The 121,896-nt window shown below is 44.4% G+C and overlaps 1 protein-coding gene across 10 annotated transcripts; it reads right to left on the reverse strand.

Annotated features, from left to right (window-relative positions):
- Positions 1 to 17,455: 17,455 nt before the first annotated feature.
- Positions 17,456 to 121,046, reverse strand: ST3GAL5 (ST3 beta-galactoside alpha-2,3-sialyltransferase 5). Of its 10 annotated transcripts, none has more exons than XM_084625996.1 (8): positions 120,997 to 121,013; positions 114,936 to 115,763; positions 55,108 to 55,204; positions 41,561 to 41,675; positions 39,479 to 39,822; positions 31,910 to 32,096; positions 27,534 to 27,692; positions 17,456 to 25,149 (listed from the first exon to the last, which is right to left on the reverse strand). In XM_084625996.1, exons 2-8 carry the CDS (start codon positions 115,120 to 115,122, stop codon positions 24,886 to 24,888), a joined length of 1,353 nt encoding a protein of 450 aa, XP_084482122.1. In that variant the 5' UTR covers positions 115,123 to 115,763; positions 120,997 to 121,013; the 3' UTR covers positions 17,456 to 24,885. The 10 variants fall into 10 exon arrangements, with proteins under 10 accessions (XP_084482122.1, XP_084482126.1, XP_084482130.1 ...); XM_084626000.1 differs by lacking the exons at positions 114,936 to 115,763; positions 120,997 to 121,013 and adding exons at positions 55,336 to 55,462; positions 67,846 to 68,041; XM_084626004.1 differs by lacking the exons at positions 114,936 to 115,763; positions 120,997 to 121,013 and adding exons at positions 55,336 to 55,462; positions 67,846 to 68,041 and having other exon boundaries at positions 55,098 to 55,204.
- Positions 121,047 to 121,896: the final 850 nt, after the last annotated feature.

A 121,896-nucleotide genomic window follows, 5' to 3' on the forward strand; every position in this document is an offset into this window, starting at 1 on the left:
GAGGTAAAGTGTGTCAGCCCACGCTGGAGTCCCAGGTTCCTGGCTGCCTGGTGCTGAGAGGTCCGGGCTGCCCCATTGCCCAGCACTGTGGGGTCGGGGGGCCCAGGGCAGCTGCCTGGCCCCGTGAGCTCTGGGGGCTGGGGCAGCCATGCAGTGGGGGACCGGGGCAGAGGTCTGGGGTCAGGACAGGCAGCCGGCCCCGCAGGGTCCAGGGAAGCTGCCTGGCCCTGTGAGCTCCGGGGTCTGGGGCAGCCATGTGGTGGTGGACCGGGACAAGCCGCCGGCCCACCCCGCGGGGTCTGGGGCAGCCGGCCCACCCCACGTGGCCGGGGCCCCAGGGTCCAGGCCGCAGCAGCCGCAGGGCAGGAGTCCTGGGCCAGCAGCCAGCTGGCTCCGCGCCACGGGGGTTGGGTCCAGGGTCAGCCCCGGGCTGCCGCTGCCCTGCCACCTGGCCCCTGCAACCCAGGTTACACAATGAGAACCACTGCTCTACAAGCACCACAAATTCTAAGTAGGCACAGATGCTTTTGCATAAAATTGCGCTCTTCTTTCTTTCCCAGGGTGAGAGCCAGCATCTCTGTGTTACTCTCTAATTGGAAGCACTGTGTTTTAGTTTTTAGAACAACTTTAAAAACTTAGCCGTCTCCCAGATGGCACTGAAGGAGCCTCTCTTTGAGGTTGGTCAACTCATAGCCAATACATAGCCTCCCAGTGAAAACTAATACCCACCTCTGCTCTTAGCTATCATAGAAATGTAGGACTGGAAGGGGCCTTGATAGGTCATCTAGTCCAGTCCCCTGCACTGGGGCAGGACTAAGTATTTTCCATAGGTGCTGACTCCGTGGATGCTCCAGCCCTGGAACAACCATGGAAAAAAATTAGTGGGTGCTTAGCACCCACTGGCAGACACCTTCCTTCTCCCTCTCACCTCCTGCCCGCTGGCAGCCCCACCAATCAACTCCTACCCTCCCAGTGCCTCCCACCTGCTGCCATCAGCTGTTCCTCAGCATGCAGGAAGTGCTGGGGGGGGGCATGCTCAGGGGAGGGGCTGGAACTGGGCGGGAAGAGGAAAGGCAGGGGAGGGGGCTTGAGAGAAGGCGTGGGGTGGGAGTGGGGTCTGGGGTGGATTGGGGGGAATGAGCACCCCAGGGACCCAGAGGAAGCTGGCATCTATGGTATTATCTGCTGGTTCTCCCTCCTTCTATACATCTCTCATCCGATTTCCATCCATTTGGTTTCTGATGTGGTGTTTCACTGAGGAAGCCCATATCCTGCTCAACTTACTTGCTGTATTGTACAAATGGGCAATCCCATAATTATCAATAATGTTTGTTAAGGTACTGCCTCAGGACCAACCAAGAATGGGGCCCCACTGTGCTAGGTGCTGGACAAATACAGAGTAGCAGACAGTTCCTCCCCTCAAGAGCTTGCAACCTAAATAGACAAGACAGACAAGGGTTAGGAAAAGGTTGATAACATGCAAACAGAGTAAACAATGGGATTGTAGCAATATTAGTGTGACCATTTTGCTTTGACTGGCAGGGGTCAGTTAGGAGAAGATCAGCTAAATAGAAAGAAAAGTGACAGGAGAAGGGACGTTGAAGGGAAGGGACACTGGGGGCCGGGCAGGGGAGAACAGCATAGGGGGGACAGGTGTGGAGTGACAGTGAGGTGAAGAGAGTGCAAGGGATGGTGGGGTGGTTTGGAGCAAATAACCAATCAGCACAGGGCTACGAAAGTCCAATTAAAACTGTAGAAATCCTCCAACTATCTCTGCTTTGGCTGCTTCTAACACTGCTCCTTTTTCAAGCCAAGTATCATGTCGGAGTTTGCAAATGTTACCTTTCGCAAACCATTATTTACATCCTTCCGTATTTTACCCCTAAAACTCTAGAGTTTCTTTAGATCCACAAAAACCAGGAAGCAAAAACCTCAAGCTCTCAGTATAAAACAGAGCACGGAGCAATGCAAAAATCATTGCACGTCGTGCACCCTCCTCACTTCAAGTCCTACAGTGACTTTTCCAACTCTCCACTTAATATATCAGTAATATTTGTTAGCTACAGGTAAAGAACAGCAACGCTTTATCTGTTCAAGGCCCATGTAGACATTTTCTTTGCATCACATTATTCAGGGCCAAAACTTAACTTTGGGTATAAAGGATGCACACTCCAACCGCAAACAAGAAAAGATATCTACAATGAACAAGAGCCACTGATTATCTTTAAAGCTGCCAGCCACAGCCACCAGATGAGTTATTTCTGAACTATTTCTTCATGGAGCTGACAAGAAATGACCTAGTTTAACAAATGCTTTATATGCAACCCAAAGTGAGCAACGGCACAGTCCTACTGTTGTGAGCCACATCCCCTCCCCCCCCCACTCCCCCCGCATTAAAGCTATTTGCAATGTAGTCCTAAAGTGGTTCAATGCTGTAATATGGAGACTGGTGCTCAAAGAGGCTTTGGCTTCATAGCAGGTTCTGTGCTGGTATCAGTTATTTTAAACTACATGGCCTTAATGTGCCCAGGATCAAACATCACTGCTCTCTATAATCTTATGGATTCTACTAACGTGCCTTTTTGATTTCTTTAAAACGAACAGTTTTACTTCACTCTTAAAACTGGCCGAAACAAACATTACTCATGTAAAGAGCGTGTTTAAAAATATTTGTAAAGTATTTTTTGGTGTTGAGGGTCCCGTTTGCAAACTTTAGCACCTAAAATCCCATAACTGGCTGTTCAGACCTCCGCTAGGTGCCCTGAAATCTATTTTAGGTTACTTGAAGGCCAGAATGCAGGATTTATAATCCCAAATTTAAAGAAAACACCCACCCAGACAGCCAACTTTCTGCCACAGATTAAAGAGCCAGCATTCGTAGAATCATTTTAATCAATGTTTCCTCCATGGTTTGAGCATGGTAAAGGGCTATGTGAATGTTGGGTATTATTACTGGAAACGACTATCTGAATAGCATAACTGATAAGAGATACCAGTCAGCTGAGCACTGTTACCTTACTTAGGTGGAGTGGCATATTATACTGTAAATAATTTTAAATAATGCAACTGTCCTATATTCATTTGAAAGTATTTTAAACAGTATTTTGTCTTCTTGTTCCTCTATCCTCCATTCCTCACAGACACCAGCTAAAGCAGTACCTTTAATGCGGGATGTGGGAAAGAGTAACAATTTCTAGTTACTATTAAACAGTTACTACAAATAATTATCTTAAACCTTTTAAAAACCAGCCCATAGCCCCTCTAACCCTAATGCTAGCTCCCACCACAGGAACTTCTCTCTACGGGTATTATAGACAGTGTTTATTATCATTTATTCCCTTGTTCCTGAAAGAGATTAAAAGGAACCGTATAGACCAGGTGTCTTTTGTGCTGTCAATGTGTGATGGCATGCGACTGGCCTCTCAACTCACAAGGGTGGACTCAAGCATGTCCTTGATTTAAAGTGTTAGCTCACACAAAATGGAGCTAAGGGTGGACTGAGTACCAACTGTACAGAAGTACCATCAAGTGTCAGACTCGTCAGAAATCTTGGCATTATTACCTGGACACAAAACAAAGTTGTGACATTCCAGGACTTGCTGACAAGATCTCATTTTGAGAGGGAAACAGGTGATATTATATGAGGGATAGACTGGGATCTTCAAAGGACCTAAGTAATTCAGTCATACAACTCCCATTAAATCTCAATGGGAGTTGGGCAGTCTAACTCCCTTTGGCCCCTGTGAAGATCCCACCCCTTGTTTTTATACCAGGGTATCTTCCAGGCTTAAACTCTCACATGAAGTTGAATCATGAGATGCGATATTCTGAAGTATATGAACTGCCTTTATTCAGTTGTGTTTTGTGTCACAGAACACAATAACTGATTATAGTGTACACACGGCTAGATATATACTATATAAACTTGTTCTATAGGTGCCCCATGGTGTCTATCCCAACATTACATCATTAACTTTCCAAATCATTGAAATCTTTCATCTCTCTTCAGTATCACATACATCTATGGCAACATATAAGGAAATAATAATAAATCTATCAAGTAGATAGTAAAGACCGGACTGGCACGAAATTTAAAATGACCAAGTTCCAAAAAGAGTTTTTAAACAGAGGATAAGAAGTAGGGTTCAACGGTTTATTAAGGAGCACAGTTCTCTAAAATACTTATTTTATCCAAGAGAAGGTTAAGAGGTCACTTGATCACAGTCTATAAGTACCCATTGGGAGAGAATATTTCTAATAGAGGAGGGCTGATTAATCTAGCAGATAAAAAGACTGGAGGCTGAAGCTAGATTAGAAGTAAGGTTGAATTAACATTGGACATAAGGTGCAAATTTCTAACAATTAGGGTAATAGACCGCTGGAACAACTTCAAGTGATAATGGCAAAGTCTCTACTTGTGGTTTTTAAAATCAAGGAGGAATGTCTCTCTAAAAGATATGCTGTAGGGTAGCTCAACCAGAAGGTATAGGCTTGATGCAAGAATTATTGGATGAAATTCTATGGTTTATGTTCTGCAGAGAGTCAAACTAGATCATCATACTGGTGCTTTCTGGTCTTAAAAACTATTAATAAAAATTGACCTTCAAAACTGCAATGGCTTATTGTTTTCTGCTTGTTAAAGGGTATATCTACCCAGCATACCCTTTATGGGAGGTGCAATTCTCAGCTCAGGTAGATAGACATTTATGGCACCTCAGCCACTTCGATATTTTTAGCGTGCTCGCTTGAGCATGTTATACCAATAAATTAAAAACCAGCAGGATCTCATTAAAGGGAAAAGGCAAAATACCACATTTATTGTGAATACAGAAAGAATCCTAGTAAGCAGTTAGTTATAGCTATAACATTCCATTCAATTTCATATTTATTCACACATTCATTCATACACACACACAGGTTCTGCACGGTTGTTATCATAGTTACCAGCCTTAGAGTTGCTCATGCCAAGCCACTGGCCAGGTGGCCTGGACATGAGGAGGGTGCAGGGCCTTGTCAGATGCTCATCTGATGCTCCTGGAAGTTGATTTGCAGAATCAGACCCCAAAGTTCTCACTTTCTAGAGTCCATTTTTATAGGAATTTCTTCCTATGCCAGTCTATGGGAATTGCTTCATCATGCTGTTGCTGAATCAATCAGCAGATGGCACATTCCTGACGGCTCCGTGCTGCCAGATGTTATCTTGTTCTTTGGTGCTCCCATTCTTGAGGCTGTTGGGTGGATTCCAGTCTGCCCTCCGGGGGTCCTCTGGTTATTTCCACTTGACGCCTTCTTCAGCCGATGGACACTGGATTCTTAGGCTGGCACCTCCCTGATCATTCCGTTATTATCCCCACCAAGCATCCATCCACATCCATCCTCTATCTCTATTTTAATCACAATTGTTAATACAATAAAAGGGCAGGGAGTCTCTGGGTGCTGTTTCTGTTGTTACAGAGTATTGCTTTGAGTCTCTCTGTGTGAATTGCTTTGAGAACAGACTCTGTCTTAGAATGTACTAACGCAATTAGCAGCTTGCAAGTTTCACACACAGAGGGAGAGAAACAGTACCAAAAACCAAGAGACCTCTTAATTAGTAATACCCTGGAATTTAAACTCTGGGGAATCAAACTCATTTGTGATTTTAATACAGAACTTCTTTCATATGATCCAACAAGCAGAGCTAGTGTATTTCTATCTCTCCTGTTCTTGGAAGCACCCTCCAAGCTGCTAGGTAGGCATACACAAAGATAAATTGTGCCTCTTTACGAGTGTAAGCTTTCCCATTCTCCGGCATTTCTTAAAGGCTTTGCTGTTGTCTGTATGATGGAAGCGCTTGTGAAAAGCGCTATATACTCTCTGCTTGCACTTATGTACTGCAGGAATCATTTTGCAGCAGGCTTGTCTAATGGTGAAGGGATCAGTCTCCCCTATTTAGACCATTTGTGTATTAGAGACTGAAAATATTTGCATGCATCTGAAGAAGTGGGTTTTTTACCCACGAAAGCTTATGTCCAAATAAATCTGTTAGCCTTTAAGGTGCCACCGGACTCCTTGTTGTTTCTGTGGATACAGACTAACACGGCAACCCCCTGATACTTGAAAATATTTGAGCTGTCTTGAAGAATAATCTTCCTTAATTTGTGGGCTTTGACAAATTTACGGAGAATTTTCCATTACAGCATCCCCTGCATGGATTCTAGAACTGATGTGTTACAATAAGAAATGTGTTTATGATCACCAATCTCTTAAAAGGAGGAGCGAGTGAGCATGGTAAAAGATGGAAAGGTGAAAATGGGGGAAGGGGGAGAATGTGGTAAAAACCCATGCTGTCAAAACCCTAAATTTTCCCCACCTTCAAGTGAAAAAGAATTGAATTTCTGCTCTATTGCCAACAAAAGTTGTTCAATAATCACAGATATGGTGAGAGAAAAAGAGTTGCTGTGCTATAAAACAGGGAAGTTTAATCTGAGTGTAGGGTCAAGGTTGCAGAAGATTGGCGAGGAGCTAAGTGGTGGACTGAGTATGTGACTGGATGTAAGCAGAGGATGCAGGCAGTTTCAACTAACTTTGTCCGACAGACGCTGCCAAAAGATATTGTAGCATAGCTCAGCATATTTTTGCCTGTAAACAAGTCAGTTTATGTAATAAGCATAAATCATATATATAAGATTGTAACCAGCTGTTGACCCCCTGTAACCCCGAGATAAGCATGGAGAATATAACGTTGCAGAGGACTCCCCCGCCCCCGGCAGAGTCCTGCCTGGTCAGCTGTCCTGAATGGCCAGAGTCCCCTGCAGCCCCTCCGTGCATCCTAGGGGCTCCCCGCGCAGATCGGAGAGTAAGTTCTTCCTTCCTTCAATAAAGCATAGTTTGCTATTCTTAGGCCTGAGTGTCCTCCTTTCACTGGTATCTCTCCCCCCGCCCCTGCAGGCACACTGAGTTTTCAATTTGATCCAGAAAACGTAGCCCTTTTTTTTCTGTATATTATGTAAATAATCCTAATGAAAATATTACTTACTCCTATAGGTCCAGTTCTTTGACTGCATCCTGTGTTCTTTCTGAGTGCATCCTTGGCAGTTTGCATCAATTTCAGCAGCAGTTCATCCAATGAAAGCCTAAAAACCTATGTTTCAGAGTCAAAAGTCTCATGAATACCTCGTCTAGTCACTTGCTGCACTGCATTGGCCTTCCTGTTTTGCCCAGTATGTTGAATTCATGTACATATTTTTGTGAGCAACATTGGATTAACATTGCGAATATTTATATTCTCAAAGTAGAGTAGGGAGAATGGGCTGGTGGATAGCACACTAAAATAGGACTCAAGGGACCTGGGTTCAATTCCTTGCTTAGCCACAGACTTCCGTGTAACCTTGAGTAAGTCACTTACTGTACCCTGTGCCTCAGTTCCCAAGGGTGCCATTTAGGGAGGGCAGAAGCCTCCCCCTGAGTTTCATATAGGAGGTGTGCAAGCTCCCAAATGAAGGTCTTAACTACAGCATTAGTGTGAAATGTAAGTTCTAAAGAGGACAGGTGCCCCTGGGGCAGGGAGTCAGTATTTTGTTTACAGACAAAGGCAGGGTGATTAAGATAAGAAAGGGTTGCACTGCATTGGATCTGGAAGTCTAGCCTGTAAAACAAAGATTCCTGGGAGGGAGGAAGCAAGGGTTGTTTTAGAGAGAACACCGGGAACTCAGAAAAAATACAGCTCAGACCTCTGAGCCAAGGTTACATTCCGAAAACAGGGAGATTTGGGGGTGAAGGTGAAAAGAAGGGGACAAAAACCAAGGGAAGGACTAGCCGTGGTATAGAGAAGATCCCACTCTACCTGTGGTACTCTTGTGGCCCCATCACCATGGTAGCTGATCCTCTCACAAGGTCCAACCTATTTCTTCTCACAGCCCCTCAGTGAGGTAGAGCAGTGCTGTTATCCTCATTGTACAGATGGGGCACTGAGGCACAGAGAGACTAACAGCCAAATTTTCAAAGGTATTTAGGCACCTGGGGTTGCCAGGTGTCCAGTTTTCAACCGGAACACCTTGTTGAAAAGGGCCCCTCCCCAGCCTGTTGAAAATGAGTGAGTGAGTGAGTGAGCGACAGAGGGAGGGGGAATGAAGTGAGCAGGGCAGGGCAAGGGTATTCGCGTTTTGTTTGGTTAGAAAGGATTTTCTAAAGCGCTTAGAAGTTTAGGTGCTTTGTAAAGCCCACTAGATGCCTAGCTGCATCTTTGGGTGCCTAAAAGGTTTTGAAACTCTGTCCTTAAGGCACTGACCTCAGGTCATACAGGAAATCCATGGTGGGGAGTAGAACCCAGGTCTCTCGGGGCTAGCTCCCTATCCAGCAGACCAGCCTCTCTCTCTCGGATAGCAGACTCTGACAGATGGGAGCAAAACCAAGGCGGCCAGTTCTCTAAGATGCCAGCAAATGGTCACAGGACATTGGGATGGCTGTCATGGTTGACAGCATGAAAAGCAGCACAGAGGTCAGGAAGGATGGAGAATAAGAGTCAGATGAGAGGAGATCACTTAATCTGCAAGGGGTAGCAGCTTCTGCCCCAGGCTGGGTTGTAGAGCAATGCCTGCTGTGCAATTTTACATTTCAACTGAAAACCATTTTGTTTGGTCATTTTTTGTTCCGAGTTTGAGAAAAGGAAGGAATGAGAAAGTGTCGTATGAATATCAGATGTGTTTATGCCTCAAATTCTTAGAGTTTCAGCTCAATTCCAGAACAAAGATGATGAGGGCCTGAAAAGGGGATAGCCAGGGCTCGACCTTCTCTGGGGCAGCGGGGAGCCACATCAGCTCACTACACCCAGCTGAGGTTTGGGGAATTAGTTCAGCCATGGGAGTCTTCCCTGGCGGCTCTTGTGGAAGCAGAAAATAAGTACAGTTATGCCGGGGCCCTAGGTCAGGGTGGGGCAATAATGCGTCAGGAGCTCAGGCCGGGCTAAGCAGTGACAGTACAAACAATAGTGAGCCCAGGCCTCCAAACGGTCTGGGAGAGGGGGAGACTGCCACCCGCCAATTGGGTGGCAGGGGGACGCAGGCTCTCCCACTCCACTGAGTCCCAGCCCGGGGCCCTAGCAGTGGCAAACGATCTGCTGCTGTGTCAGTGGGGATCCTGGCTGCAACACACTGACATGGGCTCTGGCAATGCTACAGCCAGACTAGGGTCGGCTGCCCCCAGGCTACTTCCTGACTCCCCCTCTTGTGGTTCCTGAGTCCCAGTGGTGTCCTCCGGGGGGTCCAGCACCATGGGTTCCTTGGGGTAGCGAGCACAGGGCAGGTCCGGCAACTTCGCCGGGTAGCGGGCACAGGGCAGATCGGGCCAGTCCTGGCGTGCACCTTGGGCTGCAGGGGCTTCCCAGTCGCGGGCTAGGCTGTAGGCATCTGGCTTCCCCAGCGTCTGGCCCTCCAGTGAGCTCTGAGAGTGAGCCTTTATACTTCCGGGTCGCCCCCTGACCTTCTGAGGGGCGGGCTCAGAGCTCCCTAGCTCCGCCCACCCCAGCCTCCGGATGGGCTCGTCCCTCTCCGGGGCGGCAAGGAGCCACACCGCCTCACTACAGGGCCATTATAATATGATGATTTTTATGATGCTGTAATGGTGTGGCACCAGGGCTGGCTCCAGGCACCAGCGTTCCAAGCAGGTGCTTGGGGCGGCAGTTAGAAAGGGGTGGCAGTTTTTCTGCCACGGCGGCAATTCGGCAGCAGCTCCTCTGTCCCGCCAGCAATTCGGCGGCAGCTCCTCCTTTTTGCCGTCCGCGGCTGATATGAGTGGAATCATCAATCATCTTACCTGAGAGAGAAACAATTTGAGGACTTCCCAAGGTGCATCCTTCATGCCCCCGGGCAGAGAAGTCAAGACTGTGTGAACTAGACCGTAAATTAAGTGAAGTGTAAAAAAAAAGAAATTAGTGGTAATTTGTGCATCAAGAGTGTTTTAAATATGATCATATTGGGATATGCCCTGCAGTGCCTCCGTTTAACCCAGGAGCATTCAACTCAAGGGGCAGAGGCAGAGGACCCAGATAAAACATGAGATGAAATAATCAAACTAACAGATAAATGGGGAATGTTGAATGCTTCTTCATTCAGAAAATTACAAAATCCTGTTGAGCTAAAATCCTAAGTTAGAAGTGGTTTGGGAACAGAATGGGTTATGTTGAAAAAATAAAATAAAAGCGCGTGGTTTAAATAAATGTCAGTTGCAAATGATTGTAGGTAGTGTGTTTTGATGGAGTCCCCCAGTATCATACAAACAGATCAATAAACAGCTATACAACCCCTTCTTGGGCAAAGCCTTTCAAAGCACAGCCCCCACCAAGCAAACCAGTATAGGAAAATATAGTCTGTAAAGGCAGTAGTAATGCTTACGTGCTCCACAAAATTGTTGTGTTGCTTCATTTCAGAAATTTACCTCCTAAAACAGGCAGGCACGTCCAGAAAAGCCCAAACATGTTTCAACACGTTCAGACCTGTCTTTTTTGTCATGAGGTTTTGGGTTTGTTTAATAGATGGTACATTTCTGAAAATCTTTTTCATGTTGAAACATGTTCAGGACAAAATTAGAAAGGCTAAGGCACAAAAGGAGTTAACACCTATCAAGGGACATAAAAGGCAATAAAAAGAGATTTTATAAATATATTAAAAGCAAGAGAAAGATGAAGGAAAGTGTAGGCAGATATCAAGAAGGCTGAGGTGTTTAATGGCTATTTTGCTTCAGTCTTCACTAAAAAGGTTAATGGCAATTAGATACTTAACACGATTAATATTAACAACAAGGGAGAAGGAATACAAGCCAGGATAGGGAAAGAACAGGTTAAAGAATATTGAGATAAGTTAGATGTATTCCAGTTGGCAGGGCCTGACGAAATTCACCATAGGGTACTTAAGGAACTAGGTGAAGCAAACTCAGAACCATCAGTGATTATTGTTGAGAATTTATGTAGGATGGGTGAGGTCCCAGATGGCTGGAGAAAGTCAAACATAGTACCTAACTTTAAAAAGGGAAACAAAGGGGACCCAGGGAATTATAGACCAGTCTGCCTATAACTGGAAGAGCACTGAAACAAATTACTAAACAATCAGTTTGTAAGCACTTGGAAGATAATAGGCTGATAAGTAACAGTTAACATGGATTTGGGTCTTGCCTACTGGATCCTCACGACACTCTGAGATTGAGTTTAGGCTGCAATCCAATTACCCTCCCTATTGAGGGATGTCACAGCTGCTCATGAGACCTCAGGACTGAATCTGAACACTGGAAACTATGGCAAAGAAGTTTCCAAATCGCCTCACCCTGTCATCATGGTTTCTCCTCCCCAGTTGCTCCTTTTATCCATGTCAGATCCACTTGAGAGGTGGACTGCTCTCACCCAGTTTCTAGCTACATTCCCAATAGTTAACATACGCTTAACTGGGGTAGTAGCTTTTATCCTGAACTAAACTGCTAAAAAAGGGCACGTACAAAAACACCAAATCAAACCAAAGAATTATCTTTCCCAGGAACAGCTTAAAAATGGGAGAGAACCTGTTAGCAGGTTTCAAAATATATGAAAGGAATCTTTATACTACTTCCTACACCCAGATGAAAAAACATACTGAAATACTTACTCTATATGTATTCATACCAAAAAAACCCAAAAACAAAAAAAACCCACATTGAAAGGTAACAGTCTCATCTGTGCAATGGTAAAACTTGGCTCTTTGAATTGATAATTCCAAAAGAGGTGTGTGATGAGGACAATGCCCCGCCCCAGCACCTTGTCTGTCACTCAGAATTTGACAATTTGTCGCAGCAGTATCTAGACCCCCCTTTTGCACAAGCCCCAAATCTTCCCCTATAACAGAGACCCTGGTTCAAAAGGTCACTAAAGGTAAGTCTACACCGCAGTTAGACACACATTGACTTGGGCTTATGGGGCTTGGGCTAAGGGGCTCTTTAATTGCAATGTAGACATTGTGGTTCGGGTTGCAGCTGGAGATCTGGGACCCTCACAGGGTCCCAGAGACCAGGCTGCAGCCCGAACCCAGAAGTCTATACAGCAATGCAATAGCCCTGCAGCCCAAGCCTGGCAAGCCTAAGTCAGCTGGCATGGGATAGCTGCGGGTGTCTAGTTGCTGTGTAGACATACCCACAGAAGCTGAGACCTGAGAAGGGGCTCCTTGGTCAATCAGACTGATTTGGCACGCTGGCTACTTCCCATTGGCCCTGGTCTGGAGCTCTCTGATAGAGGCCCTTTTGGTCCCCAGATCCCGACTCCTCTTTGCCCCCTCCCCTCTATCTTGGCATAGGAAGAAGGCCAACCAAAAACAAACCCAAAAAGGCAATTTGTGAATGTAACCCAATGAGGGATCTACAAATGCATCCACACATCTGGCAGACGTGACCACGTTTTTGCCAGATCCTGCTTTCTTTGCTGAGTCTTCTCTTTGGCTTTTTCTGCTCTGCTATTCTTGATGGCTTTAACTGCTATCCTAATCCTCCAGCAGCAGCAATTTCCCATGTGTTCGGGTCGACTTGGCCAGCTTTTAGATGAGTATTGAGAGTGTCCTTATATCATTTCCGTTGCCCCCGGGAGTAGGGTATCAAACATACATACGAGACGACTAGCCCAGCGAAGTTGCACCTGTATGATTAGTGTTCAATCCTAGTCGTGCAGCACTGGTCTAAGACTTTATGTTTGGTATCGTGTCTGACTACTGGATGTTACAGATGAGATGCAGACAGTGCATGTGAAAATGCTCTAGGAAAGTTGCTTCAAGTTCCTATTACAGAGTGTCCATGTTTCACACCATAGAGAAGAGTGCTTAACACAATTGCATGATTAATATTAACCTTGGTTGCCCAGCAGAACTGGCTTTAGAAATGTGCTGTGTGATTTCATCATTGATCATGGCATTATTAGATCAAGTGCTGCCAGGATAGCAAACTTTTTCTACTGCATTAAGCAGCATCTCATTGACTGCAATTTCGGTGGCAGAATACATTGTTCCTGGAGCAGGCTTGTAAAGCACCTCAGTTTCCCTGAGGCTGATAGAGAGCCCAAATCGCTTTGCAGATCTGGAAAAGCAGTCGATTAGAGCCACATGTCTTCAAGAGTATGTGCTACAATTGCACAATCAGTGAAGAGGAACTCTCTGACAAGAGAGTCAATCACTTTAGTGACACACATAGGCACGGAGATTGAAGATGCTGCCATCTGTGTTGCATTGCTTGTAAACACTCCGGTCGCAGTCTTCAAGGATCTCGCAGCATAGCACCAGAAAGAATGGCACATGATGTAGATGCAAGCATACAGCACAGCTTCATGGCCATTTGTGACAAAGAAAGGCTCTGATGAAGCACCATTTCCAAGCACTGTAGCCAGCCTGCTGACAGGGAATAAGGGTACAATGGTGATGAATTTGTGCAAGCACCCAACTTTGTGCAAGATCCACCAGAGACCCTCTTGACTAACAATGTCGAAGGCCTTTGTCAGATCTACAAACACCATACAGAGGTCACAGTTTTGTTCCTGGCACTTAGCTTGTATTTGACAAGCAGCAAAAATCATATCCGCGGATCCGCACCCTGGGCGGAAGCTGTAGTGATACTCTGAGAAAATGTTACTGGTTGTGGTGGAGAGTGTATTGTGCAAGACACATGCCGAAATCTTCCCTGCAATGGAATGAGGCAAGCAGTCTTAGAACAAAAGCTCCCATCAGAGTTTCTGGAAGAAATTGAGGAACACTGGAGCCAGTTGAAAGCAGTAATTGTCAATGCCTGTGAGGAAACCATAGGCTACCAAACCAGAAAACATCAGGACTGATTTGACAAGAATGATGCTGAAATTGAGCAACTCACCAGTGAGAAGAGAATGTCATTCCGTGCTTGGCAGAACAACATAAATTGTAATATAAAGAGAGAAACCCATGCCAAGGTGAGGGCAGAAGTCCAACGTAAAACCAGAGAACTCAAGAACAAATGGTGGACTGAGCAAGTGCAAGAACTCCAACATCTCGAGGACATCCACAATACATGTGGTTTCTTTAGTGCCACCAAGGCTATTTATGGGCCAATTTGTCATGGTATGAATCCTCTTCACTCTAAGGACGGAACTACACTTCTGAAGGACAACAAAGCTATCAATTCTTGCTGGAAAGAACATTTTGAAGGTCTCCTTAACCATAATTCTGTGGTTGCAGATGAAGTCCTTGAGCAAATCCCTCAACAACCATTTAGGGACAAGCTCGGAGACCCTCCAATTTGTATGAGGTACACAATGCCACCAAGCAGATGAAGAACAACAAGGCAGCAGGTCTAGATGGGATCCCCGCTGAAATCTTTAAAGACAGTGGACCAGAGCTAATTCAGCAGCTTTACCTGCTTATCTTTAAAAGCTGGATAAAGGAGGAGATACCCAGTGAATTGAGGGATGCCCTGATTGTCACCCAAGAAAGGGGATAAAGTGGATTGTGGAAATTATCGTGGTATCTCCCTCCTAGCCATTGCAGGCAAAGTGCTGGCGCGGATCCTTGCAACCCACCTTCTACCCCTGTCAGAAGAAATTTTACCGGAGTCACAGAGTGGTTTCTGAACAAGTCATGGAACTGTGGATATGATCTTCACAGCACAGCATCGCAGGAATAAAAGTTGCAGGAATACATTAAAAATAGCTTTATATGTGTACATTATGTAATATTTTTAGCTAATATGAATATTTCCCTGAAATTAGTATCTAAAGAAATCCATTATTTCACAAAAGCATCTGGCTTTAAAATAAATTATGCCAAAACTAAAATGGTAGCTATACATTTACCAGACTCTGAGAAGTCATACTTATAGAAAACATTTAGTTACTAATGGGCAGCCAATTCAGGTCTCAAAACAACCTAGAAAAGTTGTATGATTTAAGTATTAAACCACTACTTCAGCAAACAAAACAAGATTCGGAGTGCTGAGGGAAGTATGCAATTTCTTGGTACGGAAGAACAGCCACAATCAAATTAACATTTTACCAAGGACATTTTTTTTTGTTTTAAAATATTCCTCTAATTATCCCACATAAAACTCTAGCAGGAATACAGAGAATGTTGTTGAAATTTATATGGAATAAGAGTGCATTAAACCTGGGTAGTCTAGCTTTTCCAAATACTATATGGTACTAGCAAGCCGGCCGGCAGAGTGGGGGTGCTCTAATCTCGCCATATACTGAGTCATTATTGAACAAGAAAACTGTTGCAATGTAAATATTGTGACGTTTCACTCCATATTCTTTATGAAAATATGCTTATGACATCAATATGACATAACTGAGATGTACTTTATGCAAAATGGGTCTTGTAAAAGTATCATTGGAAAGGTTATGATTTACTCAATGTGATTATCCAGTTTGTATGCCTGTATCATTTCTGTATCTGAAGTTAGGAAAAATAACTGTGTCTGTATTTCAAATGTGTTACTTTGGGTGTCAACCCCAGCCAGCCCTTCAGGTACAACAATGGAAAAGCCAGACAGGACTAATGGGCCGTTAGCAGAGACAATGGACTGTGAAAGAGCTTAGTCTTCCTGAGGCTGCTGGAGACAGCCTACGAGCAATGGCTGCCACAGCCATGCAAAGACCGGGGTCTGAGTCACCTGGTACTGGAGCAATGGCTGCCACAGCCATGCAGAGACCAGGATCAGAGTCACCTGGTACTGGATACCCCCATCCCCTTTTGGAATGCTAGTGGTTTTCCATGAGGAGACAAAGAGTTCCTGCCTTACACAAGAGCTATATAAGGCAGGGGAGTGACATCATCAAGGTGCTCTTCAGCCTCCCCACCCTAAGAGACACTGAAAAAGACCTGGAAGCAAGAATCTCTTATATTCACCTAAAATTAACCTTTTGTAGTTAATACCATTTGTTTTGTTTATTAATTAAACCCAGTTTCTGTAATTTCTAACTGGGCGGTAAGAGAAGTTGTGCATATCTCCATGTTGAGGGAGGGGGCGAATTTCATAAAACCTTTGGGTTTGTACCCCTCTAGAGGGAGTGGGCACCAGAGTGTTGGGGCAAGCCGTTAAGGCTGAATCTTTCCTGAGTGGATCTCTGTCTCTCTGTGGAGCTGGGTGTGGCCCTGCCTGTGTGCTTGACTGGAAGAGGCTTGTGAGCCTAACCCAGCAAAGCCAGGTAAAAAGGAGCCAGTCTGGCATAACAGGCCGACTCGATGGTATCTCAGCACATCAGGTGACACCCAAAAGGGCCCCAAATCGTCACAATTACTAGGTTACCATGGACTACTAAAAAACATGCCCTCTGGAAATTTACACACATCACTTAGCAAAGGCTTCAGGATAGAACTTGGGGGGGAGGACAGGGGAAAGCAGCTCTTTAGTTCTTTTCCTTCATCAATGACACCCATTACAAATAATACCCAAGTCACAAATCAGAGAGTTTTTAAAGACTGGGATAGCCACGGAATACATATGGCTGGCCAACTGTTCACCAAAGAAACTTTTCTAACTTATTTTAAAAATCAAAACTAATTTCAATGGCCCCACTCTCCCATGGTCCCTTCAAGTTAGGCACTAGGTTTCTCAACTTTTCTAGGAAAGTTTTTTTATTCAGAAAGCTAACTTTTAATCGAAGTGATGGCTTCTTGTCAATTAGGAAACAATCTTTGCAGATACTTTTCTAATAAAGTGGTACACATATGTGACAGGTGTAAAGGAATTTGGATAGACAAATTACTACAGAGGAATAGACTTTGATCTGGAAAAAGAGGACCAGAAACCTCAATCTCTACTACAATAAAAGAAAATTTCTTTAAGATACTGTTTCTGTGGCACCTCATATTTGGTATGGATGGATGGATTGAATGGGAATAAGTGTTGGAGAAATTGTAGTGAAAGAGGAGATATTATGCATATATGGTGGACACGTTCATTAAAGTTTCTAAAAAATTATAGATAATTTTCTAACACAAATGGTATTGCAACCAAGATGATGTAACTATTTTGGACCTTATGAATTGGTCACTGCACATGAAGATGTTGATTGCCTAGGGACCAATGATTTAAAGAATATAAGAATGGCCATACTGGGACAGACTAATGGTTCATCTAGCTCAATATGCTGTCTTCCAACAGTGGCCAGTGCCTGATGCTTCAGACGAAATGGGCAGAACAGGCCAATTTTCAAGTGATCCATCCCTTCTTGTTCAGTCCCAGTTTCTGGCAGTCAGAAGTTTAGGCATACCCAGAGCATGGGCTTGAAGCCCTGACCATCTTGGCTAATAGCCATTGATGGACCTATCCTCCAGGGACTTATCTAAATCTTTTTTGAAACTTCTTATACTTTTTTGGCCTTCACATGGCCTGATAACATTCAATATGAGCAAACAAAAGACAGTCCCAACCAGTAATATAAGATTACACACCCACATACACGTGCTTCAACTGATAAAATAATTAAAGCATAGAAATACAGTTAATGTCAATTCAACATTTTATTGAAAACAGACCTTGTCAAACAAACCTGGTTTTACTCTGATGAGATTACAAATTTGATTAAGGTACCTGCACAGAGATAACATACTTCGATTTATGTCAGGCCTTTGACTTTGTACCATGCCACATTCAGATTTAAAAAGTGGCACTAAACAATAACTACAAAGCACATGTTAAATGGATTAAGAGCTGGCTCACTGATAGATCTCAAAAAGTAGTTATCAACGAGGAATCTTCACTGAAGGAGGACATTTCTAATGGAGTTCCGAATGCATTGATACTAGGCTTGACACTATTAAACATTTTCATCAATGATCTGGAAGTAAATATAAAATCACCGCTGATAGTATTTGGGGATGACCAAGATTTCTGGAATGGTAAATGATGAGGGCAGGGCAGTCATGCATAGCAATCTTGATCGCATAGTAAGCTTGGTCCATTCAAAGAAAGTTGGTTTTAATACAGCCAAATGCAAATGAAACGTCTAGGAACAAGGAATGCAGGACCTATCTACAGAACAGGGAACTGCAATCTTGAAATCCATGACTCTGAAAAGGATATAGGGGGTCACAGTGGAGAAGCAACTGGACATGAGTTCCCAGTGCAATGCTGTAGCATAAACAATGTATAAACAGGGAAGTAGCGAGCAGGAATAAGGAGGGGATTTTATATGCTATCAGTGAGACCAATCCTTGAATACTGCATGAAGTTCTGGTGTTGTTTTAAAAAGAATACTGAAAAATTGGAAAGGGTGCAGAAAAGAGCCACAAAAATTATTCAAGGGCTGGAGAAAATGTCTTACAGTGACAGACTTAAAAAGCTCAATCTCTTTAGTTGATCAAAAAGACAGAGGTGACTTGATTACAGTATATAGGTACCTTCACACAGAGAAAATACCAGGTGCTGAAGTGCTCTTTAATCTACCAGACAAAAGGCATAACAAGAACCAATGGCTGGACGCTGAAGCCAGACATATTCAAATAAGAAATTAAGCACAGATTTCTAAACTACCGTGATTAGCAATTGGAACAAAAATTGCCAAGGAAAGTGGTAGATTCTCCATCTCGATGTCTGCACATCAAGACTGGATGCCTTTCTGAAGATATCCTTTAGTCAAACAAGTTACTGCGTTCAGTTACAGGGGTGACTGGTTGAAATTTAATGGCCTATAACACGCAGAAGATCAGACAAGATTACAAAATAGTCCCTTCTGGTCTTAAACTCTATGAATCCAAACAATGTCATAGTCTTGGCACTGCATTTTCTCCACTTTGAGTCTCCTAGTGCAATGCACAAGTACAAACAGTTCATTCATAGAACTTTTCAGGGCACAGTGGCCAAAGCAGCAGGTAATAGCCACATGCCTTTTATGCAAGTGAGGAAAGAATTTGTTGATCCCGTTTTTGCAATGCCGATCTGTAGCCCACTTCCTCTCTTGCCCCCAGCCCTACTTAAATAACAATGACAAGTTACATTATATGGAGATATTGGTATTAGCCCTGCCCACATTACAAAATTCTTAACAGCAGTATTCAGTGCAGGTAGTAGGTGGTACTTTGAACTCACTTTTGATTCCCAATAAATCCTGCAGTTGTGAAGCACATCCTCCACTCAGACTGGGTCTCAGCTGCGAGAAAAACCATGGTCTTCCCAGTTACACAGAGTGTGAACTCTCCAGAGTTTCTTCAAGTTTGTTTTCTTGACCACTTGATTTTCTCCCCTTTGACATTGTACAAAGCACTGGTAAGACCTCATCTGGAATACTATTTACAATGCTGGTCACCCACATTGAAGAATGATGAATTCACACCAGAACAGGTAAAGAAAGTGCTACTTGGAAGATCAAGATAAAGGAGAATATATCTATCAGTGGAGACTAAAAACTTGGCTTGTTCAGACTAGCAAAAAACATAGGCTAACAGGGGATATGAGTACGCTCTGTAAATAGATCGGAGGTAAACAGCAGCAAGGGAGAAAAGCTATTTAAGCTAAAGGGCAATGTTGGCACAATGGATATAAAGTAACAATTATTAAATTTAGGCTGGAAATTAGGTTTTTAGCCATCAGGAGTGGAAGTCTGGAACACAATTATAAAATGGGGTTACCTGTGGTAGCAGGGCAATGGACTTGATGACCCTTGCAGCGCTCTTCCAGTCCTATGTCTTTTGAGCATGCCTGCAAGAAACGTAACAGCCCTGGGCTTTGGAACAATGCATTAACGCTACAGACCAGTTATACCACGGGTTTATCTCCATTACAGTCCAGAAAATTAGAACAGGGCTGAATTTGATCCTCTATCTGGAATATAATGCAGTAAAGAAATAGGCTAAAATTGCTCCCCTTCTAAAAAAGCAGAGATGAGGCTGCTCGTGAAGGGTGAGGGAGCTTGGGTAAGTGCATACATCCATTATTCCTTGAAATGTGTGTTTTGCTTTTCCTCTCCCTCAAACCTCACCTCCCTCCCCGCCACCAAGCCACCTTTGTTTCCCATTTAAAAATGGCACCTGGCCCACCTGCAAGTTAAGAGCAAGGTATTAACTCTTCTTTGCTTTAGCGGTACAGTGTTAGAAAATAACAGGTTAGGGAACAAGTTCTAAAAAGGGTTGTATGGCAATCCAGTTACACAACCCACATCAGAACAGTCCTGTGCTCAGCCAGAGGTAATCAAACAAAGGTAGAGTCAGCATTCGCTTTTCCTTTCTCTGAGTGCTCAATTTCCCTTCTTTGGCTTGTCTGGCTATGTGTGGTGCTGCTCCATCGATGTCAGCAGCAACCTGGCGTTCCCCCACCACCACTATATACACATCAGCATTCAATCAGCACGTGAGAATTCTGTTGAGCTCAAGAGGGTCCAAGCTTCTGTCAGAGAAATGATGGCAAAGCACTGCATGGAACTGAGGGAGTTTTCAAAAAAAAAAAATGCAAAAATTATGAGATGTGGAAAGTATTATGGGATGAAGAAAGTGGCATGGTATGAACTTGACCCCTATCTTTAAGAAATCCTGAGACAAGTCACGGCTATTCCACAAAGCATGCAAAAATATCACAAAAGGTATTTTGCCAGACAGTGGCATGAGGCATGCTGGGCTACCTGTGTTGCTCCTAACTTTACATCAACACAAACACTCCCGGTACGTATGCACAGCCAAGTGTGCACATACGAACCCTGGTGGCTGTTCACAGATGTTACTTGTGCCAATCAAACTTCATTGCGTAGGCACAGCCTTAGTTACATAGAAAACAAGGCTTATGCTCTCCAAGATAGTGAGAGTCACTCTCTGGTAAAAGGAGAGCAAAAGGGTAAGGTTCTGGAAAGTCTGCCTTTAGGAAGAGATCCCACTGCTTATAGAACCAGAGGTGCATGCAAAAATCCCTGCTACTGGTGGGAGAGAGAAAGGATGCTACCGACCACCTCTGTGTGGTCTCTGTTGTCACCTCTGAAAGAAGCATAGGTTTCAAGCAACCTCCCTGCCTCACCTGGCTGAAAGACACAAGGCCTGGTGACAAAAGCCACCTCATGCTTCTTTTCTGTGCAGGTCTCTCCTTTCTATGTCAGTTGGTTACCTCTTACTCAAGAGCAGGCTGTCGCACTAAAGTCTAAGTTACCACCCGGCACCCACTGGCAGATGAGATTGGTCTACATTCAGTCTATATACATCTCCAAGTACCTCAAGAGTGGGTCACAATCCCATTTGAATACCATTGGGTTACAGATCTTTCATGGAGACTAAATGCTTTGTAGAGTATTCTCACTCTGTATTTACACTACTCCATTTGCCTGTATTTTACATACATTAGCATTTTACATGTTCATAGCACTGTACAAACTAATCATAAGTTGCACTACCATACAAAAATCCCAAGCTGACATTGCTTTCATCTGGAGGCAAGCCAATCAGGTTACATGCAGGATTCCTGTACATACACACAGCAATGAGATCCATACTCTGCATACACAAAATTGTGAAAACCTTTGAAAGCAAATTGGAATGAGCAACCTCTTGCAAGCCAAAATAATTGAGCTGCTCCTAGGTTTGTCTCTTTTGCTATCTGCTAAATAACCCCCCAAATATGAACTAAACTTAGAATTAAAGATTTTTTTAATAAAATATATTTTTAAATGGACAAGCTAGTGCCCTCTTTAAAAAAGTAGTTTAGAGTAGATTACGGGTCCAAATACTTTAAGATTGAACAGATCATCATGTATATCATGTTTTGCCTTTTTCAGATGACAGATGCTGCAAGGTAACAACCCACCACCATTCAAAGTTGAAAAATTAACAAAGTTCTAGACACCAAAGTAAAGACATATCCAGTTACAATGAAAAAAGCATACAGACTGCACTGATTCTGAATATGTATCTGTGCCTCCTCCCACCTATAATGCTATTATAAAAGGTAAATTCTAATGTGAGTTTACTTTATCTTCACTCACAAATTCTTTAAATTTCAATACACGTGAAACACATGTAAACACATTTAGAACACTAAGGACAGTGCTCCAATAAAGACAAATATATTCTCATCTACATTAGCCTCAAGAAGCTGGAGAGCACATTGGCTGTGAGTAGGGGACCAATTCTCACATACACCAGGGAGATCCAAGAATAACTCTCATGAAATTAATCTTAATCAGGCGTAAGTGAAAAGAAATGAGGCACTATTCCATAAGGTCTCCTCTTTCTAGATTGCCTGCGATCTCATGTCGACTATTAAACTGGATCAGTGAACTCTCTAGCTATATATAATTCTTAATGAAAAAGACAGACTATGTTGTGACCTGTGAAACTACATAAATAGAAAGTGGTTCCATCTCTTTATTGCTTTTCACAGCCTGAATTCCATTGCTGTTTCAGGAATGGTCAAGTCCACATAGGAGTATTCTACATAATACTTACTACTACAGAGAAAAAAGTTTGATCACAGCTGACAAAGTTGGCTGGACTACAGTTTAAGCCCACATTAAAGCATCTGTAGAGCTGATGATAAATGGAAAACCTCAAAGGACACTACTGATTGCTTTAATAATACTTTCATTCTATTAAGTTCACATTTTCAAATTCTTAAGTCATAACAGTGTGAAGTCCTGGTGAACTAACAGTTAATGTACAACAAAACTTTTGGGTAACAGCACTTTGAAAGACTTCAGTGTATTACTGTCCATATGCACATTTTGAACTTTCCCAAACCCTTTCATATTTCAGTAATATTGAATGGAGTTAAGGTAGCTTGCTTTCATCTTAACTATAAGGGGATAATAATCAACCTGTTATATTAAACAAAACACTATCTGTAAAAACTCTTTACATATCAGTAATTTTCAAGTAAACAGTTTTATCTATACTTAAAAGCATACAAAACATGGACTAGAAATTTATTGCTGTTACAAAAATTAGTTTGTTACAAGGAGGAAGTTAGGTTAATATTATTGCTGTTGCACAAATGGAGCCCTGAACACACAGAGTGTGATTTCTAATCATTCACTTTAGGGGATGTGTGGGTGCTTAGGAAAGATGAGGCTCATAGCCACTATCTTGTGTTACACTTTGTGAACTGGCATTGTTTTATTGTCTCTCTACAACCATAGCCAGTGCAACTTCTGCGTTCATACACGATCATCCATTAGACCTACTCTTCACGCCAAGTATGAATACTATATTCCATGCCCACATCCTATTTTCTTGATGCAATTTAACCTGATGCTAATTTTAAAAATATGCCTAGTGTATCTTACCATATGATAAGGAACTAACAGGAACGTTTATCATCTGGAAAGTCAAAAGTGATTCCTGTAATTCATATAATTATGTTTCACCTGTTCACTTCTATTAACTTTCTGATAAGATTTCATGTTCAAATAAAGTATTTTTCACTCGCTCTGAGTAACAGACAGCACTCAAAAGCAAGCAGTCCAATAACCACAACTGTGTTATTTGCAAAAGCAAGCAGTCCAATAACCACAACTGTTATTTGCAAAACAGTTTAGACTTGCTCACAAAAATGCAGTCCTGCTTTCTTTCAATTGCATTGATTTCCGATCATTAGAAAGTACATTTATACAGAAATTTCTAAAAGCAATCTGCACTTAGCAGACATTGTACAGTGCTAGTAGATCATACTACTTCCTCCAAGGCAATTTCTTCTTCGTAAGTTATTTGTGCACACAGAATTGCCAGTTTATTTGGTGGTCTGCAAAGCAAACAATTCCACTCTCTCCCTCCCAATTAAGAAGCATACACCATATTCACAACATAAAAGGGCCACTATCAACTTAAACTATATTTGAGTCTGAATTTTTATTTTACATAATACTGTTGCAAGTTAACACCTATTGTACCACTAAGGAGATTAAATCAAATACTTCCATCCTTTCAATTTGTTTGTAGTCAGTTTCACTGACTACTACATAGTAAGTTTCCATTTCCTTTGTGGGTTTTTCACACAGCAGCAAGGAATAAAACATTTTTATAAAATAGCAAAAGGGCAGGTGTACGCCTAAACACTACTTTTTACCTCCCTCCCCAAAAAGGACTGGAATTCGTGTTGATGCTGTTCCTGTAACAGTGATGTTTAAACTTTGTGACCCAGCCATATTATGACCAGGTGTTTGGGAGCCAGGAATGGGAAAGAGAAGAGTTTAGGCTCAGGTAGATATCTACTGTAGCCTAAATCTGGTTATAACATGGTCAGGTCCAAATGTGTCAAGTGGTTAAGTAGCCAGCATTCTAATCCTAAAGCACTCACATCCGTCAATGATTTAAATACCAGGCATGACTAGATGTGGCATGAATGAACTTACTGTTCAGCTCCGCTGCCACATCAGTTTTGCCCTTTCCTGCTCCCTGCCCACCCCACCCCCAAAATAAGTATCAGCACAGAAAGGGACTAGTTTAAATATTTGTTGAAGGTTACACAAGTGGATGATCTACCACAAAGAATAGTGAACCTGCAAGCAACAAAGCAAATTCACTTAGAAAACACACACCTTTTCTTTTCTTTGTATGCACAGAAGATTCATTTACTGACAAATGGACCCACAAAGGCAACATCACTTCAGTGGGAACAACTCTCCTCTCCCCAGATTAGGCAAAACACACCTAGGTTCGTGAGTGCCCTTCACATATAAAACCCTTAAATTTTCTGTTTTCCTTCAGACAGCTTAAAATATGACATATTTTAAATGAATCTCTCTAAACTCAAAACTGTATTGATAATTACCCACTAAAGTGTGCAAGGTAAAAACCTGGACTCAAAATAAATTAAAAAATACAACGAATTCAACTGGACATTAAAAAGCAACAGAAATACAAAGAACAGAGATTCTTCCAAGTCTTTGTGGGATGAGAGCACTGAAAGGGTCATTGCTAGCAAGGCTGCAGGAACCTCTAATCCAGTCTGTGCTCTCAGTTCCAGTCATTAGCTTGGTTTTTTGCAGAATTCACACTCTATTCCTCCACTGAGGTCTTTCACAATCCCTTCTTTGATCAGTTTTTGTAGGAATTTTGTTTCAGTTGTCACATTATGCATAGTTTGTCCTTCCATTGCAGCCATGCAGAGATTGTCATAGTAGTGCAAAGGTGTGTTGGGTTGATGGAGGTCATATCCAAATCCTGCTAAACTCACTTCATCACATAAATGTGTGGCCAGAACAACTGCAGTGACCCCAATAGTGGGAACATTCTAGAAAGAAAAATAAACATTTACAATACAACATCTCTCTCCTTGATCAGTTTTCACAGAGTCTTAGAAACTAGGGGTGGAAGAGACCTCTAGAGGTCACGTAGACCACTACCCTGCACTGAGGCAAGACCAAGTATAGCTAGACCATCCCTGCTGTGTTTGTCTAACCTATTCTTAAAAACCTCCAATGACAGGGATACCAAAACCATCCTTGGAAGCCTCTTCTACTACTTATTTATCCTTATAGTTAGAAATTTTTTTTTAACATCTAACCTAAATCTTCCTTGCTTCCGCTTAAGTCAACTACTTTTTGTATGGACACGGAAAACAACAGATCATGGTCCTCTTTAAAACAGCTCTTTACAACATGTTTGAAGACTTCTTTTCTCAAGACTATACATGCCCCCCCTCCCTTTTTAACCTTTCCTCATAGATCAGATTTTCCAAACTTTGTATCATTTTTGTTGCTCCATTCTGAACTCTCACCCATTTGTCCACCTCTTTCTTACAGTGCGGTGACCAGAACTGAACATAGTACTCGAGTTGAGTACTCACCAATAGTACTCGAGTTGAGTACTCACCAATGCTAAATAGAGTGGGACAATTACCTGACATACTACAATCCATATATAAGACATCCCAGAATGATATTAGCCTTTTTAGCACTGCATCACATTTGCAGACTGTTGAGTCATACTCAATTTGAGAACTACTGTACGATAATCCTCAGATCTTTTTATGCAGTTCTACCACCTACCCAGTTATTCCCCATTTTGTAGTTGTGCATTAGATTTTTTTTTTTTTTTTGCATCCTAGGAGTAGTAATTTGCACTTGTCTTATTGAATCTCATCTTATTGATCTTAGACCGCTTTTCCAATTTGTCAAGGTCTTTCTGAATTCTAATCCTGTCTTCTGAAGTGCTAGCAACCTCTTCCCATCATGGTGTCACCCACAAATTTTAGAAGCACATTCTTCACCCCATTATCCAAGTCATCAGTGAAAATATTGAACAGTACTAGGTCCTGTCTGCATCAACAATGAAAGGAAACAGAAGTTAATGAATGAAGCATGAATCCACAGCTGCGGGCCCTTCCAACCCTGATATTCTATGAGTCTATGAAGTAGGGGTTACCAAATGAAATTAATAGGCAGCAGGTTTAAAACAAAAAAAAAAAGGAGGTATTTCTTCACACAACGCACAGTCCACCTGCCGAACTCTTTGCCAGAGGATGTTGTGAAGGCCAAGACTATAACAGGGTTCAAAAAAGAACTAGATAAATTCATGGAGGATAGGGTCCATCAATGGCTATTAGCCAGGATAGGCAGGAATGGTGTCCATAGCTTCTGTTTGCCAGAAGCTGGGAATGGGCAACAGGGGATGGATCACTTGATGATAACCTGTTCTGTTCGTTCCCTCTGGGGTACCTGGCATTTGCCACTGTCGGAAAACAGGATATTGGGCTAGATGGACCTTTGGTCTGACCCAGTATGGCCATTCTTATGTTCTATAGCTCCCACTCCAGCTTTACAGCTGACCATTGATAGCTACTCTGAGGACAGTCTTTCAACGAGCTGTGCACCCATCCTATAGTAATTTCATCTAGCCCACATTTTCCTAGTTTGCTTATGAGAATGTCAGGTTTCAAAAGCCTTGATAAAAATCAAGGCATCTCACATCTACAACTTCCCCCACATCCACAAAGCAAGTTATCCTGCAAAGGAAGGATATTAGATTAGGGTTTGGCATGATGTATTCTTGATAAATCCATTCTTATTACCTTACTATCCTCCAGGTGCTTACATACTGATTGCTGTAATAACTGCTATTTTCACCCAAGTGAGCTACCCCAAGTGAAGAACTCACCTATTTTTACAGTGTAGTGTAAACATATTCGTAGGCAAAATCCTCCTCAGCAAAAAAGGGACACACAAATGATTCAAAAAGCCTTAAGTTCTGAATGCTTAAATGCAGTGCATGGCCTACCACTGTACATGGTATTGAGAAGACCTGCATCCTTAATGCATTTCACAGAAGTACTTTCTTTTTAAAACTTTGGGGTATTTATTTAAAAAAAAAAATCACAAGCAGGTCACCTTACGTGAACATAAACAAGCCTAACCCCTAACTTTAAAACTAGATTTTTACTTTTTCTATAATTAACGAGAATGCTGAACCCCACTACTCTACAAATATTTAACAGAGAATGTTAAAGAAAATACAAATAGTGTTTGAGAAGAGAAGACTTTGATGTTGTACAATGACTGAGAAATTGCACAAAGAGACTACAAGGCCAAACTCTTTTTTATTTGATCTTGTCATATTAGATTTCTAAGGAGCTAAATGTATCTATACAGCACCTCCCCCCCAAAAAAGGTATCTTACCTTATCCCAGCCCCAAAATTTAGATCGAGGCTCAGGGTACTGTAGTATATCTAAGGCAGTCTCTTTAACGATGATCGGATTTAAAATGCGAAACTGTTTTGGTGTTACAGGAATTTTCTCAGCCACCTGCTTCCAAAAAAATAGTCGCACCCATAGTGGCTAAAGAGAAAAAAAAAAATCAGTTAAAACTAGGGAAACAAATACTTGGCATGACAAATTGGTACTGGGGCATAGCATGTAACTCCATACTATTAAAACATGAGATTGTCCACATCTCATCACAAATGATTTATGAAAAAGACTTACTAGGACATTGATGTATAATTCCCAAATGCCTGAATTCTTTTAAACAAATAATACTTAAGTTGAGAGAGAGAGAGAGAGAGAGAGCGCGAGCAATTCTTTATCTGTTTAGGTCATTTACTTTGAACGTGTGACTGCATTTCCGAGGACAGTCACTCACCCATCCCTATTGCCTCTATTTGGGCTTTCCGACAGCAACACGCTAGAGAAAGCATTTGAAAAGAGAGGAAAAACATGAACAAAATTCCACAACAGTTGGCTGAGTGACTTGCAAACAGGTGTAGGACATGAAACCAGGGTGACCAGACAGCAAGTGTGAAAAATCGAGACGGGGTGGGGGGTAATAGGAGCCTATAAAAGAAAAAGACCCAAAAATCAGGACTGTCCCTATAAAATCAGGACATCTGGTCACCCTACCTGAAACTATTTTACTCACATTTTCAAATTAACTGTATTTCTAGCAGACAGTGTACATTTAAAGACAAGTGTAGTAGAATGAAAGGAGAGAAGAGCAATGAGACTTAGCATGCCCGATGCTGATCTCATGCCAGAATACGTCAGAATGCTAAAGAAGTCAATAGAGATGCACTGGTGCTAAACTGGTGAAAGATCAGAATCAGGCTCATTTTATGTTTCTCTCCATAAATTGCGTCATGGTGAGCAAATGAGAAAAGTAATTCAAGAAGAGGGTACCTTTTCTGTACATTGGCACATTCTTTCCCAACAAATCCCTATGAAAAACATTTGTTATATCTATTGTTGTAATGTGACTACTCTTCTGATATTACAAAAATACAGGGACTTTTCATTTTTAGAATATACTATATGCAGCTTTAAGCACATAAAATGACATTAGAGCCACCAAAGTCACTCAGATATCCAGTTCAGATCAGAGGGTGCATTCGATAGTTGTTAACATAATGCTGCTATGAGAAATTGTGCCATTTTTTCTGAAAGGTGTGCTGGTGTTCTATAAAATTACACATTGCTTGGGCCCAATGGATCACACAGTGATAATTCCTCAAAGATCCACAAATGTAATACGTTTGCCTATTATCACACTGAATGATTATTGATTGTTAGAGTTATTACCATTATTTAAATTCAAACGATAATTTAAGGATAATTTCTTCATTAATATCACTTGTATTATATTTAAAGCATTTTTTTTTAAAAAGCAGAACATACAATGCCGAGCACTGTAATAAAACAGTATGTTCTACCTAAATGCATGTGCAAAGTAACTGGTCAATTCTGCAAGTCTAAAAGCATTCCATAAACCCATCCAGGTTGCAAAACCATAGAATTTAACCTTCCTTTGCATTATCTATAATATTATGTGCACAAACTGCTAAATATCTTGACAGATTTTCTACCAAATATATTGCTAATGAATAATTTATGGCATTTCATGTTTGCATAAACACTCTAATCAATAAAATACAATACTTCAGGGGTCTCTTGCATATAGATCTATTTCTTTAAACATATATTAAGCAACGAATGAATCTTCATACAGAATTTGAAGGGCAGTAACCAACACCAGTAATATCTTACATCTATTACACATAACACAAACACTCCTAAATGAGCATGATGTGGTTTAGCGAGTAAGGAAGGGGACTGGCAGTCCGAACATCTGGTTTCTGTTCCTGGCTCTGCAACCTTAACCAAGTCACTTAACCCAAATTCAAAATGAATTTACTGAGCACATAAGGCATTTTGATGTTTACTGTGTGTAAAGGATCAAGATACTTGGATGAAAGGCACCAGTGTGAGCATACAGTATTACATCTATGTACTGACATGAACAATAACTAGAAGTACTGCAACAAATAGATTGCTTGCAAGGTGGATAAAAAAAAAACACACAAAATTTTATTTTAATTCAACTTTTTTTAAAAAGATATATTTAAAATTAAATTTGAAATTATGCTACGTTAAGGCCTAAATTAAAATATATTACAATTTAAATATCAAAATAATATTCAAACAGAATATGTTTGCTGCCAGAAAAGCTAAACTACTGAACTAATTGAAGTCATCGGCTATGCACCTAGAACCCGGGTTTGTTGAAGTGTTACCCAGCTTTTGACAGACCTAGCCCCTTCTGCGGCTGCAAAGAAAATATTTTCTTCATTTCAGTTTATTCAAGTAGTTCAGTACAATGATTAATTCATTCAAAGTTGTGAAACCAGCTGGAATCTTAAAAAGTAGAAAACTTGTTTCACTCTTTTAATCTAATCAATAAACATGAGGGGACAGGACGAGATCTACCATTATAAAATCTTGATGGACATGATAACCAGAAAGAAATCACTTCAATTAACTACAGATAATGCTGTCATTGTTTAATAAATCAATTGGTTTTAAATACAAAAAATGTTGATATACTTTTTTTCTTATGTATCCAGCATATTTAAGGTAGTTTTAACAAAAAACAATTTTAAAATGTTATTTTTTGTGCATTTTTAATTAGATTCCAATTTCCATCCAAATAATACCAATAATAATATGACAATTACTTAGTCCTTATATAGCACTTCTCATCTTTTATATCTCAAAACACTTTACAAAAGAGGTCACAGTATCACTATCCCTATTTTATAAATGAGAAAATTAAGCGACATGGAGAAGTGACCTGCCCAAGGGCAAACAGGCCAGTGGAAGAGCCAGGAATTAAACCCACATCTCCTAAGTCCCAGTTCAGTTCTCTAGCCACTAAGCTATACTATCTCCTATGTAACGCAGCTAGATAAGTCACTGCTAAAAAAAATAAAAATCAACCTAGTATATAAATGTGTCATTCAGCATTTTCTAACAAAAATATAAAAATTAAGAATCTGACTAAATCTATGTTAAGCCACATACTGCTTAAATGCATGTAAGTCTCAGAAACATAGGACTGGAAAGGATCTCAAGAGGTCATCTAGTCCAATCCCCTGCACTCATGGCAGAACTAAGTATTGTCTAGCCCATCCTTGATAGGTGTTTGTCTAACCTGCTCTTAAAAATCTCCAATGATGGAGATTCCACAACTTCCCTGGGCAATTTATTCCAGTGTTTAACCACCAACAGTTTGGAAGGTTTTCCTAATGTCCGAACTAAACTACCCTTACTGCAATTTAAGCCCATTGCTTCTTGTCCTATCCTCAGAAGTTAAGGAGTACAATTTTTCATCCTCCTCCTTATAACAACCTTTTACGTACTTGAAAACCGTTATCATATCCCCCCCTCAGTCTTCTCTTTTCCAGACTAAACAAACTCCATTTCTTCAATCTTCCCTCACAGGTCATGTTTTCTAGACCTTTAATCAGTTTTGTTGCTCTCCTCTAGACTTTCTCCAATTTGTCCACATCCTTCCTGAAATGTGATGCCCAGACTGGACACAATACTCCAGTTGAGACCTACTCAGCTCAGCGTGGAGTAGAGGGGAAGAATTATTTCTCGTATCTTGCTTACAACATGCCTGCTAATACATCCCAGAATTATTGTTTTTTTTGCAACAGTGTTCCACTGTGGACTCATATTTAGCTTGTGATCTATTATGATCCCCCAATCCCTTTCTGCAATACTCCTTCCTAGGCCGTCATTTTCCATGTGTGCAACTGATTGTTCCTTCTTAAGTGGAGTACTTTGCATTTGTCCTTATTGAATTTCATCCTATTTACCTCTGACCATTTCTCCAGTTTGTCCAGATCATTTTGAATTTTAATCCTATCCTCCAAAGCACTCACAACCCTCCCAGTTTGGTATCATCCGCAAACTTTATAAGTGTACTCTCTGTGCCATTAAATATTGTGTACCCTCCTGGTTAGCAAAAAGTAGTACCACATTGTACCAACCAATGAGAATCAACCTTTCTTTCGAAAAATCATTCAGAAGTACAAATGCAAAACAGGATTAAAACTGAATATTTAAACCAAAGTTTCCTGCTTGCTGATTTAAAACAATCCACCCTGACTGCTAGTGAAGAATTCAATACAGTAAAATAGTGACTGGACTGGAAAGTCTGTTTTCTGTGCATCAGAAAACCAAGATATGCATGTGATAAGTCGACTGTTTATACCTACCAATGCTTCATTTTTTACCATTGCTTGAAGCCAATTGAAATCGACACGTTTAAATAAGACAACAACAAACAAGCTCTGAGGGTTATATTCATTTTCAGAAAGTGGGGCTCCCTCTGGATAGGTCATCCTTATGGTAGTTTTGTTACCAACATGATCTGTGTAGCCCTGAATTGGTGCATCATTTAATCTAAAAAAGTGAAATAAAACACATTAAGTAAACATGGTATCTGATGTCATTAAAATACCACACAAGTGACTTTAAATACCTAAGTAACAAGTTTTAGTTGGCTCACCAAATTTTATTTGAACATAATACATCAATAAATTACTCCCCTGGTAACAAGAACAAACCTCAATGGGTGGCCTCGCTCTGAAAAGCAACCATACAAATACTATTGCAGTGTTCGTGTTTCTTGTTGCCCCATAGTTCAACTAGGGCTCTGAGGGGCAAACAGCAAGCTTACTGCATATCACCCCTGTAATAAAAGGCTCTTTAAGTCAAAATTACAATGACATCTCAGGAATCCCAATGTCCTCAATGGGTTTGCACAATTCTAACAGACTGGAATTTAGGAGACAAGGTGGATGAGGTATTATTGTTTATTGGACCAACTTCTGTTGGTGAGAGAGAAGTTTTCAAGCTTAAACAGAGCTTTTCTTCAGGTCTGGGAAATTAACTCAAGCCACCTGTACACTACAAAATTAAATTGACCTAGCTTACGTTGGCATACAGCTGCCATAATAATTACACTGCTTGTGCATATCTATATTTTGCTCCTTGTGTCAGCAGCGTGCCTCCTCACGAGGCGTGCTTGTACCGATTGTACTGTCAGTGTGGGACATTGTGGGATGGCTCCTGAAAGCCAGGAACAGTCAACATATGCAAACAGTGTCTACACTGACACTGCTTCGACCTAACTACACTGACCTTGACTCTACGCCACTCTGGAGGTGGAGTTAAGTCAGCGTAGCAGGGCAGTTACAGTTACAGTGACAATCCAGGAAGTTTTTGGAAAATGTAGGGGACAATTTCCTGGTGCAAGTGCTGGAGGAGCCAACTAGGGGGAGAGCTTTTCTTGACCTGCTGCTCACAAACCGGGAAGAATTAGTAGGGGAAGCAAAAGTGGATGGGAATCTGGGAGGCAGTGACCATGAGTTGGTCGAGTTCAGGATCCTGACACAGGGAAGAAAGGTAAGCAGCAGAATACGGACCCTGGACTTCAGGAAAGCAGACTTCAACTCCCTCAGGGAACTGATGGGTAGGATCCCCTGGGGGAATAACATGAGGGGGAAAGGAGTCCAGGAGAGCTGGCTGTATTTCAAAGAATCCCCATTGAGGTTACAGGGACAAACCATCCCGATGTGTCGAAAGAACAGTAAATATGGCAGGCGACCAGCTTGGCATAACAGTGAAATCCTTGCGGATCTTAAACATAAAAAAGAATCTTACAAGAAGTGGAAGATTGGACAAATGACCAGGGAAGAGTATAAAAATGTTGCTCGGGCATGTAGGAATGAAATCAGGAGGGCCAAATCGCACCTGGAGCTGCAGCTAGCGAGAGATGTTAAGAGTAACAAGAAGGGTTTCTTCAGGTAAGTTGGCAACAAGAAGGAAGTCAAGGAAAGCGTGGGCCCCTTACTGAATGAGGGAGGCAACCTAGTGACAGAGGATGTGGAAAAAGCTAATGTACTCAAGGCTTTTTTTGCCTCTGTCTTCACAAACAAGGTCAGCTCCCAGACTGCTGCGCTGGGCAACACAGCATGGGGAGTAGGTGGCCAGCCCTCTGTGGAGAAAGAAGTGGTTTGGGACTATTTAGAAACGCTGGACGTGCACAAGTCCATGGGGCCGGATGCGTTGCATCCGAGAGTGCTACAGGAGTTGGCGGCTGTGATTGCAGAGCCATTGGCCATTATCTTTGAAAACTCATGGCGATCGGGGGAAGTCCCGGACGACTGGAAAAAGGCTAATGTAGTGCCCATCTTTAAAAAAGGGAAGGAGGAGGATCCTGGGAACTACAGGCCAGTCAGCCTCACCTCAGTCCCCAGAAAAATCATGGAGCAGGTCCTCAAGGAATCTATCCTGAAGCACTTACAAGAGAGGAAAGTGATCAGGAACAGTCAGCATGGATTCACCAAGGGAAGGTCATGCCTGACTAATCTAATCGCCTTCTATGATGAGATTACTGGTTCTGTGGATGAAGGGAAAGCAGTGGATGTATTGTTTCTTGACTTTAGCAAAGCTTTTGACACGGTCTCCCACAGTTTTCTTGTCAGCAAGTTAAAGAAGTATGGGCTGCATGAATGCACTATAAGGTGGGTAGAAAGTTGGCTAGATTGTCGGGCTCAACGGGTAGTGATCAATGGCTCCATGTCTAGATGGCAGCCGGTATCAAGTGGAGTGCCCCAAGGGTCGGTCCTGAGGCCGGTTTTGTTCAATATCTTCATAAATGATCTGGATGGTGTGGATTGCACTCTCAGCAAATTTGCGGATGATACTAAACTAGGAGGAGTGGTAGATACGGTGGCAGGTAGGGATAGGATACAGAGGGACCTAGACAAATTGGAGGATTGGGCCTAAAGAAATCTGATGAGGTTCAATAAGGATAAGTGCAGAGAGGCTGAGGGAGCTGGGCTTTTTTAGCCTGCAGAAGAGAAGAATGAGGGGGGATTTGATAGCTGCTTTCAACTACCTGAAAGGGGGTTCCAAAGAGGATGGCTCTAGACTGTTGTCAATGGTAGCAGATGACAGAACGAGGAGTAATGGTCTCAAGTTGCAGTGGGGGAGGTTTAGATTGGATATTAGGAAAAACTTTTTCACTAAGAGGGTGGTGAAACACTGGAATGCGTTACCTAGGGAGGTGGTAGAATCTCCTTCCTTAGAGGTTTTTAAGGTCAAGCTTGACAAAGGTCAGGCTTGACAAAGCCCTGGCTGGGATGATTTAACTGGGAATTGGTCCTGCTTTGAGCAGGGGGTTGGACTAGATGACCTTCTGGGGTCCCTTCCAACCCTGATATTCTATGATTCTATGATTCCTGCACTTAGGACGGAAGAATCCAATGCACCGCTACAAACTAGGGACCGAATGGCTAGGCAGCAGTTCTGCAGAAAAGGACCTAGGGGTGACAGTGGACGAGAAGCTGGATATGAGTCAACAGTGTGCCCTTGTTGCCAAGAAGGCCAATGGCATTTTGGGATGTATAAGTAGGGGCATGGCCAGCAGATCGAGGGACATGATCGTCCCCCTCTATTCGACATTGGTGAGGCCTCATCTGGAGTACTGTGTCCAGTTTTGGGCCCCACACTACAAGGATGTGGAAAAATTGGAGAGAGTCCAGCGAAGGGCAACAAAAATGATTAGGGGTCTGGAACACATGACTTATGAGGAGAGGCTGAGGGAACTGGGATTGTTTAGTCTGCGGAAGAGAAGAATGAGGGGGGATTTGATAGCTGCTTTCAACAACCTGAGAGGTGGTTCCAAAGAGGATGGTTCTAGACTATTCTCAGTTCTAGAAGATGATAGGACAAGGAGTAATGGTCTCCAGTTGCAGTGGGGCAGGTTTAGGTTGGATATTAGGAAAAACTTTTTCACTAGGAGGGTGGTGAAACACTGGAATGTTTTACCTAGGGAGGTGGTGGAATCTCCTTCCTTAGAGATTTTTTAAGGTGAGGCTTGACAAAGCCCTGGCTGGGATGATTTAATTGGGGATTGGTCCTGCTTTGAGCAGGGGGTTGGACTAGATGACCTCCTGAGGTCCCTTCCAACCCTGATATTCTATGATTCTATGACAGGAGCGAAACTGAAGTGTAGACATTTCTATAGTTACTTTAACTTAAGCTGCCATATGTTGACCTAACTCTATAGCATAGCCTAAGGCTATGTCTATACCACGTGCCTTCTAGTGACACAGCTGTGCCGCTACAGCCAGACCACTAAAAGGTGCAAAGTGTAGCCGCTCTTTGTCGGCAGGAGAAAGCTTTCCCGCCGACAAAATAAATCCACTCCCAACAAGAGGAAGGAGAGAGCACTTTTCGTCAGTAACACTTTTGTCATTCAGGGGTGTGTGTGTGTGTGTGTGTGTGTGTGTGTTTTTCACACCTCTGAACGAAAGTGCAGTGTTAGACAAAACCTTAACCTCAAAGTGTTACTGCTAAATGCATGACGGAACAGGTTGTTTAGCAAAAGAAGTTAACACATATTTCAAGGGACTAATCAAGGCAAAGGTTAACATCTTTCCAGTCAGAGGGAGGAAAAGGCAGGGAAAGCAGCTGAGAAGAGGGGCTATTAGTGGGTTATAGATGGCTGTAATAAGCCATAAATCCAGTGTCTCTATTCAGTCCATAATTTTTAGTATCTCACAATTCTATTGGTGACAAGAAAAGTAGTATCTCTGCAGGGCTAACGAGAGTAAAAAGCAGTCAAGACTTACTTTTGTCACTAAAATGAGCAAGCAGTCTATATTTTACATTGCACTTGTCATCTTTTAATTTCAATGAGTATTTAAGATGACCTCTAGCGAGCCCATATTATTCTTTGCCCATGTCATCACTCCCAAACCTTTTTTCTTTTTCTTTTTTTTAATAGGAACCTCAGAATTGGTTTTCATTTAAAGAAGACAGTGGTTTATTTCATTTTTATTGACTGCTTATTATGCTTCTGTTATACTATGTGTCTTCCAGAGTATGTCAACAAGGCAGGTGCATTGAAAATAAAGCTATGTATCACAACTCTGAAACAGAATGCTTTCTAACACTAGCAGATCCACTTACCCTTTCACATGAAACACTTAATACTAGAAAAGCAAGATAACTGATCAACTCCCCCTGATAACCAGAAGGTGGAACAGGTTATTTCAAAAGCCTACATTAGAATGATCAGACATCTATTTACTTTAGGAATTTATATAGTACCAACTTCATGTGTACATTGTGCTTTGTCCGTGACTGCAGTAATTTCCAACTCACTATTTTTATTATCCATGTTGTGTGGTATCTGGTGTCTAGAGCAGTTTCTCAACCCACAGGTCACTACCTAAAAGTGGGTCGCATGAATGTACAAAAGGTTCACAGCCACCCCAACCCTGAGCCCCGCCACCAAGGGCTGAAGTCATGGAAGTCACATAAAATCACGGAATCAGTGACCTCCATGACCTAGCCTTACCGATTAGCCAATCGAATGCAAGGCGGGAAGAGTTATGGGAAAAGAGTGCTGTGTAGAGTTTCAAGTGAAGAGTGTGTTTTAATCACAAAATGGGTCTTTAGTTAGTGAAATGGATTAATTTTTTCAACTGTGCTGTTGCAACTGCAAGTACCAATGATAGTAGGAATTCATCACAACCTGGGAAGAAACGTAATCATAGGTACAACCCTGCTTACTTAAAGTTTGGGTTTTCATTTACCGAGGACTGAAATGGTGAATACAGGCCACTGTGTGCCATCTGCAGTGAACTGTTAGCAAATTAAAGCCTAAAACCATCAAATTTATGTAGACATTTGGAGACAAAGCACTCTAGCTATAAAGACAAGCCTCTTCATTTTTTCAAATGAAAAAGCAGATTTGGAAATGTCAAAAAAAGCATCTGAACATGTATTTACTGTCAGTGAGCAAACACTGCATGCCTCTTACCCTTGTTGCACACCGCATTGCAAAAAAGCTCACACTGTCGCTGAGGAGTTAATTTTACCTTCTGCTATTGACACACACACTAAATTGTTGGGCGAGTCAGTGGCAAAAAAATTAAAAGCAATCTCTTTCTCCAACAATACAATATGGAGAAGAATCTGTGATATAGCTCAGAACACACCAAACTGCAAACAACTGATCATCTTTCAGTAAGCAACTGTTTTGCTTTACAACTAGATGAATCTACTGATGTATCAAACCACACTATATTGCTGGTTTATGTGAGGAATGCACAGAAAACTGATTTGCCAGAACAGTACTTGTTTAGTGCAGATTTGCCTATTTCTGTTACTACTGCTAATATGTTTCTTGCACTGGATAATTACTTGGAGTTGGTGGGATTAAGCTGGTCGAAGTGTGTTGGTGTCACATATGATGAGAGAGAAACATTCAGTAGTTGCTCAAAGTATCCCTTTGAAAGCATCCAATGCAACATGGAACTATTGTTTCCTGCACAGGGAGGCATTAGCAGCTAAAGACAAGGCACCTGAGCTTCAAGAAACTCTTAAAAATGCTGTCAAAATAGTCACTTACATCAAACAAAATACCAAGAAATCATGATGCTTTCAAGTTTTCTGTCAGAAAATGGGCAGTACTCACGTACATCTGCTTTACCATGCTGAAGTTTGCTGGCTGTCCCATGGCAAAGTGTCTCAAATTTAAAAATGAGTTGGCAGCTTTTCTTGAAGAAAAAAAGGCTCACCTGGCAGAACGCTTCAGTAGCAACACATGGTTTGTTTGTGCTGCATATCTGGCACATATATTTGATCATCTGAATTATTTGAATCTGTCTTTACAGGGCAGAGAGCACAATCGCTTGCAGCTAACTGACAAAATTGCTGAATTTAAAAAAAACCCTCTCTGTGAACAAACATATTTCAAATGATAGGATGGACATGTTTCGTAACGCATATTCAGAAAAAAAAATTTGAAAGATTCCACTAGCCAGGAAGTACTGAAGAAAACGATCAGTAGTCATTTAACTAAATTGCACACAAGATTCTGCAATTACTTTCCAAACAACCTAAGGGCAAAGAATGGATACAGGATCCGTTTGGAGTTGTGTTGGAAAACATGAATCTACCTAAGAAGAAAGAATCTCAGCTGGTCAAGTTATCTTGCATTCGCAATCTATAGAGAAAATATACTGAAATGAGCATTCCCCAGTTTTGGTGCAGTGCTGCTGTTGGAGAACGTCCTGCTTGCCAGTCCTTTTGCCTTTCAGTACAACATACTTGTGCAAAGCTGGATTCTCTGCCTTGACTCAACTGAAGAATAAAAGCAGGAATAGACTGGATGTTGAACACAACCTTCAGATTATGCTGACTAAAATTACACCAAACTTTGATAAACTTGTCAAAGAGAAGCAAGCTCAAGTTTCTCATTAAGTGGAACCTAGAATTTATTATACTGTTAATGTGTTCCTGTTAATGTTGATTTCTGCCTTTAACTTTCTGGATATTGAGCTGCTTTAACTTTTTATTACTGTTATTGTTATTATTGGTGTTGTTGTTACATACAGTGGGTAATAAGTATTTTGGGGCCAAAATACGTGCATTTTCTACTTTCTATTTACTGGATTGAGACTGGCCATCAATGTTTACAAATGGGACCTGGTCCAAAAAAGGTTGAAAACCACTGGTCTGGAGCACACTGAAATAATGATATATTCCTGGTCCCTGCAGTCTGAATTTGAGTAAGTTTATCTGATTCACCATATTGTGAATATTGTAAAGACAAGTAATATTAATAAAATACTTTCAGTTTCATAAACTAAGTAATAAATGGAGTCTGAGACTCCCCTTTCCCCTCTCAAAAAGAGAGGCTGTTTGAAAACAACACAAATGTTAAATTACTTTGTAACTTTAGACAGAAGAGAAATATGCACCTTATAACAATATCAAACTCATTCAGCACATGGCCTAGCTCCAATCCACGAAGTATTCCACCACTTCCTACAACAACACAACGCTTACAGTGTTTTGACTTCAAGTTCTCGGGCAAGTCATACTCAGGTAAGAGTTTTAAGAGGTTCTGAAGTTTATCAGAGTTCTTGTGAAATCCAAACGGGGGTTTGTATTTAAACACAGCTTCATGTCTGTTTATATCTTCTCTTACAAAGGGAAATATGTTCACGCTGTACTTCTCAGCAAATAATCTGTCCATCTCCTTCTTCACAAAAGAAGGTCGACATTCTCCTTGCTGTATGAGTTTGGCATATTTTTGTGCTCTCTGAAACAAGACGGTATATAAAATTTAAGTCATACAAGCTAGTACATTTCAGTATTATAAATATAGCATCTCCTGTCTGAAGCAACCTCCCACGAGGTCAATAGACATCCGTAAATTAGCAGATGTAGGTTTTAGAAAGACAAACCAAACTGAACCACCAACTTTGGTAATTTAAAACTAGTCAGTTAAAACAAGGAGCTTCCTGTTTGTGGGGTTATCAAGAGTGCAGGTTTCAGAGTATAACTTACCTCTTTCAGGTGGAAGATTTCTTTAGGAGTAAGTTAGAGTGCAGGTGCAGTCAGAAAAATTACTATGTAAAATGGTACCTTTTTACAAAGCTTGTCTGCTTCCTGAACGTTTTCAAGCAATGACTGGTTATTTTTGTTCATGGCCAATAGAGCTATGGGAAAGGAAGATGGTTTTTGCTCTGCCTTATCCATCAGTAACAAATTTTTCAGCTAAATTTTGATTGCAGAAACTGTACTACCAGAGACACGTAAGCTGGAAAGAAAAACTCCGTCACATCCAAGACAGGACTTGCAGCATTTTGACTTGTGAACTGATTTTAATCTAGATGTTTATGGTCATTTAAAAAATCCCACTATAACCACGCTTAAAATGTTCACCTGGAAGTGAAGGGTCTAAAGTTCTCCTTAAAATGAAGATGAAGTACCAATATAAAAACCTACAGTACCAGCTTTCAGCTGAATCTTCCCCTGCCAAATAAATGATAATCTGTCTCTTTGAAACAAGATCCTCCTGCACATTTTTAGAGAGTAGAACCTGCAAATTGGGGTCTGGTACGAGGGGGAAGCTTTAATACAGTTCAAAGGCAAAGATGCCATTTTATCACTGCTCAACAAATGAGAAGATTTATCATAAAAACAAGAACAAAATGGAAAGGGGGGAGGAACAGAGGCAAGTAGAAAACAAAGAGATGTTTGTGTGATATATGTGGGAGAGTCAAAAATGAAAGCCTGATGTTAAGATTATAGAAAAAGGGGAACAAAGAAAAATGGAAAAAGGGGAGGTTTTTTAAAATTGCAATTAGAAGAACTCCACAGATGTGCAGAACAGACCCTACAGGTACCAAAAAATTTTAAGCAGGCCCAGGGTGTTTTAGACTTCTAATCAGATGTTCAGAATACCAAATTCTTCCTTCTTCCCAATGCAGGGTGAGAGTCAGCACCTTTGTGTTACAGTGTAATAGCAAGCATAATGTTTCAGTTTTTAGAACAACTCCCAAGCCTTCACACTCTCCAGTGTGGCACTACAGAAGCTGGTTTTTAAGTCTGACTAATCATCCCATCCATTCTGCAACTTGCAGCAAGGTCAAAGGCATTCTGTGCATGCAACTGGCAAGATAATCAGGCCACAGAATTCTGTATACATATCTAAGTCCTTTTCTTTTCTTGCAACCTTCCATAAACTTTTTCAAACTATGTATCATATCTGTGATGGCAAACATTACTCTTTCATAAACCATTGTTTTCTTCCTCGTTAATTCTATTCCTAAAACTCTATAATTTTCTCTGTGTAAGTCTCACTGCCTACATAAGCATAAGAATTGAAAACAGCCTCTCAGTCCAGGTAATGGAGCATATAGAAAAGTAAATTCATCTGCCTGCATTGCAGGACTTCAGCCTACAACTCCATCATTTCAGGTCCTGCGGTGAACTTTCCAACTCTACACAATACATCAGTAACATTTGCTAGATACAGATAAAGACTAGCAAACCTTTACACGTTCAGGGTCCACATAGTGCATTTTCTTCATGTCACATTCTTCAGGGCCAAAACGTAACTTGAGGATATAAAGGAAGTACACCACGACTGCAAGCAGTATAACAGGTCTAAAACGAACAAGAGCCAGTGATTACTTTTAGAGCAGTGGGCCACTGCCAACAGTGCAGTTATTTCTGAACTACTCCTTTGTGAAGCTGATAAAATGTGAGCAAGTTCAAAAAAATAAAAAAAACCTGTAAAAAAGCATGCTTAAATGCAACCCATACTGAGACACTCCACAGTCCTAATGCTGTAAGCCACATTCTTCCTCGCCCCTTCAAAGCTTTTTGCACTAACTTGGATAAATACTGTAATATGGAGACTGGTGCTCAAGGATGCTTTGGCTTTGTAGCGTGGTTCTGCACTGGTAGCGGTTACTTTAAACTAAATGACCTTGATGTGTCCTGCATCAAATTGGACTATATCAACAGGCTGCTCTCTGTAAATTTTGGGACAACACTAAAGTACTTTTTGTTTTCTTTAAAAAGAATAGTTTTGCTTCATTCTTAAAAATGGCCAAAACAAACACTACTCATGTAAAGAGTGCAGTTGCAAACTGGGTTTTCAGTGTCAAAAATACTTAAAATGTTTTTGGTGCTGAAAACCCAATCTGAAAACTTCAGAGGCTAAAATCCCACACCTGGGTGTTCAAACCACCACCTAGGGGCCACCAGATCTATTTTAGGTTACTTGGAAGGCCAGAATGCAGGATTTATAAATTTAAAAAGACACCCAGACACCCAACTTTCCGCCCTATACTAAAAAGCCAGCATTCCTAGAATCATTTTAATCCAGGTTTTCCTCAGTGGTTTGAGCATGGTAATGGGCTACGTGAATGTTGAGTATTATTACTGGGAACTACTATCTGAACAACATAAGTAATAAGAACTACCGGTCAGCTGAGCGCTGTTACACCTTAGATGGAGCGTTATAGTTAGGGCCCTACCAAATTCAGTCACAAGATTTAAAAAAATAGTCAATTCCATGATTTCAGCTATTAAAATCTGAAATTTCACAGGGTTGTAATTTTAGGGGTCCTGACCCATAAAGGAGTTGTGGGGGGCTTGCAAGGTTATTGTAGGGGGGGTTGCGGTCCTGCTACCCTTACTTCTGTGCTGCTGCTGGCAGCGGCACTGCTTCAGAGCTGGGCAGCGGGAGAGCAGCAGCTGCTGGCTGGGCGCCCAGCTCTGAAGGCAGAGCCACCGCCAGAGCAGCGCCGAATAAAGGATGGCATGGTATGGTACCCTTACTTCTGTGCTGCTGCTGGCAGGGCGCAACCTTCAGAGCCGGCTGCCTGGCTAACAGCCACCGCTCTCCTGCTGCCCAGAACTGAAGACAGTGCAGAAGTAAGGGTGGCAATATTTTTGGTGACCCCCCCTAAAATAACCTTGACACTCCCTGCAACTCCCTTGTGGGTCAGGCCCCTCAATTTGAGAAATGCTGATCTTCCCTGTGAAATCCGTATAGTACAAGGTAAAAGCACACTAAAGACCAGATTTCACGGTCTCGGACGCATTTTTCATGGCTACGAATTTGGTAGGGCCCTAGCTATAGTACACTTTAAATATTTATTTGAAAGTATTTTAAACAATAGTTTCTGTCCTCTTGTTCCACTACCATCCCTTCCCCACAGACACTGGCTGGGATGATTTAATTGGGGATTGGTCCTGCTTTGAGCAGGGGGTTGGACTAGATGACCTCCTGAGGTCCCTTCCAACCCTGATGTCAAGGTTCCTCCCCCACTCTGAACTCTAGGGTGCAGATGTGGGGACCTGCATGAAAAACCTCCTAAGCTTATCTTTACCAGCTTAGGTCAAAACTTCCCCAAGGTACAAAATATTACCCCTTGGACAGGCCGCTACCACCACCAAACTAATACTGGTTACTGGGGAAGAGCTGTTTGGACGCGTCCTTCCCCCCAAAATACTTCCCAAAACCTTGCACCCCACTTCCTGGACAAGGTTTGGTAAAAAGCCTCACCAATTTGCCTAGGTGACTACAGACCCAGACCCTTGGATCTTAAGAACAATGAACAATCCTCCCAACACTTGCACCCCCCCTTTCCTGGGAAATGTTGGATAAAAAGCCTCACCAATTTGCATAGGTGACCACAAACCCAAACCCTTGGATCTGAGAACAATGAAAAGCATTCAGTGTTTTACAAGAAGACTTTTAATAAAAAATAGAAGTAAATAGAAATAAAGAAATCCCCCCTGTAAAATCAGGATGGTATATATCTTACAGGGTAATTAGATTCAAAAACATAGAGAACCCCTCTAGGCAAAACCTTAAGTTACAAAAAAGATACACAGACAGAAATAGTTATTCTATTCAGCACAATTCTTTTCTCAGCCATTTAAAGAAATCATAATCTAACACATACCTAGCTAGATTACTTACTAAAAGTTCTAAGACTCCATTCCTGGTCTATCCCTGGCAGAAACCAGCATACAGACAGACACAAACCCTTTGTTTCTCTCCCTCCTCCCAGCTTTTGAAAGTATCTTGTCTCCTCATTGGTCATTTTGGTCAGGTGCCAGCGAGGTTACCTTTAGCTTCTTAACCCTTTACAGGTGAGAGGAGCTTTCCCCTGGCCAGGAGGGATTTCAAAGGGGTTTACCCTTCCCTTTATATTTATGACACGCCCCCCAAATCTCAGCTAGGGTGAAACACTGGCTGGGATTTCTTCCTGGAGCTCTAGGAAAACAGAGTTAATAAGACACATGCATCTCTAAATATACTACCAAGTACATAAAGACTAACAATATTTTCCACATCTCAAGGACGATTTTAACCAGTTGATTCTGGGAAACTTTCACGGGAGAGTGCATCAGCCACTTTGTTAGAAGCTCCTGAGATGTGTTGGATGTCGAAATCAAAATCTTGGAGAGCTAAACTCCACCGAAGAAGTTTTTTGTTAGTTTCTTTGACGGTGTGAAGCCACTTTAGTGCAGCATGGTCGGTTTGCAGGTGGAAACGCCGTCCCCAAACATATGGGCGTAGCTTTTCCAGAGCGTAGACAATGGCATAACATTCTTTTTCAGTGACTGACCAGTGGCTTTCCCTTTCAGACAGTTTTTTGCTGAGAAACACTACAGGGTGGAATTCTTGATCAGGTCCTTTCTGCATTAAAACTGCTCCCACACCACGCTCGGATGCATCTGTGGTTACTAGGAACGGTTTGTCAAAGTCTGGGGCCCTTAGTATGGGGTCAGACATGAGTGTCGCTTTAAGCTTGTTAAAGGCCTTCTGACACTTTCCGGTCCACTGAACAGCATTTGGCTGTTTCTTTTTGGTTAGGTCTGTCAGTGGGGCAGCAATTTGGCTGTAGTGCGGTACAAATCGTCTGTAATAACCGGCCAAGCCTAAGAAGGATTGAACCTGTTTCTTTGACCTTGGGACAGGCCACTTTTGGATAGCATCCACTTTGGCCTGTAGGGGGCTGATAGTTCCTTGACCCACCTGGTGTCCAAGGTAAGTCACTCTGTTTAGGCCTATTTGACACTTCTTAGCCTTAACAGTTAGTCCTGCCTCCCTTATGCGCTCAAGGACTTTTTGTAGATGTTCCAGGTGGTCTGCCCAGGAATCCGAAAATATGGCCACATCGTCAAGGTAGGCAACTGCATATTCTCCTAATCCCGCTAGGAGACCATCTACAAGTCTTTGGAAAGTGGCGGGTGCATTTCGCAGCCCGAAAGGGAGTACATTAAATTCATACAGCCCGAGATGTGTGATGAAGGCTGACCTTTCCTTGGCAGATTCATCTAGCGGTACCTGCCAGTACCCCTTGGTTAAGTCCAAGGTAGAGATGAACTGGGCCCGTCCCAGTTTCTCTAATAGTTCATCAGTGCGTGGCATTGGATAATTGTCTGGGCGAGTTACAGCATTTAGCTTACGGTAGTCCACGCAAAAACGTATTTTCCCATCTGGTTTGGGAACTAGAACCACTGGAGATGCCCATGCACTTTCAGAGGGGCGGATTACACCCATCTGTAACATATCCTGGATCTCCCGTTCTATAGCAGTTTTAGCTTGAGGAGACACCCGGTAAGGTTGGACCCTAATTGGGTGAGCATTACCTGTGTCAATGGAGTGGTATGCCCGTTCAGTCAGTCCTGGGGTGGCTGAGAACGTTGGCGCGTAGCTAGTGCACAGCTCCTGGATCTGCTGTCGCTGCATACGCCCAAGGGTCATGGAGAGGTTCACCTCTTCCACACCACCAGCACATTTCCCTTCGTAGTAGACACCTTCAGGCCACTCAGCGTCATCTCCTCCCTGGGCTGTAAACTGACAAACCTTTAATTCTCTGGAATAAAAGGGCTTTAGAGAATTAATATGATACACCTTAGGCTTTCGGTTGGAGGTGGGGAATGCTATGAGATAATTAACAGCTCCCAGGCGCTCCTGGACCACGAATGGCCCTTCCCACGATGCTTCCATTTTATGGGCCTGGAGCGCCTTTAAGACCATGACCTGGTCTCCTACTTTGAAGGAACGCTCTCTGGCATGTTTATCATACCAGGCTTTTTGCTCTTTTTGAGCATCCTGTAAGTTTTCTCTAGCAAGGGCTAAAGAGGTTCGGAGGGTGTTTTGTAGGTTGGTTACAAAGTCCAGAATGTTAGTTCCTGGAGAAGGTGTAAATCCCTCCCATTGCTGCTTCACCAACTGCAATGGCCCCTTAACCTCACGGCCATATACAAGTTCAAATGGAGAAAACCCTAAACTGGGATGTGGTACAGCTCTGTAGGCAAAGAGCAACTGCTGCAATACTAGGTCCCAATCATTGGAGTGCTCATTTACGAATTTACGTATCATGGCCCCCAAAGTTCCATTAAACTTCTCCACCATGCCATTTGTTTGATGATGGTAAGGAGTGGCAACCAAGTGATTTACCCCATGAGCTTCCCAAAGGTTTTTCATAGTTCCTGCCAGGAAATTAGTCCCTGCATCTGTGAGGATGTCGGAGGGCCAACCTACCCTGGCAAAAATGTCTGCTAGTGCCTGGCACACACTTTTAGCCCTGGTGTTGCTTAGAGCTACTGCTTCCGGCCATCGGGTGGCAAAATCCATGAAAGTCAGTATGTACTGCTTTCCTCTGGGTGTCTTTTTCGGAAAAGGACCCAGAATATCCACAGCTACTCGCTGAAATGGAACTTCAATGATGGGGAGTGGCTGGAGAGGAGCTTTGACCTGGTCTTGGGGTTTTCCCACTCTTTGGCACACCTCACAAGACTGGACATAGGTAGAAACATCCTTGCCCATTCCCTCCCAGTGGAATGACCCCCCCAAACGGTCTTTGGTCCTGTTCACCCCAGCATGGCCACTAGGGTGATCATGGGCTAAGCTCAAGAGCTTGGCCCGGTATTTAGTTGGAACTACCAACTGTCTCTGAGGATGCCAGTCTTCCTGGTGTCCCCCAGAAAGAGTTTCCTTGTATAAAAGTCCTCTTTCTACAACAAACCTGGATCGATTAGAAGAGCTGAGAGGCGGTGGGTTGCTCCGTGCCGCCGTCCAAGCTCTCTGGAGGCTTTCATCTGCTTCCTGTTCGGTCTGGAACTGTTCCCTTGATGCTGGAGACATCAGTTCCTCATTGGATTGGGGACATAGGCTTGGTCCCTCTGGAAGCGATATAGGGGATGGAGCTGTTTCTGTTGACTGTGAACCGCTCTCTGCTGGTGCACTATGTTGGGATTCAGGCTCCGGCTGAGCCTCTTGTGTAGGGTTATCGGCTGCTGCCAGTTCAGGTTCGGTGGGGCCCTCTGGTGTTGAGGTTGCAAGTACTGGATTCAGTGCTGGCACGGGGTCTGGTGTTGGTTGTTTGGCTGGTTCCGGTTCTGGGACTGGTTCCGTCTGGGTCTCTGGGACTGGATCCACTACTGCTGTTGCAGACATTGGCCTGGGGTCCAGGTCCATCACCTCTGACTGGGTCCTGATAGAAGTTTCCGGAACAGAGCTAGGCCTCACGGCTTGTTTAGCCTGGTTGCGGGTGACCATTCCCACCCTCTTGGCCTGCTTCACATGATTTGCCAAGTCTTCCCCCAACAGCATGGAGATGGGATAATCATCATAGACTGCAAAAGTCCACATTCCTGACCAGCCCTTGTACTGGACAGGCAACTTGGCTGTAGGCAAATTGAAAGAGTTGGACTTGAAGGGTTGAATCGTCACTTGGATCTCTGGGTTGATTAAATTGGGGTCCACTAAGGAAGCATGGATAGCTGACACTTGTGCTCCGGTGTCCCTCCACGCGGTGACCTTCTTCCCACCCACACTCACAGTTTCCCTCCGCTCCAAGGGTATCTGGGAGGTATCTGGGCCTGTGGACCTCTGGTGTGATTCCGGTGCAATGAACTGTAACCTGTTGGGGTTCTTGGGGCAGTTGGCCTTTACATGCCCCAGCTCGTTACATTTAAAACATCGTCCAGCTGACGGGTCACCGGGGCGAGGTGGGTTGCTGGAGAACGGGGTGGTGGGACGATAAGGGGTCTGGAGGGTTCTTTGGGAGGTAGGTGGGGCTTTGGGCGGCCCCCGGTAATAGGGTGTGGTCTGGGGTGGTCCCTTCTGGTCTCCGCTCCAACTGCGACCAGTTTTCTTCTTCTCTGCCACCTCCACCCATCTGGCTCCAATCTCTCCTGCCTCAATTACAGTTTTGGGTTTCCCATCTAGGATGTATCTTTCTATTTCCTCAGGAACACCCTCTAAGAATTGTTCCATTTGCATTAGGAAGGGCAAATTTACTGGAGATTCAACACTTGCTCCTGATATCCAGGCATCCCAATGTTTTACAATGTGGTAGGCATGTCGGGTAAATGACATGTCTGGTTTCCACCTTAGGGCTCTGAACCTCCGACGAGACTGCTCGGGTGTTATCCCCATTCTGACTCTCGCCTTGGATTTAAACAGTTCATACTTGTTCATGTGTTCTTTAGGCATTTCAGCTGCCACCTCAGCTAAGGGTCCACTGAGCTGCGGCCTCAGCTCTACCATGTATTGGTCAGTAGAGATGTTGTACCCAAGGCAGGCCCTTTCGAAGTTTTCTAAGAAGGCCTCAGTATCATCACCTGCCTTGTAGGTGGGGAACTTTCTGGGATGGGAAGTGGTACCTGGAGAAGGATTGCTAGGGTTTGTTGGTATATTCTGCTGGGCCTTTATCCTCTCCATCTCCTCCACATGCTTCCTTGCCTCCATTTCCCTCTTGTGGGCAGCCTCCTGTACCTCCTTCTCCAGCCGCATGAGTTCTATCTGTCTTTCATGTTCCCTTTGTTTTTCCTCAGCCTGCAATTTGGCTAATTCCAGCTGTAGTCGAGCTGAGGATTTGGCCATTCTAACCTCTCTGTTTTTAACTAACTTTACACCCGAGGTTTAGAAATAAACAAACAAAACTTGGCTGTAAAATTTTGCTGTGCTGGAATAGAATACCTATTCTCTGATAGTGATTGTCAGCCTACAGAAAAAGACAATTCCCTTGTCTCTGCTCTGGGCCCAAATCAAAGCAAAAAACCTCCAACTACTTGGAAAACTGCTTACCCAGCCCAAAGAAAAAAAAAATTTCTTTTCAAACCTGTACTCCTTGTAAAACAAAAAAAAATCAAAATCCTAAAAAAAACCCTGCCACTTTTGTCTCCAGGCAAATGGGTAGAGCACACACCCCCTATTTACTTTTAGGAAGAAAAGAAAAAAAAACCTCTGGGTTGGAAGACTGTGAATTTCCCTGCAGGAGTTAAGTACCCTGCCTCTAGGCAAAGAAAACCTGCAATTCACAAGATAATCCCCTTTTGTCTCTGCTTGGCCACAAAGCAGAGAGAAACCAAGCTGCTTTCAGTTTCAAAGCTGCCTTCTGGACTTCCTAAAAATTCCTTTTTAAAATCTGTATTTCTAGTTCAAAAAATCTCAACTGGATCTCAAAATGATTTCAGGTTAATCCCACCACTGTGCCACCATGTCAAGGTTCCTCCCCCACTCTGAACTCTAGGGTGCAGATGTGGGGACCTGCATGAAAAACCTCCTAAGCTTATCTTTACCAGCTTAGGTCAAAACTTCCCCAAGGTACAAAATATTACCCCTTGGACAGGCCGCTACCACCACCAAACTAATACTGGTTACTGGGGAAGAGCTGTTTGGACGCGTCCTTCCCCCCAAAATACTTCCCAAAACCTTGCACCCCACTTCCTGGACAAGGTTTGGTAAAAAGCCTCACCAATTTGCCTAGGTGACTACAGACCCAGACCCTTGGATCTTAAGAACAATGAACAATCCTCCCAACACTTGCACCCCCCCTTTCCTGGGAAATGTTGGATAAAAAGCCTCACCAATTTGCATAGGTGACCACAAACCCAAACCCTTGGATCTGAGAACAATGAAAAGCATTCAGTGTTTTACAAGAAGACTTTTAATAAAAAATAGAAGTAAATAGAAATAAAGAAATCCCCCCTGTAAAATCAGGATGGTATATATCTTACAGGGTAATTAGATTCAAAAACATAGAGAACCCCTCTAGGCAAAACCTTAAGTTACAAAAAAGATACACAGACAGAAATAGTTATTCTATTCAGCACAATTCTTTTCTCAGCCATTTAAAGAAATCATAATCTAACACATACCTAGCTAGATTACTTACTAAAAGTTCTAAGACTCCATTCCTGGTCTATCCCTGGCAGAAACCAGCATACAGACAGACACAAACCCTTTGTTTCTCTCCCTCCTCCCAGCTTTTGAAAGTATCTTGTCTCCTCATTGGTCATTTTGGTCAGGTGCCAGCGAGGTTACCTTTAGCTTCTTAACCCTTTACAGGTGAGAGGAGCTTTCCCCTGGCCAGGAGGGATTTCAAAGGGGTTTACCCTTCCCTTTATATTTATGACACCTGATATTCTGTGATTCTACGATTCTATGACACAAGCCAAAACTGTACCTTTAATTTGGGACGTCAGAGAGAGTAATTATAAATTGTTACTATTAAACAGTTATGACTTTATGCTCCCCCCTGTCCCCCGTGCTAGTTCCCCTAATGGGAGCTACTCCCTAAGAATGTTAATAGACTATGTTTATTAATATTTATTCCCTTGTTCCGAAAGGGATTAAAATAAACTATAAAGAACAGATGTCTTTTGTGCTGCGAACATATGATGGCATGTGATTGTCCGGCCTCTAACCTCACAAAGCATGGGATTAAAGAATGAGAGAAGGTTACTTCCTGTAACTGGAGGTTCTTCGAGATGTGTGGTCCCTACCTGGATTCCAAACACAGGTGCGCATGCATGCCATGCACTGGAGCCAGAACTGTTCATAGTAGTCTCTGTTGACCTGCACATGCCTCAACCATGTGGCGCATCCAAGGGTTTAAGAGGCTGACACCCCTCCAGTTCCCTCGGACCAGGAAGCAAATGGAGCCCGGAGCATAGGAGAAGAAGGGCGGGATTGGAATCCAGATAGGGACCACACCTCTTGAAGAACCTCCAGTTACAGTAAATAACCTTTTCTTCTTCGAGTGATGGTCCCTATGTCAGGATTCCAAACGCAGGAGAATAGCGAGCAGCGGTCAGTAGGGAAGCAGGCATGAGGGCTCTCGAGAAGACCAAGTCTGCAGGACAGCATGACCAGCTGCTGCATCCATCATCGTTGAGGGGGCAATGGCATAGTGAGAGGAAAAGGTGTGGACAGAGGACCAAGGAGTTGCCTGACATATCTATTGCCACGGAACATCCGCAAGGAAAGCCAACAGGGTTGCACACGCCCATGTGGAGTGGTTATGATGCAACGGGAGATCCATTTGGAGAGGCACTGGGAAGAAAGGGTGCAACTCCGACAGCACTCTGTGATGGCGATGAGGAGCCAGTGGGCCACTCGGAAGTCACAGATGTGGTAGAGATAAAAGGCTAATGCTCGGCAGACATCAAGGGAGTGGAATATGCACTCCACGGGGGAGGCGCATGGCTTAGGGTAGAAGACCAGAAGGTGTGTACTCTGGTTGAGGGGGAAGGAGGAAGTCACCGTGGGCAGGAACTCAGGGTAAAGACGTAAGGAGACCCTGTCTTTGTGGAAGATGGTAAATGGCAGATCCGCCATCATGGCGGCCAGTTTGCTGACGCATCATGCGGAGGTGATAGCCACTAAGAAGATCACCTTCATGGAAAGATGGGAGAAAGAGCAAGTGATGAGGGGTTCAAAGGGAGGCTTGGTGAGGACAGAGAGAACCAGATTCTGAACCCAAGAGGGGATAGGCCTTCGTACTAGGGGAAAAGCATTGAGAAGGCTGCAGAGGAAGCGGGAGGTTATCGGATTGGTGAAAACGGAGAAGCCATCCACAGGAGGAAGAAAGGCACTGAGTGCCTCCAGCTGGATGCAGACTGAGAAGTGAGCGAGGCCTGACTGGCAGAGATGACAGAGGTAGTCCAGAAGAACAGGAATGGAGACAGAGCCTGGAAAGATGTGATGGCAGCGTGCCCATGAGCTGAAGCGGTGCCACTTAGCCATTTCAGTGAGGATGTCTTAGATGGGGTCAGAACAAGCCTGGTCTACATGCGAGCCCCATCCAAATACCAGGCCGTGAGGTGGAAAGGGCTCGGATTGGAGCAGGAGGGGCTCGTCCGCTGGAGAGAGGAATCTCGGAACAGGCAGGGGTCCAGAGCGCAGCGGAGAGCCAACGAAAGGCAGCATGAGCTCATCTGACGGCATCAGGGGTGATAAGCATGCCAGAGTGCGCAGGACTGGGTGGGACAGGCCAGAAGGTCCTGGCGGTGTCGACCGCGCCGAGGGCGAAGGAGGTGGCCCAGGTGCCGAAGCAGAAGACAGTGCCAGTGGCGTACAACGGCTTTTGGAACAGGAGCATCTACAGCTGCACAAGACTTCTTGCCTGACCTAGCACGGCTCGGGGAGGCAACACTGCATTTAGAAGCTGTCCCCATCGGGTAACCGCTCTTATGCTCATGCTTCTTGTGCATGCAGTGGGGTTTCGGCAGGTGCAGCAGTGCTGCACGGGAGGGGCCCAGTGAAGTGCTCACCACCGGTGTCGAGCACTGTTCCAGCAGATCTGGTGGAGCCATGTCCGGTTATGCACGTGGATGCATTGCTCCTCCATCAGATATTTGCAGAGGTAAGGTTCACAAGCTGCTCGAGTCCGGGCAACGAGAAACAGTACAAGGCAGTAAAGGCAACGAATGTGCTCGCCTCTCACTGAAAAAGTAGCGAGGGCACAAGTCACAGTTCTTGAAGCTGCTTTGTTGGGGCATAGTCCCCAGGCCAGGGAGAAAGAAACCCCTGAAGGGGAGAAGTCCAAGGAAAATTAACTAACTACTAAAAACTCACCATATACAGTAGAAACAAAGAGCAGTTCTCTTGGCAGGGGTTCCAACTCTGGCCAGGCGGCAGTAAGAGGGAACTGTAGTGGCGTCAACCCGCACAGCCTCTTACCGCCTCAGACATACCACACAGTTGACACACAAAGCACGTGTGGGTCAATGGACACTACTCTGATCAGTTCCGGCACCAGCACATGGCACGCATGTGCACCTGCGTCTGGAATCCAGATAGGGACCATTACTCAAAGAACAACCTTGACTTAAGCGTTAGTTCACATGAAATGCAGCTAATGGAGGACTAAGCCTCCAAGGTGAATGCAACATCCAGCACTTTTACACTACTTAACAGCATCCTTTTTTTTGCAAACTCAGCTTATTCAAATGTACCATAAGTGTATGTATTGCATTTGTCTTTTATTTTAAAGCTACAGAATCCTGGAGTGTGCCAGATGCTTTACAATTAAAAAAAAAATACACAAAAATACAAAGCAGCAAGCAATGTCCCTTCATTAAAGTGCTTACAATCAAGATTCTGCCAAGATAGAGTAATACACAATAGAGAAGAAGGGATGAGAAAAACAAAGGCTACAGTAACAAGGTCACACATTTAGTCAGTTTTGCTTATACGCACACGCAGTGTGTTGCGTGAGGTTTTTTGTTTTTTTTAATAATTAGACATATGTAGGTCAATCAAAAATTGCACAGAATTTTACAACCCACCACAGAAGTTCTACGGAGACAAAAAATTGATTTTATATCATTATTGCTGCAAAAAAGTTTCAATTCACCTGCTATTGCTTCTGAGAAGGCACAGCCAAGGTGTTTTAGACTGATGGAGTCCTAGACTGATGGAGTCCTTGCCAATACTCAGCTATAAAAAGTGCATTTTCCTAAGAACTCATGATTTTTTCATATATTTTTACCCAGAACAGAATAAATAATGTTAATTAAGTACTTTCTGACAAAGACTATTGTATAACAGTAATGTTACAATGTCAATAGCCTGTTTTGTCATGTTAAAACACAAAACCAAAAAATGCTATTTGGTCATTGATATCTTAGAAACACTTATACGATAAAGAATAAAAATATTTTTAAATTGACCGTTACAAATGCATATCGTTCTTGTTAGTTAATTTGAATAATTTCTTGTTATTAGGAAATCTGGTTATTGATTTTTGAGGTTTAGTTGTTCATTTATTCCTATGGAACAAAAGCCAACCATTACAATTTATGGATTTTTATACACAATAAATAAATATTAGTTGTCAGTCACTTACAGTAGCGTAGATAATTTTTAATAAATTAATGACTATATATTTGGTTTCTGCATGTCAGAAGTAAATATACAGTAAAGCCAAGATTTTCACAAATGAGTGACTAAAGTTAAGCTCTGAAGTCTATATTAGGCATCCTAAATAATACCTAGATTGTTAGAAGTGCTGAGCACCCAGCAGCTCCCATTTGACTGTCTTTGACATAAACCTATTCAGTATATGCCAGCCAGACAGCTATTTTAATAAGTTCTATGTGAAAAGCGAAGTTTGCTAATCCACATGCTAGTAAGCTATAAAAACACTGGCAGGTTCTCCACACTTCACAAAGATTTAATGGCCCACACTGTGATGATGTGCCTTAATACAAATATATATCTTTATTTTTTTATATAATTTAGCATTTATACTAATATACTACTAGCTATGAAGTATTATCAAATTAGAACTAACTACAAGGGACAAACATTTTTGGTGCAATATTTTTTAAAACAATTGTGTTTAGCAAGTAAATGAACAATGGGAAAATTCAGTGATCTACAATGCATTTCCACTGTACTCTATTTTCATCAAGTATGACACTATGGAAGCGTCTTGGCAAGATGATTTATTGGACACAAAATAAAATTGATATTCCAGGGCTTGCTACTAAATTCTTATTGGGAGGTGGGGAAATGGGCTGTGTATATTATATATACAAAGAGAGACAGAGGATGGCATCTTGAAAAAAATGACACAGGCACCCAACTTCCATTGGATCTCAATGTGATTGGGTGCTTAACTCCCTTTGGCAGATGTGATGATCCCATTCCCTAGGCTTTTATACCACACATCACTGAGGTATCTTCAGTGCTTACACCCTGCAGCATGTTTGATTAAACAGCAATTTAAATCTAATTTATCATGACAGAGACACACTTACTTGAGAGTACCTTTTAAAAACCAGCTTGGTCTTTTCATCTTCATGTGTGACCAGCTTTGGTTGATCACTTTTCAACTTCACACAATTATCTTCATCACTCAGCATTGCTGTAAAGAAAAACACACCACTTTAAATAAGAATCCTGTTGCTATGCATTCAAAAAGCTTCTGAAGGCATTCAATTACTATGAGCAATTAAAGTGGAAAGTTTCCTGGAATAGATCCATGGTTTTGTTTACCCTGTTGTCAATGGTGAATCGCAGTTTTAAATTTCTGTATTGTTGAGAATCACTTCATCCCAGTGGGTTGCAATGAATGTATGAATTCATCCCAGTCAACTCTCAACTGTATTGCTAGGAAGCAATTCTAAAAATATACAAGTGTTACTATTTACAAAGCATAGATTTCATGCGAATTTATATAATAGTAAATGCAACATTTTGAACTATATGAATTACATTACACAGAAGTTGTATAAAGCTATCACAGAACAGAATAACTGACTATAGTCTACATTTACACTTTATATATTACACACACACACAAGCCTGATCTCCTATCCAAGGCAATTATTGTATCTCTAAATTCTATTCAGCATTACATACATCAATGACAACATACAAGAAAGTAATAAAATATTTAAAGTAGGGAGCCCCTGTAGAGACAGGGCAGGTGTGATGTATTAAATGACCAAGTTTCGAAAAGAATGTCTAAACGGAGGGTAAACCGAAGAGTAGGTTTCAATGGATTTATAAGAAAGCAGTGTTATCTAAAATACAGATAAATATTTTAGTTTATCCAAGAGCAGCTTAACAGGTAACTTGATCACAGTCTATAGGAACCTATATGGGGAGAATATCTGTGATAGTTAAGGACTCCTTAAATCTAGTAGAAAAGGGCATAATAAGATCCAAAAACCGGAGGCTGAGGCCAGACAAATTCAGACTAGAAACAAGGTGCAATTTTTTAACAATGAGAATAACAGACCACTGGAGCAACTCAGTCACTTGAACTCTTTAAAATCAAGAATGGATGCCTTTCCAAGGAACACTCTAGCTCAACCAGAAAATTACAGGATTGATGCAGAAAGTCAGCCTGGATAGTCATAATGGTGCTTTCTGACCTCAAAAACTATTAATAAAAATTGACCTCCTCCTCTGGAGTGGCTTAGTGTTTTCTGTTTCTTAAAGATAAATTGTGTCTCCTACACAAGTGTAATTTTCCCTATTCTACGTTATTTCTCAAAGATTCTGCTGCTATTTTGCTTGGATGTGAAAACGCTGTGCTGTTTAACTGCATTTACACACTGCAGGTATCATTTTGCAACACGTCTGTATGCTGGTGAAGTGCTCAGTCTCCCCTGTTTAGCCAATTTGAGTATTAAGAGACTGAAAATATTTAAAAACTATCTTCAAGATAAATCTTTCTTAATTTGTGGGTTTTTACAAACTGATTTTCCATGGATGAAAATTCTATTACAGAATCTTGTGCAGTTTCTGATTCTGGTATTGATGTTTTATGTTAAGAAATGTACTTACTATCATCAGTCTCTTAAAAAGAAGAGAGAAGCCCCTGGCTGCCAGAACCCCTAGCCACCTACCCCCACCACAGGAGCCCCGGGGCGGCTCAAGCCAGCCGACCAACCCAAGCAGCCCCAGTCTGCTCTGCCACAGACGCCCCAGCCCAGCATCCCACAGCAGCGGCTGCAGCCAGGAAAGGCAGAGCCTTCTCTGGTCTATTATACCTGCCGCCCATGATAACAAATGATGATAATAATTATGCCATGGTCTTATATAACATTTTTCATGAACAGACTCCAGAGCACTTCACATTATTTAATATATTAATCTTCACACTACCACAGTGAGCTGGGGGGAGTGCTATTATCCCCGTTTTACTGATGGAGAACTGAGGCACAGAGAAGGTAAATGACTTGCCCAAGGTCACACTGGAAATCTGTGGCAGAGCAGAAAATTGAACCTATGCCTCCCAGATTATAGACTAGTGTCCTAACCACTGGACCATCCTTCCTCACAAAATATCTTCACACATGGCTCTTGGATCTATTTCACATTTAAACAAAAAATATTCTCACATAACTCAGTGGTAAGACAAGAGTACTCAGCAAATTGAAGCATCCTCAGCTAGAAATGTTTTTACTTTGCTCCTCAAATATCTGCTGACTATACTGACTGTACAACAGTGATTTACTTATGCAGTTTGAAATGGCTGTGGGAGGAGGTAAACAGATTCAGAGCTCTTTCCTCATGTGCTTTGTAAGAATACCAGCCAGTTTGAGCACTCTTCTTTATGTTGTCGTAAATATAAAGGGAAGGGTAACCACCTTTCTGTATACAGAACTATAAAATCCCTCCTGGCCAGAGGCAAAACCCTTTCACCTGTAAAGGGTTAAGAAGCTCAGAAAACCTCGTTGGCACCTGACCCAAAATGACCAATGAGGAGACAAGATACTTTCAAAGCTGGGGGGGGGGAACAAAGGGTCTGTCTTTCTGTGGGATGCTTTTGCCGGGAACAGATCAGGAATGCTCTTCATAACTCCTTAAGTTAGTAAGCAATCTAGCTAGAAATGCGTTAGATTTTCTTTTGTTTAATGGCTGGTAAAATAGCTGTGCTGAATGGAATGTATACTCCTGTTTTTGTGTCTTTTTGTAACTTAAGGTTTTGCCTAGAGGGATTCTCTATGTTGTGAATCTGATTATCCTGTAAAGCATTTACCATCCTGATTTTATACAGGTGATTCTTTTACCTTTTCTTTAATTAAAATTCTTCTTTTAAGAACCTTGTTAGGATATAGATATTCAGGCCTGTCTGCAAAGGCCTGTACTTTAAGAATTTAGGTGTATTCTTATCACTTGGCTAGTTCTAGAGGTATAGAAGAAAGAATCAAAATCACTGTTTGCTGGTGTAAGGGCCTTCTCTTACTGTGACAGTCTGAGGCCCTGTGCTTAGGCTAAGGCCTTTGGCTGAGCAGCAGAGGCAGCCATAAACTAGGAAGTGAACAGTCACATCCTCACATTCCAAACTAGTCACATTGAAATAAGGTGCTATTGGGCTGTTAGGCACTATCAGGACAGGATTGTATTCCTATCACCTCCAGAGAAAGGGAAGTGCCTAGAAAATGTAAAAGGAAACTTAGTTTGATAGCATCCTGTCTGGCAAGAACTCACTTATCAATAGCTTGGATGTGAAATCCTCACTTCTGTATTGTTTTGTCATTATAGTTCCCACTTTGCTCTTGTTTGTCTGTATAATCTCTGTCTGGTTCTGTGATTGTTCCTGTCTGCTGTATAATTAATTTTGCTGGGTGTAAACTAATTAAGGTGGTGGGATATAATTGGTTACATAATCATGTTACAATATGTTAGGATTGGTTAGTTAAATTTCAGGAAAATGATTGGTTAAGGTATAGCTAAGCAGAACTCAAGTTTTACTATATAATCTGTAGTCAATGAGGAAGTGAGTGGGTGTGGGTGGGAGGGGGTGGGTGGGGGATATGGGAACAGGGAATGGGGGTAAGAAAATTGGAATCATGTTTTGCTAAAGGGGGAAATGGGAACAGGGAATGGGAGTAAGGAAGTTGGAATCATGTTTGGCTAAGGGTAGGAATGGGAACAGGGACACAGGTGTAAGGCTCTGTGGTGTCAGAGCTGGGAAGGAGGATACTAAGGAAGGAAACTGGAATCATGCTTGCTAGAAGTTCACCCCAATAAACATCGAATTGTTTGCACCTTTGGACTTCTGGTATTGTTGCTCTCTATTCATGCGAGAAGGACCAGGGAAGTAAGTGGGTGAAGGAATAAGCCCCCTAACAAACCTGATTGATTTTTCACTGTTCTTAAGATCCAGGGGTTTGGGTCTGTGTTCACCTGTACCAATTGGTGAGGATTCTTATCAAGCCTTCCCCAGGAAAGCGGGTATAGGGCTTGGGGGGATATTTTGGGGGAAGACGTCTCCAAGTGGCCTCTTTCCCTGTTCTTTGTTTAAAATGCTTGGTGGTGGCAGCATACGGTTCAAGGACAAGGCAAAGTTTGTACCTTGGGGAAGTTTTTAATCTAAGCTGGTAAGAATAAGCTTAGGGGGGTCTTTCATGCAGGTCCCCACATCTGTACCCTAGAGTTCGGAGTGGGGAAAGAGCCTTGACAGTGAAAAACAACATATTTTCCCCTAACCTCATTCTGAGCAATGGCAGAGCCTTTTTTACTGATTATTTTTAAAAAAATCCACCTGAGGCAAACATCCAGCATGGAAAAATTCATCCTCAATGGTTTAAGTTTGGCAAACATATAAGCAACTGAAAACAAGGTCTATACTGGAAAAAGTAGGTAACTTTAACTATAGGTCTTGAAGCCGGTTAGGTTTTTTTGCCCCACTGCTCCCCTTCCTTGGAAGGCTGTTCCAGAACTTCACTCCTCTGATGGTTAGAAACCTTTGTCTATTTCAAGCCTAAACTTGTTGATAGCCAGTTTATATCCATTTGTTCTTCTGTCCACTTTGGCACCCAACTTAAATAACTCCTCTCCCGCTCTGGTATTTATCCCTCTGATGTATTTATAGAGAGCAATCATATCTCCCTTCAGCCTTCTTTTGGTTAGGCTAAACAAGCCAAGCTCTTAGTGTCTCCTTTCATAAGGTAGGTTTTCCATTTATCAGATCATCCTAATAGCCCTTCTCTGCACCTGTTCCAGTTTGAATTAATCTTTCTTAAACTCCTTTCAGCATGACGCACTGTAGTCTCCCCTTTATCCAGTCCCTTACCCACCTTTCAATTCTCATATTAATCCCCATCTTCTCCAATTTAACTAAATTTGCCATGTGGAACTGTATCAAATGCCTTACTGAAATCCAGGTCCATGAGATCTACTGCATTTCCTTTGTCTAAAAAAAATCAGCTATCTTCTCAAAGAAGCAGATCACGTTCATCTATTGTAGAGTTGGACACACTACCTATTGTAAAACTATGTTGTATTTCATCCAAATTCCCGTTTATCTCTATATCCTTAACTACATTCTCTTTCAAAATTTGCTTCAAGACCTTCCATACAGCTGAGGTCTTGGAACAAATTACTTGCAGGCCTGTAGTTTCCCAGATCACTTTCTTCCCCTTTCTTGAAAATAGGAACTGTATTAGCAATTCTCTCGTCATAGGGTATGTCCGCCAAGTTTACAGATTCTTTAAAAATCCTTGCTATTCGGCTTGTAGTTTCATGTGCCAGTTCCTCTAATATTCTTGGATGGAGATTATCTGGGGCCCCCAATTTAGTCCCATTAAGATGTTTGAGTTTGACTTCCACCTCAGATGTGGTAATTTCTACTTCCATATCTTCATTCCAATAGCCACCCTGTCGCTACCCCTAAATTCTACACTAGCCTTATTAAAAATTGAGGCAAGGTATTCATTTAGGTGTTCGGTCATGCCTAGATTATCCTTAATCTCACCCTATCCTCAGTGCTTAGTGGTCCCACTTCTTCTTTCCTTGGTTTCTTTTTATTTAAATGGCTATAGAACCTTTAACTATTTGTTTTAATTTTCTTTGCAAGGTCCAACTCTGCTTGGCTTTTGGCAGTTCTCACTTTTCTCTACTCTTTCTGATTTCCAAGAACTAGCTTTCCTTCCTTCCCATCTTCCATTCCTTATAGGCTTTCTGCTTTCTCTTAATAACCTCTTTTGAGATGCTCGCTCATCCAGTTTGGCCTACAACTCTTCCCTATGACTTTTTTCCCCTTGCTTGGGATGCAGGCTTCAGATAGTTGTGGTCCAGTCTACTTCCCTAACTAATTCCCTTAATTTTTTAAAGTTTGGCCTTTTGAAATCAAGGATCCTAGTTGCAGATCTATTTTTGTTTTAAGTGCAGGTATCTCTTTGTTCTTTAACATTAGGCTTGGAAGAATTAGATTTTTACTGGAAACTGTTAGTGTAGGAAAATAGGCCCACATTAGAACTGCGTAAACTATGGTTTTAAATTGAGTTTGAATATTAGCACAGGTGATAAAACCAAAAGCATGTGACCACATATAATGAAATCATGAGAAAGAAGAGTTGTTTGTGTTAAACTTGTAGTGATCCTTGAAATACCAGCATTATCTTATTTAAGGTTGAGCTGAGGTAATGGAAACACAGAAAACATGGTTAACTGGATATCAGGTACAGTGTTCAGTCTTAAAACTCCCTCATCTGGCTTCTGCAAAGGTCCAATAACAAGCAGTGACACCACTTGTTTATTATAGTGTGTAAGAAGCAAAGTTTTCTAGGGGTCTCTTTGACAGAGCTTTTCCTTACCCCTCTGGAGTCATGCCATGATGGAAAGGCATCTCCTGGGCCTGATCCTGTTAAGAGTAGCTGGCCAATGTTTATAACTGTATTGTTGCTAGAAAGTGGTATAGAAGTGCATATATGCTTGTATTTGTAATTTTGGATGTAACCAACACCAACTGACCTCTGGACAAATAAATGAATGCTTGTGTGGAAACTGAGTCATGGTAAACCTTAATAAACTTATTAAAGAAATTATTTCCAATAGTTGGTAAATGTTGCCTTCACTGTATGCACACAAGCCAATTAAAAATATTTCCATAGATGATCATCCAGATTTACAGATAGGCAAAGAAAGAAAAATGCTGCTGAAGAACTAGAGTTTGATTTAAAGATAGTTACTTTGTATATTTTGACATGTGATGTTGACAATTTTTGATTTAACAGTTATAAAGCTTTAACTTTCTGAATCTCAACATCTAGTCATTAAATAACTATTGTCTGACACCCCACATAATTCTCCGCAACTGTGAAAATTTAAATTTGATAAAAATTGAAGAAAATGCTTAAAACCCATAATTTTGCACAATTGTGAACATTTAAACGGATAAAAATAAAAAATGCTTAAAAATAAACATTGATAATATCAATCAAAATTACAAAACAAAAAATCAAACTGTGCCAAGCCTATTTTCATTATATGCGGCCACAAGTCTTGAAAAGTTCCAAGACGCCAAGTAGTCAGAATGAAAGTTGGAGGGGAAGCAATGCAGTTCAAGGGCAGCAGCTTGGTTGGAATCCCAACCCTGGAAGTTACTCAGAGAGGTGAAGGCACAATTCTTTTTTCTTCCTCCATTTCTCACTTACTACCCATTCTTTTTGGTGTATGAGCATCTCCATTTCCCAGAAAGTTTTCTATATGCCACTATCAGACTTTATTAAAAGAAACATATGAATATAACACCACAGAGCCTAAGTCAATAATACAGGAAAGAGAACACTCAGTGTAAAGTCCTCCCTTTTTCCAAATGCACTGGTCCACTTCCTTTTTCAGAGGCAAGAAACAATCATTTTATAAAAGAAAATAGTATGTTGGTGTATTTGTTGTATTTGGAAAAAATCAAATCAATAAAAAATAAAAATAATTTGCAGAAAAGATGTCAAAATTTTCTAGAAAATGGAAACGCCACCTTTGCTCATGATTAGGGATGATGAAATTCTGGTGTAGAAGTTTAAGCAACAGGAGGTGTTGAATCTGCAGGGCTTTTCGCATAAAGTTAAAAAGGAAGAAAATTAACGTGTTCTATTTTGTAAAATTATGAGTGTATTTTTAATTACCACCACCATACCTTGGGTTATACCAAAAAACTACTTCTGTGTAGTCAAGACCCTAGGACTCCTGGTTACAGATACCTGTGCACATGAACCACATGTTGGGATGCTCACCTTATCTGTTTAATAAAACATGCATAGATGACACCTAAGAAAAGGAATGCTTTTTTAAAATCGTTTCTACCACATTACACGAAATAAGGGCTTCACAAAATTGTAGAAGAGGTTCGGTACCATTTCTGATTGCTGAAACAGTACTGAACATGTGTCCTCAACTCAACTTTCAGCTAAACAGTATTCTCCAGACATCTGTTATTTCTAGCGTAAAAGCCAAGACAAACCTGCTTTCACTTCCAACCTACAACCACTACCAAAACCCACACTCAATTCTTCGAACTCCCATGGGAGACACAACCTTCCTTAAGATAAATATTTTACCAACAGACTTTACTTAAAGAATCTTAGGTTGGTGTGAATGCTGTGCTTGAGTTAACATTGGAGATGTTAACATTGTGGACAGTAAAAAGAAAAGGAGGACTTGTGGCACCTTAGAGACTAACCAATTTATTAGAGCATAAGCTTTCGTGAGCTACAGCTCACTTCCTCAGATGCATATCGTGGAAACTGCAGCAGGCTTAAAAGCCTGCTGCAGTTTCCACGATATGCATCTGAGGAAGTGAGCTGTAGCTCACGAAAGCTTATGCTCTAATAAATTGGTTAGTCTCTAAGGTGCCACAAGTCCTCCTTTTCTTTTTGCGAATACAGACTAACACGGCTGCTACTCTGAAACCTGTCATTGTGGACAGTTTATTTGTGAACCAAATTTATTCAACTATGTCAAAGACACCACATATAATTGGAGACCTACGTCCAGGGCTAGTTTAAGTTTAGAGTGTCATCATCAGAATTTAGCTCATAGTACATAAAATAAGTTTTTACAAAAGCTAAGACCAAGAGAAACATTTCCGTTATCTCTCTTTTTTAAGTCCAACAGAAAGCATTTTAAACAAAAATATTCCCTTGTAATATCTGCAACCCAAACACTAAGTCTCAGCATGTAAGAGCCTGAAATTGAAGTCATAGTCTATGTTCACTGTCCAGAGAGAAATATAAATTAAAAACCCAAATGAATAGTTAAGCAAATTAGATGTTTTAAATGTTCATTTTTATTAACCTAAATTTCCATTTGCAACACACAAATAGATTTCTAATCTTTACAATATCTCTTTAAATGTGGCAAAATAAAGAAGCACACACACATTTTGATCACCCTTACAACTTCTGAGTTCAAACAACAGAAATAATCATCCAGGAAGGAAAAGGTTGTTTTCCCAAAAGAAATTCTTAAACATTTTTCCCCTCACATATTTAGAGGTCTAAAGTAGCATTTTACAATTATAAGTTAGAATGGCAAAATGCAGAAGATAAGCAGAATTACTATCTTCCTGGAGTACTTTTAACAGGGCCAGCCTTAGGGAAAATGGAGCCCCGGGCAAACTTGTATTTTGGTGCCCTTTCTTTGAGTTTGAGAACAGCAGCGTGGGGCTCCAAGCAAAAGGGCCAGCTCCTGGCCGCAGAGCCCGGCCGGGCTGAACAGGAAGGAGTCCGGGGCTCCCCTGGCTATGCACCCCCTGAACACCTAGCAGGAGAGCGGGTGCATGAACACCATCCATACCCACAGGAAGGGGGGACCCAGGGGCTAGCCCACTGGCTCTGCAGGGGTGAGCCCTGCTGCCTGTGCCTCCCCACCAGGCTGGCAGCTCAGGGCAGCATTGCCCACCGCCTGCCCAGGGGCTCCAGCCCCGGGTTCACCCACACTCACCCTGCTCCAGCAGCCTAGGCCCACCAGCTTGCAGCACTCAGACAGCACTCACCTGACTACAGCACCCTGAGTGGCTCCCCACATCACGAGGCTTTGTAAGGCTGGCCCTGACTATTAAAGAGGGGCAGAGTCAGGGAAATGTGTTTTAATAGCAGAAGAAGCTATTTCTTTCCACTTTGCCTCTTTACTGCTTCAAATTACAGCAGCAAAAATACACACCAACCATACACTCAAATGCAAACATACATATTTCAGGGGAAACCCAAAACAACATAAGCCAAAAAAAATTTCTCACCTCAAAAATAGTGCTGAGAAAGACTCACATCCGTTACAGACTCACCTCCACAATCTTAGCAAGTCTATCATTTGGAGAAAGCCTTCCTCACTCTAGATTAAAGGCAGTTTTTAAAGTTTTGCTATCTTTTACGGAAAACGGTTTTGCAAATTTCTCTTTCATTTTGAAATCCATTTAATCTCTTTCAATTTGACAGCTGTGAATCTAGTAGATCCTCAACCCAATTTAGAGCATCAGACCACATGACAGAGAGAGAAATGATGCAACAGAATAGGATTTTATTTATTTTAATGGGAAAGCATGCAGCAGAGGCAATTATATAGTCTACTTGTTCCACCCACTCACTCCTGGCTGGCAATAGAACCCCAAATCAAGCTTGCTGCAGCTTCCACAATTTAAATGAGAAGCTCTTATTCAGTACAATATGCCCACAGTACTGGTACTTTGGGGTTTTGTGGCCACCTAAGGCAGCCCCCTACTGCGCCATCACCCATTCAACTGCACATGTTCCAGCTATGCACCTTGGTCACTTACAATAGCAAACATGGGGGTTAGAAGACCCCACAGCTAGTTCCAGTTGGCGTGATTGAATATAGCAGGTACCATCCCTGGTACCGCCGAGAACTTGATCCATTTAAAGAGGTAAATTTACCCCATAAACAGGATTTTCCCTTCCTCTGAACCAAATAAACCACTTCTCACAAACTGCCCTCTCAAAAACCAAATCCCCCGCAACCCATCCCTTCTAAGAACGCTCCTCTTCTCCCCGCCTTACCAAGTACCCCAACACTACCCCATTTCTGAAATCTCCAAACCTTCATTATTAGTCACCAACATCAAAACTTCTTCAGTAACCCTCTATAGTCCTTCCCTAACCCAACAGACCCCACACAACACTTCCATAACCCCATATAAACCCAATAACATCCCCTACAAACTCTCCCACCACCTCACAGCACCAAAACCTTCCCAACAAACTGTAACTAGAGCAGTTGGAGGAAAATATTTCAGCTGACCCAAAACGATTAGTGAATTCGTGTCAAATTCACCAAATATTTTCTTTTTTTTTTTTTTTTGGTTTGGTCAAAACTGTTTTGACATTACCAAAACGTCATTTTTTGCAGGTTGGAGTCACAAAACAGTTGAAGGAAGGGGTGGGGGGGTGCCTCTTTTATAAAGTTTAGTCCAATGGTTAGTGTACTCACTTGGGACTGTAGCAGAGTGCCCTACCTACTGTGCTGGATATTCGGGGGGCGGGGGGGTCTCAATCTAGATAATCAATCATTGGAGCAGTGATTGAATTTGGGTCTCCCACATCCTGGGTGAATGCCCTAACCCCCCTGGAGCCAGAGCGTCATTCCACTTCCCTGGCCCACTGTCATTATGAATGACAATGAACAATTGGCCCAGGGAAAGAGAATGAGAATGCCTCTATAGCCCGGGAGTCTAGGGCACTCACACAGGATATGGGAGATCCTAGTTCAATCCCTAATTTAAGGACTGTTTATTTAAACAGAGTGAAACAGCTTTAACAGGAGAGAGACCCACACCAGAACATCCAGCCCAGTGGTTAGGGCACTCTCTACAATGTAGCCAACCCAAATTCAAATCACTTCTCCACATCAGAGAGAGGGCGGAATAGAACTTGGGTCTCCCACATCCCAAGTAATTTATAAGGAGAGCACCACCAGCCACCACCACCTCCTCAATCTCCCCCTCCCCTGTTTTGTGAATAGTCATCCTTTTAACAAAATGCCTAAAATCAAAACAAAAAAATATGAGTTGGCTTGAAAAAAATGTTTAATTCGACCCAACTAGAAATGTTTCCTGTTTTTTTATATGCCAAAAAAATTCTAAACAATTTGTTTTCAGTTCAACCCCAAACAAGATTTACGATTTTTTCAGAATTGCCAGAGAACTGAAAAATCCATCACTAGGCAAGTTCTGCCGATAACATTCCCTTACAAGTTTCTGAACACTGCCCTCACACCCAAACCTACCCAATAACCCCCTCCAGCCCCCATAACATCCCCTACAAACCTACTACCACCCCAGAACCAACATGCCCACAGCCTTCTACAGGCAACTAATACTCCCTCCCCAGCTCTCCTGTAACCTCTTACAGAACCCTCAAAATACCACCAACAACCCCCCATAACTCCCTTCACACCCCAAAATATCCCCTACATGACCACTCCATAACCCTAAAATAACCAATACCCAACCCCCACATAACCACCTACAGGCCCCCCAACATACCCTCAAAACACCATCCCACCACCAACCCCCCCCAGCCCCTTACACCCCCCACAATAGCATTCCCTACAAAAACCTCTCCCCATAGCCCCTCCCCCCCCGGCAACCAATACACCCTCCCAGCCCCCCAACAGCCTCACAACACAGCACCACCACCCATGCCCCACAGCCCTCGCACCTCCAAACCCCCCCTCAGCCCCTTACACGCCCCCATAGCATTCCCTACAAAAACCTCTCCCCATAGCCCCCCCCCCCCGGCAACCAATACACCCTCCCAGCCCCCCAACAGCCTCACAACACAGCACCACCACCCATGCCCCACAGCCCCCGCACCACCAAACCCCCCCAGCTCCTTACACCCCCCCCATAGCATTCCCTACAAAAGCCTCTCCCCATAGCCCCCCGCTGGCAACCAATACAGCCCCACAACACAGCCCCACCACCCATGCCCCACAGCCCCCGCACCACCAAACCCCCCCAGCTCCTTACACCCCCCCCCCATAGCATTCCCTACAAAAGCCTCTCCCCATAGCCCCCCGCTGGCAACCAATACAGCCCCACAACACAGCCCCACCACCCATGCCCCACAGCCCCCGCACCACCAAACCCCCCCAGCTCCTTACACCCCCCCCCATAGCATTCCCTACAAAAGCCTCTCCCCATAGCCCCCCGCTGGCAACCAATACACCCCCCCAACCCCCCACCCCCTCCAGCTCATCCCGCCCCTGCAGGCCCCGCCGCTGCGCCCCCGGGGCCCCCTTCCCAGCCCCTACCTGCGCCGGGCTCCGCGCCGACCCCGTGGCGTTTCCTCCACATGGGGGGCTGGGGGAGGAAGGGGAGCGGAGCGCCAGGCAGCCCCCGCCCGCCGTTGCGCTAGGCTCCGCGGCCTAGGCGCCGACTCCACGGGTGCTCCAGCCCTGGAGCACCCAAGGGGAAAATTTGGTGGGTGCAGAGCACCCACCGGCAGCTCCCCGCCCCACCCCCCGGCCCCAGCTCACCTCCGCTCCGCCTCCGCCTCCTCCCCTGAACGCGCAGCCGAGCTCCGCTTCTCCGCCCTTCTGAGGGGTGGGGGGCGCAGAGAAGCAGAGCTGGGCGGTGCATTCAGGGGAGGGGGCAGAGCGGGGGTGAGCTGGGGCCGGGCGTGGGGCGGGGAGCTCCTGGTGGGGGCTCTGCACCCACCAATTTTCCCCATGGGTGCTCCAGCCCCAGAGCACCCACGGAGTCGGCGCCTAAGGTGCCACTTTTGATGTATCAGTGGGGGGAGCGGCCGCTCCCCCCGCTCCCCCCTAGCTACGCTCCCCCACCCCTAGGAGCCAGAGGGACCTGCCAGATGCTTCCTGGGAGCTGCCCTAGGTAAGCACCGCTGGGACTCCCACCTTGCCCCGCCCCGCAGGTGCCTCTGGCTCTTACGGGTGGGGTGGGCACCCACTACAGTGGCCCGCGAGACCCTCCTGCCCAGTTCTGCCTTAGGCGCCGACTCTACGGGTGCTCCAGGGCTGGAGCACCCAAGGGGAAAATTTGGTGGGTGCAGAGCACCCACCGGCAGCTCCCCGCCCCACCCCCCGGCCCCAGCTCACCTCCCCTCCGCCTCCTCCCCTGAACGCGGGGCCGAGCTCCGCTTCTCCGTCCTTCTGGGGGGTTGGGGGGTGCAGAGAAGCAGAGCTGGGCGGTGCTTTCAGGGGAGGAGGCAGAGCGGAGGTGAGCTGGGGCCGGGCGTGGGGCGGGGAGCTCCCGGTAGGGGCTCTGCACCCACCAATTTTCCCCGTGGGTGTTCCAGCCCCGGAGCACCCAGAGAGTCGGCGCCTAAGGCGCCACTTTTGATGTGATCAGTGGGGGGAGCGGCTGCTCTCCCTGCTCCCCCCCCAGCTACGTTCCCCCACCCCTAGGAGCCAGAGGGACCTGCCAGATGCTTCCTGGGAGCTGCCCTAGGTAAGCACTGCCGGGACTTGTTAGGATATAGATATTCAGGTCTGTCTGTAAAGGCCTATATTCTAAGAATTTAGGTGTATTCTTATCTCTTGGCTAGTTACAGAGGTACAAAAGAAAGAATCAAAATCACTGTCTGCTGGTGTAAGGGCCTTCTCTTACTGTGACAGTCTGAGGCCCTGTGCTTAGGCTAAGGCCTTTGGCTAAGCAGCAGAGGCAGCCATAAGCTGGGAAGCGACCGGTCACATCCTCACATTCCAACTTAGTCACATTGAAATAAGGTGCTATTGGGCTGTTAGAAATACAATCCTGTCCTGATAATGCCTGTCACCTCCAGAGAAAGGGAAGTGCCTAGAAAATATAAAAGGAAACTTAGTTTGATAGCATCCTGTCTGGCAAGAACTCACTTATCAATAGCTGGGATGTGAAATCCTCACTTCTGTATTGTTTTGTCATTATAGTTCCCACTTTGCTCTTGTTTGTCTGTATAATCTCTGTCTGGTTCTGTGATTGTTCCTGTCTGCTGTATAATTAATTTTGCTGGGTTTAAACTAATTAAGGTGGTGGGATATAATTGGTTACATAATCATGTTACAATATGTTAGGATTGGTTAGTTAAATTTCAGGAAAATGATTGGTTAAGGTATAGCTAAGCAGAACTCAAGTTTTACTATATAGTCTGCAGTCAATAAGGAAGTGAGTGGGGGTGGGTGTATGGGAATGTGGGTAAGGAAATTGGAATCATGTTTTGTTAAAAGGGGAAATGGGAACAGGGAATGGGGATAAGGAAACTGGAATCATGTTTGGCTAAGGGCTGGAATGGGAACAAGGACACAGGTGTAATTTACAGAGGATACTAAGGAAGGAAACTGGAATCATGCTTGCTGGAAGTTCACCCCAATAAACATTGAATTGTTTGCGCCTTTGGACTTTGGGTATTGTTGCTTTCTGTTCATGCGAGAAGGACCAGGGAAGTAAGTGGGTGAAGGAATAAGCCCCCTAACATCTTGGTGCCGGTGACCTGGGTGCATCGCATTGGATAGGTGAGTGGCAGCCTGTAAGTCCCCCTTCCCAACAGTCCGCGCAGCTGCTTGGAGGGGGTATCGCGAACTCTCGTGATGGTAGTTGTGGGTTCTGGAAAGCCAGGGTAAAGGATTTTTTGGATAAATGGATAAGGAAGAACCAGGGCCCATACCATGTGCAGGGGTCAACCTGGGATGAGATTAAAAAGGAAATGGAGGAAGTGTTAGGGGACCCAGAGGTAAGGGGGGTGGCTGAGGAGCCCACCCTCCTTGGTATATGGGTAGTGGAAGAAGGTCCCTGCCCATGGGGACTGAATGCCTTCCAGGGAAAGGAGGCACTTCAGTCCGCTTGTGAGAGGTTTGAAGTAAGGGCAGCTTTATGGGAAGCTGCCAGTAATCTTTCAAGTTTGGTGCTGCTTCAGCAAGGGCTGCTGAAGGGTTGTAAATTAGTTAGGGGTAGTGAAAGATGATTTGGCACAATAGAGTTTAAAGTCAAAAGCAGAGTTAACAGATGACCTTTAGAGACTGGAGCTGGGACTTGGTCCTGGGGGAGAGGAGAGGGAAAAAAAAAAAAATTTCAAAGTGCAACCTGCCTTTCCACACTTTTGTTTTTCTGAAGTTTTAATGGAGGGTACTTTGGATACTTATGTGAGATGTCAAGAAGGAAGTTTTTGTTTAATGATAAAACCCAGTTCTATAAATGTAACTGTATGTACAAGTCTGTGCAGTCACATTGGATGGAAGCTTGGTAATTAAATTATCCAAGGGGGTCAGGTCGAGTGGCTACTACCACCACTATGCTTCTGTCCCCAGAAGCCTTTACAGCTATTCTGAGGGGAAAATGGGCCCTTTTCCCACAGAAATGGTCTATAAGGGACTGCTGCAGGCAGCAGGCGGAGAGAGAATCTGATCAAAATTATTTGACTTTTGGGAAATGTAATCAAAATCACTAAAGGATGGAAGGGGTTTCTATTGGAACTTAACTTGGCTGCCCCTGGTTGTGTCTAGTTGCACAAGATGGAAGTGTAATTGGGGTACAGTTGTGTAAAAAGAGTAATCACAGTGCAAGAAATGTTAGGCAAAAGAGAATTTTGTGTGGTAAAAGGAAAAGGGGAGGAATGATGGGAACACTGAGCCTTGGGGTGGCTCTGGGGGATCACATTGTTGCTTTGGTGGGTGTGCATGAAAACTCTGTGGGCATGGGGGAGGCAGTTACACCTTGTGTAAAATTAATATGGCTAATATAATGTTATGGAGGTTAAACTATACGGAAGGAATGTGCATTTTCCCAGGACATGTGCAGTGTATATTGGAGAAGGGGTAAAAGAAATACAAATAAAACAAGGTACTTAATTAAAATCCTATTAGGGCTCCAAAAGGGGCCATAATAGGTTGTGCTTTCTTTTTCAGATCTGTGTGTGTTTTGGAGCAGGAGATGAAAGTGGAAAGCAATCAGAACTCTGGTGGAAGTAAAATGTTTCCCTTTTAATACAGTGTCTGAGCTGCTAACAGCTTTGGATCCAGAAGCAAGCTAGTAAGCCTCTGTGTAAATGCAAATTACCTAGCTGAGGGGCACAGAGGAGCTGCAAATAATGAATACATCTGATCAGCAAACAAGCTACTAGAAGACTCAGATTATGGCCCTCCAGGAAAGGGAGGTGAAAAAAGTCAAGCCTGAAAATAAGGGGGACAGGTTAACTTTAAGGGGGGTGTGTGTACAGTGCTAAAATCTGAAGCTGTGTCACCACTATTACCTGAGAATAAACTTAAAGCTTGGTACAGCAGAGAAACTATTGCAAACTTGGTCTATTGTACAAGAGGGGAAACTGAGGTACACCACCTCATGAATTTCATAAATGACCAGTGAGTGGGGTAATTCACTAGCCTGACTATAGAACAAAATAAGGACAGCCTGGAGGTAATTCTTCTGTTTTTCCTGCAATTAGCAAGGAAATTTTGTAAAAGAAAGTAGTAGTATTATTAAGCAATAGTCTGTCCCCACCATGGGGGTGGAAATTGTTTCTTTTGTTTTTCAGATACTCTACAAGCAAGCTGGCGCCAGCGGGAAAAATAACCCAGAATACCATGGATCTGTGTTTTGTGTTTGTCTGTGGTGTTTGTCTTGTTGCTAGCATTGTTGTGTTTTAATGAACAGAAAACCTCATGACATGGGTGGGGGATAGCTTCAAAAGGCTGACCTTGGGGGGAAGATGTGTATGGGAATGCAAAATGCTCCCCTAGAAGGCCTGCTACTGTGGTACCTGGAAATGGAATGGCAGCTAAGGTGGCCCCCACAAGCCCTATGGAAATAATGAGAAGGGCAGGAGCTCACTGGGAATCAATGGAGGGGTGTGTAAAATAGTGTAAATCAGCAGAAGATGTTTGGATGTGCCCCTCTCCTATGACTATAGAGGAGCAGGATCAATGGCCTATGCAAGGGGTAGACAATTGGGTGTACTGTGTATAAAGTGTTTTGCTGGGAATGTACATATTACTGGGGGCACAATTACACCAGGCCATAACCAAACTACACCCATCTACATGCTGCTATATGGACTTTGGTGCACAAATGGATCTGTGAATCTTATTGCTGTAAATAAGCCAGGGCCTATACCAAGTGGTCAAGCTGGTTTGGACAATATCCCATTTCTCTGTGAACATTCAGTGGACTTATGATATGGACAATAGCAAGCAAAACCTGCAGGGGCAGCTTGTTGCAACTGCCAGCAACTGGACACATAAGATCGTGACCCCGTTGAAGGAGGAGAGGCAGTGTTTTGGGGGTGTCTCGGATGTTGGACCATACTGCGGTGGTCAGGACTCGGTGTTGCTGTGGATTTTGTATTGTTAACTGTACTTGTGTTACGTTGCATAGGGAGATAACCTATAAGTAATGTAATAAGCCCTCCAAACCCTGCAGTGTACTAGACAACCCAGACCCAACCTTCTCGGGCCCACTATAATGGGAAGTCTGGAACACTAACTGGAATAGGCGTGGTATGCCCGTACGAGAGAAGGTGCAGGGCACTATACTACACAAGGGGCAGTGGGACAAATGGAATATCGACCCTTCCACCTTGATGCCTGGCCCTATCAGGAAATGTATCGCCATATGTCCTATGCTTTTCCAGGGATACCTGGGCAGGAGGATCCCAAAAGAAGAAAAGGGGTGGAGTGTTAGGATATAGATATTCAGGTCTGTCTGTAAAGGCCTATACTCTAAGAATTTAGGTGTATTCTTATCACTTGGCTAGTTATAGAGGTACAAAAGAGAATCAAAATCACTGTCTGCCGGTGTAAGGGCCTTCTCTTACTGCGACAGTTTGAGGCCCTGTGCTTAGGCTAAGGCCTTTGGCTAAGCAGCAGAGGCAGCCATAAGCTGGGAAGCGAACGGGTCACATCCTCACATTCCAAACTAGTCACATTGAAATAAGGTGCTATTGGGCTGTTAGGAATACAATCCTGTCCTATCACCTCCAGAGAAAGGGAAGTGCCTAGAAAATGTAAAAGGAAACTTAGTTTGATAGCATCCTGTCTGGCAAGAACTCACTTATCAATAGCTGGGAGGTGCCCGTTCCTGCTGGGCTGTTTGCCTGTACTTGAACAGAAATGTTCCCCACTGTTAGCCAGGGGGAGGAGGGAGGGATGAGGGGCTAGCCACGTGGTGGGGGGAGGCAAAATGCGACCTTGGAACGAAAGCACATGTGCTATGTATGTAATGTTAACAGCAAGGTTTACCGTGAAAGAGTGTACCCATTGTTTTATAAAATGTGTCTCTTTAAATACCACTGTCCCTTTTTTTTTCTCCACCAGCTGCATGTATTTCAAGGAGCACAGGATCTTCTGCTTCCCAGAGGCTAGTGAAGATCAGAAGGCGAAAAAAACACACTCACGATGAAATGTTCTCTGAGCTTATGCTGTCCTCCCACACAGACAGAGCACAGACGAATGCGTGGAGGCAGACAATGTCAGAGTGCAGGAAAGCACAAAATGAGCAGGAGGAGAGGTGGTGGGCTGAAGAGAGGGCTGAAGCTGAAAGGTGGCGGCAGCGTGATGAGAGGAGGTAGGATTCAATGCTGAGGCTGCTGGAGGATCAAACTAATATGCTCCAGCATATAGTTGAGCTGCAGGAAAGGCAGCAGGAGCACAGACAGTAGCTACAGCCCCTGTGTAACCAACTGCCCTCCTCCCAAAGTTCCATAGCCTCCTCACCCAGACGCTCAAGAACGTGGTGGGGGGGCCTCCGGCCACCCAGCCACTCCACCCCAGAGGATTGCCCAAGCAACAGAAGGCTGGCATTCAATAAGTTTTAAACTTTTAAAGTGCTGTGTGGCCTTGTCCTTCCCTCCACCACCACCCATCCTGCTGCTTCTCTCCTCCATCACCCCTCCTGGGCTACCTTGGTAGTTATCCCCCTGTTTGTGTGATGAATTAATAAAGAATGCATGAATGTGAAGCAACAATGACTTTACTGCCTCTGCAAGTGGTGCTCGAAGGGAGGAGGGGAGGGTGGTTAGCTTACAGGGAAGTAGAGTGAACCAAGGGTCGGGAGGTTTCATCAAGGAGAAATAAACAGAACTTTCACACCATAGCCTGGCCAGTCAAGAAACTGGTTGTCAAAGCTTCTCTGGTGCCCACCGCTCCCTCCTGTGCTCTTCTAACCGCCCTGGTGTCTGGCTGCACGTAACCAGCGGCCAGGCAAGTTGCCTCAACCTCCCACCCTGCCATAAATATCTCCCCCTTACTCTCACAGATATTGTGGAGTGCACAGCAAGCAGTAATAACAGTGGCAATATTGGTTTCGCTGAGGTCTAACCGAGGAGTAAACTGCACCAGTGCACTTTTAAACGTCCAAATGCACATTCTACTACCATTCTGCACTTGTTCAGCCTGTAGTTGAACAGCTCCTGACTACTGTCCAGGGTGCCTGTGTATGGCTTCATGAGCCATGGCATTAAGGGGTAGGCTGGGTCCCCAAGGATAACTATAGGCATTTCAACATCCCCAACGGTTATTTTCTGGTCTGGGAATAAAGTCCCTTCCTGCAGCTTTTGAAACAGACCAGAGTTCCTGAAGATGCGAGCGTCATGTACCTTTCCTGGCCATCCCATGTTGATGTTGGTGAAACGTCCCTTGTGATCCACCAGTGCTTGCAGCACTATTGAAAAGTACCCCTTGCGGTTTATGTGCTCGCCGGCTTGGTGCTCCGGTGCCAAGATAGGCATATGAGTTCTGTCTATGGCCCCACCACATTTAGGGAATCCCATTGCAGCAAAGCCATCCACTAAGACCTGCACGTTTCCCAGGGTCACTACCCTTGATATCAGCAGATCTTTGATTGCGTTGGCTACTTGCATCACAGCAACCCCCACAGTAGATTTTCCCACTCCAAATTGATTCCCGACTGACCGGTAGCTGTCTGGCATTACAAGCTTCCAGAGGGCTATTGCCACTTGCTTGTGAACTGTGGGGGCTGCTCTCATCTTGGTATTCTTGTGCCTCAGAGAATCATAGAATCATAGAATATCAGGGTTGGAAGGGACCTCAGGAGGTCATCTAGTCCAACCCCCTGCTCAAAAGCAGGACCAATCCCCAATTAAATCATCCCAGCCAGGGCTTTGTCAAGCCTCACCTTAAAAACTTCTAAGGAAGGAGATTCCACCACCTCCCTAGGCAAGGCATTCCAGTGTTTCACCACCCTCCTAGTGAAAAAGTTTTTCCTAATATCCAACCTAAACCTCCCCCACTGCAACTTGAGACCATTACTCCTTGTCCTGTCCTCTTCCACCACTGAGAATAGTCTAGAACCATCCTCTCTGGAACTACCTCTGAGGTAGTTGAAAGCAGCTATCAAATCCCCCCTCATTCTTCTCTTCTGCAGACTAAACAATCCCAGTTCCCTCAGCCTCTCCTCATAACTCATGTGTTCCAGACCCCTAATCATTTTTGTTGCCCTTCGCTGGACTCTCTCCAATTTATCCACATCCTTCTTGTAGTGTGGGGCCCAAAACTGGACATAGTACTCCAGATGAGGCCTCACCAATGTCTAATAGAGGGGGACGATCACGTCCCTCGATCTGCTCGCTATGCCCCTACTTATACATCCCAAAATGCCATTGGCCTTCTTGGCAACAAGGGCACACTGCTGGCTCATATCCAGCTTCTCGTCCACTGTCACCCCTAGGTCCTTTTCCGCAGAACTGCTGCCTAGCCATTCGGTCCCTAGTCTGTAGCTGTGCATTGGGTTCTTCCGTCCTAAGTGCAGGACTCTGCACTTATCCTTATTGAACCTCATCAGATTTCTTTTGGCCCAATCCTCCAATTTGTCTAGGTCCCTCTGTATCCTATCCCTGCCCTCCAGCGTATCTACCACTCCTCCCAGTTTAGTATCATCCGCAAATTTGCTGAGAGTGCAATCCACACCATCCTCCAGATCATTTATGAAGATATTGAACAAAACCGGCCCCAGGACCGACCCCTGGGGCACTCCACTTGACACCGGCTGCCAACTAGACATGGAGCCATTGATCACTACCCACTGAGCCCGACAATCTAGCCAACTTTCTACCCACCTTATAGTGCATTCATCCAGCCCATACTTCTTTAACTTGCTGACAAGAATACTGTGGGAGACCGTGTCAAAAGCTTTGCTAAAGTCAAGATACAATACATCCACTGCTTTCCCTTCATCCACAGAACCAGTAATCTCATAATAGAAGGCGATTAGATTAGTCAGGCATGACCTTCCCTTGGTGAATCCATGCTGACTGTTCCTGATCACTTTCCTCTCATGTAAGTGCTTCAGGATTGATTCTTTGAGGACCTGCTCCATGATTTTTCCGGGGACTGAAGTGAGGCCGACTGGCCTGTAGTTCCCAGGATCCTCCTTCTTCCCTTTTTTAAAGATTGGCACTACATTAGCCTTTTTCCAGTCATCCGGGACTTCCCCCGTTCACCACGAGTTTTCAAAAATAATGGCCAATGGCTCTGCAATCACAGCCGCCAGTTCCTTTAGCACTCTCGGAAGGGGAAAGGAAGTCACAAATTTCCATGGAAGTGCCCTTACGAATGCAAAAGTTTCACAGCCACTGGAAATCGTCCCAGCCCTGCAACACTATGCGGTCCCACCAGTCTGTGCTTGTTTCCTGAGCCCAGAATCGGCATTCCACCGCATGAACCTGCCCCATTAGCACCATGATGCCCACATTGCCAGGGTCCGTGCTTTGAGAGAAGTCTGTGTCCATGTCCTCATCACTCTCGTCACCGCGCTGACATCGCCTGCTCGCCCGGTTTTGCTTTGCCAGGTTCTGGTTGTGCATATACTGCTGGATAACGCGTGTGGTGTTTAATGTGCTCCTAATTGCCAAAGTGATCTGAGCGGGCTCCCTGCTTGCCGTGGTATGGCGTCTGCACAGAAAAAAGGCGCGGAACAATTGTCTGCCGTTGCTCTGACAGAGGGAGGGGCGATTGATATCATGGCTTACAGGGAATTAAAATCAACAAAGGGGGTGGCTTTGCGAGAAACAGAATGGCCCCCTGAAGGATAGAACTCAAAACCTCAAGGATAGAACTCAAAACTGTGTTTAGCAGGCCATTGATTTCACGGAGGGAGGGAGGGAGGAGAAAATGAATACAAAACAAATCTGGTCTATTTCTTGTTTTGATCCACTTCATCTATCTTTATACATCTTGCTGGCAGCAGACTGTGCAGTACAACTGCTAGCCATCGTCATCTCCTGGGTGCTCAGCAGAAGACGGTGCAGTATGACTGCTGGCCATCGTCTTCTGCTGGCTGCAGACTAAAAGACAGTGCACTGCTGGTAGGACTGAATCGCCACGAAACGAAACTTAAAAGGGAAATGACTTGGCTGAATCACTCCCATGTTTGCCCAGGAGCCCTTGACCTCATCGAGGTCGGTTAAAAGAGTACCCTGGACTACATCGACGACGGCTACCAGTCATACTGCACTCTCTGCTGCAAAAAGGCAATAAACTGTTGCTGTGTAGCAATGCAGTACCACGTCTGCCAGCACCCAGGAGACATACAGTGATGGTTAGCTGAGCGGGCTCCATGCTTACCATGGTATGGCGTCTGCACAGGTAACTCAAGAAAAAAGGCGCAAAACGATTGTCTGCCCTTGCTTTCACGGAGGGAGGGAGGGAAAGGGGGCCTGACGATATGTACCCAGAACTACCCGTGACAATGCTTTAGCCCCAGAATTCTACCCAGAATTCAAATGGGCGGCGGAGACTGTGGGAACTGTGGGATAGCTACTCATCGTGCAATGCTCTGGAAGTCGATGGTTGCCTCGGCACTGTGGACACAGTCCACCGATTACATGCACTTAGCGGGCCTCCTATTGACTACCCCTGAGTTAGATCCATAGCATGTTGCCAAGACCCACCCAGCCAGACACCTAGGAAAGAATTTTCTGTAATAACTCAGAGCCCTACCTATCTAGTGCCTCATCGTTAGCCATTGGAGATATTGGCTGCTAGAAGTCGTAGATCGGCTACATGCCTTTGTAGGCAATCTCATCATGCCATCCCATCCATAAACTTATTAAGGTCAGTCTTGAAGCCAGTTACGTTTTTTTGCCCCCACTGCTCCCCTTGGAAAGCTGTTTCAGAACTTCACTCCTCTGATGGTTAGAAACCTTTGTCTAATTTCAAGCCTAAACTTGTTGATGGCCAGTTTATATCCATTTGTTCTTGTGTCCACTTTGGCACTCAACATAAATAATTCCTCTCCCTCTCTGGTATTTATCCCTCTGATGTATTTAGAGAGAGCAATCTTATCTCCCCTCAGCCTTCTTTTGGTTAGGCTAAACAAGCCAAGCTCTTTGAGAATCTTCTCTTAAGGTAGGTTTTCCATTTCTTGGGTCATCCTAGTAGCCCTTCTCTGCACCTATTCCAGTTTGATTTCATCTTTCTTAACCATGGGAGACCAGAATTGCACACAGTATTCCAGAGGAGGTCTCACCAGTGCCTTGTATAATGGTGCTAACAGTTCCCTGTCTCTTGGAAACATGAACCAAATATAAACTAAAGACTCAAAAGCTGGAAAGGAAAAGAACGAAAAATGTATTATTTCTAAAAAATCTTATGATTTTTAAGCCAGGCTCATGTTCCCCTCCCCCAACCTGCCACGATTTTTGAACACTTGAAGCTGACAATACTGTGTGCACAGACATAAATGACTGCTCAAGGTTCAAAGGCTACGGAGAATCAAGCTCTGCCTGTGCATCACAGTTCTCACCTGGGAGAAGACAAGTATGGTATTACCACCAATGAATGCTGAAGACTGGTCTACCCTTAAAAACGGACACAGGCATAGTTATATCAGCCAGGGAGTGTTGAAAAAACGGCACCCACCCAGTGATGAGCTGCCAAAATCTTAACAATGGGTTCCCTCCTCACCCCATGACGGGGTCATTGCCCGCCCCCCCCCCCCGGATTCCTGCCCATCCAACCCCCCCGCGTTCCTTGATGCACCCCCCCCCAGGACCCCTGCCCCATCCACCCCCCTTCCCTGTCCCCTGACTGCTCCCAGAACTGGGCAGAGCACCTACCGGCAGCTCCCCACCCCACCCCCAGCCCCATCGCACCTTCGCTCCGCCTCTGCCTCCTCCCCTGAATGCGCCGCCCAGCTCCGCTTCTCCGCCCTTCTGGGGGGGCGGGTGCAGAGAAGCAGAGGAGGAGGCGGAGCGGAGGTGAGCTGGGGCTGTGGGTGGGGTGGGGAGCTGCCGGTAGGTGCTCTGTACCCACCAAATTTTCCCCTTGGGTGCTCCAGGGCTGGAGCACCTGTGGAGTTGGCACCTAAGGCAGAACTGGACAGGAGGGTCTCTCGGGCCACCGTAGTGGGTGCCTAAGAGCCAGAGGCACCTGCGGGGGGGGTGAGGTGGGGAGTCCTGTTAGGGGGCTTATTCCTTCACCCACTTACTTCCCTGGTCCTTCTCGCATGAACAGAGAGCAACAATACCCGAAGTCCAAAGGTGCAAACAATTCGATGTTTATTGGGGTGAACTTCCAGCAAGCATGATTCCAGTTTCCTTCCTTAGTATCCTCCTTCCCAGCTCTGACACCACAGAGCCTTACACCTGTGTCCCTGTTCCCATTTCCCCTTTTAGCAAAACATGATTCCAATTTCCTTACCCACATTCCCTGTTCCCATCTCCCCCACCCATACACCCACCCCCACTCACTTCCTCATTGACTGCAGACTATATAGTAAAACTTGAGTTCTGCTTAGCTATACCTTAACCAATCATTTTCCTGAAATTTAACTAACCAATCCTAACATACTGTAACATGATTATGTAACCAATTATATCCCACCACCTTAATTAGTTTACACCCAGCAAAATTAATTATACAGCAGTCAGGAACAATCAAAGAACCAGATGGAGATTATACAGACAAACAAGAGCAAAGTGGGAACTATAATGACAAAACAATACAGAAGTGAGGATTTCACATCCCAGCTATTGATAAGTGAGTTCTTGCCAGACAGGATGCTATCAAACTAAGTTTCCTTTTACATTTTCTAGGCACTTCCCTTTCTCTGGGGGCGATAGGAATACAATCCTGTCCTGATAATGCCTAACAGCCCAATAGCACCTTATTTCAATGTGACTAGTTTGGAATGTGAGGAGGTGACCGTTTGCTTCCCAGCTTATGGCTGCCTCTATTGCTTAGCCAAAGGCCTTAGCCTAAGAACAGGGCCTCAGACTGTCACAGTAAAGAAGGACCTTACACTGCCAGACAGTGATTTTGATTCTTTTATACCTCTATAACTAGCTAAGTGATAAGAATACACCTAAATTCTTAGAGTTTGGCCTTTACAGACAGGCCTGAATATCTATATCCAAACATCCTCATCCCCAAAACCTGCTTCCGTGTTGCCTCCATCTCTACTGAAGGAGTCAAACAACATGGCTGGCATAGTGGTGACTGAACCCCCTAAAATGGCATGCAGCTCATCATAGAAGTGGCATTTTTGTAGCTCTGACCCGGAGCGGCTGTTCGCCTCTCTGGTTTTCTGGTAGGCTTCCCTCAGCTCCTTAAGTTTCACGCAGCACTGCTTCGGGTCCCTGTTATGGCCTCTGTCCTTCATGCCATGGGAGATTTTGACAAATGTTTTGGCATTTCGAAAACTGAAATGTAGTTCTGATAGCACGGATTCCTCTCCCCATACAGCGATCAGATCCCGTACCTCCCGTTCGGTCCATGCTGGAGCTCTTTTGCGATTCTGGGACTTCATCATGCTCACCTCTGCTGATGAGCTCTGCATGGTCACCTGCAGCTTGCCAAGCTGGCCAAACAGGAAATTGAAATTCAAAAGTTCGCGGGCCTTTTCCTGTCTACCTGGTCAGTGCATCTGAGTTGAGAGTGCTGTCCAGAGCGGTCACAATGGAGCACTCTGGGATAGCTCCCGGAGGCCAATACCGTCTAATTGTGTCCACAGTACCCCAAATTCGATCTGGCAAGGCTGATTTCAGCGCTAATCCCCTTGTTGGGGGTGGAGTAAGGAAATTGATTTTAAGAGCCCTTTAAGTCGAAAAAAAGGGCTTCATCGTGTGAACGGGTGCAGGGTTAAATCGATTTAATGCTGCTAAATTCGACCTCAACTCCTAGTGTAGACCAAGGCTTAGAGACTAACAAATTTACTAGAGCATAAGCTTTCGTGGGCTACAGCCCACTTCATCGGATGCATAGAATGGAACATATGGTAAGATAGATAGATATAGATATATACACACACACATACAGATAAGTTGGAAATTACCATACAAACTGTGAGAGGCTAATTAGTTTAGATGAGCTATTATCAGCAGGAGAAAAAAACTTTTGTAGTGATAATCAAGATGGCCCATTTAGACAGTTGACAAGAAGGTGTGAGGATACTTAACTTAAGGAAATAGATTCAATATGTGTAATGACCCAGCCACTCCCAGTCTCTATTCAAACCCAAGTTAATGGTATCTAGTTTGCATATTAATTCAAGCTCAGCAGTTTGCCGTTGGAGTCTGTTTCTGAAGCTTTCCTGTTGCAAAATTGCCACCCTTAAATCTTTTACTGAGTGGCCAGAGAGGTTGAAGTGTTCTCCTACCAGTTTTTGAATGTTATGATTCCTGATGTCAGATTTGTGTCCATTTATTCTTTTGCGTAGAGACTGTCTGGTTTGGCCAATGTACATGGCAGAGGGGCATTGCTGGCACATGATGGCATATATCACATTGGTAGATGTGCAGGTAAACAAGCCCCTGATGGTGTGGCTAATGTGATTAGGTCCTATGATGGCATCACTTGAATAAATATGTGGACAGAGTTGGCATCGGGCTTTGTTGCAAGGATAGGTTCCTGGGTTAGTGTTTTTGGTGTGTGGTTGCTGGTGAGTATTTGCTTCAGGTTGGGGGGCTGTCTGTAAGCGAGGACTGGTCTATCTCCCAAGATCTGTGAGAGTGAGGGATCATTTTTCAGGATAGGTTGTAAATCTTTGATGATGCGCTGGAGAGGTTTTAGTTGGGGGCTGAAGGTGACAGCTAGTGGCATTCTGTAATTTTTTTGTTGGGCCTGTCCTGTAGTAGGTGAGTTCTGGGTACTCTTCTGGCTCTGTCAGTCTGTTTTTTCACTTCAGCAGGTGGGTATTGTAGTTTTAAGAATGCTTGATCAAGATCTTGTAGGTGTTTGTCTCTGTCTGAGGGATTGGAGCAAATGCGGTTGTATCGTAGAGCTTGGCTGTAGACAATGGATCGTGTGGTGTGTCCTGGATGGAAGCTGGAGGTATGTAGATAAGTATAGGTTTTCAGTATAGGGTGGTGTTTATGTGACCATCACTTATTAGCACAGTAGTGTCCAGGAAATGGACCACTTGTGTGGATTGGTCTAGGCTAAGGTTGATGGTGGGATGGAAATTGAGGAATTCCACCAGAATTTCAACAAGGGCTTCTTTTCCATGGGTCCAGATGATGAAGATGTCATCTGTGTAATGTAAGTAGAGTAGGGGTGTTAGGGGACGAGAGCTAAGGAAGCGTTGTTCTAACTCAGCCACAAAAATATTAGCATACTGTGGGGCCATGTGGGTTCCCATAGCAGTGCCGCTGACTTGAAGGTATACATTGTCCCCAAATGTGAAATAGTTGTGGGTGAGGACAAAGTCACAAAGGTCAGCCACCAGGTTTGCTGTGACATTATCGGGGATACTGTTCCTGACGGCTTGTAGTCCATCTTTGTGTGGAATGTTGGTGTAGAGGGCTTCTACATCCATGGTGGCCAGGAGGGTTTTCTGGAAGATCATCGAAGAATTGTAGTTTCCTCAGGAAGTCAGTGGTGTCTCAAAGATAGCTGGGAGTGCTGGTAGCATAGGGCCTGAGGAGAGAGTCCACCTAGCCAGGCAATCCTGCTGACAGGGTGCCAATACCTGAGAAGATGGGGCCCCAGGATTCCCAGGACTAGATTAGATGACCTTCTGACCTAAAATCGATGAGTCTAAGCTTTTCTTTGCAACTGTGAGAGCTAGAAATGTAATAATTTAATGAAAGCAGCGATTCTCATGCAGTATTGTGAATTCAGCAGCTGTGGCTTAAAGAATAACTCCAAATAGTAGACTTGTAAGAAGAATGTGCAAGAGTTTACAGCTTTGGCACAGTAGATGTAGAATGTCACCCTTCTGATTTGGTAGCATTTTGCACCGGTGTAAATGACTGCAAGTTGCAAGGCAGTGAAAATTAGTTCAGTGGACAAATCAGTAAATTGCACTGGGAGACAGAGAAAGAGCATGAATAACAAGCAACTTGAACCATGAGCAGGTCATGCTGAACACATGGGAGCAGACCATGGAGAGCCCACATAGCTGTGGGAGAGAGCAGATTGAACAACAAAACGAACTAGATTGCTACACATCTTGCTAATTTTTTTTTATATAGTGCCTATCACTATGGTAGCTAAGCACTGATTTATAAACAGAAATCATATTCTATCATAACTGATTAATGCAAAATAATCAGTAAAAATAATTCCAGACATAGGCAGCTCCTAACCAAGTATAGAACTTGTAAACAGCACTAAGGAACATCATGCGCTATAATAACCGTGACAAGGGATCTGTCTTGTGTCATGACAAGGGATAAACTTCCTCCCAGATATATTTAAAACATGGTTCTGTCTTTTAATGTAGATGGGACCTAACTAATTTCAAATTATTCCTTGAAAGTTGCTTGGACTGAAGAGGGCTAGTAGCATGGTTCAAACATTATTAGGTCCTATCTACAAGGCAGAACCGCGCTTTTACTGTCTCAGAAAATGGTGTTTTAACATGACATGGTTGGTAAGCATGCAGGAAAAGCGATAGAGTGTGAGATCAATCACCTCTTTGGTCTGGTATCCTGTCTCTGAGGGACCAATAATAGATACTTCAGAGGAAGGTGTAAACCCTTGAATGTACCAGGGTGGATTTGATTTAAATCACTAGTCAGGAAGACTCGATTTAATCATGGATTTCTACATAAAAGTGCATTCTTGTTGGTTGTTATAACCTTAATACATATTCTTCACAACTCAGAGATAGATGTAAGTTTCATTTTTAAAAGTACACACTATACATTTTTAAGTGATTTATTTTGAAAACTTTTCAGATTAGTTTTACAGCTATATCAGAAAATGAATGATTGTTGGTTATTTCATTTACCAAAGCATATATTTATGAAGTCATTGGGAGGTGAACGATCTCCAATTCAACAGGTTAATCATTAATATTTGGAGGATTTTCTTGCCTTGTTGTATTAAGAGGAGAACATCACCAGACAGACATTTAAATGTTTTATTTAACTAAAAACAACAATGTTATGTATTCTGGATTTTTTTCTTCAACAGCAAACATATAGGAGTGATTTTGCATGCTAGAGGCTGTATGAACAGACCAGGAGTGGGTGCTTTCACAGCAAAGAAGTGTGAAAGATACCCCGGGTTGGAGGGGACACAATTGTTCAGTTGTCCAGATTGTACTGTAGGGAATGTTACACCAACACACTTGGATGACAATGCCCCCTCCCTCCATTTGTGGATTTTCCAACTCCAAAACGATTTCCCACTGACCAGTAGCAATCCAGTGTTGCAAGCTTCCAGAGTGTGATTGCTACTTGCTTTTCCACTGTCAGTGCTGCTTTCATTCTGGTGTCCCTCCACTGCCAGGCTGAGGTGAGCTCTGCACACAGATCCAGAAATGTGGGTTTTCACATCCAAAAGTTCTGCAGCCACTGATCATCAACCCAAACCTGCATTACAATGCAATCTCAACAGGCAATGCTCATTTCTCAAGCCCAGAATGGTCTCAACCATGTGCGGATGTCACCAACAAGCTTGAATTGTTTTCCGCTATGTTCCTCAGCAAACTGTCCTCAAAGAAATTGTCATGTCCTCTATTGCTGCAGTACTTCCTGCAGGTCTGCTAATACAGGAGGATCATGCATCCTAACTTCCATGAGAATAGTGCAGAGTTCTGTGGGCTCCATGCTTGTCAGGAATGGTGGACACCAAAAAGTGCTGTGCGGGTTTGCAGAATTTAAAAAAGAGGTGCAAAGATTAGGAATATGGATGGCATTATGGGATGGAGAAAGTTGCATGCTGAGAAGTTGACCCCCCTAGCTCTCAGAGATTCATGGGCAAATGATTCCTGTCCCCACAAGACATGGCAAAAAATTCCCAAAAGGCATCAAGCTGGGCGGCACCGCATGGCACATTGGGACACCTATCTGTGATGCACTGCCATTTGCATGGACACAAGTATTCCTGATAGGTATATGCGGCACTCCCACACGCTGCCAAATACGCACACGCACGAACAATACAAAAACTTTGATGGCTGTTTGCCGTCATAACTTGCGTCAACCAGAGTTTGTAGTATAGACATGACCTCAGCCTTTTTGATGTTGTCCGTTATTAGCTCGCCTTCCTCGCTAAGTAGAGGACCTACACTTTCCTCTGTCTTTCTCTTGCTCCTGAGGTATTTATAGAACTTCCTATTGCTTTTTATGCCCTTTGATAGGTGTAATTCATTTTGTGCCTTAGTCTTTCTGATTTTGTCCCTACATGCTTGTATAACCCTTCTGCCCATCAGAGTGGGCAGCAACAAGGGCCGGGTTCAGTAGCTAGAGGTTCCATTCCAATAACATAATGCAAAACCGGCTCGAGCTCCCACCCAGTGACCTGGGACAAATATATACCACTCCCGCTGGGCGCCTCCAAGAGGCAATACTTCCCCTCTCACAAGCACAGAGTCTGAGTGTAGCAAAAAGCCTTTGAGAAACAATTTGGCATTATGTTGGGAAAACACCACCAACAGGATTCATAACACAACCCATGAGCAAAAAATCCACCCCAAGCAAATTGGGGCATGTCCTTTCCCTTTGATTCTTGAGTCCAGCCACCCAAAATCACCCAAAGACCCAAAAGTCTCTGTCCCTGGTCAGGGGAGCCCCAGAGTTTGAAAGTTTATCTGCAGAGTTTTACCTCCCGACCTGGGTAGAGATGGGGGGAGGGTTAAGGGGCACCTTACGTGGTCCAAAGCTGATTTCCCCACCTCTCCATGGGGCTCCGCTCTGCCAGCCACCCCCATGAGCTGTTCCAGGCATCCAACAAACTGCTCTGCCCCACCAGTCGCTCTGCTCTGCCAGCCGTCCCGCAAACTGCTCCACCGTATATCTTCAGGCTCCCCCACTACTTAACACAACACTCAGTGATTTCAGCTGGTAGTAGGGGAGCCTCAGCGCTGGTGCACTATTAGCCCAAAATAAATTCAGCTCAACAGCCTGTAACTAGACTCCTAATAGAATCAAAATTCACTCTGATATTCCACATTGAAGAGAGGAGGAAGTGCAATTATCATGTAAGGGGACCCATGCCACCAAGTATTAATACCTGCCCCCAGCCTCTCTCCATTCACTGGGTTTTTGGAACGCATGACCCTTGCCTAGCGAGTGCTGCTTAATTGATGGTGAGTCCCTCCATCATAACAAAAGGCCAAGTACAGTTCCACTGTCCTTGAGTCACATAATCTGGATAATAACAGTTTACTCCTGCCCCAATAACAGAGAAACTGGGGCTCCTACAGCAGCCAAAGTGACCACCTAGGCAGGGTGGGTGTGCCTATGCAAATGAGATCAGCCCCTGAAGTTCTTTTCCACAACCACCATGACTCGCCACCAGATGTCAGGGTAGAGCTCATCCTGACTCTGCTTACACTTGTACTATTCTTTTGTACTCATCCTCAGCAATTTTTCAGTGTTTTCAATTTTTGTAGGATTCCTTTTTGATTTGCAGGTCATTAAAGAACTCCTGATGTAGCCATATGGGCCTCTTCCTATTTTTCCAATCTTTCCTTCACATTAGTATAGTTTACTGTTGCACCTTTAATAGTGTCTCTTTGAGAAACTGCAAGCTTTCCTGAATTCAGTTTCCCCTAAGATTTTCTTCTCATAGGACCTTACCAGTTCTCTGAGTTTGTTAAAGTCTACTTTTTTGAAGTCCATTGTTCTTATTCTGGGGCTCTCACCTCCTTTCCTTTCCATAGAATTATGAAATCTATCATTTCACGATTCACTGTCACCCAAATTGATTTCAGTCTTCAGATTTGCTACCACTTCCTCCTTCTTCTTCAGAATCAAGTCTAAAATGGTTATCCCTCGGTTACTGCCTCCACCTTCTGAAACAAAAAGTTGTCTCCAGTACATTCCAAGAACTTATTGGACATTTTGTGTTTTATTATATTAGTTTTCCAACAGATGTCTGGGTTTTCCCATTACTAGCAGATCTTGTGTTTTGGATATTTCTGTTATTTGTTTTAGAAATGCCTCATCCACCCAGAGATTTCCAACTGGTCTGTCTCTCCCCTCCTTCTGGACTTCAGGTCTAGCATATACATTCTTGACATATAATGCAACACCTCCACCTTCCCCCCCACACACACTTCTTGTCCTTCCTGGACAAGCAGTATCCCTCTATTCTAATATTCCAGTCATGAGATTTCTTCACAAAGTCTCTGTGATGCCAATTAAATCATAATTTAGCTTGTGTACTAATACTTCCAGTTCTTCCTGTTTAATCCCCATGCTCCTTACAACTAAGTAAAGGCAGCTAAGATGTTGAATCAATTCCTCCGCTGATTTCTCTATTGTTCATATGACCCTATTGCAACTTTCCGTTTTCTCCCCCAATATTTAGCCCTCTGTTATTGTCAGCTTTTTTATACCTACATCTGGGCTCTTATTATTTTGAGGCAGTGAGATCTACAGGATGATTGCATTGTTTTTGTGTTCTGCTGGCTCTAAATGTATTTGTTTTTTTAATTTATGGCAGGACCTCTTAGAACTTTGGACAAGCCCCCTCTTTTACTTTTTTACATAAATCAAAAGAAAACAAATAGTGTAAAAAGTGTGTCCTTGTCCGATTTAAATGTGTTCACTTTTCACTTCACTGAGTAATCCCGTTTTTCTGATTATAGTGTCTTACACATGCAAGCTGGCCGGTACAAACTAATACCTGGATCCTCAAAGGTATCTAGGCTCCCGACTTCCAGCCTAAATACCTTTGAGGATCTGGATCTAAGACCTTGATTCTGCAAATACACATGTGTGTAACTTTTACTCACATGACTAGTCCCATTAAAGTCAGTTGGCTTGCTCACATGTGTATGTAATTGCAGGACTGAGTCGAGACTGGAAAGCAAAAACAGGCCAGGTTTCACAAGCAATGTAAAAAAAAGGGCAATTAAACAGAGAAGCATTATATTCCCCATTGTACAAAAGCAAGGAGATTACTGAGAAATATTGTCTCAAATGATCAGAAACAATAAAAAATTGTAATCTAAACAATGAAGAAGAAAAATTGCCCATGTCTTTCAGAGCAATGAGAAAAACAGCAGCAATTTCAGAATACGTTGCTGTTTGCCATCAGATTAAAAATGTGCTATAAAGAGATTAAAATCTATTTTTCAACCGCTGCTCTATTTGTCGTTCAAAATACATTGTTACACCAGCTTTGACAGACTTGTGTAATTTGTCATGTTTATAAAGTATTTCAATATGGGCACTGGCTGTAGGGTTGACACCACTGTGCTGCTGAGAGCCCCAACTCTGTCTTGGCTGAGCTGTTGAAGGTAATGTGGAAATACTGGACATTGGTCTGCGGTCTAATAAAGCAGGCTGAAAGTGTGAAGTTCTTACAAAAGTAGTTGCATTACTCAAATACGTAAACTATCTTGCTATGGCATGGAGAATAGTTAGATTCAAATTAAGCATCCTAACTGGATAGTTCCTGCAATCTGGGCTGGGGGTTATGTAGGGGTACCATATTTGAACATTCAAAAAAGAGGACACTCCACGGAGGGGAGGTGGTATTTGCTCATGCCCCCCTGGCCCCACCCCAACTCCACCACTTCCCCACCCCCATTCCAACCCCTTCCCCAAAGTCCCTGCCCCAACTCCGCCCCTCCCTGCCCCATTGGACCCCGCCCGCTGCTGGCTCCCTCACCGCTCGCCGCTTCACCGCCCACTGTTGGCTCGCCACTCGCCTCTTCACCCTCACCTGCCCACCTGCCTGCCAGCCAGCCAGCGGCTCCCTTGCCGCTCGCCTCTTCACCACCTCCCGCTCACCTACTCACCCCCCACCCGCTGCTGGCTCACCGCTCGCCTCTTCACCCCACCCTGCTTGCCTACTCACCCCTCCTGCTGCAGGTCCCTCTGGCTCCTAGGATCAGGGGCAGCCGAGGGGTCTCCACATGCTGCACCCACCACAAGCGCGAGCTCTGTGCTCCCACTGGCCGGAAAAAGCACCAATGGGAGCTGCCAGAGCCGCGGAGTGGGGCTTGCAGGTGCCAGCAGCGCATAGAGAGCCCTCTGCCCCCACCCGACCCTAAGAGCCAGAGGAACCTGCCAGGGGCGAGGTGGGGAGTCCCGGCAGTGCTTACCTGGGCAGCTCCCAGGAAGCATCCGGCAGGTCCCTCTGGCTCCTCCTAGGGTCGGGTCGAAGGGCTCTCTGCCCGCTGCCGGCGCCTGCAAGCCCCGCCCCTTCAGTTCTGATTGGGCAAGAGGGAGCCGGTGCAGCACTCGGAGACCCCCCTCCGCCTCTGTGCCTAGGGGCCGCCCACACTGCAGGCTCCTGCCAGCAGGTGGGCGCCAGGAGCTACCCCAGGAAGCGCCACCAGCCCCGGGACTTTGGTGCGCGCGGTGAGGTGAGCAGTCCCCAATATCAGGACAAAGGGCGTCCCAACCAATGTGGCAAAATCCCAGGGGTTTTAGATATTTTAAAATTCCTCCCAGACGGCAATTTAAGAACTAAAAAGCTGGACATGTCCGGGAAAATACGGACGTATGGTAACCCTAGGGTTATGGATTTAGGACCATATTTTCAAAGGTATTTAGGTGCTTAAAGATGCAAATAGAGGCCTGGTGGGATTTTCAAAAGTGGCTAGACATCTAACTCCACAGCGATCTCAATCTTTAGGTGTCTAAATAGCTTTAAAAATCTGGCCCGTAAAGTCAGTGTTCTCTGCTGTGAGGAGCCAAATGCTAGAAGGGCTTTTGCAATGAATTATAAATTATGTATTATTTATTTGGATCTCTTTTTAGATACATGCATTATTGCTTCTTTCCTCAAGGGAATTGTTCCAGAATTGCTCTCTCGCCACTTCATCATTGTTGTTTGGAGAACAACACTATTTATTAAGAATTGAAGTCTTGTAACCTCAGTAAAGTAGTTCATTTTTGTGTAACTTAATTAGGCCTTTACAGAGGTCTCCAGCTTTTATTGACTTGAAGGAACTATTAGTGAATAGTAACACGGTACTACTACATATCTTTACAGGGAACTCTGGTCTGTGGCATAATTAACATTGCAGGAGAAAAAGCTTCTCAGATATGCTAGATTTTGCATGCTAGAAAAGGAAAACGGTCTGAACCACAGACATAGCTATTTTTCCCATACTGACTGTCTTACTTCAATGGTTGGGGTAAAGCAAGTCATCCTACTGCAGTAGGTCTGCACTTAAATAATGGCTGTTTCTGGTTACTGATCTTTTTAATTATTTCTGCAGCACTGCTCTTACCATTTTATTGAGCTGTGTTGTGCTTTAATGGTTATTTTGACTGACTACTGAAATATAGAACTGTGCATCAAGATTGCTTCAGCACCAGTGAAGAAATGCTTAGAAAGTTACAATGTATTCTCTAGAAAGCACATTTACTCAACAGAGAGCTGCTATAATTAAGAATAGTGTGGGACACTACTAACAGGCGTCGGACTATATTTTACATGGTACAGTAATTTAAAACAATAACATTTTTACTGTGATGAGTTACAAACTGCATACAGAGAGCACTGTACATAACATTGGTCATTTGTATAATTTTTTTGAAATATGCTGCAGAATCCACTCTGTGCTGCACCATTGTTCTCCAGAATCGAAACTCTAATTTTAAAAAACAAATACATTTCTGGTCCCTATAGTTGCCAAGATAAATTTCTAGATGAGAACAGAGGATAAACTCGTGGACTGTTTGTCTTCCCACAGCCTCAAACAAAACTTCAGTAAATGTCATTAAACTCAGTGGGACATTAACTTTGAAACCGAATGGGGAATGAAAACTATCAACATTGCTAGGCAAGGCTGAGAGCTTCTTAACCAGGCTGTGATCCCTAAGCCTTTTAGCACCCATCAACCCTTAACCTGGCGGCGGGGCTACTCAGGGAGACCAGGGGTTTAAAAAGCCCACTCCTAAGCGACCAGAGGAGCTAGTGAACAGGAGTGGCTAACAGGGGAGTTTGGCGAGGGAGTTTAGAGGGAGAGTGTAAGCAGGGGTTAGAATTCAACATTCATTAAACTTAAAAGCCAAAAACACCCCTCTTGATATAAACAAAACAACAGCAAAGGAACCAGCTGCAGGAGTAAAAAGAAAATGCAGGCAAAAGTCCAGCAACAAAGTGGGGGCTACCCAGTTTATTGCACCCAGTGCAGCATGTATGATTACCTGCCCTATGGGCAGGTGGAGTATGTGTGCATTTGGTGCAAGGAGCTCCTGGCCCTCAGAGACCGTGTTCGGGCTTTGGAGACTAGAGTGGCTGAACTGGAGGAGCTGAGGGAGACAGAGAGGTACATAAATGAGACTTTCCGGGACACAGTAGAACAGTCTGACAGCCACTGTGCTGTTGAGAAGAATGAAAGTCGTAGAGAAGGAGAGTATCTAACTGCAGCAGAGGGAAACAATCCCATAGTTGGGACCTTCCTTCCAGATGATGATGTGGTATCCTCTCGCACTGATTAGGAAGAGGCATTAGGAAGAGACAGGTATTAGTAATGGGCGATTCGATCATTAGAAACATAGATAGCTGGGTTTGCGATGACCAGGAGAACCGCATGGTGACTTGCCTCCCTGGTGCAAAGGTTGCGGATCTCTTGAGACATCTATATAGACTTATGTGTAGTGCTGGGGGAGAGCCGGTGGTCGTGGTACATGTAGGTACCATTGACATAGGGAATCACAGGAGAGAGGTCCTGGAGGCCAAATTTAGGGTGTTAGGTAAGAGATTGAAGTCCAGGACCTCCATGGTAGCATTCTCTGAGATGATCCCAGTTTCACGCGCAGGGCCAATTAGACAGGCAGAACTGCAGAGTCTCAATGTGTGGATGAGACAATGGTGTAGGCAGGAGGAGTTTACATTTATTAGGAACTGGGGAAACTTTTGGGAAAGGGGGAGCCTATACAGGAAGGATGGGCTCTACCTAAACTAAAATGGAATCAGATTGCTGGCACTTAACATTAAAAGGGTCGTAGAGCAGTTTTTAAACTAAGGGCTGGGGGAAAGCCGATGGGTGTGGAGGAGCACATGGTTCGGACATCCCTTAGGTGATGATCTATTAATAGAGAATCTCTATGGTACAGGCAGGGTCTGATCAGAAACAATCAAATAAAAAAGAGTCCCATTCAATTACATTGTGTAATGGCAGACAGCTAAAAGGAGACACGTTTTTAAAGTGCTTATATATCATAGAATCATAGAATCATAGAATATCAGCATTGGAAGGGACCTCAGGAGGTCATCTAGTCCAACCCCCTGCTCAAAAGCAGGACCAATCCCCAATTAAATCATCCCAGCCAGGGCTTTGTCAAGCCTCACCTTAAAAACTTCTAAGGAAGGAGATTCCACCACCTCCCTAGCTAACGCATTCCAGTGTTTCACCACCCTCCTAGTGAAAAAGTTTTTCCTAATATCCAACCTAAACCTCCCCCACTGCAACTTGAGACCATTACTCCTTGTCCTGTCCTCTTCCACCACTGAGAATAGTCTAGAACCATCCTCTCTGGAACTACCTCTGAGGTAGTTGAAAGCAGCTATCAAATCCCCCCTCATTCTTCTCTTTTGCAGACTAAACAATCCCAGTTCCCTCAGCCTCTCCTCATAACTCATGTGTTCCAGACCCCTAATCATTTTTGTTGCCCTTCGCTGGACTCTCTCCAATTTATCCACATCCTTCTTGTAGTGTGGGGCCCAAAACTGGACACAGTACTCCAGGTGAGGCCTCACCAATGTCGAATAGAGGGGGACGATCACGTCCCTCGATCTGCTCGCTATGCCCCTACTTATACATCCCAAAATGCCATTGGCCTTCTTGGCAACAAGGGCACACTGCTGACTCATATCCAGCTTCTCGTCCACTGTCACCCCTAGGTCCTTTTCCGCAGAACTGCTGCCTAGCCATTTGGTCCCTAGTCTGTAGCTGTGCATTGGGTTCTTCCGTCCTAAGTGCAGGACCCTGCACTTATCCTTATTGAACCTCATCAGATTTCTTTTGGCCCAATCCTCCAATTTGTCTAGGTCCCTCTGTATCCTATCCCTGCCCTCCAGCGTATCTACCACTCCTCCCAGTTTAGTATCATCCGCAAATTTGCTGAGAGTGCAATCCACACCATCCTCCAGATCATTTATGAAGATATTGAACAAAACCGGCCCCAGGACCAACCCCTGGGGCACTCCACTTGACACCGGCTGCCAACTAGACATGGAGCCATTGATCACTACCCATTGAGCCCGACAATCTAGCCAACTTTCTACCCACCTTATAGTGCATTCATCCAGCCCATACTTCTTTAACTTGCTGACAAGAATACTGTGGGAGACCGTGTCAAAAGCTTTGCTAAAGTCAAGATACAATACATCCACTGCTTTCCCTTCATCCACAGAACCAGTAATCTCATCATAAAAGGCGATTAGATTAGTCAGGCATGACCTTCCCTTGGTGAATCCATGCTGACTGTTCCTGATCACTTTCCTCTCATGTAAGTGCTTCAGGATTGATTCTTTGAGGACCTGCTCCATGATATTTCCGGGGACTGAGGTGAAGCTGACTGGCCTGTAGTTTCCAGGATCCTCCTTCTTCCCTTTTTTAAAGATTGGCACTACATTAGCCTTTTTCCAGTCATCTGGGACTTCCCCCGTTCGCCACGAGTTTTCAAAGATAATGGCCAATGGCTCTGCAATCACAGCCGCCAATTCCTTTAGCACTCTAGGATGCAACTCGTCCGGCCCCATGGACTTGTGCACATCCAGCTTTTCTAAATAGTCCCTAACCACCTCTTTCTCCACAGAGGGCTGGCCTTCTATTCCCCATGTTGTGATGCCCAGCGCAGCAGTCTGGGAGCAGACCTTGTTAGTGAAGACAGAGGCAAAAAAAGCATTGAGTACATTAGCTTTTTCCACATCCTCTGTCACTAGGTTGCCTCCCTCATTCACTAAGGGGCCCACACTTTCCTTGGCTTTCTTCTTGTTGCCAACATACCTGAAGAAACCCTTCTTGTTACTCTTAACATCTCTCGCTAGATGAGATCAATGCTAGAAGTCTAAATAATAAAATGGGTGAACTAGAGTGCCTCGTATTAAATGAGGATATTGATATAATAGACTTACAGAAACTTGGTGGAATGAGGATAATCAATGGGATACAGTAATACCAGGGTACAAAATATATCAGAAGGACAGAACAGGTCCTGCTGGTGGGGGAGTGGCACCATATGTGAAAGAAAGCATAGAATCAAATTAAGTAAAAATTGTAAATGAATCAAACTGTACCATAGAATCTCTATGGATAGAAATCCCATGCTCTAATAATAAGAATATAGCGGTAGGGACATCTTACTGACCACTTGACCAGGATGGTGATAGTGACTGTGAAATGCTCAGGGAGATTAGAGAGGCTACTAAAATAAAAAACTCAATAATAATAATGGGGGATTTCAATTATCCCCATATTGACTGGGTACATGTCACCTCAGGATGGGATGCAGAGATAAAGTTTCTTGACACCTTAAATGACTGCTTCTTGGAGCAGCTGGTCCTGGAACCCACCAGAGGAGAGGCAACTCTTGATTTAGTCCTAAGTGGAGCACAGGATCTGGTCCCAGAGGTGAATATAGCTGGACCGCTTAATAATAGTGACCATAATATAATTAAATTTAATATCCCTGTGGCAGGAAAACACCACAGCGGCCCAACACTGTAGCATTTATTTTCAGAAAGGAGAACTACACAAAAATGAGGGGGTTAGTTAAACAGAAATTAAAGGGTACAGTGCCAAAAGTGAAATCTCTGCAAGCTGCGTGGAAACTTTTTAAAGACACCATAATAGAGGCTCAACTTAAATGTATACCCCAAATTAAAAAACATAGTAAGAGAACCAAAAAAGAGCCACTGTGGCTAAACAACAAAGTAAAAGAAGCAGTGAGAGGCAAAAAGGCATCCTTTAAAAAGTGGAAGTTAAATCCTAGTGAGGAAAATAGAAAGGAGCATAAACACTGGCAAATGAAGTGTAAAATTACAATTAGGAAGGCCAAAAAAGAATTTGAGGAACAGTTAGCCAAAGACCCAAAAAGAAATAGCAATTTTTTTTTTTAAGTACATCAGAAGCAGGAAGCCTGCTAAACAGCAGTGGGACTACTGGAGATCAAGGTGCTAAAGGAGCACTCAAGGATGATAAGGCCATTGCGGAGAAACTAAATGAATTCTTTGCAACAGTCTTCATGACTGAGGATGAGAGGGAGATTCCCAAACCCGAGCCATTCTTTTTAGGTGACGGATCTGAGGAACTGTCCCAAATTGAGGTATCATTAGAGGAGGTTTTGGAACAAATTTGTAAATTAAACAGTAATAAGTCACCAGGACCAGATGGCATTCACCCATGAGTTCTGAAGGAACTCAAATGTGAAATTGCAGAACTACTAACTGTAGTTTCTATTCTGCAGTTCCCAATGTCTCAGAAACCAGGGAGCTTTGCTGCAGAATTTAGGTCCACGCAGAACACAGGGCCTTTCAATTCTCATTATGGACAGATGCTAGTCTCTCCAGAGTTAATGTTGTAACCACATGACGATTTGAAGCTTGATTTTGGCTTGTATTCTAAATTCCTCATGAAGGTGGTCTTTTGCCCATGAAATTTGGCAGGTAAAGTTTTGGCAAGAGGACTCTCTTTTGACCAAATTTGAGATGGCTCTGAGAAGACATTTCAGAGGTATGGTACTAACAAAAAAGTGGTGGCAGAATCCATGATGAGATCTTAAGCACACAAGTTGCTGGCAGAGCACAGGGTATTTCATTTTGGAATTAACATAGGAACAACAAGAGGGAGTAAATATGCTTATTAGCCATCCAGGTAGTCAGATGGGTCCTGTGTGACAGGGCACTGTTAGTAGCACATGCAGCAAAGAAGACCTCTTCTGGAAGCAAGAGACGGCCCCAGGTGAAATAAGCAGGGGGAGGTGTGTGACAGGGCACTATTAGTAGGACCCCAGTCACTGATGTTGCTAGAGCATGAAGAAGGCCACAAGCTCAGTTATGAGCAATTACACGCTTTCTGTTGGGGGATTACGAGCATCCGGGTGGTACTCACTGGGTTAACGATCTAATTGGGAGGATATAAGTGTAAGGAACAGGAAGCAAGGGGAGGCTGAGAAGGAAAGCTCAGAGGGTGAGACTGGGCTGAGGAGTGGAGGCTGGGGGGGGAACCTCCTTTTGCTGTAAGCCTGCAGTGCGTTGTGATACTTTGCAAGGAAGGAGTAAATAAATACACATGTGGTGAAAAGGTAACAACCTGGTGTGTGTTTGTGACCTTGAGACCACAGTGCAGGTAACGACCAAGGCGCCATCTGACAGTCCCCAACAGCATGGTATCTAGGCACCTCACAAACATTAATGACTTTTATCCCCACAACAGCTCTGGGAAGTCAGGAAGTGTCATTAGCCCCATTTTATAAACAGAGCTCTGAGGCACGGAGAGATGAGGGCCCTGCTTCAGGAAGGTACTTAATCACATGCCTAACTTTAATCATATGAGTAGGTCAATTGTCTCCAATTAGACTACTCACATGCTTAAAGTTAGGCATGTGATTAAGTAACTCCTGGAATTGGGGCCTAAGTGAGTTGCCCAAGATCCTACAGGAACCTAGATTTCTTGAGTCCCATTCCAGGGTCTTCACCGAACCATTCCTCTCCTGGCTGCATCTTAATGTTTTAAATATATCCTCCTAGAAGATAAGAGACATAAATATTACTACTGATGATAAGCCAGTTATTAAGAGACAAGCCAATGCCTCCCTGTTTACAGAACTTTCTATTGTTCGTTGTTAGACATGAATTACTAAAGTAACACACAAGTATGAGCCTGCCTAGAACTCTCTACAAGAAGCCTGAGAAGAAAAGTATTTTCCTTAATATTAATTGATTATTCCTTTTCCTAACACTGGCTTAGATTAAGCCCACATCTATGCTAGAAAGTTTTACCAGTTGCATTTCTGCCGGCGTGCTGTTGCTGACATTGCTAGTTTGCCAGACTCCATTCACACTTGGCTGCTTTTGCTGGTGTAGTGTGTCCTCACTGCACCAGGTTGTACTGGCAAAAGATGTGTGGCACTGGGGGCAGGCATCCCGATGTCCCTGGCACTGCTGTTGAGTGCACTAACTTGTGGGAAATATTTGTAGAGAATTGTGAGGAACTAGTGCTCCTGAGAGGGAAATGTGGGAGTTCGGGGTCAAGTTCCCTCTGTTCCATCCCATAGTCTGATCTTCCTTGTACTGTACCTGTTTTCAACATCTCTCTCGGTGACAGAAGCAAGGAGGCTGAACAGGTCATCAGAGTTCTCGTGTCTGTTTAGACAATGGCATAGCTGTACTGATGCAGCTGCTCCACTGTAAGATCTCCCGTGTTTTAGAGATTGAGCAGGAGGACCCAGAAGTGGATTGAGTAAATGGGCTTCTTTATTGCAGTACTTGTTCCCCTCGACCCAATTGTCGAGTAAGCACTGAGGTAATCACATCACACTCTTTTATTTAAGTTAATATGTAAATACCTACATTTACTACAGCACTCCCCAAACCCTTATTTAGTAATATGAATGCCCATATACTGAATATAATTATTCCCGCCCTGTTACTGTTTACAGCATTAAGCATATTCTACAGACATTTTTACCTTGAAGATAAATTTCTTTGCAGTAATTGCAGCCACAAGTTCCCTTAATCAGCAGTTTACAGGGGAGGGGGGAAGGGGCCATGTCCCCGAGCTCGTTTATGTAGCTGGGAAAAGAAGGGAGGGGGGGATAACGCTTCTTTACACAAAGGGTATCCTTTAGACAACAACATTCCTTACGCGCCCACAGTGCTTTTCTATCCTTAACAAGCAGAAGGGAAGGGAGAGGGATAGCACTTTATCCACCAAGTGCAGAACCAGTGCCTGCCTGTGCTTCTACTCCCTGATACCATGCCAGCACACCAGCGGTTTCCCAGCTCTTTACTTAACCCTTCTACATCCCAACACTGTGTAGCCGCTGTGTAGCACTGTTCACACCGGTGCTTCTGTCAGTGAAACTTATGTCACTCCAGGGTGTGAAAAAAAGAAACCCCTGAGCAACGTAAGTTATGCTGAAAAAGTGCTAGTATAGCCTTAATTATCTCAGTGGGATGAGAAGCAACCTGTCTCTCACCACCCCCTAGAGGAATAGGATGGGCCTGATTCCCTGCCTGTGGGAAGGGATGGAACACTGGTAACTCCAGGGGACTTCCTTCCCCCGATCTACCTAGCAAGGGTACATCAGTAGGCCTTGCTTACTGGATCTCCAGAACACTGTAGGATTGGATTTAAGGCTGCAACCCAATTACTCTCCTTATTGAGGGACATCACAGCTCCGCGTGAGACCCCAGGACTGAGCCTGAACACTGGGGGCTATAGTGAAGTAGCTTTCAAATCACATCGCCTTCTAATTACGGTACCTCCTCCTCAGTTGCACCTCTTACCAGCATTAGCTCCACCTGTGAGGTGAACTGCTCCCACCCAGTTACTAGCTAGATTCCCCATAAGTAACATACCCCTAACTGGGGTAGTAGCTTTTACCTTCCACTAAACTGTTTTTAAAAAAGGCACAAACACAAAACACAAAATCAAGTAAAACTGATTTCTTTCTCAGGAACAGCCTAAAACTAAGACAAAGCTTGTTAGCAGGTTTCAAAATATACTAAACAATTGAGAAGTTTTACATTACACTAAAGCAATCCTTACACTACTTCCTACAGACAGCTAAAAAGACATACTAAACCATTTACGCTATATAGACACACACAAAAAAACTCCACTTTAAACAATGGCTCTGCTGTGGGGTGGTGGAACTTGGCTCTTCAGTTTGATAATTCCAGAAGGGGTGTCATGAGGATAATGCCATGTCCACTAGGTTATGGGTCACTTGGAGTTCCATATGTCAGACAAGAGTTAAAATTTAGCTAACAGCTAAGACAGAAACCGCAGATCAAGCAGGAATGCTTCAGTAGCTCAAAGACACTGACAACTGTAAACATTGATAGACTTATATGATCAAATGTCCGCCCAGTAACTCAGCTCTTAGAACAGAACAAACCCTCCCTTCACAGCCCACCGGATATCTGTAAGCACTCATCCCTACCACCCCCATTCCCCGCCACTTCCCCCTGCAAGGTAGCCACAGATGCTTGATGCAATCAGGATGGCCGCTATACGTACATACTATTCCTATTTTTATCTTTGTTTAGGGTTCTCTCTTGACTTGTAACAATGTCTGTCTCTGTATGTACAGATAAATGCAAATGAATTGATAAGAGAATGTATATAACTGGCCATGGTGGCACCATATTTTTGAAGCTGTTTATCAGTCTTCCCGGTACCGTGAATAAACCCCCTTCAGTATTGTCCGTGCTTGCCTGATTCTTGGGGAAAATAATCTTTTTGCCTAACACACTCAAACTATCACAGCAGTGTCCCGACCCTGCTTTTATGTTTCTTTGTTTGTTTGGTGCAAGCCCCAAATCTTCCCCAACAACAGAGACCCTGTTTTGAAAGGTCACTAAGTGGTCAAAGGCCGGCCTTAGGGAACATGGCACCCTGGGCAAACTTGTATCTTGGCCCCCCTGGTCCCCGTGGGCTCCTCAGGCTCCCCACCCCCTCTTCGTCCCTAACCCCTGCACTCCCCTCCTGCACCCCTAAATCCTGCACCCGCCTCCTGTGCCCATGTGGGGAAACTGACCTGGATGCAGGGAGCACTGCGCATTGCTGCTCACTCCCCCTGAAATGCTGTTCCTCCATGCACCATTAGGGGGCTGTGAGTGGGAAAAGAGGAGTTCGGGGTGCATGGAGGAACAGCATCAGGGCTCCCTGCATCCAGGGCGCTTTGCCCACCTGGGCTACGTAAGCAGAGGGCAGGAGAGCAGCAACTCCTGATGCTCGACTCACAGCACAGTCCAGGTGGAGAAAGTGACCTAGAGGCACAGAGAGCTTGGTGTTGCTCCTTACTCCCCCTCACAGCCCCTTAGGGTGACACAGAGGAATACTGGGAGGGAGGGGTGAGCAGTAACTGTACATCATCACTACTCCCCCTTCCTCCGCTGGGAGGAAGCAGGGAGAAATCTGGGCACCCCACCTGGGGTTGCCAACCCTCCCAAATTGCCTGGGGGTCTCCCAGAATTGGCCTCAGTCTCCTGGTTGCTATTGAAAGCAATCTGGGAGATTTTAACAGACCAAAAGTCCGGTCGGTGGCGCAGCATGACTACGGCAGGCTCCCTACCTACCCTGGCTCTGCATGGCTCCTGGAAGCAGCCAACATGTTCGGCTCCTAGGTGCAGTGGCGGCCAGGGGTTCCCTGCGCGCTGCCCCCACCCCAAGTGTCGAGTCCGCGGTTCCCACTGGCCAGAAACCACAGCCAGTGAGCTGCGGGCAAGGTGCCTACAGGCAAGGGCAGCTCACAGAGCTTAGGAGCTGCAGGAACATGCTGCTGCTTCCGGGCACCGCCCAAGGTAAGCACCGCCCAGCTGAAGCCTGCACCCCACACCCCCCTCCTACACCCCAACCGCCAGCCCTGAGCCCCTCCCACAACCAAACTCCTTCCCAGAGCCTGCACCCCAAACACCCTCCTATACCCCAATCCCTTTCCCCAGGCTCAGCCCAGAGCCCCCTCCCACACTCCAAACAGCTCAGCTCCAACCTAGACCCAGCACCCCATCCCGCATCCCAACCCCCTGCCCCAGCCTGATGAAAGTGAGAGAGGGTGGGGAGAGTGAGTGATGGAGGGAGGGGGAATGGAGTGAGCGAGGGTGGGGCCTCAGAAAAGGGGCAGGGGCATGGCCTTGGGGAAGGGTGTTTGGGTTTGTGCAATTTGTTGGCAACCCTAACCCCACCACGTGGTGCTCCCTTGCCAGCTGGGAGCAGTTTCTGACTCTACACCAGCAGTGCACACCTCTTCACTGCCACACAGCGCCCCCTTGACCATGGCACCCCTGTGCGGTCACCCATATGGCCCACCCCTAAGCCCGGCCCTGCCCAGTAGGCTTTGGGGAATGAAGAAGACCCACCTCCCAAGCGGGTAAACGCACTACCTGAGTACTCCCCAACCCCAACCCCCACCCCCAATCAAGGCTCAACTGAAATGGAGAGTAAAAGAGAAAAATAAAAAATGTCATCCTCTGAGGTTGGGACTGCCCTGTCTGCTGTGAGGTGGGGCAGCCTCTGCCTGGGGCTATGCATAGTTCATGGAGGTCTTGCCTCAGGCCTGGACTGAAAAAGCTTCTGCAGTTTGAAGAACCAGCTGCAGTTTGCCTACAGGACTTGCCATCTTCTCCCTGGATGCAGGGGCTGCTAGAACTCCCCAGGCTGGTGCTAGTGATGGCTCCTTTCCTGGCTGGTCTCAGGGCAGTACAGTGTAGGGGGAAGGGATTACTGGGCTTCCACAGTTTGTCCCCTTTCCGGCTGCTCCACTTACTCTTCCTAACAGGGTTCTCTGTGACTGTCTCTTGTTTTCTTAAAGTGCATCTCTGATTCCCCGGTTCTATCTCCAGTGTTGTTCATGCCCCTCCTTGTGGTCCTGCCATGCTGGTTCCTTCACCTTGTTCACGGTGGGTTTTCCACTTTCTGTACTGACCCTCCCCTTCACCCTGCTCATTGGCTCTCTTACACTTGTCACCATGGCTTTATGCAGCTCCCATCCGGCCTCTCACACTGTTTTTCTTCTCCTGGCTTCCAGCCTCAGCTCCCTCAGCCTGCCTTGGATGTGACTGCTCAATTCAAATGAAACAAAGATTTATATATTTGATGGATAATTGGTTCCTCTAGTGACTTTATTCACGTGCTTATATCTGACCATTTATACTATGCTTGAATCGTTTGTGAAGAGCTTCTTTGCTTCTAGTGAAGGTTATGCAGAGTTATGTAGATGGTTATCTTGGAATATATTGTCTTGGACTGGCTTTTTAACCACTGAATGCTACAACTGAATTGCTAGGATTCAGACAGAACTTTGTTTACTTACCACATACTTCTTTAAAGGATACCAGTAAAATCTAGGCTTGGAATGTACCAAGGCATCCTCCTGAAAAGTTTCTTTAAGATGGTATCTAGTTATAATTTAAGTGATCTTTAGCTTCTACTGTACTTTGGAACATCAAGTTCTGACATTTTTTATGTGGAACTGGAAAGGGAAAGTTAAAATATTTTTGCCCAGAAACTTCACATTTGTTCTAGAATCCACAAATAGATCTCTGGATGGATTCTTCAAAATATTTTTGTGTCTGTTTATGTCCCTATAGTTATTCCTAAAAATAAAGTGACCTTCCCCCCATCTGAATTACAGTTTGCCCTTCTCTTTCTGGGCCAAACCTGCAACGTACTGAACACCTTTGTCTTCCAATTGCGGATAGTTTTATGCTGCATATGACTATTAAGAAAGGATGTTAGTTTTTATGGCCACACTTCTCTGTTTTAGTACCCCACAGACTTTGGTCTGAAGAATAACAACACCCCTTAAAAATAATCTGACACACATACGGCCAGATGGTTCCAACCATTATTTTAGTAAACAAACATAATCTCATTTAAACAAATCAGACACTTGTAAAACACTTGTCAAGGTTCCTTCCCCACTCTGAACTCTAGGGTACAGATGTGGGGACCTGCATGAAAACCTCCTAAGCTTTCTTTTACCAGCTTAGGTTAAAACTTCCCCAAGGTACAAACTATTTTACCTTTTGCCCTTGGACTTTATCACTGCCACCACCAAACGTCTAACCGGTATATTACTGGGAGAGAGTCCGTTTGGAAACGTCTTTCCCCCCACAATCCTCCTAACCCTTACACCCCCTTTCCTGGGGAAGGCTTGATAAAATCCTCACCAATTTGCACAGGTGAACACAGACCCAAACCCTTGGATTTTAAGAACAATGAAAAAGCATTCAGATTCTTAAAAGAAGAATTTTAATAGAAGTAAAAAGAATCACCTCTGTAAAATCAGGATGGTAAATACCTTACAGGGTAATCAGATTCAAAACCTAGAGAATCCCTCTAGGCAAAACCTTAAGTTACAAAAAGACACAAAAACAGGAATCTACATTCCATTCAGCACAGCTTATTTTCTCAGCCATTTAAAGGAATCAGAATCTAACACATATCTAGCTAGATTACTTACTAAGTTCTAAGACTCCATTCCTGTTCTGTTCCCAGCAAATGTGTCACACAGACAGAGAGAGAGAGGCTTTGTTTCTCCCTCCCCCAGCTTTTGAAAGTATCTTGTCTCCTCATTGGTCATTTTGGTCAGGTGCCAGCGAGGTTATCCTAGCTTCTTAACCCTTTACAGGTGAAAGGGTTTTTCCTCTGGCCAGGAGGGATTTTAAAGGTGTTTACCCTTCCCTTTATATTTATGACACCACAAAAGGCTGAGTTTTTTCCCTGGTCTACACTACGAGTTTAGGTCAAATTTAACAGCGTTAGATTGATTTAACCCTGCACCCATCCACACAATGAAGCCATTTGTGTCGACTTAAAGGCCTCTTAAAATCGATTTCTGTACTCCTGCCCGATGAGGGGATTAGCGCTGAAATAGACATCGCCTGGTCGAATTTGGGGTAGTGTGGATGCAATTTGACAGTATTGGCCTCCGGGACCTATCCCAGAGTGCTCCATTGTGACCGCTCTGGACAGCACTTTCAACTCAGATGCACTAGCCAGGTACACAAGGAAAAGCCCCGGGAACTTTTGAATTTCATTTCCTGTTTGGCCAGCATGGCAAGCTTATCAGCAGAGGTGACCATGCAGTTCCAGAATCGCAAAAGAGCTCCAGCATGGACCGAACGGGAGGTACTGGATCTGATCGCTGTATGGGGAGAAGAATCCGTGCTATCAGAATTCCATTCCAAAAGACGAAATGCCAATATATTTGAAAAAAATCTCCAAGGGCACAATGGACAGAGGCTACAATAGGGACCCGCAGCAGTGCCGTGTGAAACTTAAGGAGCTCAAGCAAGCCTACCAAAAAACCAACAGGCAAACAGCCGCTCCGGGTCAGAGCCCCAGACATGCCGTGTCTATGATGAGCTGCATGCAATTCTAGGGTGTGCCCCTACCATCTCACCCCTGTCTGTGGACTCCTGCAAGGGGAGAGTCTCACGCAACAGGGATGAGGATTTTGGGGACGAGGAAGATGAGGAGGAGGAAGATAGCGCACAACAGGCAAGCAGAGAAACCGTTCTCCCCGACAGCCAGGAACTGTTTATCACCCTGGAGCCAATACCTTGCCAACCCTCCCAAGGCGGGCTCCTGGACCATGAAGCCGGAGAAGGCACCTCTGGTGAGTGTAATTATAATTTGTTTTTGTAATTAATTAATCTTTGTAATTATAATACTTGTTTAATGATTAATTTGCCCTCAAGACTTGGGATGCATTCGCGGCTAGCACAGCGTCTGGAAAAGTCTGTTAACGTGTCTGGGGATGGAGCGGAAATCCTCCAGGGACATTATTAAGGGGACATTCAGAGGTGGCCGTTCCTGCTGGGCTGTTATGAAGGTTGAAGAAGCCGAAAGACTGTGGCTTACTATGGCTGCCTGCAAGCCAAATTCTGTTGCCCGGCCCTGCGTGTGTGATCTCTCACACCAAACCAGCAGGCCCTCAATATAAGAGGCAAACTGCAACCTTGGACCAAAAGCACATGTGCTATGTAATGTTAACAGCTTGGTTCACCGTGAAAGAGTCTACCCATTGTTCTCTAAAATGTGTCTTTTTAAATACTACTCTCCCTTTTTTTCCTCCTGCAGCTGCAAATGTTTCAACGCTCCCCCTATCATCTCCGTCCCAGAGGCTAACGCAAATAAGATGGCGAAAAAAATGGCACTCACGATGAAATGTTCTCTGAGCTCATGCAGTCCTCCCGCACTGAAAGAGCTCAGCAGAATGCGTGGAGGCAGAGTCCGGGAAAGCAGAAAATGAATGCGAGGATAGGAGGGACGAGCAAGAGGAGAGGTGGCGGGAGCAAGAGGAGAGGAGGCAGGGTGCAATGCTGAGACTAATGGGGGATCAAACTGATATGCAAACAATAGGCATTTCAACATCCCCAACAGTTATTTTCTGGTCTGGGAAGTAAATCCCTTCCTGCAGCTGTTCAAACAGACCAGAATTCCTGAAGATGTCAGCGTCATGCACCTTTCCCAGCCATCACACATTGATGTCGGTGAAACATCCCTTGTGATCCACCAGTGCTTGCAGCACCATTGAAAAGTACCCCTTGTGGTTTACATACTGGCTGCCAAGGTGGTCTGGTCCCAAGATAGGAATATGGGTTCTGTCTATCATCCCACCACACATAGGGAATCCCATTGCAGCAAAGCCATCCACTATGACCTGCACATTTCCCAGAGTCATTACCCTTGATAGCAGCAGCTCAGTGATTGCATTGGCTACTTGGATCACAGAAGCCCCCACAGTAGATTTGCCCACTCCAAATTGATTCCCGACTGACCGGTAGCTGTCTGGCGTTGCAAGCTTCCAGAGGGCTATCGCCACTCACTTGTGAACTGTGAGGGCTGCTCTCATCTTGGTATTCTTGTGCTTCAGGGCAGGGGAAAGCAAGTCACAAAGTTCCATGAAAGAGCCCTTTTGCATGCGAAAGTTTCACAGCCACTGAGAATCATCCCAGACTCTCAACACTATGCGGTCCCACCAGTCTGTGCTTGTTTCCAGGGCCCAGAATCGGCATTCCATGGCATGAGCCTGCCCCATTGCCACCAGGATGTCCAAATTTCCGGGGCCCGTACTTTGGGAGAAGTCTATGTCCATGTCCTCATCACTCTCATCACTGCACTGCCATCGCCTCCTCGCCTGCTTTTGCAGTTTCTGGTTCTGCACATACTGCAGGATAATGCGTGAGGTGTTTACAATGCTCATAACTGCCGTGGAGATCTGAGCGGGCTCCATGCTTGCCATGGTATGGTGTCTGCAGGAGAGCAGAGTTGCAGCGGAAGTAGTGGCTGACGACAGATGCCACGAGAATAGATATTTATAGAGAACGATGAGAGGACCTGCAAGGCGGATTCAGGAGAGCAGGAGAGCAGAGTTGCAGCATAAGCGGTGGAGGACGACGGCTAGCACCGCACACATCTCCCGAGGAAGAATACATGTACCCAGGAGCCCATGACAGACAACATGGAGAAATTCGCTATTGAGACAGTAGCAACAGAGCAGAGTTGCCGCGGAAGCGGTGGAGGATGACGGCTAGCACCGCACACATTTCCCGAGGAAGAACACACGTACCCGGGAGCCCGTGACAAACAATATGGAGAAATTCGCTATTGAGACAACAGCAGCAGAGCAGAGTTGCAGGGGTCCTACTGCAGCGTCTGCTGAAAGCAGTATGGCGTCCACACGGAAAAAAGGCGAAAAACAATTGTCTGCCGTTGCTTTCACGGAGGGAGGGGCAACTGATGACATGTACCCAAAACCACCTGCGACGATGTTTTTGCCCCATCAGGCATTGGGAGCTTAACCCAGAATTCCAATGGGCAGTGGAGACTGCGGGAACTGTGGGATAGCTACCCACAGTGCACCGCTCTGTAAGTTGATGCTAGCCACGGTAATGAGGATGCACTCTGTCGACTTAATGCACTTAGTGTGGACATACACAACTGACTGTATAAAATCGATTTCTAAAAATCGACTTCTATAATATCAACCTAATTTCGTAGTGTAGACGTACCCTTCATCTGTCTTGGCAGGTTAAGTTGCCACACCATCCTTCCATAAAGCATGACAGGAAACATTGTGCTCTGTGATTTACAAATCATAAGAATGCTGCTGAAAACATCAGGAGCAGAACAGTCATGATTTTCTTATGCTTCTTGCTACCACAAACTCCCAGCACAGCTGTACTAGAGATTCCACCACCCCTAGTGTTGTTAGTACAAAAATAAAACCCTAATTTTGGTCTTGGGCAGTACTCATACGACAAAAACAATCACTTATGTAGCACTGTAAATTTATACAAAGATCAGACCTGCCAAGTTGTACTCATGCGGAGATCCGGCCTACTTATTTACTTTTGGCTTGGTTTTGAGGCCATATTTAAGCATCTCACTATGGCAGCGATGAAGGAATGTGCAAATTGTTCTCAGAGTGCAATTTAAATGAGAAATCTCGCCTTGCCCATTTTATTTATGTCATTGTCACAGCTTGGCTATGCTGCTATGGTACTGTTGCTAGGCTTGTGTCTTCTGCATTAAGCATATAGCTTCCAGCATGAACCCTACAGCTGGTGTTTACGGACCACCAAGGGAGTCTGGCCTCTGTTTCATTAGTTTTCTGGACATGCTTCCTGTCAGCCTGCATACTGTTTTATTTGTCCTGCCTTGGAACAGAAGCGGAGCATAGGTCAGACAGAAAGCATTTACTTTCCCCTCCACTTGATTCTGCTGTAAGTCTAGTGCTTTCAGCAGCTGCTTTGGTACTAATATATCAGGCCAGTTTGCTTCTCAAGTGTCTTGTCCTACCTCCCAACCCTTATATCAAGCAATAACTAGCTAATTACTGTCCACTTCTGTCTTCCATTATGTCCTCAGTTATGCCACTGGCAATATCCCCTTCTTCAAACACCGTTCCTTAGATCTACTTCCCCTCACCAGCTGCCACCCCATCTCCAGTCTTCCTTCTCCCTAGCACAGGGCTGGATTTACACCTTATGCGTCCCTACGCACAGCATCTTCAGCGCCCCCCCACCTACACCTGACCTTCATATTTTCCGTAAAAAATTAAACTTTTAACCCACTGTGATAAATGAAAGGGGGACGGAGGGGTAACTCCCTTTTATAGACAGCCAGCTAGCTATAAAGTCCCTCTTGGTGGCTGTTCTCTGCTTGCTTTACCTGTAAAGCGTTAAAAAAAGTCCCCAGGTAAAGGAAAGGGAGTGGGCACCTGACCAAAAGAGCCAATCGGAAGGCTAGAACTTTTTAAAACGGGGGGGAAACTTCCCCTTTGTGTCTGTTGTTCTCCAGAGAGCGGAGACACAGAGCAGCAATGCTGTAAGCAGTTTTAAAACCAGGTATGAAAAAGCATCAATTCATACCTTGAACCTACTTATCTGAAACCCAGATATGTAAGTAGATCAGAAATGTCTAGAAAGATGCGATTAGGTTTATTTCTTTTATTTTGTAAGGCATGTGGACTCCTCTGTGCTAACTCCAGGTGCTTTTATTTTGCTTGTAACCTTTAAGCTGAACCTCAAGAGTGCTATCTTGATGCTTAATTTTTGTAATATTTTTAAGATCTAGCAAATAGCCTAAGTTCCAGATGTATTTTCTTTCTTTTTGTTTTTAATAACATTTACCTTTTTAAAGAACAGGATTGGGTTTTTTGTGTCCTAAGAGGTTTGTGCATATGTTGTTTAATTAGCTGGGGGCAACAACTAATTTTCTTTTGTTTTCTTTCTCAGCTCTTCCCCGGGGGGGTGGAAGGGCTTCAGGGTACCCCACAGGAAGGAATTCCCAAGTTCGCCTTCCTGGGTTCCAAAAAGGGTGGGGGGGTTGCATTTGGGTGGTGGCAGCAGCTACCCATCCAAGGTCAGAGAGAAGCTTTAATCTTGGGACTTTAATACAAGAGTGGAGTGGCCAGAATTAATGTTTAGAATCTTTGCGGGCCCCCACCTTCTGCACTCAAAGTGCCAGAGTGGGGAATCAGCCTTGATACCCACTTTGAACTTTTAGGTGCCCCTAGAATGCCAGCGCCCCTAGGCACGTACCTACTGTGCCTAAATGGAAATCCGGCTCTGCCCTAGCACCATCTTTCCCAAAACAACCACCTTGGGTGGCTCATGAGTAAGAATAACAACCTCAGGGAAGATTGTTAAGAAGCAGGGCACACTCTATACTTAGATTTCACCAACACATAACAAGTGTAAACACCTCAGGCACTATACACCCTTAACATGGATCCACAGGCAGTCCCCTGGGGCATTGTGATCTATCTTGCCACCCAGGCAAGCTTGACCTGTAATAGATGATCACTTTACACCAAAGAGCACAACAATATTCAAGTGACTCCCAATTCCAAAGGACCAGTCACTTACCCCAAGTCAATCTGCATCTTCAATCTCATTCCAAAGACAATGTTGTAGCCAGTCCTATAGTAAACTAACTGAGGCCTTGTCTACATTACAAAATTAGGTTAAATTTATAAAAGTCGGTTTTGTAGAAAGCGTTTTTATACAATCGATTGTGTGTCCCCCCACACAAATGCTCTAAGTGCATGTAGTAGGCAGAGTGCATCCACAGTACCAAGGCAACCGTCGACTTCCGGAGCAGTGCACTGTGGGTAGTTATCCCACAGTTCCCGCAGTCTCTGCCACCCATTGGAATTCTGGGTAGAAATCCCAATGCCTGATGGGGCTAAAACATTGTCGCGGGTGGTTCTGGGTACATATCGTCAGGCCTCCCCTTCCCTCCCTCCCTCCGTGAAAGCAACGGCAGACAATTGTTTCGTGCCTTTTTTCCTGAGTTACTCGTGCAGACGTCATACCACGGCAAGCATGGAGCGCGCTCAGCTAACCATCACCCTATGTCTCCTGGGTGCTGGCAGACGCGGTACTGCATTGCTACACAGCAGCAGCTTATTGCCTTTTAGCCTCAGAAAGTGCAGTATGACTGGTAGCCGTCATCGACGTAGTCCAGGGTGCTCTTTTAACCAACCTCGATGAGGGCAAACATGGGAGTGACTCAGCCAGGTCATTACCCTTTTAAGTTTCGTCTCATGGTGATTCAGTCCTACCAGCAGTCCTACTGCACTGTCTTTCAATGAGCAGCTAGGAGACGATGATGGCCAGCAGTCATACTGCACTGTCTTCTGCCGAGCACCCAGGAGATGACGATGGCTAGCATTCGTACTACACAGTCTGCTGCCACCACGATGTAAAAGACAGGTGAAGTGGATCAAAACAAGAAATAGACCAGATTTGTTTTGTATTCATTTTCTCCTCCCTTCCTCCCTCCCTCCGTGAAATCCATGGTCTGCTAAACCCAGTTTTGAGTTCTATCCTTGAGGTTTTGAGTTCTATCCTTGAGGGGGCCATTCCGTTTCTCACAAAGCCACCCCCTTTGTTGATTTTAATTCCCTGTAAGCCAACCTTGTAAGCCGTGTTGTCGGTCGCCCCTCCCTCCATCAGAGCAATGGAAAACAATAGTTTCGCGCCCTTTTCCCTGGATTGCCCAAGCAGGAGCAGATGCCATAGCACAGCAAGCATGGAGCCCATTCAGCTCACAGCAGCAGTTATCACCATTGTAAACACCTCTCGCACTATCGTGCAGTTTATGCAGAACCAGCACCTGAAAAACGAGTTGAGGAGGTGACAGAAGCGCGGTAATTAGGACATGAACACACTTTTCTCTAAAACCACGTTCCCCCGATATTTGGAGATCATGGTATTACTGGGGCAGGCTCCTGCCATGGAATGCCAATTCTGGGCTCGGGAAACAAGCACAGACTGGTGGGACCGCATAGTGTTGTAGGTTTGGGATGATTGGGAAAATCTACTGTGGGGGTTGCTGTGATGCAAGTAGCCAACGCAATCATTGAGCTGCTGCTATCAAAGTTAGTGACTCTGGGAAATGTGCGGGTCATACTAGATGGCTTTGCTGCAATGGGATTCCCTAGCTGTGGTGGGGCTATAGATGGAATGCATATTCCTACCTTGGGACCGGAGCACCAAGCCGGCGAGTACATAAACCGCAAGGGATACTTTTCAATGGTGCTGCAAGCACTGGTGGATCACAAGGGACGTTTCACCAACATCAACGTGGGATGGCAGGGAAAGGAACATGAAGCTCGCATCTTCAGGAACTCTGGTCTGTTTCAAAAGCTGCAGGAAAAGACTTTATTCCCAGACCAGAAAATAACTGTTGGGGATGTTGAAATGCCTATACTTATCCTTGGGGACCCAGCCTACCCCTTAATGCCATGGCTCAAGAAGCCATACACAGGCAGCCTGGACAGTAGTCAGGAGCTGTTCAACTACAGGGTAAGCAAGTGCAGAATGGTGGTAGAATGTCCATTTGGACGTTTAAAAGCATGCTGGTGCAGTTTACTGACTCAGTTAGACCTCAGCGAAACCAATATTGCCACTGTTATTACTGCTTGCTGTGCACTCCACAATATCTGTGAGAGTAAGGGGGAGACGTTTATGGCAGGGTGGGAGGTTGAGGCAAATTGCCTGGCCACTGGTTACGCGCAGCCAGACACCAGGGAGGTTAGAAGAGCACAGGAGGGCACGGTGCACATCAGAGAAGCTTTGACAACCAGTTTCATGACTGGCCAGGCTATGGTGTGAAAGTTCTGTTTGTTTCTCCTTGATGAAATCCCCCGCCCCTTGGTTCACTCTACTTCCCTGTAAGCTAACCACCCTCCCCTCCTCCCTTCGATCACCGCTTGCAGAGGCAATAAAGTCATTGTTGCTTCACATTCATGCATTCTTTATTAATTCATCACACAAATAGGGGGATAACTGCCAAGGTAGCCTCGGAGGGGTGGTGTAGGAGAGAAGCACAGGGAGGGATGGTGGAGGAGGAAGGACAAGGCCACACAGCACTTTAAAAGTTTAAAACTTTAAAACTTATTAAATGCCAGCCTTCTGTTGCTCGGGCAATCCTCTGGGGTGGAGTGGCTGGGTGGCCGGAGGCCCCCCCACCGCATTCTTGGGTGTCTGGGTGAGGAGGCTATGGAACTTCAGGAGGAGCGTGTCTGTTTACACGGTGGCTGTGGCGGGGGTCTGTGCTCCTGCTGCCTTTCCTGCAGCTCAACCATACGCTGGAGCATATTAGTTTGATCCTCCAGCAGCCTCAGCATTGAATCCTGCCTCCTCTCATCACGCTAGCACCGCCTTTCAGCTTCAGCCCTCTCTTCAGCCCACCACTTACTCTCTTCAGCCCACCACCTATCCTCCTGGTCATTTAGTGCTTTCTTGCACTCTGAGATTGTCTGCCGCCACACGTACGTCTGTGCTCTGTTAGTGTGGGAGGACAGCATGAGCTCAGAGAACATTTCATCGCGAGTGCGTTTTTTTCACCTTCTAATCTTCGCTAGCCTCTGGGAAGGAGAATCATAGAATCATAGAATATCAGGGTTGGAAGGGACCTCAGGAGGTCATCTAGTCCAACCCCCTGCTCAAAAGCAGGACCCATCCCCAATTAAATCATCCCAGCCAGGGCTTTGTCAAGCCTCACCTTAAAAACTTCTAAGGAAGGAGATTCCACCACCTCCCTAGGCAACACATTCCAGTGTTTCACCACCCTCCTAGTGAAAAAGTTTTTCCTAATATCCAACCTAAACCTCCCCCACTGCAACTTGAGACCATTACTCCTTGTCCTGTCCTCTTCCACCACTGAGAATAGTCTAGAACCATCCTCTCTGGAACCACCTCTCAGGTAGTTGAAAGCAGCTATCAAATCCCCCCTCATTCTTCTCTTCTGCAGACTAAACAATCCCAGTTCCCTCAGCCTCTCCTCATAAGTCATGTGTTCCAGACCCCTAATCATTTTTGTTGCCCTTCGCTGGACTCTTTCCAATTTATCCACATCCTTCTTGAAGTGTGGGGCCCAAAACTGGACACAGTACTCCAGATGAGGCCTCACCAATGTCGAATAGAGGGGGACGATCACGTCCCTCGATCTGCTCGCTATGCTCCTACTTATACATCCCAAAATGCCATTGGCCTTCTTGGCAACAAGGGCACACTGCTGACTCATATCCAGCTTCTCGTCCACTGTCATCCCTAGGTCCTTTTCCGCAGAACTGCTGCCTAGCCATTCGGTCCCTAGTCTGTAGCTGTGCATTGGGTTCTTCCGTCCTAAGTGCAGGACCCTGCACTTATCCTTATTGAACCTCATCAGATTTCTTTTGGCCCAATCCTCCAATTTGTCTAGGACCCTCTGTATCCTATCCCTGCCCTCCAGCGTATCTACCACTCCTCCCAGTTTAGTATCATCCGCAAATTTGCTGAGAGTGCAATCCACACCATCCTCCAGATCATTTATGAAGATATTGAACAAAACCAGCTCCAGGACCGACCCCTGGGGCACTCCACTTGACACCGGCTGCCAAGTAGACATGGAGCCATTGATCAGTAACCGATGAGCCCGACAATCTAGCCAACTTTCTACCCACATTATAGTGCATTCATCCAGCCCATACTTCCTTAACTTGCTGACAAGAATACTGTGGGAGACCGTGTCAAAAGCTTTGCTAAAGTCAAGATACAATACATCCACTGCTTTTCCTTCATCCTCAGAACCAGTAATCTCATCATAGAAGGCGATTAGATTAGTCAGGCATGACCTTCCCTTGGTGAATCCATGCTGACTGTTCCTGATCACTTTCCTCTCATGTAAGTGCTTCAGGATTGATTCTTTGAGGACCTGCTCCATGATTTTTCCGGGGACTGAAGTGAGAAGATCCTGTGATCCTTGAAACACATGCAGGTGGTGGAGAAAAATAAAGGGACAGTGGTATTTAAAAAGACACATTTTATAGAACAATGGGTACACTCTTTCATGGTAAACCTTGCTGTTAAAATTACATACATAGCACATGTGCTTTTGTTCCAAGGTCTCATTTTGCCTCCCCACACCACGTGGCTAGCTTCTCCTCCCTGCCCCATCCCCATGGCTAACAGTGGGAAACATTTCTGTTCAGCCACAGGCAAACATCCCAGCAGGAATGGGCTCCTCTGAATGTCCCCTTAAGAAAATCACCCTATTTCAACGAGGTGACTATGAATGATATCACTCTCCTGAGGATAACACAGAGAGATAAAGAACGGATGTTGTTTGAACACCAGCAAACATACACTGCAATGCTTTGTTCTACAACAATTCCCGAGTACGTGCTACTGGCCTGGACTGGTAAAGAGTCCTACCATGGTGGATGGAATAAGGCTGCCCTCCCCATAAACCTTTTGTAAAGGCTTTGGGAGTACATCCAGAAGAGCTGCAAATGCCAGGGCAAATTAATCATTAAACATGCTTGCTTTTAAACCATGTATACTATTTTAAAAAGTATACTCACCAGAGGTCCCTTCTCGGCTTGGCGGGTCTGGGAGGCAGCCTTGGGTGGGTTTGGGGGATACTGGCTCCAGGTCCAGGGTGAGAAACTGTTCCTGGCTGTTGGGAAAACCGGTTTCTCCGCTTGCTTGCTGTGAGCTATCTACAACTTCATCATCATCATCTTCCTTGTCCCCAAAACCTGCTTCCATGTTGCCTCCATCTCCATTGAAGGAGTCAAACAACACGGCTGGGGTAGTGGTGGCTGAACCCCCTAAAATGGCATGCAGCTCATCATAGAAGCAGCATGTTTGAGGCTCTGACCCAGAGCGGCCGTTTGCCTCTCTGGTTTTCTGGTAGGCTTGCCTCAGCTCCTTAAGTTTCACGTGGCTCTGCTTGGGGTCCCTGTTATGGCTTCTGTCCTTTATGCCCTGGGAGATTTTGACAAATGTTTTGGCATTTCAAAAGCTGGAACAGAGTTCTGATAGCACAAATTCCTCTCCCAATACAGCGATCAGATCCCGTACTTCCTGTTCGGTCCATGGTGGAGCTCTTTGGCGATTCTGGGACTCCATCATGGTCACCTCTGCTGATGAGCTTGCTGATCAGCTTGCCACGCTGGCCAAACAGGAAATTAAATTCAAAAGTTCACGGGCCTTTTCCTGTCTACCTGGCCAGTGCATCTGAGTTGAGAGTGCTGTCCAGAGCGGTCACAATGGAGCATTCTGGGATAGCTTCCGGAGGCCAATACTGTCTAATTGCATCCACAGTACCCCAAATTCGACCCAGCAAGGCTGATTTCAGCACTAATCCCCTTGTCGGGGGTGGAGTAAGGAAATCGATTTTAAGAGCCCTTTAAGTCGAAAAAAAGGGCTTAGTCGTGTGGATTGGTGCAGGGTTAAATAGATTTAACAGTTCTAAATTCGACCTCAACTCCTAGTGTAGACCAGGGCTTAGAGTCCCAACAGCATAAAAAGACCTTACTTTCTTCTGGTTAGGGATTTTTATCCCCACATCCCTAGAGTCCAGGCTGCACAGTTCCTTCTTCATGGGTGTGCCGAAAGCAATCAACAAAGTACCTTGTTTGATGGTTTACAATGGCCCGTTTAGGGTCACTAGGCCTTCCTGATGAGCTGGAGCTAACCTGTTCTCATGGGTACAAAGCAGTATTTCACATTTGATGATATCTCTTTCATGACTGGATTTACAGTTTCAAAGCAATTATTTTATAGTTACAGAACAAACATAAGGATATCTTTATAGCATGGGTTACAGATATTATAAGTGAAATAATGCATGCAGCAATGTACAAGCATTTCTTAAAGTCTAAAAATATTGTTACAAGTTTTAACCGTGCTTCAGAGGGTCACAACTGAGGATACCAAATTCAGGACGAACTGCTGAGAAATAGGTCAGATATACCCCAAGACTGGTGGCTAATCCCCCATAGGATATATCAAATCAGCAACAAAAGTAAACTTCTGTTTCACCACACTGGCTAACAAGAAGTCACAAAAGCAGTTTCCTTGGACATTTCAGTTCTTATGTCACCACCAAAAACACTGGATTTAAAGATGAGTGGTTCTTTACAACCAGTCTCATCAAATAATAGGTTCTTCTGATCCCAAAGGACCAGCCACACCCACCCACCCAGGTCAATATATAACTTAGATCTTATCCAAAAATCACACTGATGCCAATCCTTTAGTATCTAAAATCTAAAGGTTTATTCATAGAAAGAAAGAAAGAAAGAAAGAAAGAAAGAAAGAAAGAAAGAAAGAAAGAAAGAAAGAAAGAAAGAAAGAAAGAAAGAAAGAAAGAAAGAAAGAAAGAAAGAAAGAAAGAAAGAAAGAAAGTTAAAATTGGTTAAAAGCTTTTGGTTCAGGCTCATAGCAGTAATGGAATAAACTTCTGTCTTGATAAGTCTCTGGCTGCGTCCAAATCACTGGAAGGTCCTCAGTCCTTTGGTTAGAATGCTCCCATTAATATAAGTTTATAGTCCAGAGGCTTGGGCAGGAAAGAGGCTTGAGCAGGATAGAGGCAAAATGGAGGGGTTTTCAGGGCCATCTATATCCTCTGCCATGTGAGGGAAGCCCATTGTTTCAAACAAAGACCTCAACACAGGTAGTGGAGAATCACAGGTGACCAGATAATGTTTGGAGTCACATGGGCAAGTCACATGTTCATGCCCAATTTCACTCAGTCATTGCAGGAAGCCATTACATGTATTCCAGACAGCACGTTGCAGGACAGTCCACTCAATGTAGATGGGCATCTCTCATGGTCTGTTGCCAGTTAAGTGTCCTTTTGGTGGGCCACTCAATTTGAATAATCCCTCCAAAATGTGCTGGCTAACTACTTCACGGGCGTTACCCCCAGAGCAAACATTTGAAATCGAGGTATAGAGCCAATATTCATAACTTTAAATACAAAAATTATACATGCATACAGAGAGCAGAATCATAACCAGCAAATCATAACCTTTTCATAGACACCTCACTTGACAAGCTTTGTGCAAGATTGGCTGCAAATATATACCAGTGGTTGCAACAATGATCTATAATAGTCATATTTTAATCAGATAACGTAACACAAGTCTAACACCTCTTTGAGCAATACTAACAGAGCTGAGTCAGACTGGATTCCAGTATGCCTTTGACAGTGTTCACTTACGGACTAGGGACTTTGACCTGAGCTGGCACCTGATCTGCCAGCATCACAGTGGTTTTGCAGGCTAGTTCAAGGAGGATATTCAGTGCATACTGGACAGCATGGGGGAAAGTGCAAATGTACTGGGAGAAGGAGGAGACTGCTTGATGAAGACTTTTCATTGCTGGTGATTGGAAGTGTTGGTGGCAGGGGAGGTGACATGATAAGACTTCTGTTTTCCTCTGCCTTGAATTGCATCCACTGCGTCCATCAAATTAAACAGATTCTCTGTAACAAATTGGCCACCTGACTCTTCTCAACTTCCATCTCAAGTCTTCTCTCTTCCACCTGGCCTATTACAATTAAGAGTCTCGGTAAAGTAATCAAATCCCTACTCCTCCCAGCTTTCCCACTTTTGAGGCTGCCTATTTTACCAGTCACCCAGTATACTACCTAGATAGTTTATCTATGGCTACCATTGTCCTAACAATTACTAAATGGAGATGCTAAAATTGTTAATAATGATGCAGAAAAGTATAATAAGTACCTTCACAGGCATGGATGGTGGGTATCGCAGGCCGTGGAAGGCTAAACCTCCCCAAACAGCCCTGCGTGGCCCCGCACCCAAGCTGCCTCCTGCTTCTCACCAGCACTCTTCCCCCATGGCCAGGCCTGGGGGACTTGGAGGGGCTGGTTTGCAGCCTGGGACTCCAAGCGGCTGGGGCCGTGCTGCCTGCCCCACCGGTACTCTGGGGCTGGGGGCGCTGGAGGCTGGGCTCCCTGCCCGACCAGCACTTCAGGGCTGGGAGTGCTGGGGGGGCCACACCACCCACCCAGCTGGTGCTCCTGCACTGGGGACCATGCCCCCCAGCCACCCAGCGCTCCAAGGCTGGGGGTGTTTGGGCGGCCGGCAACTGTGGGGGGTCTCTGGGCTCCAGCAGAGGTTTGGGGGAGGGGCCTTGGGCAGAAGGGCCAGGGGCTAGCCTCCCGGAGCCAGCAGTTCTCGCGCTGCCCACGTTCACAGGGAGAAAATACCGGTACTAAAAAGTTCTCCATTCTAAGGGAGAAAGGCATAACAAGAACCAATGTCTGGAAGCTGAAATCAGACACATTCAAATTAGAAATAATGCGCACAATTTTAGCAGTGACTGTGACTAACCATTGGAACAAACTACTAAGAGAAGTGGTAGATTCCCCATCTCTTAGTGTCTTCAAAGACTGGATGGCTGGTTGGAAGATATGCTATAGCCAGACACAAAAGTGACTGTGGTCAGTACGGGGGTAACTGGTCATTAAATTTCACCCTTGAAAAACATGGGGTCTGACTAGATGATCTAATGAGCCCTTCTGACCTTAAAATCGATGAGTTTATGAATATATTAATTGTGTTACTGTGTGATCTTGGCTAGGTACTGGTCTACATTAAAAAACTTGCACTAGTTTAATTAAAATCCATCTAGCTACTGTGACGCTGACAGACTAAGTGTCTGCTAATGCCAAGACCGTTAGGCCTCATTGAACACTGACAAATGCATCGTTGGAAACCACTCTGACTCACCTGTGTGTTAGTATTGGTAAAATAGGTATTAGATTTATAAAAATGTGTAGAGACTTTATGACGTGCTTGTGAGTTGCTGCATGCATTGATCTCACAGATGAAATCTGTATCCCATGTTATAAGGTAATATTTAAGTGTTTGCATGGTAACTGTAAACGTATTTACTCTGAAACTGTAAATCCAGTCCTGAGAGAAGCATTACCAGTATGAAATACAAGTTTACCACAAGAGGTGTCATCTCCTCTCCAACACAAGAAGGCCCATAGACACCAGACAAGCCCTTGGGGAACATCCATGGACAAAAGATTGTTGATTGCTCCCACAACACCCATGAAGAGGAGCTGTGCACAAGCACTCGTCCCATCAGCTTGAACTCTGGGGGAAGGGAATAAAAATTCTTGTCAAGAAGAAATTATCTCTATGCGGCTTGAATTCTGATTTCTGAACATAAGCAAGAGATCCCCAGCTGTTTGGCCGCATTAGCCCTAGAGGATTTATACAGCTTACATATTACAGCAGCTCCTATTACCTTTTGGAACCTGACTGTAACTCATGTGTGTGTAAGTTTACCTGCCTTAACCTCTCATTTCTTTTTCTTAGTTAATAAATCTTGAGTTAATTTATCACAGGATTGGCTACAAGTGTTGTCTTTGGTATAGAATCCGAGGTGCAAATGATCTAGTGTACATATTAATTTAGTCAATTTAGTTAAACCAGTGCATGTTTTCTACTGTACACCATTATCTGACCTAAGCCCCATAACCTCCCAGGACTAAATTCATAGGTGAAGTAAGTGGGAGCAGCTCCACTGGAGTCACTGAAATTGCGGTCACTTATTGTGCTGAACTGGGCCTAGTGCGTCAATGGCATACACGGGATTTGAGTTCAGGAGTTCCTAGCGTCCACTCCTACGCTGGCAATTCCAATTCACTGCCCCACATGCTTTTGCATTTTGAGTGTTGTTGTTTAGCACAGGATTTAGGCAGAACAACCTTGCGGCAAGGCTGCCACATGGTTGTAATATTGCTCACAAAGTGTACAGTGCTTCTTTTCTCCAGGCTCCTTTGTGTTCAGCCACATTTTGCAGTCATGAGACATTCTGTCAGAGACGTTTACTTCCTCTGCTCCCTCTTAAACAAGAAAACTCTTGATGAAAGAATAAAGTCTGAATTGTGCTTTGAAAATCTGACCAAAACAGCTGGGAGCCAGGAACTGCTAGACTTTTTACTCTGATTTATTGCTGCAAATGTATAGCAGGGATGGCAAACTCTTGGCCCATTTCCCAAAGTGTTCACAATGCCTCCACTCCTGGCTCCAGAACTAAACACCTAGGGAGTCATGGTGGCCAGTTGCACCTCCAGACCCTTCCTCACCTGTGAAGTTCCTCTAGCCTCTCCCTCTCTTATTCAGCAGCTACCTGAAGCCATGGCAAGTGGAATGAGAGCTATGAGATAGTACATACTGAAAACATGACACTCAGTTCTCCAATTCCTATGACACACCAAAGCTAGGCAGCAGCATCTCCCAGCTTTCCCATTACCATGCTGAAATCAGCACCAGGATGAAGAACCTCTAGCTTAAAGCTGAACTCAGGCAAGATAGACATGATGCTTGTGGGAAAAGGGAAGCACCTAGAGGAAGTTGCCTTCTCTGTAACATCACCCTCAGACTGTTAAATCAATCCACAGCTTTGTGGTCCTTCTGGACTCCTCACTGCCCAAAGAGCTACAGCTGTGAAAAATTCCTTTTTCCATCTGCAGCTGGCCAGCAGTCTGGTCTCCATTCTATTGGGCACAGACCTGGCTATAGTGACTCACATATATGTGGCCTCTGGACTTGATTATTACAACTTATTACACTGAGGAATAAAACCATTTACCTTGGCAGGCTCCAGCTTGCAGAGAATGCAGCAGTAGGGCTCCATTCCAGCACTCCACTCTCTGCACTAGCTCTCCCCCACCGCCCACACATACCTTGATTAGCATAATTTTCAAGGGCTTATTCATGATATCCAATTGGAGGGAGGTTGCCAGGCTACTAAAGAGATCACACCTCCCTCCAGCACCATGACAGCAGCAACAGAGCACTGGAAACATGAAGTTGTTGCCCTCCAGAGGGTAACACATGACAGCAGAAAAAGACAGAACTTGCTTAAAAGCTAGACCAAGACAACAGAATTCTGTGGCTGCTGAGATAAATTGACTGTGGACCACAGGATTTTACACTTCCTCTTGGCATTCCATCAATATAAAAAGAAATGTCTTCTAAGTGAAACAGATCGTTCCTCCCAAGAGGCAGAAGAAGGAATGGAAATTCTGCTGCTTTGTTTCCACCAGTAATTTTAAGACATTCAAATACTGTGATGAGGGTTGCAAGGAGAATGCAGATCAGACCAGAGTGTTCTCAGCTGCAAGGCACTGCTTACGGAACTTTCTTTGCTAGCGTTCAGACTGAACTCAAGCCTTATTTTGTTCCCCTTTTTGAGAGCATTTTTCCTTCGCAGTGAAGCAGAAACAAATAAAAGAAAACCTTATCACTATATTGTGACAGATATTGCAACCACGTGCAGTGTCTTTGGGAGGCTACTGTATTACATTTATGAAGCGTATATGGATGGTTTAAGATAAGGACTATGTTCTACTCAATGGGGGAGGGTTACTGCAGCTCCTCCAGAAACTAAAAACTGTGGGAGTGATTCCTGGAGGCCTTGGGACTGAAAACAGCTCCAGAGAGGTACCATCTCCTGGGGTGATTTGCACGTATTGATGCAGACTGGAGT

Source organism: Lepidochelys olivacea (assembly GCF_965140295.1).
Source record: "Lepidochelys olivacea isolate rLepOli2 genome assembly, chromosome: 4".
In the NCBI taxonomy this organism is placed as follows: Eukaryota; Metazoa; Chordata; order Testudines; family Cheloniidae; genus Lepidochelys; species Lepidochelys olivacea.

Bases quoted from the DNA above. Each gene is read 5' to 3' on its own strand.
- ST3GAL5 (XM_084625996.1), bottom strand. From the start codon at position 115,122: ATGGAAGCAGGTTTTGGGGACAAGGAAGATGATGATGATGAAGTTGTA. The intron at 41,676-55,107 runs GTACTCTCAAGT...TGTTCGTTTTAG, and splicing joins ACCAAGCTGGTTTTTAAAAG to ACCTGTTATACTGCTTGCAG. The intron at 27,693-31,909 runs GTAGGTATAAAC...TTTTCTCTTTAG, and splicing joins TGGTAAAAAATGAAGCATTG to CCACTATGGGTGCGACTATT.